The 144,179-nt window shown below is 43.8% G+C and overlaps 2 protein-coding genes across 4 annotated transcripts; both read left to right on the top strand.

Moving 5' to 3' along the window:
- Positions 1-7,686: 7,686 nt before the first annotated feature.
- On the top strand, positions 7,687-97,946 carry LOC112260658 (E3 ubiquitin-protein ligase mib1). Its single transcript, XM_042329587.1, has 23 exons — positions 7,687-8,705; positions 9,522-9,693; positions 21,190-21,319; positions 27,371-27,475; positions 32,036-32,102; positions 32,578-32,782; positions 32,996-33,131; positions 33,218-33,274; positions 34,915-35,059; positions 35,241-35,374; positions 44,317-44,424; positions 44,874-45,071; positions 45,329-45,480; positions 87,321-87,453; positions 88,007-88,093; positions 88,461-88,619; positions 90,047-90,228; positions 90,398-90,587; positions 90,956-91,034; positions 91,286-91,429; positions 92,649-92,726; positions 93,259-93,359; positions 95,192-97,946. Exons 1-23 carry the CDS (start codon positions 8,477-8,479, stop codon positions 95,330-95,332), a joined length of 3,132 nt encoding a protein of 1,043 aa, XP_042185521.1. The 5' UTR covers positions 7,687-8,476; the 3' UTR covers positions 95,333-97,946.
- Positions 97,947-128,338: 30,392 nt separating this feature from the next.
- Positions 128,339-136,625, top strand: LOC112260659 (GATA-binding factor 6-B). 3 transcript variants are annotated; one of them, XM_024435938.2, is made up of 7 exons: positions 128,339-128,436; positions 129,334-130,275; positions 131,117-131,283; positions 131,984-132,109; positions 132,454-132,541; positions 132,649-132,743; positions 133,843-136,625. In XM_024435938.2, the coding sequence occupies exons 2-7, from the start codon at positions 129,390-129,392 to the stop codon at positions 134,014-134,016; spliced, it is 1,536 nt and encodes a 511-aa protein (XP_024291706.1). In that variant the 5' UTR covers positions 128,339-128,436; positions 129,334-129,389; the 3' UTR covers positions 134,017-136,625. The 3 variants fall into 3 exon arrangements, with proteins under 3 accessions (XP_024291706.1, XP_024291707.1, XP_024291708.1); XM_024435939.2 differs by having other exon boundaries at positions 128,339-128,432; XM_024435940.2 differs by lacking the exon at positions 128,339-128,436 and adding an exon at positions 128,736-129,079.
- The last annotated feature ends 7,554 nt before the right edge of the window (positions 136,626-144,179 follow it).

Raw genomic sequence — 144,179 nt, forward strand, 5'->3', positions numbered from 1 at the left:
GTAACTGATGCAAGCAGTAGAATCAGATTTAAAACCAGATAAAAATACACCTTATGGAACAGCGGGACTATGAAGAGACACACACAGGTACAGACACACAAATACACAAACAAACTCTAGCACACTCACTCTACATACACTTACGTTGTAATATTGTTGTATGGTGGTATTATCAGTGACTCATCATTCAGGGATGGTGAGGCAAAGGCCCACCTGTTTTAATCCCCACCTGGTTACCCCCCTCCCAAAATGTTATACATTAAAAAGGTATATACATATTTTTTGTGTGTGCCTGTTTTGCATGTTATTTTGGCATTAATTTGTGTCACATATCAGTTTGCAAACAATGTAAGAACACATTTTTTTGAGATGAGAGAATAAATCTGCATACAAACATGGTCTCTTTCTTTCTTTCTCCACAATGAAGGTGTTTCAGCCTAGCTCAGTGCTTTCTGTGGTGGTGGGGCAGCCAGTGGAAAATACAGAGCACAGACGTTGGTAATGTTCTCTAGTTGTGCAGTGATTGTCTCAGTGTTCTGTCACTCATGGGGACACTATGTCACTGCAGAATCTACAGGGGGAGATAGGCAGTTCAAGGCCCCTTGGGTGCTGCCATAGATTTACATTAGAAGAAGGCTCAATGTCATTGGCAAACAGAAAAAATGATGTCAAATCACATTATACCTACCGTAGCTGTAATTGGAGCGGCAGGGTAGCCTAGTGGTTAGAGCATAGGACTAGTAACCGGAAGGTTGCAAGTTCAAATCCTTGAGCTGTCGTTCTGCCCCTGAACAGGCAGTCTACCCACTGTTCCTAGGCTGTCATTGAACATGTGAATTTGTTCTTAACTGACTTGCCTAGTTAAATAAAGGTAAAATTTGACTTATCATGTCAACATCATACTTTCAAAATCTTAGCTAGACAAGCAGTCATCATCATAAATCATGTCGATAATATACTGGCAAATCCTTTTCAACCCTTGTCATATGAATGTATACATTATAGATAAAATGATCGATGCTCATCGGCCATTGGACATAAACATTACACAACAAGTCAGAAGTTGCAAATTCAACAATAAGTGGTTTGGAAGGAATCAGTGGACAACTGTAAGCGTTGCAAAGCAATCACTATTTTGCTTCCCTTGTCTGCTATCCAGTGGAGATGGTGTGTGGTCCAAGTCTGGGTTTAAGGATTTAAAACATCTATCTGAACGGGTCCCTTTCCCAAGCTGGAAAGGATAAACATTCACACACCAACACCATGGGCCAGAAAAGTTTGAATAAATTGGCCATGCTGTCAATCCAGCATGACTTCTGCCGCATTCAAAACAAATGGAAACTCGGAACTGGGAAATCTCAGATTTCAGTGAGTTCAAGATAACCAGGAACTCTGAAAAAAACAAGCTCCGACCAGGAATTTACGTTTTGAACGGTCATCCAATTCGGAATTCCATGTCGGGACCTCGGGCCTCTTTCTTGAGCTCCTACCTGAAGATCACTGACATCATGATTCAACCTTATTTTTTTCAGAGTTCCCAGTTGTCTTTAAAGCACCATAAATTCAGAGAATGCCAGACTTTGATAACAAAGTTTGATGACAAAATATTCTTGATGAGCAGGAGATACTATCTAATGTTGTTGGGACTGTAACCTTGTTTTCCAGTGACAGTCTCTTCCAATACAAATATTTGTTTTAAACAAAAAGTTCAGAAATAGACCCATGTAATTCCAGTTGATATTGCAAGGGTTGTTTTGTTTGAGCAATGTGCTGTCTGTCTGTGAATCGATATATTGTATATAAAAGTGAATCTCCATGATTGTATTTTCCTTCCTTTTAGACCACATAATAGGTCTAATAAAATACTTCAAATGGTAGGCAAACCGAGTCTCTCTCTCTCTCTCGCTCGGTGGTACCTTAAAGTCTAAAGTTAAGGCCTCAACATCTTGCTGAATTTATCTGAACTAACATCTGAATTTCTGTCGGTGTCCATTTTGAAAGTACTAAAAGACTAGGCCTACCTCGACACAGCACGTTTGCTTATACTTAGAGCTAAGTGTTAATGATATAAGAATAACCATTGTGAATTTACTGAACATAACTGTAATAATGTGTGTGTATGGTTCAAATGTCAAAACTAATTTGTTATTATTGAAAGAGAATGTGGTTCTTATCGACTTACACATTGTTTAGTGTTGTGTTGTGTAGTGGCTTTGCTGGCATACATCAACAACAAAAAAATGAGTTTGCCTCAACAAGATTTACATGCTAAAATCGCCACTGGGTATTATACATCTTGTATTGTTATCAGGTTTCAGGACAAGACCCAGGTTTCAGGACAAGTCCCAGGTTTCAGGACAAGTCCCAGGTTTCAGGACAAGTCCCAGGGCAGGCAAAACAACAGGTCAAGGGCAGACAGAGGTCAGTAATCCAGATCAGAGTCCATAAGATACAAAAAGGCAGGCAGTCTCAGGGTCAGGGCAGGCAGAGTTCAATAATCCAGGGTGGTGTGACAAGGTACAGAACGGCAGGCAGGCTCAGGGCAGGCAGAATGGTCAAAACCGGGAAAACTAGAAAACAGGAACTAGAAAAAGACAGGCGCAAGGGGAAAATCGGTAGTTTTGACGAACAAAACAAACTGGTTACAGATAAACAGAGAACAGAGGTATAAATACACTGGGGGTAATGGGGAAGATGGGCGACACCTGGAGGGGGGTGAAGACAAACCCAAAGACAGGTGAAACAGATCAGGGTGTGACAATTGTAGGTATGTAGTGGTGTAATAATGTTGTATGATGTACTGTTTTATCTTTTGTCTTATGTGTAATGTAATTGCCTTAATGTGTTTAGACCCCAGGAAGAGTAGCTGCCTTGGCAGAAGCTAATGGAGATCCTTAATAAATATAAATAATGGTCTGTCATATTCTTTGGAAACCATTAACATTTTGGAGATCCTTTAGTCCAGTAAGTCTTTACAGTCAATGAATTAGATCTAATCAGTGTGCACATAGCCTTCCTAATGCACCTTCACATTCAGTCTAAATCCCTGATCTTATCACAATCATTCAGATCAGAGATATCTTAGAGAGAAAGAAAGGAAGGATACTTTAAATAAGGGCCACAGGATCCTCAATGAAAACCATAAGTTGTTTTCCTAAATAGGTTGTGAGTACATTATCCCAGGGAAGCAAATATATTGAGATATATCATAGGCTACAGGTCACTGGAATATAATAGAATATAACACAATAGAATACAATAGAAAAGATGCTGCTCAAAACATCAAAAACAACCAAACAATAGGCCTATGATCAATGTTTTACAACAAGATACGTGTTTCTGCACACATAGCAGTGTCACGCCCTGACCATAGAGAGCCCTTGTTTCTCTATGGTGTAGTAGGTCAGGGCGTGACTAGGGGGTATTCTAGTTTAAAATTTCTATGATGTGTTCTAGTTTATATTTTCTATGTTGGTGTTTTGCCAATTAGAGGCAGCTGGTAATCTCTAATCTCTAATCTCTAATTGTCTCTAATTGGGGATCATATTTAAGTAGATATTTCTCCCACCTGTGTTTGTGGGATATTGTTTTGTGTATTTGCACCACACAGTCACGTTTAGTTGTTGTATTGTTTTTGCTTTAAGTTTCACTTTGCAATAAATATGTGGGACTCAACATCTGCTGTGCCTTGGTTCTGTTCTTTCAACAACTGTGACAAACAGCCTAAAGTAGCTTGTGGGCTTACATTTCTTTGCTTGTTCGCTATGCACCTGCTTCCACTTCACACACACACACAATATATAGGCCTAAATGAATGCAAACCCCAAATCATCAAGGGCTAGCCTATTTGCATGTGCATATCATAGGTCCATGGAATGTAGACTATAGTCCATACGCCTAGGATGTGTACTTGCAAATAGCCCTTGATGATTTGGGTAGGGTGACCACAAGTCCCACATTTTGGCCCTTTGCCCCACATCCTACAACCAAAACAATTAGCTTGTGCATTTTATCAATAAATTCAAACACCACCAATTTAGAAAAAAAAGTTGATTTGTCCCCTAACCCTACTGCAGCCACGTTGCACTAATGAATATATATACAGTACCGGTCAAAAGTTTGGACACACTTACTCATTCAAGGGTTTTTCTTTATTGTTACTATTTTCTACATTGTAGAACAATAGTGAAGTCATCAAAACTATATGGAATCATGTAGTAACCAAAAAACTGTTAAACAAATCATAGCATATTTTATATTTGAGGATCTTGACGACAGCTTTGCACACTCTTGGCAAAGAGTGGCTACTTTGAAGAATCTAAAATCTAAAATATATTTTCATTTATTTAACACTTTTTAAGTTACTAAATGAGTCCATATTTGTTCTTTCATAGTTGTGATGTCTTCATTATTATTCTACAATGTAGAACATGTCCAAACTGTCAACTTTTGACTGGTACTGTATATCATAAGGATGTGGTAGCCTAAGTCTAATGGAGATGTTAAACACTTCTCCAATCTCTGTTGAGATCTGATATTCTGCGCAGCGTGAGTCGATGTCAGAGGCCTATCATCAACTGAACAAAAATATAAACACAATATGTAAAGTGTTGGTCCCATGTTTCATGAGCTGAAATAAAAGATATCTGAAATTAAATTAAAAAGCTTATTTTTCTAAAATGTTGTGCACAAATGTTTCTGATATGCCACACATGACATGTGTGGCATATCAAGACAGCATGATCATTACACAGGTGCAGCTTATGCTGGGGACAATAAACACCCTCTCTAAAATGTCACACAATTTGTCACACAACACAATGTCTCAAGTTTTGAGGGAGTGTGCAATTGGCATGCTGACTGCAGGAATGTCCACCAGAGCTGTTGCCAGAGAATTGAATGTCCATTTCTCTACCATAAGCCACCGCCAACATCGGTTTAGAGAATTTGGTAGCATGTCCAACCAGCCTCACAACCGCAGACCACATGTATGACATTGTGTGGGCGAGCGGTTTGCTGATGTCAACGTTGTGAAGAGAGCGTCCCATGGTAGCGGGTGGATTATAGTATGGGCAGGCATAAATTATGAACAACGAACACAATTGCATTTTATCAATGGCTATTTGAATGCACAGAGATACCGTGACGAGATCCTGAGGCCATTGTCATGCCATTTATCCGCCACCATCACATCATGTTTCAGCATGATAATGCACAGCCCCATGTCGCAAGGATCTGTACACAATTCCTGGAAGCTAAAAATGTCCCAGTTCTTCCATGGCCTGCATACTCACCAGACATGTCACCCATTGACCATGTTTGGGATGCTCTGGATCAACGTGTACAACAGCGTGTTCCAGTTCCCGCCAATATCTAGCAACTTCGCACAGCCAATGAAGAGGAGTGGGACAACTTTCCACAGGCCACAATCATCAAGGACATCAACCACCCGAGCCACTGCCTGTTCACCCCGCTATCATCCAGAAGGCGAGGTCAGTACAGGTGCATCAAAGCTGGGACCGAGAGACTGAAAAACAGCTTCTATCTCAAGGCCATCAGACTGTTAAACAGCCACCACTAACATTGAGTGGCTGCTGCCAACACACTGACACTGACACTGACACTGACTCAACTCCAGCCACTTTAATAATGGGAATTGATGTAAATATATCACGAGCCACTTTAAACAATGCTACCTTATATAATGTTACTTACCCTACATTATTCATCTCATATGCATACGTATATACCGTACTCTATATCATCGACTGCATCCTTATGTAATACATGTATCACTAGCCACTTTAACTATGCCACTTGGTTTACATACTCATCTCATATGTATATACTGTACTCGATACCATCTACTGTATCTTGCCTATGCTGCTCTGTACCATCACTCGTTCATATATCCTTATGTACATATTCTTTATCCCCTTACACTGTGTATAAGACAGTAGTTTTGGAATTGTTAGTTAGACTACTTGTTGGTTATTACTGCATTGTCGGAACTAGAAGCACAAGCATTTCGCTACACTCGCATTAACATCTGCTAACCATGTGTATGTGACAAATAAAATGTGATTTGATTTGATTTGAGACTGATCAACTCCATGCGAAGGAAATGTGTGGCTCTGCATGAGGCAAATGCTGGTCACACCAGACACTGACTGGTTTTCTGATCCACGCTCCTAACTTTTTTAAAGGTATCTGTGACCAACAGATGCATATCTGTATTCCCAGTTATGTGAAATTCATAGATTAGAACCTATTGAATTCATTTCAATTGACTGATTTCCTTATATGAATTGTAACTCAGTAAACGCTTTGAAATTGCATGTTCAGTATATTTACAAAAGCGTGCATCTGTCGAAGAGCTCCAAAAGTAAGTAAATATCCATATTATATTAGACTGAAAGATATTACAGAATTTTGTCAAATTTGTGAGGCTCTCCATGTTCATTAGTTGCTCATTCAACGTGTTTGCTGTTACTTCACTCAATCCCATTTTAAAAATTATCCCATCCTAACTGGTGTACACTCATTCATTCCCTGAGACCAACCAGAAATGTTTCCTTGGTCAAATATTCCCCGATTTTCATAAAACATCCACATTTGTGATATCTCGTTTCTGCATCGCCAAATGTTGCGCAATACAAAATAGTTGTGTACGCTGTAATTGCTCGTTCAGTGCAGCGTCGCTCGGACTCTTCTCACAATGGTGCTTGTCTTGTCAAGTTAGATAAAAGCTGAATCGATGTCCTGGAAGATCACATAATGATTCATTGGTATTCTACATAAAATAACCAAATATAATATCATAATAAAACGTTACTGTTGCACCAGAAAGAACAACCTAATTTCTTATGAGATGGCTATCTGAATAGTTTTTAAAAACTCACCGCGCACGCCATTAGGCAGAATGTACTTTGATTGAAACAAAAATACAGGAAGGCTATATAGATTGTTGACACTATCTGCTCTAACTGCCTCACGAAACACTAATTCAATAAGATCTAAATGCATATTCACATGAAACTGATGGAGATCAAATGATTGGCATGCAGACAGACGAGGTTCGGACATTTCACTGGCTAAATCTTTAGAATTATCATTCGCGATTGACAGTAACGATGCCATGGCCTATTTCTAAATTAGGCATGCCTCACTTGGTATTTGAGGGTATTAAAATTTAAAATGTTACTGAGACAGTAGGCAGACGCTCCAATTTTATGCATATTCTATAATTAAATTAGATTTCTTAAAATGTTTGCACTTTACCATGAACAGGATGGGGATTTGTGTGTGTGTAGCTATTTTAAATGTTTGAAAACCACATTTGGGTATCTATTTTAAATGTGGTCCCTAGATTTGGTGTTTGCATATGGGAGCAGGTTGGGAAGACATTATATTTGAATTATCATAGTAAACTGTTGACCCAAAACCCTGTGAAAATCGGTGCTTGAAACCAACATCACTTGTGCAGTCTTTTGGCCAGGCCTATGCTGCTTCAAAAAGTGCAACAAAATTTGGCAAAAAGCTAATTTCGCAAGGAATTATAGGTATTCAATTCAAGAAACAAATTACTTATAAAACCAGTCATTTTGCATTTAAAACATTTGGTTTGCCTCGCCTTAGTGCTTTATTTGTCAAATGACGCTACGAGCTAGCCAAACCCTCATTTTCCAAATATCTTCATTGACCGCTGGTCCACCTCCGTCTGCTTGATGATTTACAATAATGGCGACGCTTTTATTCTGAGTGTACTTCTGCAAGCCATTTGACAAAATAAATACATTTGAGGAGAACAATCAAATACATATGATAATAAACGTAGCAGGAAACAATTATTCCAACAAAAAAAGGACTAAACTACACTACCTGGCTAATGTGTTACTTAAGTTGTGGAGGTGGCATTCTTGCGGAGGCACAAGCGCTAACGTTAGCTAGCAGCTAACAAAGGTCTACAATTTCGTGACGATGTGGCTACTTTACAAGCTCTTGGGGTGACACTTTCTTGTGGTCTTGGGACGAAAAACAACTTAAAGGGGATACTGAGACGTATCAGTTATTTCCACAACGTTACAGAACAGCTTGTGGAGTGGAAAGTGCGTGCCATTCAACAGCTTACTTTGTCTGCTAACGTTAACTCGCTAGCTAGCATTTAGGCTATCTTGGCTTTGCTTCCCAGTTCACTGCGTTGTTGTTTTTAGTTGGTTAACTTAACATATAACATTCACATTACGATACATTTGTCGCTAGGGTGTTTCTGCTATCTTGTTTTTGAACGTTACAGTAAGCAGGCTAGCCACACAGTTCGGCGTGCTACTTGCAAACTAACAAGATATTGCTGAATTGTGTTCTTCTGGACAACAGACAGATTTTGCATCGCAAAATTATCCTGCCGAACACAGTTAACGTTAGTTAGCAATCTAGCATATTCTGCTAGCTGGCAATTTGCGACACCTTTTCGTAAATGACTACCGGCAGGAATAACCGTGTGATGATGGAAGGAGTTGGTGCAAGAGTGATCCGCGGACCCGATTGGAAATGGGGTAAACAGGATGGTGGAGAGGGACATGTAGGCACCGTCAGGAGTTTTGAAAGTCCGGAAGAAGTGGTTGTTGTCTGGGATAACGGGACTGCAGCCAACTACCGGTGCTCTGGTGCATACGACGTGAGGATATTTGATAGTGCTCCCACAGGTAATGTTTGCCTTCTGGTACTGCGATCCTAAACATCTTGTTTCCTGTTTTCGTGTTAGATTTAGCTTATGCATTTGAGTGTTGATGTGTACGTTACACAGTTATTTCGCAACCGCATTTCAAGAATTGCAATGCACCAAGCGTTAGCGACATGGAAGAGCCTAACAGGGTAAACTGAACTCCATACAGATCATGTGGCATGTCCACTTTTTTACTGAACAAAAATATAAATGCAATATCCAACCATTTCAAAGATTTTACTGAATTACAGACTGTTAGTTAATACAGTTCATATAAGGAAATCAGTCAATTGAAATATATTAATTAGGCCCTAATCTGTGGATCTTATATAATCACTTTGTGTCCCCAGCACAAGATGCATCTGTGTAATGATCATGCGGTTTAATCAGTTTTTTGATATGCCAAACCTGTCAGGTGGATGGATTGTCTTGGCAAAGGAGAAATGCTCACTAACAGGGATGTTAACAAATTTGTGCCCAAAATTTGGGAGAAGGAACATTCTGTGAATCTTTTATTTCAGCTCATGAAACATGAGACCAACACTTTACATGTTTATATTTTTGTTCTGTGCATTACCTATTGTTCACCTAACACCTTTTTTGCACTATTGGTTAGAGCCTGTAAGTAAACATTTCACTGTAAGGTGAATTCGGCGCACGTGACAAATAAACTTTGATTTGATTTAGAGTTTCTAAATGATGGTATGAAGATGGCAAGTTGAGCAACCCCAGAGCCTCCCCAGAGCCTCAGGTCCTCTTACCATTTCCTAACTGCCTTATTAACACTCCCTCTCAGGTATCAAGCATGACGGCACCATGTGCGACACCTGTCGTCAGCAGCCTATCATCGGGATCCGCTGGAAGTGTGCTGAATGCAACAACTATGACCTCTGCACCACCTGTTACCATGGAGACAAGCACCACCTGCGACATCGCTTCTACAGGATCACTACCCCTGGTAGCGAGAGGTGAGTACTGTCCACGGCCCCGTGAAGCCAATGGTTGCATTCCAGGACCTCTTTAATGCAGTCACATTACGCATTGTGAGATCTGGGGTGTATTCCTTATACAGATTCAGTTGTAAAATGTTTTGCAACCAAGAGTTTACTCAAAACAGAAAACATTTTGCAACAAAAATGTGAGTCCCTCCATGTTTCATTCCGTTTGCTGTTTGCTTCCGTTTGGTTTTTAAACGGTAAACGACTTCCATTGCAATATGTAATGAATGCACCTCTGATTATCTTCACAGTATGACCGCAACAAAGGTAACATGGAACACAAGCCCTATGTGTAGGGGTGCTTCGTCAACTAAGACCCACCTCTGACAAAATCTATGGTTTAGTGATGAGTTTAATGATAGCAGTTCCTATCTACATCCTTTGGTTGGTTATGTTGAGGAACCACCAATTTTACTCTCCCTTCTGTTTTCTGTTGCTACCTGGCTGTCTCTGTGATATTTGAGTTGTAATTCCTGAGCCCAGCCTGATAGGCAGACTCAACATGTGGCAACCGATCCTGGCTCTTTGTTGCCAGGCGACCGCTCAGCCTCTCTTTCAGAAGCAGTGATGTTGTTGGGACCTCAGCCAATCCCATGTTACTGGCCATGTCTGTTTCTTTCTGCTTCCGTTGAAGATTTACAAGTAAAAGACCAAGCACAATTGAAAAATCAAAACAACCAACCTATCTTGAGAATCTTATGATGGGAAAGGAATGTAATAATTTGAAATAATAATAAAAGGTGCTGAGAATAAGTTGCATGTAAGAGGTTTTCAAAATTAACCAACTGACTGAAACAACCTGCAGAGAGTGCAACCAAGACACCTTATTGCGTTAGGGCTGACCCCAATTAGTCGACTGGTCGATTGTTTGGTCATAGGCGGTTGGTTGACCAAGATTTTGTTTTAGTCGAGCATTAACAACACATGTATACGCGGCCATCTCGGTGAACTAATCCATTGCAGAGGCCAAGACTAAAAGCCAATTTATGCTTGATCCGAGAAATGTGGTCAGAGGCTCCATATGAAGGGTGTGATGCAATTGCGGAGCCTCCAGGGGCCAAATCGAGCTCCGCACTGCATCGCCATACACCTCCCAAATGTTTTAACAATGTGGAGGGCTCTGTATAGCTCCACATTGACATGATTTGTTGAAGGTAGGTGGTGGTTCCTTGACAACTTCCTTCACAACAGCACTGCTCAGCGAAGCGCAAGAAGTATGAATCCCTTGATTTCTGCTGAGGCCGAATCACTGTAAATGCTGCATGGCAAATGCAGACATCAGATTGACCATGCGCCCACATACATAATGCACTTCTATCTCCAGAATACTCTCCCTCGTGCCAATGTGTGCACATTCATTGTTTCATAATTTCATTGTGTAAATTGTTAGTGTATATCAATTCCCCATTACATATATCACAAGTACTACCTTTACTGTTAATGCCTATAATTTCTAATCTATGTTTGTTACTTTGGTTACGGTAATTTTTGTTAATGCATTCAATATTATTATTCCAGTCTTACCGTTCTCATTGTCAGAGTGGACAGATTGTTTGCAGTGCGCACAACCTATGCTACACTTGTGAATAACACATTTTTGGTTTATTTCATTCCATTTACAAGTTGACTATTTAGTCATTGTCTTTTATTTGGAGTGCTCCTGTCAATGTTGAGTAAGTACGCATAGAAGTAGGCTTATAGGCTACCTGGCCGGCGCACAAATGTAGGCATATAATTGTGCCCATTTGGGGATCTTATAGTATTTCTGATTGGCTTAACGCACAATCACTAATGATCTGTGGAGCTTCTCAAAATACATTTTTCTTCACCTCAAACAGCAAGCAAACAGTCTGCTTTTACATCCATTGAGAATTACAAGAGTTCATCAATGTATTTGAAAACATCTTTCCAGCTCTCTCCCGTTTGATAACCACTTGAAAGGGAAAAACGTCATTCTCTGATCCAGTGGAAATGTCATAAAATAGGCCTACCTGATTACTTCTCATCAGTGCTTGACTTGGAGTGAAATAGGTTCCGGTACTTATTTTGGGTGCTGGTACTGTTTTATATTTAGGTGCAAGAGCTCCACAATACTTGAGTTAATACTCTATAAGAGGAATATAACATTTTGAGTTTCTGGTACTCAGCTCCGGTGAGCTCCTGCCCAAGTCAAGCGCTGCTTCTTATCCCTTGCTTAAATAGCCTACAGCTGTTTGTACTGAGCTCACTGGCACAGGAAACTTTCAGGGCCCAGAATATTTAATACAATGTTGCAAGTTCGCTAGCAACTAAGTTAATAGTTGATACAATGTTTCAAGTTCCTTGCAGACAGGCCATGCATAGCCAATATGATTTATAAGATATTTATTTTTATCAGGATATTTTCTACCTGCAGGCTGTAATGTTTTTATTTGTTTGCTTTCTGTAGGCTATTTTTACATAGTTGGCAATATACTTTTTTAGGTTTGTCTCATTTCAGATTTGGATAGAATATGGATTACCCACATGACAATGAATTTGAGATATGAAAACGTTATTCTAAATTAAACAGTTCCACAAAAATGTGCATATGAAAACCCTAACTGGCACGCAAATCGGTAGAAATGGTAAGATAAATTGGCATTCCACATGAGAAAGGTTGCCGAGGCAGAATCTGCAAAAGCCAGCAGGAGAGAGAGGGAAATGGTTGTCAGGTTTTCTTCTTCTGGTTATCGAGATCTCTGGCTCCCTTGAGGCATTTGTGTCTTTCATCAAACAGTAAGCTTAAAGCGTCAGAAGCTCAACGCATATAGTTGATTTTATTAAAACATGGAAAGACATATGGGGAAAAATGGAAAAATAAACGTTTAAAAATGTTGACCAATTGATTGGTCGAAAAAACAAACGACTTTCGCTCTACAAATATTTTTTTGGTGTGTCGGGGACAGCCCTTATATTGCAAACAATATGTTTGCTTGCTAAAGCAGTCACTCCATCCGCTTCAAACCCTTTGTGAGATTCAAAGGGACAAACAAAACGCATGGCGCAACAGCTGGCACCTTTTCAAGTACATATGACCTCAGTTCCCCTGAGACAGTTATTTCATGACTGCAAACAAAGGCAGCAGGGGGGTCCCTGTCCTCCCTCAGACACTGCTCTGAAGGCATGGTGGACTGTTTTGTTATGCCACATTAGATTATTTCACTGACTGTGGGAGGGGATGGGGGGGGGGGTGTCCCCAAGACAGCAGTCTGTTTACATTGGTTGGGCCTACAGTGTCCAGCTGCTGTCTAGTTGTCTAGCCTCTAGGGCTCTACTGTGGTTAGTTAGACCACTGCCATGAGGCTTTGCCTCTCTCTTGACCAATTACCAGTAAAGGAGCATGGAGCATTACCAGTAAAGGAGCATGGATGCATGCGCTGTCGGTCAAGTAATGGCAGTGCTATGGAACAAACAATAGGATGCCATTCCAAGTCAGTTCCACTCATTTCTGCCCTGCTAGAGCTGCCCCGGTCAACTGTGCGTGCTGTTGTTATGAAGTGGAAATGTCTAGGAGCAACAACTGCCTAGCCGCCAAGTGGTAGGCCACACAAGACTGGACCGCCGAGTGCTGAAGCATGTAAAGATCGCCTGTCCTCGGTTGCAACACTCACGATAGAGTTCCAAATTGTCTCTGGAAGCAACAAACTGTTCATCGGGAGCTTCATGAAATGGGTTTCCACGGCTGAGCAGCCGCACACAAGCCTAAGATCATCATGCGCAATGTCTAGCGTCGGTTGGAGTGGTGTAAAGCTTGCCGCCATTGGACTCTGGAGTAGTGGAAATGCGTTCTCTGGAGTGATGAATCACGCTTCACCATCTGGCAGTTTGATGGACGAATCCGGGTTTGGCGGATGCCTTGGAGAACGCTGCCTGCCCCAACTGCATAGTGCCAAATGTAAAGTTTGGTGGAAGAGGAATAATGGTCTGGGGCTGTTTTTCATGGTTCGGTATAGGCCACTTAGTTTCAGTGAAGGGAATTCTTAATGCTACAGCATACAATAACATTCTAGACGATTCTGTGCTTCCAACTTTGTGGCAACAGTTTGGGGCAGGCTCTTTCCTGTTCCAGCATGACAATACCACAGTGCACAAAGCGAGGTCCATACAGAAATGGTTTGTCGAGATCTGTGTGGAAGAACTTTACTGGCCTGCACAGAGCCATGACCTCAACCCCATCGAACACCCTTTGGGATGAATTGGAACGCCAACTGCGAGCCAGGCCTAATCCCTCAACATCAGTGCCCAACCTCACTAATGCTCTTGGGGCTGAATGGAAGCAAGTCCCTGCAGTAAGGTTCCAACTTCTAGTGGAGAGCCTTCCTAGAAGAGTGGAGGCTTTTATAGCAGCAAAGGGGGGACCATATAGAGTTGGATGTTCGACGAGCAGGTGTCGTCATACTTTTGGTTATGTAATGTATGAGGACACCTGCTTGACCAAGTAGACAAGCGTCCCTAGACCCCCATATGAGACAAGGAGCCACAGCCTATTTATTATTTTGAAGTGCTGGTGATATTCAGGACAAAGAAGACCAGACACGTTTACCTGGTGGAATTTGGCACAGATGACGTTTGACACAAATAATTGTATATACAGTTGATGTCTGAAGTTCACATACACCTTAGCCAAATACATTTAAACTGTTTTTCACAATTCCTGACATTTAATCCTAGTAAAAATCCCCCGTCTTAGGTTAGGTAGGATCCACACTTTATTTTAAGAATGTGAAATGTCAGAATAATAGTAGAGAAAATGAATTATTTCAGCTTTTATTTATTTTCATCACATTCCCAGTGGGTCAGAAGTTTACATACATTCAATTAGTATTTGGTAGCATTGCCTTTAAATTGTTAAACTTTGGTCAAATAAATCATTTACGGATTGTGGCCGAACGATATTTCACAATTGGTTTGAACGGCGTCATAAACAAGACGTGTTCGTATTTATTTATTTTTCGGACTAATTATTCAGATGAAAAATAACGGACTTGGTGAGATAGGGCCTCTACTGAAAATAGGCCTTTTACAAGATTAAATCATGACATGAGCGTTAAATTCTAATTAGAGATCATCCAGACAGGCTACTTTAAGAAACATTCTGAATGGTTTTATCGGCCTGTAGAGAGAATCAGCGAACTCATACCTGCTCACCCCTGTAAAAGGACCTGTCAATCAAGGCCACCAGCATACATTGAGTGTACAGAACATTAAGAACACCTTCCTAATATTGAGTTGCACCATTCTTGATACACACAGGAAACTGTGTGAGCGTGAAAAACCCAGCAGCTTTGCAGATCTTGACACAAACCGGTGCGCCTGGCATGGACTACCATACCCCATTCACCCCCTGAATGGAACCCAATCCATGTCTCAATTGTGGATTTAATCGGTGATTTCACCTGGTCGGGCCACCATGGAAAGAGCTGGTGTCCTTAATGTTTTGTACATTGTGTCAGACACGACTATTTGTCCTTACAAAAACCTAGGCCTACCTTAGGCTCTCCGAAAGTAGGCTACAAGATAATGAATTGATGGGGAGAGAGACAGCTAATATGAAATTGACAATCATTAAAATAGAAACAAATACAAGCAACATGTCCATATACTATTTATCAGTGCTGATTTAGTCTATAAATTAAGAAAATATTTGATCAAATTATACCATGGCGGGTTGGATAGAATTGGCTCGTTGTTCATTTGACACATTTTTCATCGGAGCCAGAAGAACCTTGTCGATGGCTGGTGAATAATTAATGAGGTCAGACACATCCAACCTGTTTTAAAATAATTTATTTACTAGCAAGCAATGAAAATGTGCATAGCCTATAGACGAGTGCTTCTACACCCCCTGCACCTGTACCGGGTTAGCTGTTCCAACGTCAAACGACCGTTGGAAAGAAGAGATGTAGACAGAAGTTAGCAAAACAAGGCCCATTTAATCAGTGTTTTTTACGATTATTTTATTTTCAATGCGGTCTTAATCCATAAATGTCAGTTACAGGGTTATTCAATTACCTTCACAGCCCAATTTCAGAGTACCCAATTGTTGTGCTGGCAATGGCCTGTAGAGTTAGTTAAACATTTTTATTCTATTTATTTCACCTTTAATTTAACCAGGTAGGCCAGTTGAGAATAAGTTCGCATTTACAACTGTGACCTGGCCAAGATAAAGCAAAGCAATGCGACAAAAACAACACAGAGTTACACATAAAGAAACGTACAGTCAATAACACAGTAGAAAAATCTATGTACAGTGTGTGCAAATGAAGTAAGGAGGTAAGGCAATAAATGGACCATAGAGGCGAAATAATTACAATTTAGCATTAACACTGGAGTGATAGATGTGCAGATGATGATGTGTAAGTAGAGATACTGGGGTGCAAAAGAGCAAGAGGATAAGTAACAATATGGGGATGAGGTAGTTCGTGGTGCTATTTACAGATTGGCTGTGAACAATCCGTAAGCTGCTCTGACAGCTGATGCTTAAAGTTAGCGAGGGAGATATAGTCTCCAGCTTCAGTGATTTTTGCAATTCGTTCCAGTCATTGGCAGCAGAGAACTGGAAGGAAAGGCAGCCAAAGGAGGTGTTGCCTTTGGGGATGTGAAATATAGTGAAATATACCTGCTGGACCGTGTGCTACGGGTGTGTGTTGCTATGGTGACCAGTGAGCTGCGATAAGGCGGGAATTTACCTAGCATAGACTTATAGATGACCTGGAGCCAGTGGGTTTGGCGACGACTATGTAGTGAGGGCCATGCTCGTTTAGAGGCTCCTCTGAAATTCAGTTAGCAGCTCAACTTCTTCATCAAAAGAGATTGAGTTGAGGAGTGTTTTGATTTGAGGTTGTTGACACCTCTTGAAATATTCTACCAAGCTATCGTTATTGACCAAAGGTTCACAGTAGTGACGCAGGGTTAGGCCGGGGTAGGCCTTCATTGTAAATAAGAATTTTTTTCTTAACTGACTTGCCTAGTTAAATAAAGTTTACACACACACACCACACTGACAAAAGCTATTTTGTTGGCATTTACGTATGTCCCCATTACCAGTAAAACATAATCAAAACCTATTTCTTTCACTTACTTTCTGTGCTGTTTCATTGTTCATTTGTTCAGTCGTTTCATTCTCAACCAGGATTTCTATGGAACGTCGTCTGGGTCTTGGCTATGGAATGCCGTTTGGGTCTTTCTGTGTCAAATTATATAGTGTCAAATAACACTATTTGACGTGTCATATGTTTGTTAATCAATCAGGACCTGAATATGACTGTATGTCACAATAATTTAACCGTTCATAATTTTTAGTTATTACACATTGATTACACTATCACTCGTATTTCATATGTCACAGCGATTCATGCTATGATGCTGGTAAAGTTGTCTTGCGCACTTACAGTGCTGGTCATAAAAATAAGCTTTCTAGCTTATGGATGCAAAAAAATGTTCTTCCCCAAAAACAGCAAAATGAGATCTGTTTCAGTAGCTATAGTTAGCAATCTATCTATATAGCTAAGTGTCATCTAAAATAATGCTAATTTAGAAGACAGTTCTTATTTGATTAATGGTGGTCGGACCCATCTATGTGAAACTAGTCACTAAGGATTAGCCACAATAGTGGACTTTGCTCTTAGCAAAATAAAAGTATGGCATAATTCTACTGTTTGTATTCATTTGCATCACTGTCAATAATACACTTATTTTGAAGGCAAACCGCAAATTCCACTATTCAAATCAAATTTTATTTGTCACATACACATGGTTAGCAGATGTTAATGCGAGTGTAGCGAAATTCTTGTGCTTCAAGTTCCGACAATGCAGTAATAACCAACAAGTAATCTAACTAACAATTTCAAAACTACTACCTTATAGACACAAGTGTAAGGGGATAAAGAATATGTACGTAAAGATATATGAATGAGTGATGGTACAGAGCGGCATAGGCAAGATACAGTAGATGGTATTGAGTGCAGTATATACATATGAGATGAATAATGTAGGGTATGTAAACATTATATTAAGTAGCATTGTTTAAAGTGGCTAGTGATATATTTTACATAATTTCCCATCAATTCCCATTATTAAAGTGGCTGGAGTTGTCAGTGTGTTGGCAGCAGCCACTCAATGTTAGTGGTGGCTGTTTAACAGTCTGATGGCCTTGAGATAGAAGCTGTTTTTCAGTCTCTCGGTCCCAGCTTTGATGCACCTGTACTGACCTCGCCTTCTGGATGATAGCGGGGTGAACAGGCAGTGGCTCGGGTGGTTGTTGTCCTTGATGATCTTTATGGCCTTCCTGTGACATCGGGTGGTGTAGGTGTCCTGGAGGGCCGGTAGTTTGCCCCCAGGTGATGCGTTGTGCAGACCTCACTACCCTCTGGAGAGCCTTACGGTTGTGGGCGGAGCAGTTGCCGTACCAGGCAGTGATACAGCCCGACAGGATGCTCTCGATTGTGCATCTGTAGAAGTTTGTGAGTGCTTTCGGTGACAAGCCGAATTTCTTCAGCCTCCTGAGGTTGAAGAGGCGCTGCTGCGCCTTCTTCACGATGCTGTCTGTGTGGGTGGACCAATTCAGTTTGTCTGTGATGTCTACGCCGAGGAACTTAACTTACTACCCTCTCCACTACTGTTCCATCGATGTGGATAGGGGGGGTGTTCCCTCTGCTGTTTCCTGAAGTCCACAATCATCTCCTTAGTTTTGTTGACGTTGAGTGTGAGGTTATTTTCCTGACACCACACTCCGAGGGCCCTCACCTCCTCCCTGTAGGCCGTCTCGTCGTTGTTGGTAATCAAGCCTACCACTGTCGTCCGCAAATTTGATGATTGAGTTGGAGGCGTGCGTGGCCACGCAGTCGTGGGTGAACAGGGAGTACAGGAGAGGGCTCAGAACGCACCCTTGTGGGGCCCCAGTGTTGAGGATCAGCGGGGTGGAAATGTTGTTGCCTACCCTCACCACCTGGGGGCGGCCCGTCAGGAAGTCCAGTACCCAGTTGCACAGGGCGGGGTCGAGACCCAGGGTCTCGAGCTTGATGACGAGCTTGGATGGCACTATGGTGTTAAATGCCGAGCTGTAGTCGATGAACAGCATTCTCACATAGGTATTCCTCTTGTCCAGATGGGTTAGGGCAGTGTGCGGTGTGGTTGAGATTGCATCGTCTGTGGACCTATTTGGGCGGTAAGCAAATTGGAGTGGGTCTAGGGTGTCAGGTAGGGTGGAGGTGATATGGTCCTTGACTAGTCTCTCAAAGCACTTCATGATGACGGAAGTGAGTGCTACGGGGCGGTAGTCGTTTAGCTCAGTTACCTTAGCTTTCTTGGGAACAGGAACAATGGTGGCCCTCTTGAAGCATGTGGGAACAACAGACTGGGATAGGGATTGATTGAATATGTCCGTAAACACACCAGCCAGCTGGTCTGCGCATGCTCTGAGGGCGCGGCTGGGGATGCCGTCTGGGCCTGCAGCCTTGGGAGGGTTGACACGTTTAAATGTTTTCCTCACGTCGGCTGCAGTGAAGGAGAGTCCGCATGTTTTAGTTGCGGGCCGTGTCAGTGGCACTGTATAGTCCTCAAAGCGGGCAAAAAAGTTATTTAGTTTGTCTGGGAGCAAGACATCCTGGTCCGTGACGGGGCTGGTTTTCTTTTTGTAATCCATGATTGACTGTAGACCCTGCCACATACCTCTTGTGTCTGAGCCGTTGAATTGAGATTCTACTTTGTCTCTATACTGACGCTTAGCTTGTTTGATTGCCTAGCGGAGGGAGTAGTTACACTGTTTGTATTCGGTCATGTTTCCGGTCACCTTGCCCTGATTAAAAGCAGTGGTTCGGGCTTTCAGTTTCACGCGAATGCTGCCATCAATCCACGGTTTCTGGTTTGGGAATGTTTTAATCGTTGCTATGGGAACGATATCTTCAACGCACGTTCTAATGAACTCGCTCACCGAATCAGCGTATTCGTCAATGTTGTTATCTGACGCAATACGAAACATATCCCAGTCCACGTGATGGAAGCAGTCTTGGAGTGTGGAATCAGATTGGTCGGACCAGCGTTGAACAGACCTCAGCGCGGGAGCTTCTTGTTTTCGTTTCTGTCTGTAGGCAGGGATCAACAAAATGGAGTCGTGGTCAGCTTTTCCGAAAGGAGGGCGGGGCAGGGCCTTTATGCATCGCGGAAGTTAGAATAGCAGTGATCCAAGTTTTTTCCAGCCCTGGTTTTTTTGGGTCTCCAGCTGGGATCCATTCCGTTGTCCTGGGTGAAAGGCAGAACACAGGATCCGCTTCGTGAAAGTCATATTCTTGGTCGTACTGATGGTGAGTTGACGCTGCTCTTATGTTCAGTAGCTCTTCTCGACTGTATGTAATGAAACCTAAGATGACCTGGGGTACCAATGTAAGAAATAACACGTAAAAAACCAAAAAACTGCATAGTTTCAGAGGAACGCGAAGCGAGGCGGCCATCTCTTTCGGCGCCGGATGGAGTTTGTGCCTAATCCTTATTGTGGCTAGCTTCACAACACATAACCCAGTGTGGTCAAACCTCACTAGCCAGATGAAGCTAGCTGCCTGCTGATATAACGTTAGCTCTGGGCAACAGGGTTAAGTAGCTGGCTAGCTATTTATTTTCATGAACTGAAGTTCAATTTCAATAGGTGAACAACAAGTGGCAACCTGGCGGTGCTCGACCAGTCGGCGAAAGCCAACATCACCCATGACAGAAAACGCTTGATTGTCACGGGTCATGAAATTCCATTATCTTGGCTTTAGGTTGTCATGCTGAAATGTTGTTACTCTTTCAAATGACTGCTCGATCCACACAGCAGACATTGTGGGCTAGTTTAGGAATGCTGTGTTGGACGTACAGCGCAACATTTTACGTGGCGTCATTACGTCATGTACCTACGTTATATAGATTTTGCACATCGGCATTAAACTAGGCCAATTCTGATATGTTTACCGCTGTATCGTGTCTAGTCCAGTTCTTGAAAATGTCTAAAATGGCATGTCAACATTTATTTTTGGCTAATAATAATGAATGAACATTTCAATGACTGATATAGATTTTTTTATTTTATATTTAACCTTTATTTTACTAGGCAAGTCAGTTAAGAACAAATTCTTATTTTCAATGACGGCCTAGTAACAGTGGGTTAACTGCCTGTTCAGGGGCAGAACGACACATTTTGTACCTTGTCAGCTCGGGGATTTGAACTTGCAACTTCCGTTACTAGTCCAATGCTCTAACCACTCGGCTACCCTGCCGCCCCAGATTGATTGACTAACACATCAACTGCATGATTTTCTTGTAGGTCTTTCAATACCACAAAAAAGAAATAGCCAACTTTATCCAGTATTGGTTATATATTTCCAACCTTCACATCCATAAAATGACAACTACTATTATTCACCCACTAAGTCAGTAAAATAAACGTAGATGTGCATGTGTCTTTTTTGACAGAGTCCTGTTGGAGTCTCGCCGTAAGTCGAAGAAGATCACAGCCCGAGGCATCTTCACCGGTGGCCGGGTGGTGAGAGGAGTGGACTGGCAGTGGGAGGATCAGGATGGAGGCAACGGAAGGAGAGGAAAGGTACTCGTTCTGTTGCAACACATATAACATGTCAAAAATCTATATATAATTTGCTACGGTGTGACCATTTAATCATGACCCTGTACCTTGTTCAGTAGGGCATGCTGAAGGGAAATGTTTTGCAATTTAAGATGGAAATCTGTGTTCTTATTGGACCGCCAATAAGATTTTTGCTAAATTTAGCTGCCTGTTGTAGATGACACAGGCTTCTCATCAAATATGAAATGTATTACTACGTCTATTTGGGATTTAATTAGGTTCTTTATTAGCTGTTGGGTAAGCCACAGCTACTCTTCCTGTGGTGCACACAGAACATGAAACATGACATAATACAGAACATTAATGAACAGTAATAGACAAGAACAGCTCAAGGACAGAACTACATATTTAAAAATGGCACAGAGCCTAAATATCAATACATAATGTATGTATTGCTGTATCTGATGTTTGAAACCAAGTTTCCTGATCATTTGAGCAATGTGAGATAGGAGTTCCAAGCAATTATGGCTCTATTTAATAATGTACCCTTGCGTGAATTTGTTCTGGATTTATGGACTGTGACAAGACTCCTGGTGGGGTAAGTGTGTGTCAGCTGTGCATAAGTTGACTTCGCAAACAATTTGGAATTTTAAACACATTAACTGCTTCACTTCTTTTTTATAAGAAACAGTCTCTCCAACTCTTAGCCAAGAGAGACTGGCATGCATGGGTATTTATATTAGCCCTCTGATTACAATGTAGAGCAAGACGTGCAGCTCTGTTCTATTTCTTTCACTCGCTTGCTGTGCTGTTTCGTTGTTCATTTGTTCAGTTTCATTCTCAACCAGGATTTCTATGGAACGCCGTTCACTAGCCAGATGAAGCTAGCTGGCTGCTTATAATGTTAGCTTTGGGCAACAGGTTTAAGTAGCTGGCTAGCTATTTATTTTCATGAACTGAAGTTCAATTTCAATAGGCGAACAACAAGTGGCAACCTAACTAATACTTACTCAAAAGGATTCCTAAATCATTGCTAAGAATAATTAAAATTACTTCATGTTGTTCTGGTCATTGTTTTCAGGCTGGTTGTATTGGTGCTAGCTAGGTACCATGCTAAAGCTAGCTACCCCAGAAGTTGCGGTCGATCAAATGATGCTTTATTACCAATGCGGTATTGTAAACACATCGTTCGTGGCAGGTGTTTGCTTGTTTTCAGACTTTTTTTTTGTACAGCTTTGATTGACAGTGCTACTGTATCTTTCTTGACACAAAGTCCCAAATGGCGTTCTGTAGTATGTATGTCATGAAGCTAATAGCAGTGACGCCATTACTGTGTAACTCCGGTAGGGCAACATCTGAAAAATAGCACACTTGGTAGTGTGTACCAGTGCTCGACCAGTCGGCGAAAGCCAACATCACCCACGACAGAGAACGGTTGATTGTCAAGGGTCATGAATTCCATTATTTTGGCTTTAACCTTTTTGGGATAGGGGGCAGCATTTTCACTTTGGATGAATAGCGCGCCCAGAGTGAACTGCCTCCTACTCTGTCCCAGATGCTAATATATGCATATTATTATTAGTATTGCATAGAAAACACTCTGAAGTTTCTAAAACAGTTTGAATGATGTCTGTGAGTATAATAGAACTCATATGGCAAGCGAAAACCTGAGAAAAATCCAACCAGGAAGTGGGACATCTGAGGTTTGTAGTTTTTCAAAGCTTGGCCTACCGAATACACATTGAGATATAGATGAAGTTGCACTTCCTATGGCTTCCACTAGTCAACCTTCTTTAGAAACTTGAATGAGGATTCTACTATAAAGGAGTGGCTCATGAGACCTCTTTGAGTCAGTGGTCTGCCAGAGAGCCTTGGTCTCATGACGCGCGCTCCCGACAGAGTTACCTCTCGTTCCAGTGCTTTTTCTTCAGACAAAGGAATTCTCCGGTTGGAACATTACTGATGTTTTATGTTAAAAATATCCTAAAGATTAATTCCATACATAGTTTCTAAAGGACTGTAACGGAACTTTTCCAGTTTTTGTCTGGATGAAGTGCCTGCGCATCATGAAGATGGATTACTGGGCTGAACACGCTAACAACTAGTGGCTATTTGGACATAAATGATGGACTTTATTTATTGTCGAACTGGGATTCCTGGGAGTGCCTTCTGATGAAGATCATCAGAGTTAAGTTAATATTTATGGTGTTGTTTCTAACTTTGTTAACTCCAAAATGGCGGATATTCCTCTGCCTGTTTTGGGTTCTGAGCGCCGTTCTCAGATTATGCTTTTTCCGTTAAAAAAAATTGAAATCTGACACAGCGGTTGCATTAAGGAGAAGTTCATCTTTATTTTTGTGACTAACAGTTGTATCTTTTATCAATGTTTATTATGACTATTTCTGCAATATCACCGGCTGTTTTGGAATCAAAATATTACTGCACATAACGCATCACTGTAAACTGAGATTTTTGCATAAATATGCACATTATCGAACAAAGCATACATACATGTTACGCATATATATTGTGTAACATGTCCTATGAGTGTCATCTGATAAAGATCATCAAAGGTTAATGATTAATTGTATCCATATTTCTGCTTTTTGTGACTCCTATCTTTGGCTGGAAAAATGGCTGTGTTTTTTTGACTTCGCTATGACCTAACATAATCATATGTTGTGCTTTCGCTGTAAAGCATTTTTAAAATCGGACACGATGGGTACATTAACAAGATGTTTATCTGTCATTTGCTGTATTGGACTTGTTAATGTGTGAAAGTTAAATATTTCAAAAAAATAATTTGAGTTTTGCACGCTGCCTTTTCAGCGGAATGTTGTCGAGGCGGAACCCCTGCCCTAGAAAGGTTAATGAACCAATTCCAAATCTCCTTGCCAATAACAGCTCGTTTTCCGTTTCCCACCCAGACAGTCTTGCTTGAGAAAGTGTTTTTGCAGAAAAGCATTTTTTGGCATTTTTTTAATGGAGAAATATTACAGTAGCTAAAGGTACTTAATCATCTAAAGGAGTAGGAGGCCTATACACTCCAACACTTTCTTTGGTTGCTACATGATTACATATGTGTTATTTCATAGTTTCATGTCTTCACTGTTATTATACAATGGAGAAAATAGGGGGGAAAAAAACCTTGAATGATTAGGTTTGTCCAAACTTTTGACTTGTACTCTGTGAAATCCATGTGCTCTTAATATCACTATGCTCCATAATTGTGAAATCCTGGTTGTAGATGTGACCATGAGCCAAAAGAGGCATTTATTTGTTGCTGGAGTGTTTTGGCCTCCTACTCCTTTAGTTGATGCGACTAGTATCATAGCTGAGCATTTAAAACCTTTTCTATTGTCTGAACTGGTGGTCTTAGGTGACTTTAACCTGAACTGGCTGACACCTACCTCAGATAACTTGAAGAACATTTGTCTTAATCTAATGCAGCTAATCTCAAAAGCCACTCTGTAAAATGTGAAATATCTAGATGGATCCTTTATTAGATTTTATTCTCACATATAACCCCCATAAGTGCATGTCTTTTGGTGTGTTTGCAAGTGACCTTAGTGATCATTGTCTTATAGCTAGGTCTATTGCGGTGACCGTATTACCGCCACACCGGCGCTTACGAGTCATGAAATCAGTCAAATTCCATGTTACCGTTTAGTCATGGTAATTGGGCTTCTCCAAGCTATGATGCTGCCGATGGTCATTAGTAGCCTTCCGAACTTGCTAACTGCCTGGTACTCAGCACTCTATTGTCCCTCTAATCACTCTGACATCAATGCAAATGTAATCAAAAATCTAATCAAATACTTCACGAGAGCTCATGTTGCACAATATTTTTATAGGCTATGCAATTTTGAGAACTGAGTGATGGCCTCTTAAAAAGAGGATCCATTCAGCATTCTATAGGCTAGGCCTAGTGTGTTTATTAATGAACTTCCCTAATATTAAGCATTCTCCATTTGCTATTTACTGTGGGGCAAAAAAAGTATTTAGTCAGCCACCTATTGTGCAAGTTCTCCCACTTAAAAAGACGAGAGAGGCCTGTAATTTTCATCATAGGTACACTTCAACTATGACCGACAAAATGAGAAAAGAAATCCAGATAATCACATTGTAGGATTTGTTATGAATTTATTTGCAAATTATGGTGGAAAATAAGTATTTGGTCACCTACAAACAAGCAAGATTTCTGGCTCTCACAGACCTGTAACTTCTTCTATAAGAGGCTCCTCTGTCCTCCACTTGTTACCATGAACTTTCCTCCATCAAGTGTATATCTGACCCTGAATTAGCTCTTGAGCATTTCTCATCTTTTTATAACACAGATAAACACGCTCCTTTTAAGTGCTATAGAGACTTTAAAATAGATACAATTCTTGGTTTTCTTCAGAACTTCAGCTTAGATCACTTTCAACTGCTACATATTTTCTGAATATATAACTTTCAGGGTTCAGACCAGGTCATAGTACCATCTCTGCTACTTCTATGGTTTTAAAAATCATTAATTGTTTAGATACAAAGAAACGGTGCTGCCCTCATTTCTTTTATTTCTTCACTTACCTATTGTTCATCTAATAATACCTTTTATTTTTTAGAAATTGCACTGTTGGTCAGAGCCTGTAAGTAAGCATTTCACTGTAAGGTCTGTAAAACCTGTTGTATTCGGCGCACGTGACAAACTTTGATTTGATTTCATTGACCTGTCCAAGGTATTCAACATTGCATCACACCTTACTTATTCAGAAACTCTCTGATTGCCTTAGATCGGGCTGCTTTACCTTGTTTGAGAATGATTTTAAACAGAACAGTGTGTACTGACTGACTGGTGTTAAATCAGGATTTCTAGAAATAACAAAAGGTGTCCCACAGGGTTCGGTTCTTGGTCCAGTTCTTTTCACTATTTATATTAATAGCATTGGTCTATCTGTTCAAAACTGTAACTGTCATCTGCGTACAGATGAAGTTCCTTACTCAATATGCTACTGCCCCTACGGCAGCTCAGGCTCTGACTCTTCAATCTGCTTTTACTACCTTGCAGGAAGCCTTGGATGACCTGAAATTGTTACTAAATGCTGGTAAAACCCAGTACATGTTTTTTTCCCAAATAATGTAACTGATGATTTGTGCATAAGTACGTTAGATGGTCCATCCATTGATCGTGTCCCGCCTCTAAATATCTGGGCATCTGGATTGACGAAAAGCTATCTTTTTAAAAGCATGTTGACGAGTTCGTCAAGAAATTAAGAATTAAGTTGGGCTTCTTTTATAGGAATAGGTCTTGCCTTTCATTAAATAGTAGATGACAGATAATTCAGTCTACATTTATTCCTGTTATAGATTATGGTGATATTATATACATGAATGCAGCTAACAGTGTTTTGAAGCCCTTGGACGCAATTTATCATAGCGCACTTCATTTGATATAATCTGACAGTTTTGACATTCACCACTGCATCCTTTATCATAAAGTTGGTTGGACCTCGCTAAAAACACACAGGTCACTTCATTCTTCTGTTTTTGTTTCTAAAGCCTTACTCAATAAACTACCAATTTACTTGACATTATTGTTGAAATATAGAAACTCTGATTACAACACTAGGTCACAGGGGTGGTAAAATATTTATATATATATATTTATATATTTTTTTATGTATAAAAAAATTATGTATAAAAAAAAAAAAAAAATAAATATTAAAATATCATTGAAGCTTTATACAGAGGGTACCTCTACCGAGTCAGTGTGCAGGGGTACAGGTTAATCGAGGTCATTTACATGTAGGTAGGGTAAAGTGACTTTGCTTAGATAATAAACCACAAATAGCAGCATTGTAAAAATGAATGTGGTGTCAATGTAAATAGTCCCATGGCCATATTATTAAATGACATATCATGATATTTGTGACATTATTTGTTGATGTGCCAGAAACACACAGAATACATTTCACATTATAGCCAACAGATTAACCAAGAGGCATGCCTTTAGAATTATTCTTAGATGGGAATGCCTTGGCTAACTCCTCGACTCTTCATCTCTCCTCTTCTCTACTTCTTCCTCCCCAGGTGACAGAGATCCAGGACTGGAGTGCAGCCAGCCCCCACAGTGCAGCCTACGTCCTCTGGGACAATGGGGCCAAGAACCTCTACAGAGTGGGCTTCGAGGGGATGGTGAGTAAAGCAACACACACACAAAATATCAGGTGTTCTTTGTTTGACCACTGAGCTGGGGGTCTTTCTTGTGCTGCCAGGCCTTTGTAGTGGAGAGCCACGCAGCCAGCCAGTAGCCAGAGCCCCATTGTGGCAGGCAGCTGGAAGGAGGGAGGGAATCTACATGAGAAAAGCAATCTGGTCCCTTCTTTCTTTATGTGGAAGAGGGTGAACACAGAGGTCAGCTTCAGGGGGAGGAGGAGGAGTTTTAAGGTCCCATAGAGCTACAAATGACAGGCAGTGTGCTGATTGGTGGAGAACACTCCTGCTTTTTTATGAACGCTGACAATCGGAGAGCTGGTTTATGTAACAGATTTGTCCTTTGTTATTTTAATATGTCTGGTAGGATTGAGGGGTTGAGGTAGACGACATCTGCTTCTGGATTAAGTAAAGCATGGATTTTATATGCTGCTCCCCCAAAAATAATGAAAAACCACAGCCTCTGTGGCAAACTGACCAAATCCATCTGTTATACGGTATAAATTGATGTCCTGGTCATTGGCCAACCTGGGTGTTATGTAATCTGTTACTTTGTACGCTTTGTAACATTTTTTTCAAACACACTTAATATTATTATTGAGAATCAAAGACTACAAACAAGTACTGTGGACATGGTGAAAGACACTGCATTTTTGTGCACAGTATCAATGTATTTTCACTTTTTTTTACTGGGTAGTTTGGTTCAAATACAGTTGAAGTCGGAAGTTTACGTACACTTAGTTTGGAGTCATAAACTCGTTTTTCAACCACTCCACAAATGTCTTGTTAACAAATTATAGTTTTGGCAATTCGGTTAGGACATCTACTTTGTGCGTGACTAGTAATTTTCCAACAATTGTTTACAGAGAGTGAATTATAAGTGAAATAATCTATCACAATTCCAGTGGGTCACTAAGTTGACTGTGCCTTTAACCTCTCTGGGGTAGGGGACATCCGGATGAAAAGTGCACCCAAAGTAAACTGCCTGTTACTCAGGCCCAGAAGCTAGGATATGCATATAATTGGTCAAGTTAGATAGAAAACACAAGTTTCTGAAACTGTTAAAACTATGTCTGTGAGTATAACAGAACTGATATGGCAGGTGAAACCCTGAGGACAAATCCCCCCCCCAAAAAAAAAGAATCAGCTTACCACTATTTTCAAGGGCTAGTACTATAATTATAAGCCCAAGTCCTCCCAAATTGCAGTTCCTAGGGCTTCCACTAGATGTAAACAGTCTTTAGAAAGAGTTTCAGGCTGGTTTTTGGAAAAATGACCCAGAAATTGTACTTTTTCTAGGTGGCCGTCATTTTGGCTGTAGTGTTTCCAAGCGCGTAGAGGAAAGCGCGTTCTTTCTTATTTATCTCCGGTAATGAACATACTATTCTCCGTCTTAAATTTGATAGGTATCCTAATACGCAAATAAACAAAGGTTTGATTATAAACATTTGACTAGTTTAGAAAAGTTTATTGGTAACGTTTGGGATTCATTTTGCTGGAGGGAAACTGGGTGCATTATCGGCTGAAGCGCGCCAGCTAAACTGAGTTTTTATGGATATAAAGAAGGACATTATCAAACAAAAGGACCATTTATGATGTAACTGGGATGTTTTGGAGTAGGTAGGTAGCAGCATTCTGAATTTTGGATGAAAAGCATGCCCAAATTAAACGGTCTGCTACTCAGGCCCAGAAGATATGATATGCATATAACTGGTAGATTTGGATAGAAAACTCAAGTTTCCAAAACTGTTAAAATAGTGTCTGAGTAACATAACTGATTTGGCAGGTGAAAACCTGAGAAAAATCCATTCAGGAAGTATTTTTTTGTGGGTTTTCTAGTTTTCTATTCAATGCCATTTCAGTATCCATTGACTTAGGACTCAATTTGCAGTTCCAATGCCTTCCACTAGACGTCAACAGTATTACGAAATCGTTTCAGGCTTGTATTCTTATAAATGGGGGAGTAAGGCCAGTCTGAATGAGTGGACCCTGACATGTCACAGAGCTTTTTCATGCGCAATCCAGAGAGAGTGCATTTCTTGTTTACCTTTTATATTGATGACGTTATTGTCCGGTTGAAATACTATAGATCATTTAGGCTAAAAACAACCTGAGGATTGAATATAAACATCGTTTGACATGTTTCTATGAACTTTATGGATACAATTTGGAATTTTTGTCTGCCTGTTTTGACTGCGTTTGAGCCCGTGGATTACTGAAGAAAACGCGCAAACAAAACAGAGGTTTTTTGATATAGAGAGACTTTATCGAACAAAAGGAACATTTATTGCGTAAATGAATGTCTTCTGAGTGCCACCATATGAAGATCATCAAAGGTAAGGGATTAATTTTATCTCTATTTCTGAGTTTTGTAATGCTTCTACTTGGCTGGTTACTGTTTGTAATAATTTGTCAACTGGGCTATATTCTGGGCTAGGTATGCTTTCGCCGAAAAGCATTTTATAAATCTGACACCGTGGTTGGATTAACAAGAATTTAATCTTTAAACCTATGTAAAATAAGTTTTGTTTTCTGAATTTTTATAATGAGCATTTCTGTATTTGAATTTGGCGCTCTGCAATCTCACTGGATGTTGGCCAGGTGGAAACGCTACTGTCCCACGTACCCGTAAGAAGTTAAACAGCTTGGAAATTCCAGAAAATTATGTCATGGCTTTAGAAGCTTCTGATCAGCTAATTGACATCATTTGAGTCAATTGGAGGTGTACCTGTGGATATATTTCAAGGCCTACCTTCAAACTATGCCTCTTTGCTTGACATCATGGGAAAATCCAAATAAATCAGCCAAGACTTCAGAAAAAAATTGTAGACCTCCACAAGTCTGGTTCATCCTTGGGAGCAATTTTCAAACACGTGAAGGTACCACGTTCATATGTACAAACAATAGTACGGAAGTATGAACACCATGCGACCACGCACCTGTCATTCCGCTCGGAAAGGAGACACGTTCTGTCTCCTAGAGATGAACGTACTTTGTTGGGAAAAGTGCAAATCAATCCCAGAACAACAGCAAAGGACCTTGTGAAGATGCTGGAGGAAACGGGTACAAAAGTATATATATATCCACAGTAAAACGAGTCCTATATCGACACAACCTGAAAGGCCGCTCAGCAAGGAAGAAGCCACTGCTCCAAAACCGCCTTAAAAAAGCCAGATTATGGTTTGCAACTGCGCATGGGGAAAAAGTTTGTACTTTTTTGAGAAATGTCCTCTGTTCCGATGAAACAAAAATGGAACTGTTTGGCCATAATGACCATTGTTATGTTTGGAGGAAAAAGAGGGGGGCTTGCAAATCAAAGGGCACCATGCCAGCCATGAAGCACGGGGTGGCAGCATCATGTTGTGGGGGTGCTTTGCTGCAGGGGGGACTGGTGCACTTCACAAAATAGATGGCATCATGAGGGAGGAAAATTATGTGGATATATTGAAGCAACATCTCAGACATCAGTCAGGAAGTTAAAGCTTGGTCCAAATGGACAATGATCCCAAGCATACTTCCAAAGTTGTGGCAAAATGGCTTATGGACAACAAAGTCCAGGTATTGGATTGGCCATCACAAAGCCCTGACCTGAATCCTATGGAAAATGTGTGGGCATAACTGAAAAAGCATGAGCGCACGAGGAGGCCTACAAACCTGACAGTTACACCAGCTCTGTCAGGAGGAATGGGCCAAAATTCACCCAACTTATTGTGGGGAGCTTGTGGAAGGCTAACTGAAATGTTTGACCCAAGTTAAACAATTTAATGGCAATGCTACCAAATACTAATTGAGTGTATGTACTCTGACCCACTGGGAATGTGAAATAAATCAAATCTGAAATAAATCATTCTCTCTACTATTATTCTTACATTTCACATTTTTGTGGTGATCCTGTGGTGATCCTAACTGACCTAAGACAGGGAATTTTTACAAGGATTAAATGTCAGGAATTGTGAAACTGAGTTTAAATGTATTTTGTTAAGGTGTATGTAACCTTCCGACTTTGACTGTAGCACCAAAAGGCCACCGTCTGGTCTCTTGACTTTACTTTCCTCAATGTGTTTTCTTTTTTCCTTTGCTTTGTACACATCTGTTTTGTACAAAATGACATCAAAAAGCCAATATCCCAAATTGCACCCTATTCCCTTGATGATGCACTTATGGTGCACTACGTTGACCAAAAGTAGGGCATTATGTAGGGAATAGGGTCCAATTTGGGGGGGGGCGCAACCACTGTTAGTGAACCCTGCTCTGTCAGAGGAGCAGTATGCCTTTTAGTCAACATGGCTGCCCTCTGTCTGACAGTGGATGCCCATCCGCATCTGTCATTTCAAATGATATGATGCTGTTCCTTCCCTGCTGAGCCAGAGTCCTTAAGGTAATGCCATTGTTGCCACCCCGCCCTAACTTTAACACAATGTCACACGGCATGTCACTGCAGTGTGAATTTACTCTTACGTCGTTGTTAATCTACTGTACTTCTAATAGATTGAATTACGTAGATCATTAGCTGATGCTTTTTTCCCTGTCTCTCCCTTTCAGTCGGATTTGAAATGTGTCCAGGATGCCAAAGGAGGCTCTTTCTACAGAGACCACTGCCCTGTTCTCGGTGAGTACAGTACTCGTGATCCATGGCACTACGCTGTAATTATTGCACCAATACTTCCCCAGAACAGTGTTCTGCAGTTGAGTCCAAGGGCATCAGGAGCACGTCTCTGCCTGCCTGCTGTTACTGGTAGTGTCCACTAGGTGGCATCATCACACCAATACAGGCAGTATCAGGCTGCATGGAGACAGCCCGGGTGCAGTCACAGGCCACACTGGCACAGCATTTCTGCAATCTCAAGGATCGTGTCTTCTCTCAGATATTCCTGGCCAGTGATACCTGGGTTTTGTTTAGCAGCACTGCAGCAACCAAATGAACTCGTCATGTTTAATACAAGTCATCAAAAAAGACTATCCGTGATCTGATTTGTCCACCCTACTTTATCTTAGTGAGACTAACCTACATAAATAAAGGTGAAATAAAGTAAATAAATAAGAATGTGTAACCAGTATGTGTTCCACCTGCCCTCTCCCCACAGGTGAGCAGAATGGCAACAGAAACCCAGGCGGTTTGCAGATCGGAGACCTGGTCAACATCGACTTGGACCTGGAAATAGTCCAGTCCCTGCAGCACGGCCACGGAGGCTGGACAGACGGTATGTTCGAGACTCTCACCACCACCGGTACCGTGTGTGGCATCGACGAGGACCACGACATTGTGGTGCAGTACCCCAGTGGGAACAGGTAAGCTCTATCAGGTCTTAATTCAGGCCTAGTTAAATTAAGGTTCAATAAAAAAATAAAGACCAGTACACAAGCACAGTCCTGTCATAACACAACAACTTCTGTCATAACAAGAATAGGACATGGACTTAACCTATTTGTCCTAATGAAAGATATTTATGACACTGTAATTTCGATGATGTAGGTGCCACCTCAAAGTGTGTGTGTGTCCAGGTGGACATTCAACCCTGCAGTGCTGACCAAGGCCAACGTGGTGCGTAGTGGGGAAGGTGTTGCGGCGGGGGCAGAGGGAGGCAGCTCCCAGTTCCTGGTGGGAGACCTGGTCCAGATCTCCCAGTTCCCATGGGGAGTGGGAGATGCTGCCTGGACATGCATGGGGAGTGGGCAGATGGGGAGTTGGCTGCTGCCTGTAAGACACGACATGCTGCCTGTAAGACACGCATGGGGAGTGGGCCGAGGCCGCATGGGGAGTGGGCCGAGGCCATGCTGCCTGTAAGACATGGGGAGTGGGCCGAGGCCAGCTGCTGCAGGGGAGTGGGCCGAGAGGGGAGTGGGCCGAGGCCATGGCCTGTAGGACACGCATGGGGAGTGGGCAGGCCATGCTGCCTGTAGGACACGCATGGGGAGGGGCCGAGGCCATGGGCCTGTAGGACGAGGCCATGCTGCCTGTAAGACACGCATGGGGAGTGGGCACGCGAGGCCATGCTGCCTGTAAGACACGCATGGGGAGTGGGCGAGGCCATGGCCTGTAAGACACGCATGGGGAGTGGGCCCATGCTGCCTGTAGGACACCATGCTGCCTGTATGGGGAGTGGGCCGAGGCCATGCTGCCTGTAAGACACGCATGGGGAGTGGGCCATGCTGCCTGTAAGACACGACACGCATGGGGAGTGGGCCGAGTGGGTAAGACACGCATGGGGAGTGGGCCGAGGCCATGCTGCCTGTAAGACACGCATGGGGAGTGGGCCGAGGCCATGCTGCCTGTAAGACACGCATGGGGAGTGGGCCGAGGCCATGCTGCCTGTAAGACACGCATGGGGAGTGGGCCGAGGCCATGCTGCCTGTAAGACACGCATGCGTTTCCTTTGTCAGCAAAACATCCTTTTTCTTCCACATCTCATCTCCCACGTAACAAGGACCGTATCACCTGGGTGTATGTCATGACTACTAAGCCCTAAAACCCGTTCATCGGTACCTACTGTTGTTGCTGCTGCTCCCCTTAGCCCGCCCCCTCAGTTTTGAGTGTTCACGAAAGGCTCCTTGAGTCAGACTGATGTCCCGATTCAACTTTAAGCTAGGTGTAGTGCCTTTTCAGCTCTTTAGTTGACTCACCAAACAGAGTGAATCAAGTTGCAGACTTGCTAGTGAATGGTATTCAAATTACACATGACGCTCTGCGACACTAGGCTGGAAAAGTGTGTGTAGGAAAGATGGCTGCCAATGAAGCAATGTATTGGTCATGCATTCTAATTGGTATACTAGTGTTTACATATTGTAACGACGTGTTTGTCTGTTTCAATATCCACGTTTACATAGTACTCAGAATGCATTCCTGATTAGAATAAATGTATGTATCTAGTATGCTAGAGACCGTGGATATTGCAACGTAGCCTCAGTCTTATCAAAGAACAGGGAGACAGCCACAAAATGCCTTTCCTTTCCTCGCTCAAAAACTTGACGGACATCAACAAGGCCCCAGATAATTGGCTGTGTAGATGAGAAATGTCTGGCTCTCACTCAGCCCTCCAACTGCCCTTTTGAATGAATAATCAGAACAGTGCTATAGACTCATCTGTGATTACGCTTTCCTGTCATGTTTTTGGAAAGGAAGGGCCATGTGTTTCTGAAATGGGAACGAATGGCTTTGTAGAAATTAAATACACAAATGCGCATCTCTTTTTGGTTTGTTCCCCCTCAAATTGTATTTGTTTTTTATACCTTGGTTATATCTCAGGTAATTTAACTTCCCTGTGTAAGAGACACTAGAATTCTGAAAGGAGGTTCAGAATTCCCTTCAATAATATTTGGTACTTAACAGATTGTAACAGAATCTCTTAACAGTATGGTATGTTTATGCTCTTTTGAGATTGTAATAAAAAATGCTATAGTAAAGAATGTATTGTTTTCCTCAGACACTGGGCAAGGTGGGCCGCGTGCAGCAGATCTACTCTGACAGCGACCTGAAGGTGGAGGTGTGTGGAACGTCATGGACCTATAACCCTGCTGCCGTCACCAAGGTGGCCCCCACTGGCTCTGCTGTCACCAACGCCTCCGGAGGTAGTCAGAACACACACATTTACAGTGTGTACACACCGATACATAAACCAATATTTTTTTCCATATCTACTACTAGCCTGTTTATAAGTGGGCATACACATACACTGACCCCTCTTACACACCACACACAATCTTCACTCCTTGGACCTAGAAGATGACCCCCATGTAACGTTGTGTGTAGAGCGTCTGTCTCAGCTGCTGAAGAAGCTGTTTGAGACCCAGGAGTCGGGTGATGTCAATGAGGAACTGGTCAAAGCAGCAGCCAATGGAGACCTGGCCAAGGTGGAGGACATCCTCAAGAGACCTGACGTGGACGTAAGTGATCTCTTCATTCAACACAGCTTCAAGCTTGGTAGGTGTCTATCATAGTTTAGTTCCATGGCGCCCCCCCCCCGAGGATATATTTATTGGTAATTGAGATGGCAAAATGATGATATGACGACAGGGGCTCAGTTAATCCTTAAGTGTCCATTGAAGCAGCGGTGTGGCCATCTATACTGAACAAAAATATAAATGCAACAATTTCAACTATTTTATTGGAGACATCTTCTCATTCAAAGGTTTTTCTTTATTTTTTTAAATATTTTCTACATTGTAGAATAATAGTGAAGACATCAACACTTTGAAATAACACATAGAATCATGTGTTATGTGCCTATCAATGACAGCTTTGCACACTCTTGGCATTCTTTCAGCCAGCTTCATGAGGTAGCACCTGGAATGCATTTCAATTAACAGGTGTGCCTTGTTAAAAGTTAAATCGTGGAATGTCTTTCCTTAATGCGTTTGAGCAAATTAGTTGTGTTGTGACAAGGTAGGGGTGGTATACAGAAGATGGCCCTATTTGGTAGAAGACCAAGTCCATAATATGGCAAGAACAGCTCAAATAAGCAAAGAGAAATGACATTCCATCATTAAGACACGAAGGTCAGTAAATCTGGAACATTTCAAGAACATTTCAAGTACCGCAGAGTGAAAAGCAGCCAACAAGTACTCAACATATGTGGGAACTTCAGGTGTAGCTGGTTGAGAGAATGCCAAGAGTTTGTAAAGCTGTCATCAAGGCAAAGGGTGGCTACTTTGAAGAATCTAAAATATATTTGGATTTGTTTAACTATTTTTTTGGTTACTACGGGTTATTTCGTACTTTTGATGTCTTCACTATTATTCTACAATGTAGAAAATAGTAGGAAATAAAGAACAACCCTTGAATAAGTAGGTGTCCAAATTTTGACTGGTACTGTACATTCATTAAGCCCTAATCTATGGATTTCACATGACTGGGCAGGGGCGCAGCCATGGGTGGGCCTGGGAGGGCATAGGCCCAACCACTGGCTGGACCTGGCTCCCAAATCAGAATTATTATTTTTTCCCCCACAAAGGGGCTTTATTAGAGAAAGTAATGCTCCTCAGTTTCATCAGCTGTCTGGGTGGATGGTCTCGGATGATCCCGCAGGTGACGAAGCCGGATGTGGTGTTCCTGGGCTGGCGTGGTTACATGTGAAATGCGGTTGGGAGGACAGTTGGACGTACAGCCAAATTCTCTAAAAATGACTTTGTAGGCAGTAGAGAAATGAACAATACATTCTCTGGCAGACAGTCTTGAAGTCAGCATGCCAATTGTGCTCTCCCTCAAAATTGAGACATCTGTGGCATTTTGTTGTGACAAAATTGCACATTTTAGTAGCCTTTTATTGTCCCCAGCACAATGTGCACCTGTGTAATGATCATGCTGTTTAATCAGCTTCTTGATAAACCATCCAGCTCTCAGGTGTGGCATATCTTGGCAAAGAATCTAGCAGGGATATAAACACATTTGTGCACAACATTTTAGAGAAGTAAGCTTTTTGTGCATGTTTAACATTTTTGGGATCTTTTATTTCAGCTCATTAAATGTGGGACCAACACTTTACATGTTGCATTTATATTTGTGTTCAGTATATTTAATAATAAACACAAAATCCCAATCAATTTCCATCAATTTAAGCTCAAATCAGGTTGTTTTGCATGGGTTGCGTCAAAAAAAACATCCCCGCAGCATGATGCTGCTACCACCATGCTTCACCGTAGGGATGGTGCCAGCTTTCCTCCAGACCTGATACTTGGCATTCAGGCCAAAGAGTTAAATCTTTGTTTCATCAGACCAGAGAATATTGTTTAAGTACCTTTTGGGAAACTCCAAGCGGGCTGTTGTGCCTTTTACTGAGGAGTGACTTTCGTCTGGCCACTCTACCATAAAGGCTTTATTTGGTGGAATGTTGCAGAGATGGTTGTCCTTCTGGAAAGTTCTCCAGAGCTCTGTCAGAGTGACCATTTGGGTTCTTGGTCACCTTCTTGAACAAGGCCCTTCTCCCCCGATTGCTCAGTTTGGCCAGGTGGCCAGATCTAGGAAGATTTTGGTGGTTCCAAACTTTTCCATTTAATAATGATGTAGGCCGCTGTGTTCGTGGAGACCTACAATGCTGCGCAAGTTTTCTGGTAAACTTCCCCAGATCTGTGCCTCGACATAATCGTGTCTCGGAGCTCTACGGACAATTCCTTCGATCTCATGGCTTGGTTTTTGCTCTGACATGCACTGTCAACTGTGGGAACCTTGAGTGGCCCGATCTAATATCCCTGGAGATACCTGAAAATAGCTGTGCAGCAAAGCTCCCCATCCAACCTGACAGAGCCTGAGAGGATCTACAGATAAGAATGGGAGAAACTCTCCAAATACAGGTGTGCCAAGCTTTTAGCGTCATACCCAAGAAGACTCGAGGCTGTAATCACTGCCAAAGGTGCTTCAACAAAGTACTGAGAAAAAAGGTCTGAATACTTATGTAAATGTCAAAAAATTATAAAAAGCAGTTTTTGCTTTGTCATTATGGGCTATTGTGTGTAGATTGATGAGGGGGGGAAACGATTTAATTAATTTTAGAATAAGGCTGTAACGTAACAATGTGGAAAAAGTCAAGGGGTCTGAATACTTTCTGAATGCGCTGTAGATAGCAAGTTAAAGAGTTTTTCACCCAGGAAAAATAAACTGCATAGTCCTAAACATTAGAAATATGATGGCCATGCGTCGTTTTTGCAAAAAATACCTTTTTTCTTTTTCATTGTAAGCTCATTAACTTTTCTCATCTGATGAAAATTAAGCTAATTTCTGCCGACTGTGTTGAACTAATGTATTTTCTTGTTTAGGAAAACTATAATTGCTTGTCCCTGTTCATTCTATTGAAGCAAAAAAACACTGACATTCAATATAAAACGAGATCCCTGTCAATACACACAGCTGGACTCCCCTGATCCCCATTTCTCCCATTGTGCTATTTCCAAACAATCACGTGGCTGGCTCAACTGTTCAGGGGAACTACTTAAGCTTTCTAATGTAAAATAATTTGACAGGTGAAATGAAGTTGCACAAGTTGACTGCAGGTATTTACTTAAATAATAGCTACAAATAAGATTGCAAGTTTTGGGGAAAATTCAGAGGTGGTAAATTTCTGTGGGAATTAACGGGAATATATGGGCATTAATGGAAATATATGCAAATTAATACCATTTTAAATGTAGATGTTTTTTTGCATTGGATATAATTACCATATCATATGGAGACAGAAACATAAACCTTTTACCTTATCATAAGTAGACCTAATTGTAAATGATTAAATCCTTCCAATAGAAGTAAAATAAACATTTAGTTACGAATTGAACTTTAATTAAATGAGTTGAGTCATTGATTTCACTGAACAACAAAAGAAAGGGAATATTTAATGATTCCCGATGATCCATCGCATTTCCCAAAAACGTTTTCAATGTACATCTGTAAAATGATAGTCTAGAAACTAAAGCTTTGGTTGTCTTCCTCTCAGGCTTCCATGTCTTCTCCCTGGACCTCCTCGATGTCCACCTCTTGAACACCAGACTGAGGCATCTTCACTGTCACTTTCCAACCTTCAAATTGTATTAGTCACATGCGCCCAATACAACAGGTGTCGACCTTAGTGAAATGCTTACTTACGAGCCCCTAACCAACATTGCACTTGAAAAAAAATATGGGTAAGAATAAGAAATAAAAGTAACAAGTAATTAAAGAGCAGCAGTAAAATAACAGTGAGACTATATACAGGGGGGAACCGGTACAGAGTCGATGTGTGGGAGCACCGGTTAGTTGAGGTAATATGTACATGTGGGTAGAGTTATTAAAGTGACTATGCATAGATGATAACAGAGAAGCAGCGGTGTGAAAGAGGGGGGCAATGCAATTAGTGTGGATAGCCATTTGATTAGGTGTTCAGGAGTCTTATGGCTTGCGGGTAGAAGCTTTTTAGAAGCGTCTTGGACCTAGACTTGGCGCTCCGGGTACCACTTGCCATGCGGTAGCAGAGTGAACAGTCTATGACTAGGGTGGCTGGAGTCTTGAACAATTTTTAGGGCCTTCCTCTGACACCATAACCATGTTGAGGTTGGCTCGTTGTCAGCCTCAAAAAGCCTAAAATTTGCCCGGATGGCCACCAATTCTTCAGCCCTTGTATTGGTCATCCAGGCCAAGGTGGCAAGACACGGTAGTGATGACACCATAGGCCTGGTTGATCTCTGCACTAGACACGATGCTCTTGCCAGCATACTTGGGGTCCAACATGTACGCTGCGGCATGTGTGGGCTTCAGGCAGAAGTCTTCCAGAACTGCAGAACTGCTTGGAGCAACAGTGAAGTGGACAGGGCAGTACGGATTTCTTCTCTTACATCTGCAAGCTGAGTCTGAACATCAGGCAAGATGGCATTGTCTCCCTCAATACGTGCAATTGCTACTGCTATAGGTTTCACGAGTTTCAATTGCTTACCACTCTCTCCCAAAATGCATCATCCAGGAGGATCCTCTTGATGGGGCAGTCCATATGGGCAGACTGATATGGCCATTTCTTGGAGAGACTCCTTCCCCTCCAGGAGACTGTCAAAAATGATGACAGCACCATCCCAACAGGTGTTGTTGGGCGGCTTCAATGTGGCGCTCTTATTCTTCTCACTTTGCTTGGTGAGGTAGATTGCTGCTAGAACTTGATGACCCGTCACATACCTAACCATTTCCTTGGCTCTCTTGCAGAGTGTATCCATTGTTTTTAGTGCCATGATGTCCTTGAGGAGCAGATTCAATGCATGAGCAGCATAGCGAATGTGTGTGATGTGAGGGTAGGACTCCTCCACTTTGAACCAAGCCACGTTCATGTTCACAGCATTGTCTGTCACCAGTGGAAATACCTTCTGTGGTCCAAGGTCATTGATGACTGCATTCAGCTCATCTGCAATGTAGAGACCAGTGTGTCCGTTGTCTGTGCTCTTGTAGAATACTGGTTGAGGGGTGGAGATGATTTAGTTAATTATTCCTTGCCCATAAGCATTCGACCACCCATCAAAGATGATTGCAATGCAGTCTGCTTTCTCTATGATTTGCTTGACCTTCACTTGAGCTCTGTTGAACTCTGCATCCCCAGCAAATTAGTAGATAAAGCATGTCTGGTTGGAGGGGTGTATGGTGGGCAAAGAAAATTCAGAGATCTCTTCCAATACACATTGCCTGTGAACTTCAGAGGTGAACCAGTTGCACACACAGCTCGAACAAGATATTCATCAGCATTTCTCTGACATATGTTACTCCATTGAGTCAAAAAACCTTTTGATTCCAGGAGGACCGTGAGCTGCTGCTATCGATAAGGTGTCTGATTCATCATTTTCACCTCAGAATAGAAGTAGTGACTTTTGTCAGAGGTTGTTTGTTGTGAGCACTGAGGGAACTTTATTCACTTCACCAGATGATTCTGCATCTTTGTTGCCTTCTTCACATTTGATTTTGCACATTTATTTGCAAATGTAAACAGCTTTTCCTTCTACATTAGCTGCAGTGAAATGTCTCCACACATCAGATAGTGACCATGGCATTTTCCTGTAAAGATTATGAAAAATTAGTTTTTAAAAAACAAATACAATTCCATGTACAGATAAATAGTTAAGCAGTTAGATTAAACAACTCCTTTGTAAAAGAAATGTTTTAAAATGAAACATGTATGGAAACAGGTGAATTAACACCTTAGTTAGCAGGCTCAAGCAAGTTAAAACCCACCTGGTCGCAAAAACTAACTAGCAGAAATTGTTTACAAGTAAGAAATGATTTAAACACACTTTGCTGTAGGCTACTATTTACTAGTTAACAAAAAATCACGTGTCATATAAAATGTATTCACCCCAACCAGTATTGTAATCAAAACTTGCCAGAAAGCATATTGTCCTTGGCTCAGACAGTGTAGTAGTGTGGGCTCAATAGCATCTCATTAATGTGCAAGATCTTGAGAATCAGCTGAATATGTGAAGGAAGAGTGCACTGCACATGTGATGGAAAAATGCACTGTGCATGCAGAGTAGAGTTCGACCGATTAATCGGAATGGCCGATTTCAAGTTTGCATAACAATCGGAAATCGGTATTTTTGGGCACCGATTAAAAAAAAAATATATATATATATATATATATATATATTATAAAAATTATACCTTTATTTAACTAGGCAAGTCAGTTAAGAACACATTCTTATTTTCAATGACGGCCTAGGAACGGGGGGTTAACTGCCTCATTCAGGGGCAGAACGACAGATTTTCACCTTGTCGGCTCAGGGGATCCAATCTTGCAACCTAACAGTTAACTAGTCCAACGCAATAACGACCTGCCTCTCTCTCGTTGCACTCCACAAGGAGACTGCCTGTTGTGTGAATGCAATAAGCAAAGTTAAGTTGCTAGCTAGCATTAAACTTATCTTATAAAAAACAATCAATTATAATCACTAGTTAACTACACATGGTTGATGATATTACTAGATATTATCTAGTGTGTCCTGCTTTGCATATAATCTGACTGAGCATACAAGCATACAAGTATCTGACTGAGCGGTGGTAGGCAGAAGCAGGCTCGTAAACATTAATTCAAACAGCACTTTCGTGCATTTTGCCAGCAGCTCTTCGTTGTGCGTCAAGCATTGCACTGTTTATGACTTCAAGCCTATCAACTCCCGAGATGAGGCTGGTGTAACCGAAGTGAAATGGCTAGCTAGTTAGCGCGCGCTAATAGCGTTTCTAACGGTCATTCGCTCTGAGCCTTCTAGTAGTTGTTCCCCTTGCTCTGCATGGGTAAGGCTGCTTCGATGGTGGCTGTTGTCGTTGTGTTGCTGGTTCGAGCCCAGGGAGGAGCGAGGAGAGGGACAGAAGCTATACTGTTACACTGGCAATACTAAAGTGCCTATAAGAACATCTAATAGTCAACGGTTAATGAAATACAAATGGTATAGAGGGAAATAGTCCTATAACTACAACCTAAAACTTCTTACCTGGGAATATTCAAGACTCATGTTAAAAGGAACCACCAGCTTTCATATGTTCTCATGTTCTGAGCAAGGAACTGAAACGTTAGCTTTCTTACATGGCACATATTGCACTTTTACTTTCTTCTCTAACACTTTGTTTTTGCATTATTTAAACCAAATTGAACGTTTCATTATTTACTTGAGACTAAATTGATTTTATTAAGTTAAAATAAGTGTTCATTCAGTATTGTTGTAATTGTCATTACTACAAATACATTTCTAAAAATCGGCCGATTTAATCGGTATCGGTGTTGAAAAATCATAATCAGTCGACCTTTAATGCAGAGGTTTGCTATTCCATTGAATTGGGGATAGTTAACCAAAATATGCCACATGACCTAGAATTTGAAAAGAAAAGAGAGCCGCACACTCTAGGAGCTCAGATGCAAAAATGTAATTACCAACGTTTCGACAGCCAAGCTGTCTTCATGTCGAAACGTTGGTAATTCAATTTTTGCATCTGAGCTCCTAGAGTGTGCGGCTCTCTTTTATTTTAAAGTTTTCTACTCCGCTAGCCAGCACCTCGTCTTAATAGGTGTGCGTTTCTTTTTCTTCTACAAGACCTAGAATTACCTTGTGTCTATCTCACAAAAAAGGTTCACTGTTATAAGCTAACTTTTTTAAAATGAATTTAAGCAAAATGCCCAAATTCCAGGGCTTAACTCCCAATGGGAAATTTTCCGGAACGTTTCCGATACTTTTCAACCCTTGCTACAAATATTACAATGTTTGGAAAAATGGGAAATAAATAGTTTTGACAGTATTGAAAAAAACATACTGTGGCTATTTCCAAATATTCTGGTATGCGGTATATACGGTATACCGCCCAAGCCGAGTGAATATGCCCCATTTTATGGTCTAGAGCCAATTTTCCACATGACTAGGAAAACTTTGCGGCCTAGTTATAGGTGGGGCACAGAGTTTTTCCTTGTCAGGTTGTTAGTCAGGAATAACTCCTGTCCCTAGTGATGCTTGTCCTTCCATCAACCAGGCCAACAACCTGCCCCTAAGGGGAGCTGTCTGCTCTCTGCGCTCTCCTATTTCCTTAGAGAGCTGCTTAGAATAGAGAGTAGTGCGTCTTAGCCTCCCTCCCTCATTGTAAGCGTTCTGCAGCATTGTCTCTGCGACCGTGTGTGTGAGCACGCGTGTCTCAGTGCGGTGAGGGTTGCCCAGGTTCCTCTGTGTCTTTCAGTGGAATTATTACTTAAAGGCCCAGTGCAGTCAAACTTGATTTTCATGTGTTACTGTGAAATTGTGACGATGATGATGATGATGATAATTCCCTCAGTGTAAGAGTTGTTTGAAGAAAAAAAATGCCTGACATTTCAGCTGGTTTTGGATGAGTGGAGTTTTTGCCTGCCTGGCAGTATAAGTTAATAGACCAATAACAGAGTTTCAAACTTCTCTGCCAATAATAGCTACTTTTCAGTTTACATGTCCCTCCATTTAGGCTCCTCCAGTTAGGCCACCCACTCCAACTGCTCCCAGACAGTTCTGGCATAATTCTTCCTTGAGAAATCACTTTGCCAAGAAGCATTTTTGGTTTCTTTTTGACCATTGTAATTTAAACAATCACATTAAGGTACATAATTGTTACCCAGAATTGATTTGATATTGTAATAAAAATGGCTGCATTGGACCTTTTTAAAGCACAGTGAGCTGGGCAAAGTGATCCTCCCACCAGGGCAAGATGTGTTCTGTGACTCCCAAAGTACCACACATTAATATTTATGCCCCAAGTATTCCAGTACCTCAGTTGGCGATGAAACACACACACAACCCCCTCTTGTGTATGCGGGTGATGAGGCAGTGCACTGGATGAACTCAAAATACAAGAATACACTTAACAGTGCTACATTGTGTGTTTGTAGGTGAACGGGCAGTGTGCTGGACACACGGCCATGCAGGCGGCCAGTCAGAACGGACACGTGGACGTCCTCAAGCTGCTGTTGAAACACAACGTGGACCTGGAGGCTGAGGTTTGTACAGCCAACAGTTCTTCCTCAATACTAACGTCTATACTATAGCCCCTTCTCAATACTTATATATTTAAATCCTCCCCAATACTAAGACCAACAGTGCTAGAAATGATATCCCTAGACGCTATATCAGGGCTGTTTAAATTCCAGTCCTGGAGGGCCGAAACACTTCTGTTTTTCTTCTACCTGGTAGTTAATTACACTCACCTATCCCAGGTCTGAATTAGTCCCTTATTAGGAGAGGATGAAAACCGGGAGTGTTTCTTTCCAGGATTGACATTGAACAGCTGTGCTCTAGTGAAACTAATCCCTTTTTCTTTGTTTCAGTCTTCCTATACTGGTCTCAATTCATACTCTTAAAAAGCTGACTGTATCAGTCATAGTTGGATGCTCGCTGAGGTGTAAACAGTAGAGACATTGGGTCAGTCTTTGTATAATATCCCTCCCAGGACAAGGATGGAGACCGGGCGGTGCACCACGCGTCCTTCGGAGACGAGGGCTCTGTGATCGAGGTGCTGCAGAGGGGCGGTGCCGACCTGAACGCCAGGAACAAGCGCAGACAGACCCCACTGCACATTGCTGTCAACAAAGGCCATCTGCAGGTGGTCAAGACCCTGCTGGACTTTGGCTGCCACCCCAGCCTCCAGGTAACCACACACACTTCCATTTCACACATGCAAATAATACACACTTGTACATTTGTGAGACAGGACAAATACAATATAAGCATCCACTCTAACCAAAATATTTGGGTGGCTCTCTCTGCACTCAAGTGTTTGTGAAATGTAAACATCTCCTTCACATAACCAGTATATGCCCATATTGTTAGTGATAGGATTTTGATTTGATAATGATGGTTCCTGCTAGATATTGTGGTAACGGTATGTATGTCGCCCCCGTACAGGACTCCGAGGGAGACACGCCCCTGCATGACGCCATTAGTAAGAAGAGGGACGACATGCTCTCTGTGCTGCTGGAGGCGGGAGCTGACGTCACCATCACCAACAACAACGGATTCAACGCCCTGCACCACGCCGCCCTGCGAGGGAACCCCAGGTACGACCCTGACCCTAACTGCCAAGCCAGGGCTAGTGATGAAAAAGAGAATTACTTCATTGTTCACACAATGTTGAAATCTGCCTTTGGCTTCACAGGAAACTGGCCTCCATACAGTTAGACTTGTGGCTTGCAAAGTTGTAGATGTGTTTCAAACTGGTTTTATTCTCATTGAGTACAAGTTAACTAATTGAATGGTACTGCTGGTAAATGGTTCATGACAACACTGAACCCTATTGCTTTTGAGGTTGATGGGTTTGATCCTTTCTATCCAAGGCTAGCCTGCATCCTATCCTACAGCCTAGCCTGCATCCTAGCCTACAGCCTACATCAGTTCTGTCAGTGTCCTCATCCTTGGCCACAGCTATTTCTAGCTCCACCTGGTTGCTACAGCTCCACTCTTGCGATGGGCTATTCTAGTCTCTCATACATACATGAGGCTAGTAGCTTAGAGAGTCTATACTATACCCATCAGCATGAAAATCCTGGGGTTATAGAGGCCACAGTCTCTCTGGAGTGTACGCCACACACACATTAGCAGCTGCCTTTTGGCTGGACTGTAGGTCTGGCTTGTAGTGTTGTCTGGTCAGAGCTGGCTAGGGGACATTAGTATCATTTCACCTTAGCTGACACACATTCCATTGGCATGAGGACAGAGAGAATTGGGGTCAGAGGGCTCTGGAGCACCTGCTATTTCAGCTACCCTTGCCCGGCCTGGTCCACTGGCAGTGGCACGCACTGACGACAGCAGCACAGTGGAATAACACTGGAACACCCCTCAGTCTTCATCGCTACTCTATGGCACTGCCTGCCACTGATAGATAGCCAGTTTGAACAATAATCTGGATTGCAATCTGCTTGCCTTGCTGTGCCGGTCTGACAGTCTATTTTCTGAACAAGCCCTATGTCCTCAGTCAGCGATGCATTGAAGTCATTTGTCATCATAATGCAGTGATTTCACCAGTTAATGGCATGTTTCTGCTTTTGTTATTATTATTATTATTTTTAAATATTGTGGGTCTATTTACTGTACAGGAAATTTGCTTTAAAACTGAAATATTTTCTCTCTGAGATTGTCAGCATAGAATGCACAACTTTATCTCCGCCACATGGAAAAATTGTGGAATTATGGGAAATTAGCTTTAAAACTGAAACATTTTTTCGCTGAGGTCAAATGTTCAGTCTGCAACCGCACTATTTGCCATGCCCATGGCCACGTCCCCACCACACCCACCACCTAAGCCTCATTTTGATCCAGAAAAACCCTGGTACTGTACATTGCATTCCCTCCATTTCGCTACATCTGCTAAATATGTGTATGCCACCAATAAGATTTGATCACCAGTGTGCAACAGTGGGAACTGTTAGTTTCATATTGACTGTACAGTAAAGGTGAAAAGTGCTGGAGTCTGCCTTGCTTTCCGCCGTCACTCTGTCCCCCTCGTCTTTCGAGAACTCTGTTGTCCCACTCTTCAATCTAGCCATTTACTTTTATTTCACACTCAAGCTCATCCACAATATTGCAGAGAAAGAGAGCGGGAGATGGTCCTCTGTACTCGACCAAGTCTTAAACCCCACGAAAATGACGTTTCCCTGGTTTGGAGGGAAAGTACTTATTTTAGTAGTGTTTTATTAGAGTGACGTTTGCATCCCCACTGAGTGCTTGGGACAGGGAGTAGGTTCTGACTGCAGTAGTGAGTCATATTCCTGAAAGGACAGAGTTAAGTGGCAGTTGTACCTCTAAATGGTACAATACGACTCAAGATTCTCTTCAAGCTATTTATGTTCAGGTATGGATGAAAACTGCCTGTCACATGATGTTTTATTGATTGTACACAAATGCAAGTTGCAAGTCTTGTGCGTCATCTGGGATCAAATGATCACTCGGACAATCCCTCCATATACAGTAGGCTACCCCTCAGCTATATGATCTGCAGTGTTGTCTCTTGCAGTGAGCTTAAGACATCAGATGTCACGGCAGCCACACTGATCAGTCGGGGGGCAGGCTGGCAGGCAAATTGTCTGGGTAGCCATTTGACTAGATGTTCAGGAGTCTTATGGCTTGGGTAGAAGCTGTTTAGAAGTCTCTTGGACCAAGACTTGGCGCTCCAGTACCGCTTGCCATGTGGTAGCAGAGAGAACAGTCTGACCAGGATGGCTGGAGTCTTTGAGAATTTTTAGGGCCTTTCTCTGACACCACCTGGTATAGAGGTCCTGGATGGCAGGAAGCTTGGCCCAGTGATGTACTGGGCCATACGCACTACCCTCTGTAGTGCCTTGCGGTCGGAGGCCGAGCAGTTGCCATACCAGGCAGTGATGCAACCAGTCAGGATGATCTCAATGGTGCAGCTGTAGAACCTTTTGAGGATCTGAGGACCCATACCAAATCTTTTCAGTCTCCTGAGGGGGAATAGGTTTTGTCGTGCCTGTTTCATGACTGTCATGGTGTGCTTGGACCATGTTAGTTTGTTGATGTGGACACCAAGGAAATTGGTGTGGACACCAAGGAACTTGAATCTCTCAACCTGCTCCACTGTAGCCCCGTCGATGAGAATGGGGGCGTGCTCGTTCCTCTTTTTCCTGTAGTCCACAATCATCTCCATTGTCTTGATTAAGGGAGAGGTTGTTATCCTGGCACCACACGTCCAGGTCTCTGATCTCCTCCCTATAGGCGGTCTCGTTGTTGTCGGTGATCAAGCCTCCCACTGTTGTGTCATCGGCCAATGTTAATTATGGTGTTGGAGTTGTGCCTAGCCGTGCTATCAGGCATGAACAGTGAGTATAGGAGGGGGCTCAGCATGCACCCCTGAGGGGCCCCTGTGGTGAGGATCAGTGTGGCAGATGTGTTGTTACCTACCATTACCACCTGGGGGCGGCCCTTCAGGATGTCTAGGATCCAGTTGCAGAGGGAGGTGTTTAGTCCCAGGGTCCTTAGTTTATTGATGAGCTTTGAGGGCACTGTGGTGTTGAACGCTGAGCTGTAGTCAAAGAATAGCATTCTCACATAGGTGTTCCTTTTGTTCAGGTGGGAAAGGGCAGTGTGGAGTGCAATAGAGATTTTATCATCTGTGGATCTGTTGGGGCGGTATGCAAATTGGAGTGGATCTAGGGTTTCCGGGATGGTGGTGTTGATGTGAGCCATGGCCAGCCTTTCAAAGCACTTCGTGGCTACAGACGTGAGTGCTACTGGTCGGTAGTCATTTAGGCAGTCTACCTTCGTGTTCTTGGGAACTGGAACTATGGTGGTCTGCTTAAAACATGTTGGCATTACAGACTCGGACAGGGAAAGGTTGAACATGTCAATGAAGACACTTGCTAGTTGGTCAGTGCATACTCGCAGTACACGTACTGGTAATCCATCTGGCCTTGTGAATGTTGACCTGTTTAAAGGTCTTACTCACATTTGCTGACCACTTTTTTTTATTGATCTAGACACTGGTGCTTCCTGCTTTAATTTTTGCTTATAAGCAGGAATCAGGAGGATGGAATTATGGTCAGATTTGCCAAGTGGAGGGCGAGGGAGAGCTTTGTATGCATCTCTATGTGTGGAGTACAGGCGCTACAGAGTTATTTTCCCTTTGGTTGCACATTTAACATGCTGATACATTTTTTAAAACTGATTTAAATTCCCCTGCTACTAGGAGCGTCGTCTCTTGATGAGCGTTTTCTTTTTTGCTTATGGCGGAATACAGCTCATTCAATGCTGTCTTAGTGCCAGCCTCCGTCTGGTGGTATGTAAACAGCTACAAAGAATATAGATGAAAATTATCTCTGTAGTTAGTGTGGTCTGCAACTTATCATGAGAAACTCTATCTCAGGTGAGCAATAGCTCAAGACATCCTTAGATATCGTGCACCAGCTGTTGTTTACAAAAATACGTAGACCTCCGCCCCTCTATCCTGCCGCTGTTCTATTCTGCCGGTACATCCTATAACCAGCCAGCTGTATGTTGATATTGTCGTCGTTCAGCCACGACTTCGTGAAGCATAAGATGTTACAGTTTTTAATGTCCCGTTGGTAGTTTAATATTCCCAGTAACTTGTCCATTTTATTGTCCAAAGATTGCATGTTTGAGAGAAGAGCCTGCTGTGTCAGACTAGACTGCACCGCCACCTTTTAACATGCCTCTCACCCCTTTTAATACAGTTTTCAATATCTGCTTTAACTTCTTGATGACGGGGCAGTATTTTCACGTCCAGATGAAATGCATGCCCAAATTCAACTGCCTGCTACTCATCCCCAGAAGATAAGATATGCATATTATTAGTAGATTCTGGCTAATGTTGACTCCACAACATGGTGGATATCTCTTTGGCTGTTTTGGTCTCTGAGCGCCATACTCAGATTATTGCATGGTATGCTTTTTCCATCAAGTTTTTTTAAAATCTGACACAGCGGTTGCATTAAGGAGAAGTTTATCTAAAGTTCCATGTATAATAGTTGTATCTTTTATCAATGTTTATTTTGAGTTTTTCTGTAAATTGATGTCGCTCTCTGCAAAATCACCAGATGTTTTGGAACTACTGAACATAACACGCCAATGTAAAATGAGATTTTTGGATATAAATATGCACTTTATCGAACAAAACATACATGCATTGTGTAACATGAAGTCCTATGAGTGTCATCTGATGAAGATCATCAAAGGTTAGTGATACATTTTTATCTCTTTGTTTTTCTGTGAGTTGGTGGTGACCTAACATAATCGTTTGTGGTGCTTTCTCTGTAAAGCCTATTTGAAATCGGACACTGTGGTGGGATTAACAAGAAGATTACCTTTTAAAATGGTATGAAATACATGTATGTTTGAGGAATTTTAATTGGCTGTTGTCATATCGATCCCGTTAACGGGATTGCAGCCCTAAGAAGCCAACTTTCACATGACTGCGCGTCACGAGCTTGTGGCAATCTGCCAGACACCTGGCTCAATCCCCTCTCATTCGGCCCCTCTTCACAGTAGAAGCATCAAACACGGTTCCAAAGACTGTTAACATCTAGTGGAAGCCTTAGGAACTGCAAAATGACCCCACAGACACTGTATATTGGAATGACAATGAGTTTTCCCACTTCCTGGTTGGATTTTTCTCAGGTTTTCGCCTGCCATATGAGTTCTGTTATACTCACAGACATCATTCAAACAGTTTTAGAAACTTCTGTGTTTTCTATCCAAATATACTAATTATATGCATATTCTAGCTTTTCTGGCTGAGTAGCAGGCGGTCTACTCTGGGCACCTAATTCATCCAAGCTACTCAATACTGCTCCCGTCACCAAGAAGTTAACACACCAACAAACAGTTAGGACACCCTATATAGTAGTAATTACTTCACCTGCTGGGTTACAAGGTGTGCACACACCATTGTGAAAAACAGCCTTCAAGGAATCCTCTCCATCTAATGTATGATTCACTCTGCCAGAACTAATAGAGACTAGAGGGAGAAGTGGCTTTATTGTTGGTCGTCGTAACGGGGGTTGTAATTACTGACAACCTAATGTTACGGGGACTGTATAGAAGACTACTGTGAAATGGTTGTGTTGGATGTTTTTGGGGTTTCTGGGATGGCTGCTGCAGGGCAGACATTGCTGCAATTAGTGAGGGTTTTACCACCCTGCCCTGACTGAAGTAGTAGTAGTAGTACTACTACTAAAAAGTGACTGTAAACTTTTGAATGATCTGTTTATAGAACATTCTTCAATGAGTCTTGATGATCGTCCCTGTGCTTTTTGTCTAACTTTTTGATGACATGGGTCCCATTTATGCCTGGTGAAAACCAAACACTGCATTCCACAGTAAGAACCTCATACCAACTATCAGCATGGTGGACTTGTCTTAATAGAAGGAACCATGAATTCTGCTCTGTATCAGAGAATTCTACAGGAGAATGTCAGACAATCTGTCCTTGTGCTGAAGCACAGCTGGGTCATGCAGCAAGACAATGATCCCAAACACACAATCAAGTCTACATGAAAATGTCTAAAAAAACAACACATTTAAAGTTTTGAAATGTCCTAGTCAAAGTCCAAACCTAATCCCAATTGCGATGTTGTGGCAGGACTTGAAAAGAGCAGTTCATGCTTGAAAACCCACAAATGCCGCTGAGTTAAAGCAGTTCTGCATGCAAGAGTGGACCAAAATTCCTCCACATCGATGTGAGACTAATCAACAACTACAGGAAGCATTTGGTTCCTGTCATTACAGCTGAAGGTGGCACAGCCAGTTGAGTGTAAAGGGGCAATTACTTTTTCACACAGGGGAATTGGATGTTTCATAACTTTGTTAATTAAATAAATAAAATAAGAGAATCAGAAACGGTATCCCGCCCAAGCCTAGTGCCTTACTTCCAGACTAGGTTACTAGTGGGCCTTGTTCAAGGAAAAAGGATAACTTCCAATTAATTAAATCTGTATAGTCCTTGGAAGAAGAATTGTCAGACTGTTGCAGCTGAAAACTTGACCATAGGTTTTTTTAAAACTTTTTTTTTATACAAGCTAATGTAGCACTTGACTTGTGGTTATAATAGTATTCTACATTAGCACAGTTGTTATAACCCCTCAATTACACCTGCAACCCTTCAGGTTCTTGATAAGCTTGTATTTTTAACCTCATGTCCCTTTTTAGATCTCCGTTTCAACCAGAATTTGGCTAATTTGAGTCATTTATATCCATGTTTTTAGTAGTGATGCACCGATATTACAATTTTAGCCGATGCCGATAACCGATATGAAACATTTTAGCTGCCTTTTAAGCATTCTAGTACAGTTAAATACACACACATATGGACACAGCAGTCTAAGGGACTGCATCTCAGTGCAAGAGGCACTACAGTCCCTGGTTCGAATCCAGGCTGTATCACATCCGGCCGTGATTGGTAGTCCCATGGTGCAGTGCACAACTGGCCCAGCGTTGTCCGGGTTTGGCCGTAGTAGGCAGTCATTGTAAATAAGAAGTTTTTTCTTAACTGACTTGCCTAGTTAAATAAAGTTTACACACACACACCACACTGACCAAAAAGTTATTTTGTTGCCATTTACGTACGTCCCCATTACCAGTAAAACATGATCAAAACCTATTTCTTTCACTTACTTTCTGTGCTGTTTCGTTGTTCATTTGTTCAGTCGTTTCATTCTCAACAAGGATTTCATCGAAGGGTGAAGTTTCAGCTGTCTGTCCATGGCTTCTTTTCCTCAGTGTGCACTGTCACTGTGTCTGTTTCCATCTTGTCCAGCTGTGTATGTAACATTTCATGTAAACCCTGTTTCTTGTCTGCATCGAAGTAGCGGTCCTTGTACATAGCATCGAGCATGGTGGCGACACAGGAGAGAGGCTCAGATAGAGTGCCACCGAATCATTCGCTTGTTCACAAGCCTCAAGTACTTTTGTAAGTTTTAACCTCACGGTCTGTGTCGGCAGTTTTGTTGACAGGCGTTTCAATGCCATGACAGAGGGAAAAACGTCTGCTGCAGGTGCAGTTGATGAGCTTATTTCTCCAGTCAGTTGTTTGAATGGAGCTAGCTAATGTGTTCATGGTTCAAACATGTTGTCAAATGCCATTGAAATGTCAGCAGCTGTATGACAACCAGCACATTCATGAGCATGCAATACAGCTTTCCTCAGTAGGAAGTCCTCGTCAACCCACTGTGCTGTCAGACTCAGCATGCTCATGGGGCTGACATCGCTGGTCCAAATGTCAGTCATGAAGCTAATAGCAGTGACACTCATGGATGTGAGTTTTTCAACAATACTGTGAAACTCCAGTAGGGCAACGTGAAAAATAGTGTGTACCGGGGCTCAACCAGTCGGTTAAAGCCAACATCATGCACGACAGAGGACAGTTGATTGTCAAGGGCAATGAATACCATTATCTTGGTGTTAATTGATTTCGCCTTTGCGTTGTCTCGCTGAAATGTTCTTACTCTTTCAAATGATTGCTCGACTTGAACCTGTTTAGTTGTTGGAAGTGTGTGCTTAGTATTTTTCTGCTTTTGTTCTGTGTAGCGCTGTATTTTTCATGGCGTCATTATGCCATCTACCTACGTTTATATAGGTATGCACATCAGCTTTGACATCGGTTTTGCACATCGGTGTTAACTAGACATCTGGCATTTTTCATCTGGCATTTTTAGCTAATATCGGACGTTTCCTGTATACTCGCCAATATATCGTGCATCCCTAGTATTTAGGGTGTGTGTAGTCTCAGCTAGAGTACAGGTCAGATTGGCATTAAGCATGAGACAAATTGGGAAGGCGAAGTGTGATGCATGTGAGAGACTGGAGAAAGAGGGAGGGAAAGATGCAGCGAGAAAGGGGTTTGGTTTGATCTGCCTGCATGTACTGCGGCAGCGTATGTGTGGTGTGTCAGTAAGCGAGGGCTCTGCGCCTTGTGATTTGTGTGTTCAGCTCCCATCCTCTGGAGCATTTGGCCTCTCACCGCCTCACGCACACAAGGCTACTTGACACTATCACACTGTGTGTAGTAGTTATTCTACTACTCCCCTCTCCTTAAAACCTTCCCTTAGACCTGAACTTTCTAACCTTTTTATGTGGCCCCACTGTGCTGCGTTGGCTTGCCTCCCCACATCTCAACCCCTCCACACTCTAATTGTCTGTTGTTATATCACTCTGTGCTAGTCAGTTGGAGTTAGTTGTCGCGTGGCCTCTGGTCTGATGCTGCATTCTTTACACAGCCATTGAAATAAAGATGGTGCTGGAGGGGAGGGCTGCCATCTTATTGGCTCTTTGCCAACCATGCTTTTTTTCTCTTTTTTTCCCCCGTTGTTCATAACTTGTTTTGTACATAATGTTGCTGCCACTGTCTCTTATGACCGAAAATAGCTTCTGGACATCAGAACTGGGATTACTCACCTCAAGTTGGATGAGGAGTTCTTCTTCACTGAGTCGGACACGAGGGATATACTACAGACACCCGACCAGGCCCAGGTCCCCGTGATTAGCTGAAAAAGCAATCAACAGGTTTTGCGGAAAGAGATCAGGATGCCTTGTGAGGATCAGGCGACGAGTGTCTAATCTGCCCTTGCCTTCCGTTCTGCTAGCTAACGTTCAATCTCTGGAAAATAAATGGGACGAACTGAAAGCACGTATATCCTAAAACCGTAATATATTATGTTTCACAGTCGTGGCTGAACAACGACATTTAAGAACATACAGCTGGCGTGTTATACACTCTATAGACAGGACAGAATAGCAGCCTCTGGTAAGACACGGGGCGGGGGCCTATGCATATTTGTAAGCAATTGCTGGCGCACGATATCTAAGGAAGTCTAGCCTGATGTAGGGTTGTCTACAGCTTATTATGAGATACTCTATCTATCTAGAGAGATTTCATCTGTATTTGTCTTAGCTGTCTACATACCACCACAGACTGAGGCTGGCACTAAAACCACACTCAATGAGCTGTATTGCGCCGTAAGCAAACAGGAAAATGCTCACCCAGAGGTGGCGCTCCTAGTGGCCGGGGAATTTAATGCAGGGAAACTTAAATCCGTTTTACCTCATTTCTATCGGCATGTTAAATGTGCAACAAGAGGGGGAAAAATTCTAGACCACCTTTACTCCACACACAGAGCCGCGTACAAAGGTCTTCCTCGCCCTCTATTTGTTAAATCTGACCATAACTCTATCCTCCTGATTCCTGCTTACAAGCTAAAATTAATGCAGGAAGCACCAGTGACTCGGTCTATAAACAAGTGGTCAGATGAAGCAGATGCTAACATACATAACTGTTTTGCTAGCACAGACCGGAATATGTTCCAGGATTCTTCCTATGGCATTGAGGAGTACACCACATCAATCACTGGCTTCATCAATAAGTGCATCAAGGACGTCGTCCCCAACCAGAAGCCAGGGATTATAGCCAACATTCACAATGAGCTAAAGTGTAGAGCTGCCGCTTTCAAGGAGCGGGACTCGAACCCGGAAGCTTATAAGAAATCCCGCTTTGCCCTCTGACAAACCATCAAACAGGCAAAGCGTCAATACAGGACTAAGATCAAATAGTACTACACCGACTCCTGACGCTCGTCAGATGTGGCAGGGCCTGTAAACCATTACAGACTACAAAGGGAAGCACAGCCGAGAGCTGCCCAGTGATACAAGCCGACCAGACGAGCTAAATAACTTCTATGCTTGCTTCGTGGCAAGTAACACTGAAACATGCATGAGAGCATCAGCTGTTCCAGATGACTGGGATCACGGTCTCCGCAGCCAATGTAAGACCTTTTAACAGGTCAACATTCACAGGGCCACTGGGCCAGACGGATTACCAGGACCTGTACTGCGAGCATGCGCTGTCCAACTGGCAAGTGTTTTCACTGACATTTTCAACCTCTCCCTGTCCCATTCTGTAATACCGACATCTTTCAAGCAGACCACCATAGTCCCTGTGTCCATGAACACTAAGGTAACCTGCCTAAATGACTACCAACCCGTAGCACTCATGCCTGTAGCCATGAAATGCTGTGAAAGGTTGGTCATGTCTCACATCAACACCATTATCCCAGAAACCCTAGACCCACTCTAATTTGCATACCACACCAACAGATCCACAGATGATGCAATCTCTATTGCACTCAACACTGCCCTTTCCCACCTGGACAAAGGGAACACCTATGTGAGAATGCTATTCTTTGACTACAGCTCAGCATTCAACACCACAGTGCCCTCAAAGCTCATCACAAAGCTAAGGACCCTGGGACTAAACACTTCCCTCTGCAACTGGATCCTGGACTTCCTGAAGGGCCGCCCCCAGGTGGTAAGGTTAGGTATCATCACATATGCAACGTTGATCCTCAAAATGGGGGCGTCGGGTGCGTGCTCAGTCCCCTCCTGTACTCCCTGTTCACTGATGACTGCACGACTCCAACACCATCATTAAGTTCGCTGATGACACAAAAGTCTGATCACCAACAGTCTGATCACCAACAACGATGAGACAGCCTATAGAGAGGTCAGTGACCTGACCGTGTGGTGCAAGGACAACAACCTCTCCCTCAACGTGATCAAGACAAAGGAGATGATTGTGGACTGCAGGAAAAAGAGGACCGATCACTCCCCCATTCTCATCGATGGGGCTGTAGTGGAGCAGGTTGAGAGCTTCAAGTTCCTTTGCGTCCACCAACAGACTAACATGGTCCAAACACACCATGACAGTCATGAAGAGGGCATGACAAAAACCTATTCCCCCTCAGGAGACTGAAAAGATTTGGCATGGGTCCTCAGATCCTCAAAAAGTTCCACAGCTGCACCATCGAGAGCATCCTGAGTGGTTGCATCACTGCCTGGTATGGCAACTGCTTGGCCTCCGACCACAAGGCACTACAGAGGGTAGTGCGTATGGCCCAGTACATCACCGGAGCCAAGCTTCCTGCCATCCAGGACCTCTATACCAGGTTGTGTCAGAGGAAGGCCTTAAAAATTGTCAGACTCCAGTCACCCTAGTCCTAGACTTTTCTCTCTGCTACCTGTGCTAGGTCCAAGAGGCTTCTAAACAGCTTCTACCCCCAAGCCGTAAGACTCCTGAACATCTAGTCAAATGGCTACCCAGACTATTTGCATTATTCCCCCACCCCCTAAACTGCTGCTGCTCTCTTTACCTATGCATATAGATCTTAATACTGCATTGTTGGTTAAGGACTTGTAAGTAAGCATTTCACTGTAAAATCTACCTATACCTGTTGTATTTGGTGCATGTGAAAAATACAATTTTGATTTGAGTGAGGCTCAGCCCCGCATGGTGTGTGTGTGTCTGAAGTGCCCTGCATATGTCTCCTGCTATTTTTAAAACAGCCATTGAGTATCTGTTTGGAATATCAATCTTGTATATATATGCATTCTATGGTAATGGAACGGTTGAGTCAGAGTCTAGGAGAAAGGGACGCTACGCCGTTTTGTTGTAAACTATGTTGGGATCCTTTTTATTAGTCATGATGGAAGAGCAACAATTTTAGCAGCAATGAAACAATCAATAATCACTTACTGGAGATGTAAAGAGCAGATGTGAACGATGTGTCTTAAGTCACCAAGGTACGACGCTACAGCTGATCATTGACACTGAGGTCATCAGGTCAGTCAGAACACTTTGGAAGAGAGAGAAGCTCCAGTAGGACAGTATGTAGTCATCAAAGCATAGCTACAGCTGGTTGAAGGGGACCAAATCCATTCAAGAGGTGATTTGGTTCCTTTTTACCAGCTTTAGCAAAGCATTGGGGGTTCACTGTGTCAGGGTCAAGGACTGGAGTGGAGCCGACCCAGATGGAACAAGCTGGAAACATGAACATATACAGTACAATGGTACAGGGAAGTGTGCAGTGTACACTCACTCTCTCACCCACCACAGTCATTGTTGCCTAACCCCCCCATCTCCCCTATGCTCTGCCCTCCAGCCGGTCTATTTATCCTCATTGCCATTTTTTAAGTTGCGTTTCCAACCTCTGAGTGAAAAAAATGGTTCCCTAAGAAAAGGATAATAATCTGTCGAGGTGCACTTGAGTCAAATGTCCCAGAGTCATGTAGCAATTACAGCCTGTGACGGATGGGACCTTGTGTGTGTGTGTGTACCAGCCAGGTAACAGAGAGGGAGATGTGGAGCGCAAGAGGGAGCTGTAGAGCAGGAGAGTTCAGTACAGGGGCAGGTCGATATGGCACAGGAGAGAGGCTATTTGCAATACACGCACACACTAGTCAATGTCGATGGTTGGGCGGGTGGCAGCCAGTTGCACCATCCTGTCCACCGTCTATAACAGAGCAAAAGCAGGGGGGCTGCGGGCAGACAGACAGGCACTGAGCATTTGATAATGTCAGCATCTGCTGTGTAGTGTCAGTCAAGCAGCAGGTCACGGCCAGAGGGACGGAACGGTGGGAGGAGTAGAGAAAGCCATGCCCCCGTAGACAGTTAGTGGAATAGCTGCTATAGGTCTTTACAGGGAGAGAAATAGAGACATATGGAGATGTGAAAGACTGAGCAAGGTTAGAGACTGACCGTAAAAAGGGACTAGGACACAGCGAGGGGGTAATGAAAGAGCAAGACAGGCATGTTGTAGCCTAAATCTTCTGTCCAGATAATGTCCCTTGAAATGACATTTGAGCTTGATCTTTTTACCCTGCTCTCATTGACCTTTTCTTAGTCATAAACTCCCTCTAAGCACTAATAGCTTAGCTTACCCTAAAGCATAGCTGCGCCCTGAGCTAGCATGGACTTCATTGAAAAGCATTGCAGGTCTGTCTGTCTGCAAGCCTACTTGCGTCTAAGAGGAGTTTAGCAGCACAGAGAATCTGAGTGCCTCTACTACCAGTTTTATCTTCATGCATCAAATATGACTGTACTGAGGTAAAAAGATAAACCTGAATGTATTAAAAGGGGACAAGTAGGTTACAAATTCCATTTTTGTCTTTCTGATGTCTAAAAACGCTGGTGATTTTTATAATTTTTTTTCTGTCTTGATGTCACTGGAATGACACTGGTGCAGATTGTCGAAGCCCGCATTAAGAATTTTGCTTCTGCTCTACCTTCTTTCTCTCATGGATAGCAAATGGAATGTCTTCGCAGCACCATCCTCCTTAGCATATTAGTCCAACCATAATGTCTTTGTGTTGTATTTCATTAGAATATTGCCATCACAGAGCTGTCCCATAGGGAGTACTAGACTTTTCCATTGCTTAACTGCTGCTCTCTGCACTAGCATGGTGCTAGTGCTGAGCACACCATGCTAGTGGTATGAGCTGTTCTGCTGTTAGCAGACTTAGTGTTAGCATACCGCTCAGTTCAGCTCCTCTACAACAACTTCCACAAGCCTTTGTTTTCCACTGCAGAAAAACAAAACAATGAATGCTTTCTTAGTTTTGTTACACCTTTTTGGGCAGCCACCCCCCATCTCTTTCCCATGGGCCTTTTATTTGTTGGAAGCAGTGATACAATTGGAATCAGCTGACCGGTCCGAAGCAGTCCCTGATCCTACATTGTCACTTTTCGATGGTCCTAAGCTGCAATGCCGACTGCCGTGCTGCGCAGCAAAGCATTTGGCGAGCATAGCAAACCGAACAATGAGGCCAGGAATCAGCGGGGGAGGCAGGCAGAGGGGTGGGGTTATGTTGGGGGAGACTTTGATAGTGCTGTAGCTGGACAGGACACAAAGTAGGGTTAACACCACACCAGCCATATGATATAGCATTGGGGCAGAGCCAGCCAGCAGCCTTTTAAACAGCAATGTTGTTACCTCCCTTAATCTCTCTGTGCACCTGCCTTACTGATCTGCCTCCTTAGCAACTCTTTTGCTGGCCTTCCATCCCATTGGCTGCTTTGATAAAGCAAAGATGGTAGCAGTTTGCCACAATTCACCTTCCTTATTTTCCCATCCCGAGCCGGGAGACCTTTAGAAAATATTATAGTATTAATTGTGGAGCTCTGGCCTGGCTCTCTCTGCCCTGGCTCTCTCTGGCCTGGCTCTCTCTGGCATGCCGCTCACTCGCTGCCTCTCTCCCTTCTCTCCTGAACTGAAGTGGAGAGCTAAGTTGCAGCTGACTGTGATTCAGAAGGCCATAATGCAGTAAAACCCAGTAATGATGTAAGGAGGCCCTGTCGTATGGCGATGTCCCAGGGTGATTATTCCTCCTGAGTTTGTTGAGGTGACGGAACTAACTCATGCCTTCCTGACTAGAACCAACTCATTCCTAACTCATACCTAATAAATAGAACTAACGCATTCCTTAACTGACTAGAACTGACAGAACCAACTCATTCTGTTACACAGGAGAGTAATACAAGCCAAGCACACTAACCCTACATCTCACCTCTGGTAGACACCGGCTTAACCAACTGGCAGTAATAATATTTGTTAAGTCAGCCAGTTGGAGAAAGCAGCGTTAACTACGTCTTTGCAACGGTTATATTGCTGCAGTGAGACTGCCCAGAAACAGTATAGCTAATGTATTACCCCCTACACCACTCACTCGCTCTCCACTCCGCCCGCTATTCTCATTTACATCCTGGCATTGTTCACAATCATCTCCACACAGACACAGATCGTCAAAAATACCTGACTCATCAATCAGAAAACATTCCCCGTCGCCCTGCACCTCACCAAGAATACATACTTCTTTACATTCCATAGCTATCATATGTTCATATGGGTACATAAAGAAGTATGTACACCAAGTCGGCAATCCCAGTGAATTCACAAGGTCGCACGTAGCCGTTAGTAGTAGGACTAGAAGCACAGAAAATGCACTTTTTTTCCTCACCGTTTTCCCCTTAAGAATGCAGTGTGAGTCTGCACCGTAAGGTGACTTTGAGCGTGATTTCATTTCGGATCAACAGTCAAGGCCGCTTTCCTTTAGCTACCAGGTAACGTTAAACTGCCGCCCCCCCAGTGAGTGACGGTTGTCCTTGTATTCTTCCAGAACAAGAAGGAAGGGGAGAGATGTAGAGGGGTTGGGTCAAAGTTCGAAAGCAGTAGTGGACTTGTTCCTGGTTGGTGAAGCGTCTTTGGTAGATGGTTAGCCTTGGTGCATCTGGTCTTGAATAAGGCTTGATCCTACTGTCATCGGAATAGGGGCGCATTTTGAAGCTACATACGGTACACAGTTACACATTCCTGATCCTCCCCCTTCTCTCTTTCTCGCTTGCTCTCTCTCTCTCACTCCCACCCTCGTTATCATATCCCTTACCCGTTTTGCACATTGCTCTTGTCCAATGCATGTCTCTGGTGTCAGTGTCAGCCCCTGTCCCCAGTGTCCACCCAGCCCTCTACTGCCCCGGTGCCGCCACTGATGTTTGAAAACGAGGGTGGTATCTATCCAAGTGGAACAGGAAGCTATTGTGAGCAGGATTTGGGTTTTAGGCTCATGCACAGGCAGGCAGACCAGAGGTCACATGCTAGTGCTAATACTGCTAGCCTGCCCACTCAGCACTTGTATGTGGATTGGCCCTGGGTGGTGCTCTTTTCTCCACCTCTCCCTCTTTCTCTGTTCCTGTGTTCTGTGGGGGGTTCTCTTTGTCACTCTTTTTAAAATCAAATCACCCTCTTCCTCCTTGTCCCGTGTTTAAGGCGGCAGCAGCTGTTCTGTTGGAGGGGATGAGGCAGCAGGAGGCGATAGATAGATGGCCATTTATGTGGCAGTGTGAAATGTTCAGTGAGTCTCTAATGAATCTTTACCCCAGCCCAACACATTCCACAAGTCAACACTGCCTGGTGGCAGCTTGTCCCCCCCCCCCTAACCTGCTAGCTAGGTGCTGCCTGATTGACCTGACAGACAGACCAACCGAGGCTATGGCTGGGTAGGGGGACATTTGTCTTCGTGTTACCACTAGGACATTTTGGAATGTTTGTTAATATGTGTGTTAATGCCAAATATAGTGAAATGTATTTGGGGGTTATGGTTCTGGAAATATGAATTAATGAAGATTTGGACAGAGAGAGAATTGGAGGTGTCCTACCCAGTTGTTCTCGGCATAAAGATAGTGCTGGCTGGCTGGCTGGGTGGATGAGCCAGCGCTTCTGTGTTGGAGGTGTCACGTCCCATTTAGGAAATGTCACGGCCGCCCGAGAGGGGGTTGGAATTCCTTCTGGTGGACTAGCTAGCAACTGACTGACTGGCGTGAAGGGAGTGAATTAGCTGAGTGGGTGGCTGTCATCTGGCTCTGGTCTTGGCTGAGAGATACAGTAGCACCGCAGTACTGTGTGCCCTGCCTGCCTGCCCCTAGCAAGCATTCAGAGAAAGGGAAATCGTGAGGGAGAGAACCTGGGTTACTACCACCAGTGCTATGGGTTCAGTGACAAATATCCACTCAGTCAGCCATAACCTCCATCCTCCTCCCCCATCCTCACCCCTCCACCTCCCCCTATCCTCACCCCTCCACCTCCCCCTATCCTCACCCCTCCACCTCCCCCTATCCTCACCCCTCCACCTCCCCCTATCCTCACCCCTCCACCTCAGTGTTAAGCGATGTGCCGTCAATCTGCGCTCTTCCATACTCCCATGTTCTGTTTAAAACTCATGTCTCGTTCGTTCACCACACAAACTGACGCTGTTCTTTATTGCTGCTAAAGCCTCGTTATCATTCACCACCACAACCCTGACGACATCATCCACATTCCAACTGTCCATCCAGAAGTCGTCCTCGGGACTTTGATGTTGACATGTCCTCAAAACGTACCCCTCGATTAAATAAATGATGACGTTGATGACGTCCCATTTATAAAATGCAGTCTTCTCTCTTATCTTGAGCAGTGAATGAAAAGGCAAGAGGGTACACTCAAAAGTGGGCGGTAAAAACAGAGTTTCCAGTAATGTAGGACAGTGTGAAAAAGAAAATGAAATGTTTGTCTTTGGCTCAGTCTCAGGCAGTCTCCAAGCCGGTGCGGGTTTGAGTTAATAAGTCCGTCATTAGATAGCGACAGGGCTGCAACTGCGATGCCTAATGAGCCAGGCAGAGAGAGACCTCTGCTGCAGCATGTCCAGCCACAGCACAGCAGGGAGAGAGAGGAGAAGAGAGAGTTAAGAGGAGGAGGAGAAGAGGGAGAAAGCAGAGAGGATAGAATAAGGCAAAAGCAAAAGATCCATGTGTACAACTGAACAGACAGCAACTTTCTCCCCTCGTTCATTCCACCTTCCCTTGCTTCACTCCTTTTTAGTTTTTGTTCCACACTCCTCCCAGGCCGGTGTTCCCTTTCTCTTCCCTCCTGGTGGTCTATCCAGGCAACCCCAGCAGAGAGCGACCCCAGCAGAGAGGGAGAGAGAAAGAGAGAAGCCCCAAGGTGTTGGTTAAGTTCTCTTCTGTCCTACTGGCTGGCTGCTACTGTGTGCTGCTACTGCAGAATAGTAAATTCCACTCCCCCTCCCGACTGACGACGCTCTACTCACAGCCAAGCCATGCTCCTCTGCTAGAGGAGGAGCGAAAGAGGACGGAGGAGAGAGACGTCAGGGCCCATCAGGGGTGAACTCCTCATCCAAATGAAGAAGAGGGAGCATATATTACCTGTCAGATCAGTTTCTTATCTGGGGCTGCTACTGTTCTTCCTCCTCCTCTTTCCTAGTGAGGAGAACCATAATGACCTAGAGCTTGCGCTGCTACTGCAGCCATCGTGTGCTGGGTGCACGCCTGACTCGCTGATTCAGCTCTCTGGTTGGGGGAGGGGGTGAGTGGGGATTGCCATAGTCACCGAGGGGGAGAGTCACACACGCTCACACACACATACTCACCCCATACCTTTAGGAGGGGAAAGACATTGCGCTGACATGAGGAGCTTGCTGCCGTTTGAAAGAGGAAGAGAAACTGCAGCACTCCTTTCCTGTACACCGTGTGCATTCTGAGGGAGAGAGATGGATGGGGGGATGGCCTGGTCTTTAGGCAGAAAGTGTAGCACCCATTCTCCCTCCCACACTCGCTCCTTCCCCTCTCGCTTCCTCCTTCCCCTCTCTCTCGCTCCCTCCTTCCCCGCTCTCTCGCTCCCTCCTTCCCCTCTCTCTCGCTCCCTCCTTCCCCTCTCTCTCGCTCCCTCCTTCCCCTCTCTCTCGCTCCCTCCTTCCCCTCTCTCTCGCTCCCTCCTTCCCCCTCTCTCTCGCTCCCTCCTTCCCCCTCTCTCGCTCCCTCCTTCCCCCTCTCTCGCTCCCTCCTTCCCCTCTCTCTCGCTCCCTCCTTCCCCCTCTCTCGCTCCCTCCTTCCCCCTCTCTCGCTCCCTCCTTCCCCTCTCTCTCGCTCCCTCCTTCCCCCTCTCTCTCTCGCTCCCTCCTTCCCCCTCTCTCTCTCGCTCCCTCCTTCCCCCCTCTCTCTCTCGCTCCCTCCTTCCCCCTCTCTCTCTCGCTCCCTCCTTCCCCCTCTCTCTCTCGCTCCCTCCTTCCCCCTCTCTCTCTCGCTCCCTCCTTCCCCCTCTCTCTCGCTCCCTCCCTCCTTCCCCCTCTCTCGCTCCCTCCCTCCTTCCCCCTCTCTCGCTCCCTCCCTCCTTCCCCCTCTCTCGCTCCCTCCCTCCTTCCCCCTCTCTCGCTCCCTCCCTCCTTCCCCCTCTCTCGCTCCCTCCTTCCCCCTCTCTCTCTCGCTCCCTCCTTCCCCCTCTCTCTCTCTCGCTCCCTCCTTCCCCCTCTCTCTCTCTCGCTCCCTCCTTCCCCCTCTCTCTCTCTCGCTCCCTCCTTCCCCTCTCTCTCTCTCTCTCTCGCTCTCTCGCTCCCTCCTTCCCCCTCTCTCTCCCTCCTTCCCCTCTCTCTCTCTCTCTCTCTCGCTCCCTCCTTCCCCTCTCTCTCTCTCTCTCTCTCTCCCTCCTTCCCCTCTCTCTCTCTCTCTCTCCCTCCTTCTTCCCCTCTCTCTCTCTCTCTCTCTCGCTCCCTCCTTCCCCTCTCTCTCTCTCTCGCTCCCTCCTTCCCCTCTCTCTCTCTCTCTCTCTCTCTCGCTCCCTCCTTCCCCCTCTCTCTCTCGCTCCCTCCTTCCCCCTCTCTCTCTCTCGCTCCCTCCTTCCCCCTCTCTCTCTCTCGCTCCCTCCTTCCCCCTCTCTCTCTCTCGCTCCCTCCTTCCCCTCTCTCTCTCTCGCTCCCTCCTTCCCCTCTCTCTCTCGCTCCCTCCTTCCCCTCTCTCTCTCTCTCTCTCTCTCTCGCTCCCTCCTTCCCCCTCTCTCTCTCTCGCTCCCTCCTTCCCCCCTCTCTCTCTCTCTCTCTCTCTCGCTCCCTCCTTCCCCCTCTCTCTCTCTCTCTCCCCTCCTTCCCCTCTCTCTCTCTCTCTCTCTCTCTCTCCTCCCTCCTTCCCCTCTCTCTCTCTCTCTCGCTCCCTCCTTCCCCTCTCTCTGTCTCTCGATCCCTCCTTCCCCTCTCTCTCTCTCTCTCGCTCCCTCCTTCCCCTCTCTCTCTCTCTCGCTCCCTCCTTCCCTCTCTCTCTCTCTCGCTCCCTCCTTCCCCTCTCTCTCTCTCGCTCCCTCCTTCCCCTCTCTCTCTCTCTCGCTCCCTCCTTCCCCTCTCTCTCTCTCTCGCTCCCTCCTTCCCCTCTCTCTCTCTCTCGCTCCCTCCTTCCCCTCTCTCTCTCTCTCGCTCCCTCCTTCCCCTCTCTCTCTCTCTCGCTCCCTCCTTCCCCTCTCTCTCTCTCTCTCGCTCCCTCCCCCCTCTCTCTCTCTCTCGCTCCCTCCTTCCCCTCTCTCTCTCGCTCCCTCCTTCCCCCTCTCTCTCTCGCTCCCTCCTTCCCCCTCTCTCTCTCGCTCCCTCCTTCCCCCCTCTCTCTCTCGCTCCCTCCTTCCCCCTCTCTCTCTCGCTCCCTCCTTCCCCCTCTCTCTCTCTCCCTCCTTCCCCCTCTCTCTCTCGCTCCCTCCTTCCCCCTCTCTCTCTCGCTCCCTCCTTCCCCCTCTCTCTCTCGCTCCCTCCTTCCCCCTCTCTCTCTCGCTCCCTCCTTCCCCCTCTCTCTCTCGCTCCTCCTTCCCCCTCTCTCTCTCGCTCCCTCCTTCCCCCCTCTCTCTCTCGCTCCCTCCTTCCCCCTCTCTCTCTCGCTCCCTCCTTCCCCCTCTCTCTCTCGCTCCCTCCTTCCCCCTCTCTCTCTCTCGCTCCCTCCTTCCCCCTCTCTCTCTCGCTCCCTCCTTCCCCCTCTCTCTCTCGCTCCCTCCTTCCCCCTCTCTCTCTCGCTCCCTCCTTCCCCCCTCTCTCTCTCGCTCCCTCCTTCCCCCTCTCTCTCTCGCTCCCTCCTTCCCCCTCTCTCTCTCCTCCCTCCTTCCCCCTCTCTCTCTCGCTCCCTCCTTCCCCCTCTCTCTCTCGCTCCCTCCTTCCCCCTCTCTCTCTCTCGCTCCCTCCTTCCCCCTCTCTCTCTCGCTCCCTCCTTCCCCCCCCTCTCTCTCGCTCCCTCCTTCCCCCTCTCTCTCTCGCTCCCTCCTTCCCCCCTCTCTCTCTCGCTCCCTCCTTCCCCCTCTCTCTCTCGCTCCCTCCTTCCCCCTCTCTCTCTCCCTCCTTCCCCCTCTCTCTCTCGCTCCCTCCTTCCCCCTCTCTCTCTCGCTCCCTCCTTCCCCCTCTCTCTCTCGCTCCCTCCTTCCCCCTCTCTCTCTCGCTCCCTCCTTCCCCCTCTCTCTCTCGCTCCCTCCTTCCCCCTCTCTCTCTCTCGCTCCCTCCTTCCCCCTCTCTCTCTCTCGCTCCCTCCTTCCCCCTCTCTCTCTCTCGCTCCCTCCTTCCCCCTCTCTCTCTCGCTCCCTCCTTCCCCCTCTCTCTCGCTCCCTCCTTCCCCTCTCTCTCTCTCTCCTCGCTCTCTCGCTCCCTCCTTCCCCTCTCTCTCGCTCTCTCGCTCCCTCCTTCCTCTCTCTCTCTCTCGCTCCCTCCTTCCCCTCTCTCTCTCTCTCTCTCTCTCCTCCCTTCTTCCCTCTCTCCTCTCTCTCTCGCTCCCTCCTTCCCCTCTCTCTCTCTCTCGCTCCCTCCTTCCCCTCTCTCTCTCTCGCTCCCTCCTTCCCCCTCTCTCTCTCTCTCCCCTCCTTCCCCCTCTCTCTCTCTCGCTCCCTCCTTCCCCCTCTCTCTCTCTCGCTCCCTCCTTCCCCCTCTCTCTCTCTCGCTCCCTCCTTCCCCTCTCTCTCTCTCGCTCCCTCCTTCCCCTCTCTCTCTCTCGCTCCCTCCTTCCCCTCTCTCTCTCTCTCTCTCTCTCGCTCCCTCCTTCCCCTCTCTCTCTCTCTCTCTCTCTCTCTCGCTCCCTCCTTCCCCTCTCTCCTCTCTCTCGCTCCCTCCTTCCTCTCTCTCTCTCTCTCTCTCTCTCTCTCTCTCGCTCCCTCCTTCCCCTCTCTCTCTCTCTCTCTCGCTCCCTCCTTCCCCTCTCTCTGTCTCTCGATCCCTCCTTCCCCTCTCTCTCTCTCTCTCGATCCCTCCTTCCCCTCTCTCTCTCTCTCTCGATCCCTCCTTCCCCTCTCTCTCTCTCTCTCTCTCGCTCCCTCCTTCCCCTCTCTCTCTCTCTCTCGCTCCCTCCTTCCCCTCTCTCTCTCTCTCGCTCCCTCCTTCCCCTCTCTCTCTCTCTCGCTCCCTCCTTCCCTCTCTCTCTCTCTCGCTCCCTCCTTCCCCTCTCTCTCTCTCGCTCCCTCCTTCCCCTCTCTCTCTCTCTCGCTCCTCCTTCCCCTCTCTCTCTCTCTCGCTCCCTCCTTCCCCTCTCTCTCTCTCTCGCTCCCTCCTTCCCTCTCTCTCTCTCTCCCCTCCTTCCCCTCTCTCTCTCTCTCGCTCCCTCCTTCCCCTCTCTCTCTCTCTCGCTCCCTCCTTCCCCTCTCTCTCTCTCTCGCTCCCTCCTTCCCCTCTCTCTCTCTCTCGCTCCCTCCTTCCCCTCTCTCTCTCTCTCGCTCCCTCCTTCCCCTCTCTCTCGCTCCCTCCTTCCCGCTCCCTCTCGCTCCCTCCTTCCCGCTCCCTCTCGCTCCCTCTCTCTCGCTCCTCTCTCTCGCTCCCTCTCTCTCGCTCCCTCTCTCTCGCTCCCTCTCTCTCGCTCCCTCTCTCTCGCTCCCTCCTTCCCTCTCGCTCCCTCCTTCCCCGCTCCTACCCCTCTCGCTCCCTCCCGCTCCTACCCCTCTCGTTCGCTCCCTCCCGCTCCTACCCCGCCCGCTCCTACCCCGCTCGCTCCTACCCCCTCGCTCCTACCCCGCTCGCTCCTACCCCGCTCGCTCCTACCCCTCTCGCTCCCTCCCGCTCCTACCCCTCTCGCTCCCTCCCGCTCCTACCCCTCTCGCTCCCTCCCGCTCCTACCCCTCCCGCTCCCTCCCGCTCCTACCCCTCTCGCTCCCTCCCGCTCCTACCCCTCTCCCGCTCCTACCCCTCTCGCTCCCGCCCGCTCCTACCCCTCTCGCTCCCTCCCGCTCCTACCCCTCTCGCTCCCTCCCGCTCCTACCCCTCTCGCTCCCTCCCGCTCCTACCCCTCTCGCTCCCGCCCGCTCCTACCCCTCTCGCTCCTTCCCCGCCCGCTCCTACCCCTCTCGCTCCTTCCCCGCTCGCTCCTACCCCTCTCGCTCCCTCCCGCTCCTACCCCTCTCGCTCCCTCCCGCTCCTACCCCTCTCGCTCCCTCCCGCTCCTACCCCTCTCGCTCCCTCCCGCTCCTACCCCTCTCGCTCCCTCCCGCTCCTACCCCTCTCGCTCCCTCCCGCTCCTACCCCTCTCGCTCCTAACCCTCTCGCTCGCTCGCTCCTACCCCTCTCGCTCGCTCCTACCCCTCTCGCTCCTTCCCCCGCTCGCTTCTACCCCGCTCGCTCCTTCCCTCTCGCTCCTCCCGCTCCTACCCCTCTCGCTCTCTCCCGCTCCTACCTCTCTCGCTCCTACCCCTCTCGCTCCTCCCGCTCCTACCCCTCTCGCTCCTACCCCTCTCGCTCCCTCCCGCTCCTTCCCCTCTCGTTCCTTCCCGCTCGCTCCTTCCCCTCTCGCTCCTTCCCCGCTCGCTCCTTCCCCTCTCGCTCCTTCCCCTCTCGCTCCTTCCCCTCTCGCTCCTTCCCCTCTCGCTCCTTCCCTCGCTCCTACCCCTCTCGCTCCTTCCCCTCTCGCTCCTTCCCCTCTCGCTCCTTCCCCTCTCGCTCCTTCCCCTCTCGCTCCTTCCCCTCTCGCTCCTACCCCTCTCGCTCCTTCCCCTCTCGCTCCCTCCCGCTCCTACCCCTCTCGCTCCTTCCCCTCTCGCTCCTACCCCTCTCGCTCCTTCCCCTCTCGCTCCTTCCCCTCTCGCTCCTACCCCTCTCGCTCCTTCCCCTCTCGCTCCCTCCCGCTCCTTCTCCTCCTTGTAAACTACTTCATAATGCAGCTCGAGAGAGAGGGAGTCCGCCAAATAATGGGGACGTCTTTGAGTTTTGCATGTTACATTTACTTCACACATTCAAAGGTAAACTAAACTTCAACCAGGTGAAATTGTAAGGTTAAAAAAACAACTTTTGCTAGGGTGACCTGGAGCTATTGATGCCATTCATAGTTCATGGCTGGTCTTTACAGTAGAAGGGACCACACCTCTTAAGGCCAAATCAACCCAGCAGGGTTCCTCTCTTCAGAGGGTGAAGGTCACGGTCTAGAGAGGATGAGGGATGGTCGTCTCCCCACAGTTCAGAAAGTGAAGCTACCATTCATTAGCTAGCTCTTCGTTTATGGCTAGCCAAGCATTTGAAACACACATTCAGAATCAGTCCTGGGTTGTGGAGCTGCTCCGGTGTGTCTCACCCACCACCTCTCTGACCATATTTAGTCAAGTAGTGCGAAATCTAGTCCACCCCCCTCCTCTCCGCTTCACTCCCCTCTTCCCTTCATAACTATTCTCAGCAGCTTTTGGCCACAGCCTCTGGTAAGCCTCCATCCAGTTCCCCTGCCTAGCGATTGCATCTCCTGTCCATTGGTCCGTCCTGCGAGGTGTGTCGTTTGGTTTGGCCCGGGAGGGCGAGGCCCACACTGCCAGCTGCTGCCATTTTCTGCTCTCTTTTTAGTACCACCAAATAAACTGGTATCCCTTTTATGGTTCTTCATGTATATTCCTGATTATTTTCTTTCCCGTCCCGTTTTACAACTCAATTCCCCCCTTTTTCTCTCTCCCTCTTTTTGAACCCCCTTCACTCTCCCTGGAGAACGCCGCTTAAGGTAGAGCTGATGTCTGCTCAAACTCTATACTTAGAAACACGGTGCGTTGGAGAAATGGAGTAGGAGGAGGAGTCGGGTAAAGAGTGATGGTGAGAAGTGGAAAGGGTACTGGAGAGCAACTGATATAATTACGCTTCCAAAGTGCTAGTGTGTCCTTTTTGGCAATGCACGCACATGCGCGTCAGACAGCCAGCCTCACCTCAAGGCACAGTGCAACATTTTCCCCCACAAGGGCTTTCACTTCTCTCCTTTTGAGCTTTCATTAATTTTCAAGTGGCTTTTTCTATCTTTCCCGAGGCACGGTGGCCACTGAGGAATATCTGTTTAATTAGTTGGTCTCATCACGGGGCACATCTACTGTACTGCCTGGAATGTCCTCTGCTCCCTCCACTCTCTCTGTCCTCTCTCTCCCCTTGTCCCTCTCCCTTCCCATCTCTCTCTCAGTACCTGTCTTTGACTGTTTCTGCTACTGCCCCTAGTGACTGTGCAACCCCTCCTCACATTGTAACTTTATTGCCTGAGGATGTGCATTTCATTATTCCAAGTCCATGTTTTTTCACACTATTTACTGTCATGTCCCCTTTAAGTAATCATATATAAATGTCTCTGAGGTATTTGTCATCATAAAAAAGAATGGAACCTCTGAGACACAGTTGCTGAGATGGAGAGGGGCTCATGTGAGGAAAGTGTGTTGTCATCAAAAAGACTAGTCTAGCATCGTGCGTTAGCCTAATGTGCTTCGTTCCACATATCTGCTGCTGATTGATTTATATATCTTCACTAACAAGCTCACTTGCATCACTTCCTCAACTCCACAATAGCAAAATGATATCCCTTGCTTTTAATGTGGCGGTTGAGAGCAATCCTTGCGTAGATTTTAAGTATGCAATTCAATTTATGTATTGTCAGTGCAATTTATAGCCATTCAATTACATTATCTTTATGGCTGTTACAAGAATTGACCGTTTGCCAGGTTGGAATGGATTCATTCCAGGCTAATGTGTCTGCTCAAAGCTTGACCTTACCTGGCCAATGAAAGTGCAGAATTGCAACTGTATAAATGGCAGACCCGGAATGTCACATGTTATTGGGCTCTAAAAAGTAGTTCTGCTGCAGTCTGTCTCTCCACTTTCCTTTAGCACACAGGCAGGGCCCTCTTTAAATCAAACCAGCCATAACTCCACAGCTCACAGCCATAATTTCTTCTCAGTGGTGATCTCACTTAGTGTCATCAGATCAGAGAGAAGGAGGGCTATATGTGTAGGGGATAGTTTTGCTTTAGTTCTGTTATGCTCTCGACTGGTTTTGTCTCCAATCACCTTCCCTTGAAGTCATATGTTTATTGTTGTGTGTCCCAAATGGCACCCTATTCCCTATGTATTCCACTACTTTTGACCAGGGCCCATTCATGTTGGGACTAGACTACATGATCTTCACTTCTTACTTAACTAACGCCACTCAACCTCTGTAGTTACATCCCTCCACAGTCAGTCTCAGCCACCCCTACACAATCAACATCTATTTATTTCCTTCATTAATCCATGATTATCGAAAACTTCAATAAGCATTTCTCAACGGCTGGCCATGCCTTCCGCCTGGCTACTCCAACCTCGGCCAACAGCTCTGCCCCTCCGGCAGCTCCTCGCCCAAGCCTCTCCAGGTTCTCCTTTACCCAAATCCAGATAGCAGATGTTCTGAAAGAGCTGCAAAACCTGGACCCGTACAAATCAGCTGGGCTTGACAATCTGGACCCCCTATTTCTGAAACTTTCCGCCGCCATTGTCGCAACCCCTATTACCAGCCTGTTCAACCTCTCTTTCATATCGTCTGAGATCCCCAAGGATTGGAAAGCTGCCGCAGTCATCCCTCTCTTCAAAGGGGAGACACCCTGGACCCAAACTGTTACAGACCTATATCCATCCTGCCCTGCCTATCTAAGGTCTTCGAAAGCCAAGTCAACAAACAGGTCACTGACCATCTCGAATCCCACCGTACCTTCTCCGCTGTGCAATCTGGTTTCCGAGCCGGTCACGGGTGCACCTCAGCAACACTCAAGGTACTAAACGATATCATAACCGCCATCGATAAAAGACAGTACTGTGCAGCCGTCTTCATTGACCTTGCCAAGGCTTTCGACTCTGTCAATCACCATATTCTTATCGGCAGACTCAGTAGCCTCGGTTTTTCGGATGACTGCCTTGCCTGGTTCACCAATTACTTTGCAGACAGAGTTCAGTGTGTCAAATCGGAGGGCATGCTGTCCGGTCCTCTGGCAGTCTCTATGGGGTGCCACAGGGTTCAATTCTCGGGCCGACTCTTTTCTCTGTATATATCAATGACGTTGCTCTTGCTGCGGGCGATTCCCTGATCCACCTCTACGCAGACGACACCATTCTATATACTTTCGGCCCGTCATTGGACACTGTGCTATCCAACCTCCAAACAAGCTTCAATGCCATACAACACTCCTTCCGTGGCCTCCAACTGCTCTTAAACGCTAGTAAAACCAAATGCATGCTTTTCAACCGATCGCTGCCTGCACCCGCATGCCCGACTAGCATCACCACCCTGGATGGTTCCGACCTTGAATATGTGGACATCTATAAGTACCTAGGTGTCTGGCTAGACTGCAAACTCTCCTTCCAGACTCATATCAAACATCTCCAATCGAAAATCAAATCAAGAGGCTGGCCCTCATTACATATTCGTCGCCAGACCCACTGGCTCCAGGTCATCTACAAGTCCATGCTAGGTAAAGCTCCGCCTTATCTCAGTTCACTGGTCACGATGGCAACACCCATCCGTAGCACGCGCTCCAGCAGGTGTATCTCACTGATCATCCCTAAAGCCAACACCTCATTTGGCCGCCTTTCGTTCCAGTACTCTGCTGCCTGTGACTGGAGCAATTGCAAAAAATCGCTGAAGTTGGAGACTTTTATCTCCCTCACCAACTTCAAACATCAGCTATCTGAGCAGCTAACCGATCGCTGCTGCTGTACATAGTCTATTGGTAAATAGCCCACCCATTTTCACCTACCTCATCCCCATACTGTTTTTATTTATTTACTTGCTCTTTTGCACACCAATATCTCTACCTGTACATGACCATCTGATCATTTATCACTCCAGTGTTAATCTGCAAAATTGTAATTATTCGCCTACCTCCTCATGCCTTTTGCACACATTGTATATAGACTCCCCCTTTGTTTTCTACTGTGTTATTGACTTGTTAATTGTTTATTCCATGTGTAACTCTGTGTTGTCTGCTCACACTGCTATGCTTTATCTTGGCCAGGTCGCAGTTGCAAATGAGAACTTGTTCTCAACTGGCCTACCTGGTTAAATAAAGGTGAAAAAAAAAAATAAATAAAAAAAAAAAATAAATAAATTAAGGGTGGCATGTAGCCTAGCGGTTAAGAGCGTTGGGGCAGTAACTGAAAGGTTGCTGGTTGAAATCCCCAAGCTGTTCAAGTCAGCTTATCATTCGGGGACACGGTGGAAATTCTGTCGACATGCCCTTGAACAAGGTAATTGCTCCAGGGTCTCTGTTGCTAATGGCAGACCCTGGACTTGACCTCACAATCTGAGGGTTTCTCAGGGTGGGATATTAAAAAAAACACATTTCCAATTCACACATGCATATTAATACACACTTGTGAAATAGGACAAATACAGTGCATTCGAAAAGTATTCAGAATCCTTGACTTTCAAAATGTTACGTTACAGCCTTATTCTAAAATTGATTAAATCTGCACACAAAACCCCAAAACCCCACATTTTGCAAATGTGTAAAACATACACTATCACATTTACATAAGTATTCACACTTTTTACACAGTACTTTGTTGAAGCATCTTTGGCAGCGATTACAGCCTCAAGTCTTTTTGGATATGACGCTATAAGCTTGGCACACCTGTATTTGGGGAGTTTCTCCCATTCTCTGCAGATCCTCTCGAGCTCTGCCAGGTTGGATGGGGAGCGTCGCTGCTCAGCTATTTTCAGGTCTCTCCAGAGATGTTCGATTGGGTTTAAGTCTGGGCACTGGCTGGGCCTCTCAATGACATTGAGATTTGTCCCGAAGCCACTCCTGTGTTGTCTTGACTGTGTGCTTAGGGTTGTTGTCCTGTTGGAAGGTGAACCTTCACCCCAGTCTGAGGTCCTGAATGCTCTTGAGCAAGTTTTCATCAAGGAAACTCTGTACTTTGCTCTGTTCATCTTTGCCTCGATCCTAACTAGTCTCCCAGTCCCTGCTGCTGAAAAACATCCTCACAGCATGATGTTGCCACCACTATGCATCATGTTGGGCTGGTGCCAGGTTTTCTCCAGACGTGACACCCAATCTTGGTTTCATCACACCAGATAATCTTGTTTCTCATGGTCAGAGTCCTTTAGGAGCCTTTTGGCAAACGCCCGGGCTGTCATGTGCCTTTTTACTGAGGAGTGGCTTCCATTTGAACCCTCTACCATAAAGGCCTGATTGGTGGAGTGCTGCAGAAATGGTTGTCCTTCTGGAAAGTTCTCCCATTTCCACAGAGGAACTCCAGAGCTCTGTCAGTGACCATTGGGTTCTTGGTCACCTCCCCGACCAAGGCTCTTCTCCATCGATTGCTCAGTTTGGCCGGGCGGCCAGATCTAGGAAGAGTCTTGGAGGTTCCAAACTACTTCCATTTAAGAATGATGGAGGCCATTGTGTTCTTGGGGACATTCAATGATGCATAAATGTTTCTTACTCTTCCCCAGATCTGTGCCTCGACACAATCCTGTCTCGTATCTCTACGGACAATTCCTTAAACCTCATGGCTTGCTTTTTGCTCTGACATGCACTGTCCACTATGAGACCTTATATAGACAGGTATGTGCCTTTCCAAATCATGTCCAATCAATTGAATTTACCACAGGTGGACTCAAATCAAGTTGTAGAAACATCTCAAGGATGGTCAATATAAACAACGATGCACCTGAGCTCAATTTGGAGTCTCATAGCAAAGGATCTGAATAGTGAATATGTGAATAAGGCATTTCTAAAAACCTGTATTTTCTTTGTCATTATGGGGTGTTGTGTGTAGATAAATTATTACATTTTTTAAAAATCTTTGAATCAGGCTGTAACGTAACAAAATGTGGAAGAAGTCTAGGGTCTAAAAACGTTCTGAATGCGCTGTGTAAGCACCCACCAGATAATGATATGATCATTTCCACAGTCCTCCAGTCAGGCACGTGTCATGGTACTGCATCCCCCAGTCACTACTGTGTGTGAGGTAGGTAGGTATACTGTGCAGTAAATATCAGGAGAGAGGAGGCTGCTGTCCCAGTACCCTGTAGGGAGGCTTCAAACATGACCCCACTCCACCTGTTAAACTAAAGGTTCCCCTCTTAATTTTCTCGAATCAGCACAGGCCAGCTCTTTCTTCTTAGTAAACGTTGTACATCAGCGTTATTCTTTCATTACTCGGTCTTTACCTTGATGTGATGCTAACGGTGTTTACTATGATGTGATGCTTGTTTAGCTCCTACTCCCACTTTAGGTCCCCTTGACGTTTGGCTTGACATCATCTGTGTGTTGAATGACTGAATTAAGATGGAGTGGCCTACACACTTTACCGTGTGTGGGGGGGTGATGGGTCTTGACGCTGCGGGGTTGTTAACTCCTTATTAACTCCAGGCCGTACTTATTAGCTATAGGGATTTTTGTTTTTTCTTGGTTAGGTCACATTGTCAGGATGAAAAACTCGATGTCATGTGGTCAAGATAAACTCCTGTCCCTAATGATAAGGGAAACACTTTTCACGCCACCTCGATACCGAAGTGACTTTTTTTGTAGCATGTTAGGAGAATTAACATAGCAGGTTAGGAGACTGAGGTTAGGGTTAGCGAAAATATTCTCCTAACCTGCTATGAAAATCACTTCCTGTCGAAGTGGCGTGAAAGTGTCCCCTAATGATCAACACTCTGGGTCGTCTGACTGGTCCCTCTCTAGTCTTCACCCTGCCCAGCCCAACCCAACCTGAACCAAGCCCAGCAGTTTAATCAGCGGACAGGCATCCGCCTCTGCAGCCCCACCACAGCATCACCCAGCAGCCTCACATGCATCCTGCCTGCCTGGGTGATGAATGGTATGGGCTGGATGTGTAGCTGAACAGATAATCAATAATAGAAGGAAGGGGCTGGAGATGGATGAGTTTGGTTTCAGCTAGATAAAGGTTTCCCTCTACTGTCTTAATTAAAGGGGTAATCCACAGTTGAAACAATAATACATCTTTTCCCCGCCACTGTTTTGGTAACAAGGTGAGGGATGGGTCTGGAGAATTGTAACCACACTCAAATTCATACACAGGACTTTAGATGTTCTCTCTATATAGTGTTGTCTCATTGTGATGTGTTTTGTCCTCTATTTATATTGTATTTTTTATCCCTGTCCCCGCAGGAGACCTTTTGGTAGGCTGTCATTGTACATAAGAATTTGTTCTTGCCTAGTTAAATAAAGGTTAAATAAAATAAAAATGAATAAAAAATGCATGGACTGACCATGTTTTGAGGCAATAATACAGTGTTTGGTTACATTTATTTTGTGTCCGAACATTGGAGTAAAACAATCATATATTTTGGGTTCTGATGGGGTATGACAGTTGAACTAAGCTCGTGAAGCATTTTCATGAAGCACACCCCTTCAAATTAGTGGATTCGGCTATTTCAGCCACACCTGTTGCTGACAGGTGTATAAAATTGAGCACATAGCCATGCAATCTCCATAGACAAATGTTGGAAGTAGAATACTAAAGAGCTCAGTGACTTTCAATGTGCCACTGTCACAGGACACCACCTTACCAACAAGTCAGTTTGTCAAATTTCTGCCCTGCTAGAGCTTACCCAGTCAACTGTAAATGCTGTTATTTTGAAGTGGAAAAGTCTAGAAGCTACACCGGCTCAGCCGATAAGTGGGAGGCCACAAGCTTACAGAACAGGACTGCCGAGTGCTGAAGCGCAGGACTGCCGAGTGTCTGTCCTCAGTTGCAACACTCACCACCAAGTTCAAAACTGCCTCTGGAAGCAATGTCAACACAATAACCTTTTTGTCTGGAGCTTCATGAAATGAGTTTCCATGGCTGAGCAGCCGCACACAAGCCTAAGATCACCATGCGCAATGCCAAGCGTCGGATGGACGGTGTAAAGCTCGCCACCGTTGGACTCTGGAGCTGTGGAAACTCGTTCTCATCCTTCCCCATCTGTCAGTCTGATGGACAAATCTGGGTTTATTCAAGAAAAACACTACCCACCCTCATGCATAGTGCAACAGTAAAGTTTGGTGGAGGAGGAATAATGGTCTGGGGCTGTTACTCATGGCTCGGACCAATCCCCTTAGTTCCAGTGAAGGGATATCTTAACGCTACAGCATACAATAACATTCTAGACGATTCTGTGCTTCCAACTTTGTGGCAACAGTTTGGGGAATGCTGTTTCCGGTTTCAGCATGACAATGCCCACATGCACAAAGCGAGGTCCATACAGAAATGGTTTGTCGAGATTGGTGTGGAAGAACTTGACTGGCCTGCACAGAGCCCCGACCTCAACCCCATCAAACACCTTTGGGATGAATTGGAATTCTGACTGTGAGCCAGGCCTAATCACCCAACATCAGTGCCTGACCTCACTAATGCTCTTGTGGCTGAATGGAAGCAAGTCCCTGCAGCAACGTCCCAACATCTAGTGGAAAGCCTTCCCAGAAGAGTGGAGGCTGTTGTAGCAGCAAAGGGGGGACCAACTCCATATTAATGCCCATGATTTTGGAACGAGATGTTTGACGAGCAGGTGTCCACATACCTTTTGGCCATGTAGTGTATATCATTAATTTCAAGTCCAAAAATCAATGTAGGAACTACAGATTTCCCCTTTTAGAATCCCTCGACTACATTCAAACAAGAGCTCCAATTAGACGGGCAATTTTATAAGAGATTAAGGCGGTTTTGGTTTGTCTCTCAATGTGGTTCCTTTCGGGAACCAAACATTTCAAAGGGGCAGAAACATCATAACCTTTAACTCTCGTCAAGATCTTGGGTTTAGACTTTGGATTTACCATTAGATATTTGTAGTTAGTGGATGACTTTCAGTGATGTGCTCATCATTCACGTATTTCAGTGTGTCAGGTTGGACTGATTTCTTCCCTACTTTTTGGGGGGCTTTTGTATTGATGATCTTCCAAGTGATTGACCACAGTTTCCGTTACACATCTCTGGACTGAAAGAGATCCTCTCACACTTAAAGGACTGCATGAGCTTTCAGATCTTGATCTTGATGCTTTTTCAACGTCTGACTTCAGATCCTGGCTGTTGAAGTCTGACGTGAGGCTTCTTTCAGCTGTCTAACTTTCCTCTGTATATCCCAACCTATCAGCTAACATCATAAAGGGCTAAGAGTCTCTTATTTCTAATGAGTCCAGTTTGGAGTGTGGTTCCAGATCTGTTTGTGCTATTTTACCAACTCTGTTGGTGACAACCACGTCACAAACAACTGGCACCAGGCTATGCAGTTAATTCTTTTGAGGTAAATCTGAGAATGACAAGAGTGTGCAAAGCTGTCATCAAGGAAAAGGGTGGCTACTTTGAAAAATCTGAAATATAAAATATATTTTTATTTGTTGAACACTTTTTTTTGCTTCATGATTTCATACGTGTTATTGCATTTTTTTGGTGTCTTTGCTATTCTACAATGTAGAAAATAGTACAAATAAAGAAAAACTCCAACAGATCAGTCAGAGGACAAGCCAATGCAAGCCTAAATCCCCCTCTGTCAAATCAGAATGCCCACACCACCTCCGGGGGCCGGGCCAATCATGGCTCTGGGCCAATAGATAAGCTTGGCCGTGCTGTACCTCTCTTTCTCTCTCTCTCTCTGTTTCTCTTTCCTTCTCTGTGGTATGCGGAAAACATCCGTTCCTAGCCTCCATGCTGCTCTCCTCCTCAACGACTCCAGGAGCTTTTGGGGGGGGGGAGTGAGACACACACCTACAAGTGCACGTGTACACACACACCTACATAAAGTACAGACACAGGTACTCACACACACACACACACACACACACACACACACTCGTAAACGTAACCGACAGAAGCCTTTGCATTATGTAGCACTACTGTACAGTATATATGAAACAGTGGTAGGGTCTGTGCTGATCTGACAAACCTAGAAGGAGCAGGATTTATTTGTGTTAGTTCCCTTTAAGTGCTTCAGCGATGCATGTGATAAATATGGGAGCTGAAAGTGATGTATTTCCACTACACGGCTGACAGGGGTCTATGAATATTTTCTCACTCCATTTAAAAACAAATGTTTATATATTCATTTGATGTATTGGAACGGCTGTCGGGATTTATTAGCATGCGCAACTTGATGGTGCTTTATCGTCAATGATGGTGTTTCAGCGCGTGGTGTTGTGGTGCGTGTCCTCTTGTCTGAGGTGGAAGGACACTTGAGTGTTATCATTGGTATTTTATTCATGATTATTGTAGGTAATAAAATTCTGACTTAACCACTTTGTAGCTAGGTTAAGAAGTTTTGTGCTCAAAGCTTCATAATGGGGATCAAGCTTACATCATGTTGTGCACATGAACCCAAATTCACCACACTGTTTTACTAGTCCATGTTACATGCATGCAGACACATAATGACTAAAAATATACTAGATCTGAATGGATGAAAGTCACCCCCAGGGCTCTCATCCATCCCTGCAATACTGCAGCCTTTTACTGCACGGTGCACATTCAGATCTAATACAGAATGATCTTGTGTGTTTAGAATCTGACCGCTTCTGAATAATTCAGTGGGTTGCCATGGTAAGTGTAATTATTCCGTGGGTTACCATGGTAAGTGTAATTATTCATTGGGTTGCCATGGTAAGTGTAATTATTCATTGGGTTGCCATGGTAAGTGTAATTATTCATTGGGTTGCCATGGTAAGTGTAATTATTCAGTGGGTTGCCATGGTAAGTGTAATTATTCAGTGGGTTACAGCTAAGTATAAATGCAGTGTGACAGGTGAAGGAAGTAAAAGGCGTGTGTGTTGCATTGCGTACAAGTAGGGCACAGTCTCCCCATCTAAGGCCCATCTTATTATATTGGGACACATGTAGCCTCCACACCATTGAAAACTTTTCTGATACACTTTGAGGAAACGTGTACTTAATAGGATTGTGATATGTGGTTGTCTCCACTAGCTATCTTAATATGAATGCACTTAACTGTAAGTTGTTCTGGATAAGAGTCTGCTATATGACTCAAATATAAATAAGAAACATGAATAAGGAAAACCTTACACAGAACTAATCTAACAACAAAAAGTCCATTATTTGGCCTGTGGTTTGGATACATTGGAAAACATGAGAAACATGTTGTAGTTGTTCTTTATCTCCAAACCACATGGATCTGGTGGGCTACAGTCGTTCTTTATCTCCACACCACATGGATCTGGTCGGCTACAGTTGGAATTGTTTAATCTTGCTTATATGGGCTCTCTTGTCTTTACAACAATGTACATTTAAACGATCCCGCTCCCTTGAGAGTCACAACTAAGCCATTATACTACACCCATACACATTCTACTGCTCTGGGCCATGTGGCCCCATTATTTCAGAGCTTAAGGGGGAGACGATGGCTGATACACAGCCCTTTACTCCCATCATTCCTCTGCAAACAATGGATTCATTTTACTATGCTAAATGGGCTGTCTTCCACCCGTGTATCTTCCTTCCCTGTGTATTTGTAGTAGGTAAGAGGGTGAGTAGACCTTATCCATCCCCGCAATACTGCAGCAGCCTCTTAATCGCTTGTTAGGAGCTTCTTCCTACAGTTACTTACTTTACTTCAGTATGGACTCTGATGAAGGGTTGACCTATGTTATTGGTTTAAAGGTGTTGGTTTATTATGGTGTAGTGTAACAGGTACCCCTACAGCTCATCTACTACAGACTATACTCCGACATCTGTTGGAGTGTGAACAGTGTGTGTGTGGCCTGGGGCCGAGGCAGCCAGCGGTCGGTGATTTAGAGAGGTAGATTTACAAGCATGCTGTAGATCATTGGTGTCTCAGATGCTCTCCCCATATGGTGACAGTGTAGCAGGCAGGGAGGCGGGAGGCTGCCTGGTCTACCTGGCCGTCGATCGAAGGCCCTCGCTTCGAGCAGCTGAATTCTCAATCACCGCTCTGTTCTGCTCTGCTAACCCCCAACAATCCCTCTCGAAGCCTGGCTTCTTTACCTCGGTGTGAGACAATAGCATGAAAAATCCCCACAGGCAAGAGTAGGTTTTTATGTTGTACTGTATATGTTGTTCATGCCATGTTTGATGCACAGAGTCATGGATATTGTGGTGAGAAAATGGTCAGGAAATCAATCAGTCATGATGGTAAGGCTTGTGGTGAAAGAAAGCGTAGTCATATCACTAGGCAGGGACAGAGTAGTGAATGCATGTTGAGTTGGTTATTTTCATCAGCGTGTAGTGCCTGGGCAAAAACCTTAATGTGCACCCGGGGGTTGGGAGTGTGGGTATATTACGGCTGTCGTGGCAGGACGTGTATTACGGCTGTCGTGGCAGGACGTGTATTACGGCTGTCGTGGCAGGGCGTGTATTACGGCTGTCGTGGCAGGGCGTGTATTACGGCTGTCGTGGCAGGGCGTGTATTACGGCTGTCGTGGCAGGGCGTGTATTACGGCTGTCGTGGCAGGGCGTGTATTACGGCTGTCGTGGCAGGGCGTGTATTACGGCTGTCGTGGCAGGGCGTGTATTACGGCTGTCGTGGCAGGGCGTGTATTACGGCTGTCGTGGCAGGACGTGTATTACGGCTGTCGTGGCAGGACGTGTATTACGGCTGTCGTGGCAGGGCGTGTATTACGGCTGTCGTGGCAGGGCGTGTATTACGGCTGTCGTGGCAGGGCGTGTATTACGGCTGTCGTGGCAGGGCGTGTATTACGGCTGTCGTGGCAGGACGTGTATTACGGCTGTCGTGGCAGGGCGTGTATTACGGCTGTCGTGGCTAGTGAATGAGATGAGTTGGTAAGATGAGAATTGTTTTTTTCAAGGCGCTGAAGAGAGTAATGTGCAAGGGGAAGAGGAGCATTGTGGGCAAATAATTGGGTCATCTAGAACCAATGGGACATTAATGTGCCATTCAGCACTATCACTGTCTGCCCGTGTCTTCATAAATCCCTATGTGTCAGGACGTTCCACAATGCAAGGTGATTTAAGGATAATTTAGGCTAATTCAAAACGAGGCATTAGTATGCCTACTTCACAGATGGACAAAACCAGACATGGCCGGCTGGATTGCTTTAAAAATGTCACCACAAACAACTGCACGCTATATGCATTGTGATTTATTATCTAACCAAAACATACTATAAATGCTTCTGTCAAGTCACTTTCTTCCCATCTTGGTTAATGAAAACGCGCACAAACAGCCTACTCTGTTAGACGAAGGCAGCGAAGGTCACATTTCAGGGAGAAATATTCCATCCACGACAGCCTAATCAAAGGCTTTAATATGAAGCTGGAGCCTGGTTCATCTGATGTGCTTCTTTACCCTCCACTGGTGTATTTACCCTGTCAGTCCTCATTGGGATGTGCCCAACCTTCTAGTCCCCTAAAATTAAAATCTGGACCTCAAGCCAGTTCAACTGCTTAAAAAAAAAAGTACTTTCATTTTTCCCCTTTTTATTAGGCACTGCTTTAGACCTGGGAGACTAGGTGGGCACAATTAATGGTCAGGTAGAACAGAAAAGCAGCTGGCCCTGGACCTCGTAGAGTAAGAGTTGAATACCCCTTCTCTAGTCCATCTTAATAGTGGGACTCGGTCAGTGGGTGCATCCATCCCCCTTTTGATAGCCAAGACCAATATGTGGGGCTCTATTTACTTATTTAGGCTACATCATCATATATTTACATCCTCTGGCTTAGCTGTCACTGAACACTGTCACCCCCCCCCCAGTCCACATACCAGATAAAAGGACACTGAAGCCAAGGTATGGTAGTCTGAGTGCCATTCCATTTGAATTGACTTGGAATGCCAATTCCATGGTAAGGCTAAAACAGACTGGCCTTCCATGGTAAGGATAAAACAGACTGGCCTTCCATGGTAGGGCTAAAACAGACTGGCCTTCCATGGTAGGGCTAAAACAGACTGGCCTTCCATGGTAGGGCTAAAACAGACTGGCTTTCCATGGTAGGGCTAAAACAGACTGGCCTTCCATGGTAGGGCTAAAACAGACTGGCCTTCCATGGTAGGGCTAAAACAGACTGGCTTTCCATGGTAGGGCTAAAACAGTCATCAGTAATCAGTGCATTAGGAGTCTGGCTTGGTGGCTTTTGTGAATGATTGGTTGGGAACGGGTCATTATTTTAAAGATTGATCCTGTCCTGATGAGTTTGACTCAGCCATGTTTCTTCTGAGGAAGCCTCATCTGAGACAGGCGTTCTGATAGGGCTTGGCTACACCTCCTCCATGCATCACAAATACTACATGACTAGTCCACATTGATTATAGTCAGTAGCCATGTTTCATTCTAATCATTTTTATTCAGTGAAATGGCATGCCTGTCACAGAAAAAAACTCACGACAGACATGTTGGAAATGGCACATTGTCTGTTTACTTTCCCAAATATTGACAACCCAAAATATGCTCAAACGTGGAAGAAATGTTGTCAGTGAAACATTATGGGACACTTCATATTTAGCTTTGTCCTAGTAAAGTTATTGTTCCCCCGCCCTCCCGTTGGATGGTTGGTACCAGGTACTGACCACCACACAGATGGCTGTCAGCTAGGCCGGGGCAGCAGAAGGGCCCTGTCGACCCTTCCCCAAACACATAGTATACAGGTTCCTGGTCAAGGACAAACTGCAGCCCAAGACAACAGGCCCTGGTGGAGTGCTCCTGAGGGACTCCTGGCATCTCTCTCAGGGTGACCCAGTTCATCACGTCTCCGTCTTCACTTCCTCTCTTCCTCCCTCTTTCTCTCTCTCTCTCTTCTGATCTATCTTTCTCTCTCCCACCTGTTCTCCTTCCTCCGCTATGTGCCCTTCCTTCTGCATTGAGGCAGTCTCTCTAGCGACCTGCAAGCTTTAACACCAATCGTAACAAGAGGAGCTCCCATTTTATTTCTCCAGTTCCCTCATCGTTGTAACTTGCTCTCTCTCCCTCTTCCTCCACTTGCCCCAGGTTTTAATGCCCATGTCAAGTTTATTACCTGTTCCTACTTAAGGGCTGGAGCCTGACCTGCCCATCCCCACTCTCTCCCCCTATGCCTTCACCCCCTCCCCACTTTCCCACAGAGCCCCTTTCTTGCACACGGACAGGGAAAAGTATTTTCTTTCGTTTTCCCCTTTTTTTCATTGTATATTTCTGTCAAATAGCTAACTGCATTGCAGCAGTGCCTGCCAGGCAGGCCGTGTGGCTGGGACATTAATATTAATGTCTGCCCATTTCACCCAGCGTGGCATGGAGCATGTCAATTTAGTCAAAGAGAGAACACCTTTCTTTGCCTTGATGGCTTCCTTGAAAGCTCTCAATGGCGCTGCCCATGCAGTGTTCAAGTGCGTCCTCTATCCATCTCTATGGTCAGATTTCTTCTTACTGGAGAGGCTCTCCTCTCTCCACCCCGACCAGCACAACGCTGGAGTATCACCTAGGAAACAGCAGAGGGCGCCAGTCTATCAGTCCCGAGTCACTATAGGGGACTCAGGACTGGGGACGCAAGCAGGGCTGTCATTGGCTAGGTTGTCTGTTGAGGGTGTTTCTCGATCCAGTGGGTCTGTGCGGTGAAAGAGAGACTGTGGTTCAGTGTATACTGTAGTACTGCAGCCAGCCCCAGATCTGTACATCTAGGAGGGTTTGTTATTACTCTAAGGACAGAGGGGGAGAGAGACTGGGTTTATCACAATCCACAATGCACCTAGCCAGTACTCCAGAGAGCTGCAGCTAGCCAGTACTCCAGAGAGCTGCACCTAGCCAGTACTCCAGAGAGCTGCACCTAGCCAGTACTCCAGAGAGCTGCACCTAGCCAGTACTCCAGAGAGCTGCACCTAGCCAGTACTCCAGAGAGCTGCACCTAGCCAGTACTCCAGAGAGCTGCACCTAGCCAGTACTCCAGAGAGCTGCACCTAGCCAGTACTCCAGAGAGCTGCACCTAGCCAGTACTCCAGAGAGCTGCAGCTAGCCAGTACTCCAGAGAGCTGCAGCTAGCCAGTACTCCAGAGAGCTGCAGCTAGCCAGTACTCCAGAGAGCTGCAGCTAGCCAGTACTCCAGAGAGCTGCAGCTAGCCAGTACGCCAGAGAGCTGCAGCTAGCCAGTACTCCAGAGAGCTGCAGCTAGCCAGTACTCCAGAGAGCTGCAGCTAGCCAGTACTCCAGAGAGCTGCAGCTAGCGAGTACTCCAGAGAGCTGCAGCTAGCCAGTACTCCAGGGAGCTGCAGCTAGCCAGTACTCCAGGGAGCTGCAGCTAGCCAGTACTCCAGGGAGCTGCAGCTAGCCAGTACTCCAGGGAGCTGTAGCTAGCCAGTACTCCAGAGAGCTGCAGCTAGCCAGTACTCCAGAGAGCTGCAGCTAGCCAGTACTCCAGGGAGCTGCAGCTAGCCAGTACTCCAGGGAGCTGCAGCTAGCCAGTACTCCAGAGAGCTGCAGCTAGCCAGTACTCCAGAGAGCTGCAGCTAGCCAGTACTCCAGGGAGCTGCAGCTAGCCAGTACTCCAGAGAGCTGCAGCTAGCCAGTACTCCAGAGAGCTGCAGCTAGCCAGTACTCCAGAGTTTTTTTTTCACTACTACATGTGTATAAGTGCCTAACATCTAGCAACTACTGTATTCTTTTCCTGTGTGCTCGTGTGTGCTCGCTCCAGTGCCTTGCCAGAGCTCTTCAGCAGTGTCCAAACCCTTGTGAAATTGGCTGCTGCTTTTCTGTCGCAGTTCAAAGATGCACCCTACGGCTACGCCATTACATTGTGCCGGCTAAGTCTCCCAACAGAAAGTCAGAAGACATTAACCTACATATTGCCGTTTTTAGTAATTTTTTTACAAAAGTGACCTGGTTGACTGTGTAGTAGGTAGGTTACAGTGTTGCCTCACTACATGCAGTGTGTGTTGGGATGAGACCCACTGGACTGCTCAGGGGCTGTTCACCTCTATCCCAGGCTGCTTACCCAGGGCTGGGCTGGGGGAGAGGAGACAGAGATCAGAGATAATGGATGAGTGTTGGCTAGCTGAGGAAGTTGCCATGATGGGACAGGATGGAAGACCAAGTCTGCTCAGCAGGGAGGTTGTTGTATGCATGTTTTCCTCCTCCTATCCCCCTCTCTCTCCTTCCACCGCTCTCTCTCCTTCTAGCTCTCTTTCTCTTGCGCTCTCTTTCAGTCTCTCGCTCTCTTTTTCTCGCTCTCTCTTTTCTGCTCTCGCTCTCTTTTTCTCTTTCTCGCTCTCCCACCATTTACTCCTCTTTCTCCTCCTCCCACGTTCAAATACGGTCTGCCCATGTACTATAGGGGGTAGTTTACATGATCATTTTTCGCTCTCCCTCCCATTTTGGTGTGGCATCATAGTCAGTCAGTTGTGCTGTGCAGATTGTCAATTGGTTGTATTCTAGTCCAGAGTCACACTGTACTCCTTGCGTTCTTCTCATACCATGCAGTTTCCTATGCAGCAGCCATCTCTCTATAAGGCATATAGCCTCCGAATGACCTTCAAACAGGAACACAACCAGTCGCTGCTGCCTCGCATCACAGCACTCTTAAACAACCCTGTTTAAACAATATCACACAGTTCATGAGAGCTGACTGAATGCAGCAATCTGTGGTGTTATTACCAGTTTGTCTCTCCATAACTGGGGCTTTTGTGCTGCTTCTTTTAACTGGGTTTCTAAAATTGCACAACGCTTATCATTAACCTACTACTTCGGGTTATGCTACCAGCCCATCCCTTGGTTTATTTAGTATGCGAGTCATTTACGTGTCATAATAAATGTGCTGTTTCAGCACCATTCTGTATCTGTCCTCAGTGTAGTGGTGCCTTGCAATTGGACTTTTAGATATAGAATCTAAAGATGCATTGAGATGGATGTTATATCATATAAAATAGATTCTGACCTTGACTATAGGAGTCTAGTCAACCTTAGTGCACTAGATAGGGGCTCAGATGCCATGTGTGGTGCATCCCTCCTCAAATCCAACAATGATTAATTGACTGCGCCATGACCTTCCTTCCATCATAGGTTCCTGTTGTCATGCACCTTGCAGTCACCTTCCAGTCATCCCTCTGTCCCTCTCTTCCTCCCTCTCTGAGCAGTGCCATGCGTGTTTTGCTGGCCAAGCTGCCGCGGCCCTGGATCGTAGATGAGAAGAAAGATGACGGTTACACCGCCCTGCACCTGGCGGCGCTCAACAACCACGTAGAGGTGGCCGAGCTGCTGGTTCACCAGGTAGGACACGCTAGCATTAACCTAACCACTGACACCCCTGGTTTCATACTGATGGTCCATAGCAGCCCTAGGGTCTCCATCTTGGCTCTCACGCACACAGTAAGTGCTGGCCTTGTTCTTAATTGTATAATGCTGTATAGGTTTGTGCCTGTGTAGGGTAGCAATAACTGCTTTAATTGTTTATTGAATCCATATTATCCTTTGGGTTCCTAGTGGTGCACAAGCACTGTTCGCCTATAACCTGCTTCCTCAGGATCATGCTCGGCCTATCTGAGATATCTGAGACAGTTTTGGTGCAGACCTCTATCTAACAGGACCACAGTGTAAGAAGCGTCCCACCAAGCAGAGCAGGAATTGGGCTAATGAGGCTGCTGAATTTCAATGGCGTGAGAGAAGATGTTATTGTAACATTCCAGAAATGTTGTCAAAATACACGAGGTGGTACATTGCAGAAGGAATGTGTTATAGCCTACTGCAGTGTTCAAACAGGTCTTTTTGAATGCCAACGCCATCTTTCTTTTCTCTATCTGTTCCCTCGCTTTCCTCCTCTCAGGGCAGTGCCAGCCTGGACATCCAGAACGTAAACCAGCAGACAGCCCTGCACCTGGCTGTGGAGAGACAGCACACACAGATAGTCAGGGTCAGTCAGTCTCTCCCCACTTCCTCTCTCCTACAGCTACCTGAAGATGCTATATGCAGGTATCTCCCCATCTGTCTGTCACTCCTGACGGTGCACTAAAGGCTGGTGAGAAGATGAAGACAACAAAGTTGTTACGTCGCCATCTTTTGGAGTGGTTTGGAAGTGCAGCTTCAGTGGTGCTGGAACACAGTCAATATGCAGGATCTCTAGCTGTGATGCCATGCTAGACTTATTTGGATGATAATTTTTTTTTTTTATGTACTGGACTGTTATGCAAATAAATGCTCATTTTAAATGATCACCATGTTAATTTGGAATGCTCTGTGTCTGTGTGTGCCTGTCTGCCTCTCTGCCTGTCTGTCTCCAGCTGCTGGTGCGAGCAGAGGCAAAGCTGGATGTGCAGGACAAGGATGGGGACACTCCTCTCCACGAGGCGCTGCGTCACCACACTCTGTCCCAGCTCCGCCAGCTACAGGACATGCAAGACGTCAGCAAGGTGGAGCCCTGGGAACCCTCCAAAAACACGGTACAGAATACACCTAACATATACCTGTAAAACCATCCTAAATCAACTAATATACCTCTAGAACCCTCCACAAACACCTAACACATACCTCTAGAACCCTCCAAAAATACTGTAGGGGATTGAGCATTTGAGTGCCTCACTCGGCTGGCTGGGCCATTTTCAAAGCTTTCTAAAGTGATGCTATGGGAGAGCTCTACTCCACGGCTGGGCGATATGGCCTGAAAATCATATCTAAATATTTTCAACCGTCATTCACAATATAACTGTTTTCTCTGAATAAACCTTGTTGCACAATTAAAGGTCAATACACCAAGTCAGGAATAATCTGATGAATCCAGAGCTTGGATAAATAGAAGCCTTCCACAACCATAAGACCCACTAGTATATATTATTTATCAAAATAGTTGAACCTGCTTTTTGTTGTTGCAATAATCACTGATCTAGCTTTGGTCTATCTATGAAAACGCCCTTTTTAACCAGAACAATGCACATCCACCAGTAATGACTAACTTCTGGTAACAGTCATTATAGAAATGTAACACAGGTCTCAGAAACAATCTCTCAAGCCAAGCCCACGTGCCAGTGAGTAGCCAACTTAACTTTATATTCCAAGTCTCGCCAACGTGGATCTATTTACTCTCCAACATTAGAACAGTTGAACTGTTATGAAGACACCTTCCTGTCTGTCTCCAACTGTTTGAACAGCAGCCGGTTCACCTTTACATATTGAAATCGCGTGGCCTACCTGGAGAAGATGCTTATTTCTCAGAATGAGAACAAGTTGCCAATTCCTTATTTAAGTGCCTTTTTTAATGCTCATTGCACATGTATTAAACACAGACTAGACAGCTTGCACATCAGTCTGTGGCTACCGCAATGCCGTGCGTGACAAACTGAGCATCCATTTGATACGGGTTTTAGTAGGGTCTGCTCTGTTCTACCATTTGGGAGATGAGACAATAAAAGGAGGTCGTTAAAAGGTTAAGTTATTGTCTATTACAGTAAAATGTCTAAGCATTTCGGTGTCCATATGACCGATTCTGTTGGACCACACCTCCAATGCAAATGGTGAGTTTAAACTGCTTGTTGTCAGGGAGGAAGAAGTTATCTTTGATCTTTTGTTGTAAGGGGGAGGGGCTTGGTGTCTCTGAGTGGGAAAGTGCACAGAAGGAGACGAGACCAAAAAGACACAGAACTCTCATAAAAACAGGAAAAAAATAACAACCTCGATTCTTGCGATACAGGCATTTGGAACATCGCGCTAATCAAATTAATTTGATATATAGCCCAGCCCTACCCAACACACTGCATATGTCCCAAATACACTATTCTGCTCTGTGCTCCTCTGTCTGGTGGAGCTGGGGGGAGGGGGAAAGAGAAAGGGAGACAAAGTGTTATTGACTCCTGTGTGTGTTGGTCCTCCACAGCTGATCATGGGCCTGGGCACCCAGGGAGCAGAGAAGAAGAGTGCAGCATCCATCGCCTGCTTCCTGGCAGCTAACGGAGCAGACCTGACCATGCGCAACAAGAAGGGCCAGTCCCCTCTGGACCTCTGCCCTGACCCCAGCCTCTGTAAGGCCCTGGCCAAGTGCCACAAGGAGAAGATCAGGTAAGAACCCCCAGGTCTAGGACATGGTTTACACTCTTTTCGATGAAACACCTGGTGAGCTTCAACTTGTTTTCTCCCCATCTTCCTTTAATATGTCCCGTCGTCTTTTCTTTCTCACAAACTCCCTTTTCTCTCTGCATCCCTCTCTCTATCCCTTTCTCTCTTCCAGTGGCCAGGTGGGCTCTCGCAGCCCGTCTCTGAACAGTAACGGTGAGACCCTGGAGGAGTGTATGGTGTGTTCTGACATGAAGAGAGACACCCTGTTCGGACCGTGCGGACACATCGCCACCTGCTCTCTCTGCTCCCCCCGCGTCAAGAAGTGCCTCATCTGCAAGGACCAGGTCCAGTCCAGAACCAAGGTATTGTACCAAACCCGGCCTCGTTGGTTTAAATAATAACGTTACCGGACGGTTTCTCAAACAGATTAAGTCTGGTCTTGGACTGAAAACTTGTGAATCTCCATTGAAATAACGTTGTAGTACAGGACTAATCTGTGTCCGGTATTCTGATCTGAATGCTTTTCACTCACATTTTCGCTCAAGTCTCCCTTTGATGTCAATGAATGATTTAGGCCAACTGTTGGGGTGCCTCGACGTATCAAGTTGTGTAAGTTGACTTAGTTAGTACATTAATGGATGCTTTGCATTGGTTTTGGGTGTAACGACATCCTCCAATTAGAGGTATGACTTTCCCTTCACTGACATCAGATGTTTGTCTCTCCATACAGATCGAGGAGTGTGTCGTATGTTCTGACAAGAAGGCTGCCGTGCTTTTCGAGCCCTGCGGTCACATGTGCGCTTGTGAAAGTAAGTACACTAAACCAGCTACGGTTGCTTCCTCGTACGGGGAAACCGTTTTGAAGTGGGGAGGTAGCCTACTGAACACTTTTTTTTCCCTTTGTTTTTTTTTTCTCTCTGTTGCAAAATGTTTTGCTATGGTGTGCCCTACCGAAGACCCTGCCTCGCTGCAAGAACGCAACAATTCTCCAGAACCTTTGATGCGTTCTAGTGGGCCATACTGACCTTTCATTCTGTCTTTGTTCCCTTCCTCCGTACAGACTGTGCCGGCCTCATGAAGAAGTGCGTACAGTGCCGGGCTGTTGTGGAACGCCGCACACCCTTTGTCCTTTGTTGTGGAGGGAAAGGTATGGAGGGTGATGCCGCTGATGATGATGATGATGATGATGATGATGAGGACCTTAGTGAGTGAATCTTCCACACGTTCCCTTTTAATTCCCTTTTATCCCCCTTTCTCTCTCATTGTCATGACTGTCCATCTTGTTGTTTCCCCCATGATGAACTTGTTGTGTTTTTGTTTGTTTGTGTTGGTTTGTTGATTCACAGCTGTCTTGCTCCTGCATTATTTTAATGTTAATGTTGTCATTGTTTTGTGTGTTTTAGTCGAATGTGTCATTTTCCCAGACTGGAAAACAAACCTCCCTCGTTGAGGTCATTAATGCATAATGCATGATCTTTAACTTTATCAGGCGAGAATGTATTTTAATCATAACATGCAATTCAATCACATGTTATAACATTTCAGCAGCATGCACTAATTTTATGAAAAGAAATTGACCTCCATAACCGGCTATTAATTCTCCCTTAGCTGGCTCCTAAAAGTCTATTTGACCAACTGATTTAATATCTCCATCAGTCCATTGCTCGATCCAATTTCTCCATCCAATCTGTTAGCTAAGTAGTGACGGTACAGTGTTGGTTATTTCAATGTGTGAGTGTGTATTCAGGCTTACGTTTACCATCGCTAGTGTTGTCTTTAAGTTGCACACACTCTTATCACGTTATTATCTGACCTTTATCCGCAGTTCCCTTTAGTTTGTTTTCCTTATTATTTTATGTTGAGTTAAAAGGGAAACTGTTGTAAGTTCACAGATTTTATAATGATTTGCCAAAGATTTGCTCGTCCAAAGATCTTTGTGTGTTGCCACACAAACTCTCACTCACTCACACACACACACACACACACACACAGACAGAGATCTCTTCAAATACAAAGCACATTATTTCAATCTCACACTCACACTCATTCCCTTATGTCCCTGGACATTTGGAGAGGGATGCCAGTGCCATCCTAGACCACTCTTCTAGCACACTGGTAGCACTACGAGTTGGCATGTTACCTGCTGAGTACTGATGACGAAACAGCTTTTGTCCTGGTACCTTTCCTTCTAGTAGTACTACTTAGTGTGTATGATTTTTAGACTTTGAAGGACGCAGTTGCAGCTCACTCTACCTAGAAGAGACTCCTCTCCCCCACCTCCCACCTAACGTGTTTTAAATCTAATAACCTCATTGTCCCTCCTCTGTCTCCAGGCCTTTAGTAGTGAGTAGACTACTCCTCCTCAGGCCTTGTGGAGTTGTACCAGGGGCTCCTGTTATAACACTGTGACTGGTTATTCTCAGCAGGTAACTCGAACTCCGCTCTAATGGCAGGGGGCTCGCTGGATCTGCTCCAGCCCAACAATCTGGCACTAAGTTGGTGTAAGTATCTCATCCTCTTCCCTGGTTCAAAACTCCCCAAACCAAAAATCCCCAGTGCTGTCTGCCCTGCTTGGCCTATGACCTGCTGCCGAAACCCCCTTGGCAACGATCCTTCGCCCACCCCTCAACACAAGACACAGAATCACACACATACAAATGTTTAATGATAGGTTGTGCCCTCAAGCACAGGGCCTCAGACCTATTTCAGCCAAATACTGTCTGAGGACGTACATGTCTAACTCTGAAATTGCTGCTTGTTAAAAACGGACTGGGTTAAAGTGTAGGACTCTTTCCAGAATAGCCCACATACACAAGGCTTTATGATTGCTTGATTAGTTTGGCCTTTAGAGCATCATGTCATTAAAATCTATTCCAATTTTATTGATCACATACACCGAATACAACAGGTAGACTTTACAGTGAAGGCATCTCGCTCTCGCTCGCAGTAAATCGGCTCGGGGGCCACTAGTTTGAGAACCTGCATATGTTTGTTTGTTTCTCAACATTGTGTGTGTGTGTTCCCCTTCTACAGCCAGCGGTAATATCCCAGCCATGCAGAGAGACAAAGACAACACCAATGTCAACGCTGACGTTCAGAAACTGCAGCAGCAACTGCAGGACATCAAGGAGCAGGTAAGCATGGTGGTATGTACTAAAGACGACGTGGTGGTATGTACTAGAGACGACGTGGTGGTATGTACTAGAGACGACGTGGTGGTATGTACTAGAGACGACGTGGTGGTATGTACTAGAGACGACGTGGTGGTATGTACTAGAGACGACGTGGTGGTATGTACTAGAGACGACGTGGTGGTATGTACTAAAGACGACGTGGTGGTATGTACTAGAGACGACGTGGTGGTATGTACTAGAGACGACGTGGTGGTATGTACTAGAGACGACGTGGTGGTATGTACTAGAGACGACGTGGGTGGTATGTACTAGAGACGACGTGGTGGTATGTACTAGAGACGACGTGGTGGTATGTACTAGAGACGACGTGGTGGTATGTACTAGAGACGACGTGGTGGTATGTACTAGAGACGACGTGGTGGTATGTACTAGAGACGACGTGGTGGTATGTACTAGAGACGGCGTGGTGGGTGTGTGCTGGAGACGGCGTGGTGGGTGTGTGCTGGAGACGGCGTGGTGGGTGTGTGCTGGAGATGGCGTGGTGGGTGTGTGCTGGAGACGGCGTGGTGGGTGTGTGCTGGAGACGGCGTGGTGGGTGTGTGCTGGAGACGGCGTGGTGGGTGTGTGCTGGAGACGGCGTGGTGGGTGTGTGCTGGAGACGGCGTGGTGGGTGTGTGCTGGAGACGGCGTGGTGGTATGTTCAGATTGAATTGTAATAACCAACGTTAACCTTGTGTGTGTGCGTGCGCTAGACACATCAATAAACATTAAAGTTCCAATGCAGCTGATTTTATCTCAATATCAAATCATTTCTGGTTAACAATTATGTACTGTGATTTTGACCATTTTTTAAATGAAAACAAAGAAACAAATAGCTTGTTAGCAAAGAGCAATTTCTCAAGCAAGAATATAATTAGGACTGTCTGGGAGTGGTCTGAGTGGGGAGGGGAAAACTGAAAATCTGCTAGAGATTTGGAACTCTCTCGCTTATTGGTCTATGAACTAATGTACTGCATGGTGATGTCACCAGGCAGGCCTGAACTCCATCCCACCAAAACAGGCAGAAATGTAATGCAGTATTTTCAAACAGCTCTTACACTTAAAGGGCATTATCATAATTTTAGCAATTTCACAGTATCATTCCAACCACTAGTGTAAAAATATGTATAAAATCTTTTATAAAGGCCTCCTGAATGGCACAGTGGTCTAAGGCACTGCATCGCAGTGCTAGCTGTGCCACTAGAGATTCTGGGTTCGAGTCCAGGCTCTGTCGCAGCCGGCCGCGACCGGGAGACCCATGGGGTGGCTCATAATTTGGCCCAGCGTCGTCCAGGTTAGGGGAGGGTTTGGCTGACAGGGATGTCCTTTTCCCATCGCGCACTAATGACTCCTGTGGCGGGCTGGGCACAGTGCACACTGACACGGTCGCCAGGTGTACGGTGTTTCCTCTGACACATTGGTGCGGCTGGCTTCCGGGTTAAGTGGGCATTGTGTCAAGAAGCAGTGCGGCTTGGTTGGTTTGTGTTTCGGAGGACACACGGCTCTCGACCTTCGCCTCTCCTGAGTTGTCTGTACGGGAGTTACAGCGATGAGACAAGACTATAACTACCAATTGGATACCACGAAAACAGGTTTTAAAAAATGAACATAATGTTTAATAACAGTGTGTGGATATGAGACACCTTTTCCTTGCCCTAAGACAGGCTGTAGACTATTTTGGAATCTATAGTCATGTCTCAAAGCAACCATTTCTCCAATACAATGTGTTTATATCAGAACTGGGATGACTCCACTAAGATGAGTACTAAGTGTTATTTTGTGTGTCTCTCCAGACCATGTGTCCAGTGTGCCTGGACCGGCTGAAGAACATGATCTTCATATGTGGCCACGGCACCTGCCAGCTGTGTGGCGACCGCATGAGCGAGTGCCCCATCTGCCGCAAGGCCATCGAGAGGCGCATCCTTCTGTACTAGAATCCCAGGCTTCAGTCTGAGCCTTCTACACCCCCACCACCCCCATTGTCAAGGCCCTTCGAGAGGCGCATCCTCCTGTACTAGAGTCTCAGGCAGGTCTCGGCCTAATAACCCCCATCTACAACCAGCCACACCAGCTGCTGCTCTCCCATCTATCTCGGTGTCTTTACACCAGAAAAACAAAAACATCAGAATTACCAATGTTGCTTCTTTTAAAATTTTTAACTTTGTTATAAAACAATCAAACATTGTACTGAAAGAGGTCTTTGGGGTTGTAGCTCAGCTGAAAGCCTGTAGCAGCCTGATTCTTTGCTTTTCTCCTCAGAATGCCCTTTCTCCTCTCTCTCGTATCTCTCTCTCGCTCTTCTCCCCCTCCTCTCTGTTTTCCTGTTTATGTGTGAGAACGCCTCTTCCTGTTATTATTGTAGTGGGGTTATTGGCACACATCCCAACACTGCCCTATGTTGGCCTTGGGATATGGACTGAGGGATATGGTCAGAGCAACTTAGTCCCATTTACAAGGTCCTATTCATTAGGGCACACTGCCTCCCCTGTCGAAGGGCTGCCTCTCCTGTCGAAGGGCTGCCTCTCCTGTCGAAGGGCTGCCTCTCCTGTCGAAGGGCTGCCTCTCCTGTCGAAGGGCTGCCTCTCCTGTCGCTAAACTTAAAACCCATTTATCATTGATTCTATTTGTATTTCTTATGCAAGAGTATTGGTAATAGAAGCTACTGACATGGATATTCACTACTTTTGTAGTTTACTCAACATTTCATGATAGCTACAATATGATGACATATTTTTGTACATGCAAAAAAAATGCGATGTCCAGCACTTTTACAAGTTCAACCAGTCTTCTGCTACATGTGCATATTTGAGATGGGTTGTCGTGACATGTTGGAGATTTTGGCAATGAGGCCCTTTATTTCCCCAGTCAGATGAACTTGTGGATACCATTTTTATGTCTCTGTGGAGTTTGAAGGAAGTTGCTAACTAGCGCAATTGCTAACTAGCGTTAGCGCAATGACCTGAAGTCTGCATACTATGCTAGCAGATTCAATAGACTTCAGTCATTGTGCTAATGCTAGTTAGCAATGGATCGCTAAAACTACCTCTAACTTCCTTCATACTGGACACAGACATAAAAATGGTACCCACAAGTTCATTGGACTCTGGGGCAGTAGACAAAGGTCATTGCCAAAATCCCGAAGTATGCCTTTAAGACCTGCACAGGGCAGGTTAGCACAAAAACTGCTGATTGAACTAAAGCAAAATTGCTGTTCTGTTTGTCTAGACTTTGGAGGTCCAAATCCACCTTAACTCTGACTGACTGATAAGGTGGTGATACCGCTGCAGTCCAATCGTCTGCTAACACCTCATCACCTGTACCTTGTTTACCAACCTCTCTCTCTGGAGAAACACAGACAGGCCAGGCAGTACAACTTTAGCATTACAACACCCTTGGTCTGCAATTGTTAATACTTAAGTACAGTAAACCCAGTATAGATGCAAGTCAAGACAGTGTTTCATTCAGCCTACTTATAAGTGAATACTATCATGTACCTGCTGGACATTTCTGAGGATGAATTAACTTTATTGAGCATTTGTACAAACAGAGTATGTCATCATGAATGACACAAGTTGTTTTAGAGCTGTTCCAAGACTATAGATGGTATTACCTGTCTGGTATACAAGCATCCTATGATTCTTATAAGCATCGCTAATAACCATTGATTGTTCATGTGCCATTGCTTCCAAAAATGATTTACCTGTTAAATGTTGTTTGGGGATAAGGTGCTCTTAATCTGGTATTGCTTTTATTTAAATGTATTTTGCAGAATGTTTTGTAATAAACACATTTATTGAGCTAGAGTATACAATCTAATAGAAAGCCAAGATGATAAAATGTAGAGTAAATTATTTTGTATTGCTGCCCACAAATAGGATTTAGAAGTTTATCTCTATAGAGCCTTAGCTATAATGTAATGTAGCCGTCCACTCTCACCCACACATCCTGCTTAAATATCAATGTTGAAATGTGTCTTTTAGTTTGATAGACTTCAAGCAAAAAAAACACGAAGCATTATTTGATCTTGTTTTGTCTGCAGGTCTAACATGTTCAGAGTCAATAATGAGACTGGTGATGAGGGAGACAATGTTGTCAGGTTTTACATGTATTCTTCTGCCAGTGTTTTGGGGGATAGAAAGAAAATGGTTCCACTGGTGAAGTTGACACTAATAAGGCAGATCCGTCTGTGTGGAGCTGTTCACCTCGGTATAAGCTGACCAGCTTGACCACACAAATAAGCAATTTTATAGGAAAGAACGTTTTTACTCCCCGTTTTTATTTCACGGATGGTGTTAACATTCTAAAAGCACTAATATTGCTTTATGGTAGTATTGTCTTGTTAGTTGTTATAAAGGCCTATTTTGTACCTTATGTTCAAAACGTATTAAACCCGTCAAGATTTAAAGGTTTCAATAGTATTCTTTCCCTTTTTAGGCATGAATATTTAATTTATGCAGTATGACATGTATTATAAAAGCTGGTCACTGTATTGCTTAAGTGCTTTTCAAAGCACCATGTAACTGAAATAAAGTTCTGAATGAATCTTGAGACCTCTACCCACACTCTTGTTTTTATTCCTTTGTTTCTTGTGAATGTAAACAAACTAAAGAACGACATTGTCAACTTGTTTGTTTAACGTGTTTGGGCAATTAGCATGTTGTTGACTTGCCCCTGCAGTGTAGGCTGGCATCGTATTTACAAACATTTAAAGGTATTTGGCTGACTGAGCATATGTAACCGATGTGAAATGGCTAGCTAGTTAGCGGGGTGCGCACCGATAGCATTTCAATCGGTGACGTCACTCGCTCTGAGACCTTGAAGTAATTGCGATGAGTAACAATGCTTCGAGGGTGGCTGTTGTCGATGTGTGCGGAGGGTCCCTGGTTCGAGCCCACGTAGGGGCGAGGAGAGGTACGGAAGCTAAACTGTTACACATACCAATATTCAAAACATTCAGTCAGAAAAAAAACACTGAAGGGCTGCAAACCAAGGTACTGTGCCTTCAGAAAGTATTTGTAGTCCTGGACTTTTATGCCACATTTTGTTTGACTGCATTCAATATCATATACATAATGCCCCATGATGACAGTGAAAACATGTTTTTGGACATTTTTGCTCATTTATAGAACATGAAATATGGGACACTCCGGAGCATTCAATGTTGTCTTGGTATGCAACTCCAGTATATATTTGGCCTTGTGTTTTAGGCTATTGTCCTGCTGAAATATGAATTTGTCTCCCAATGTCTGTTGGAAAGCAGACTGATCCAGGTTTTCCTTTAGGATTTTGCCTGTGCTTAGTTCTATTGTTTCTTTTTATCCTAAAAAAAACTAGTCCTTGTCGATGACAAGCATTCCCATAACATGAGGCAGCCACCACAATGCATGAAAAAAAAGAATGGTCCTCAGTAATGTGCTGTGATGGATTTGTCCCAAACAGCACTTTGTATTCAGGGCATAAAGTTAATTTCTTAACCATTTTTCCAGTTTTACTTTGGTACCTTATTGCAAACAGGATGCATGTGTAACAACAGTATAACTTTAGACCGTCCCCTCGCCCATACCCGGGCGCGAACCAGGGACCCTCTGCGCACATCAACAACAGTCACCCACGAAGCATCGTTACACATCGCTCCACAAACGCCACGGCCCTTGCAAGGGGAACCACTACTTCAAGGTCTCAGAGCAAGTGACGTCACCGATTGAAACGCTATTTAGCGTGCACCACCGCTAACTAAGCTAGCTGTTTCACATCCGTTACACATGTTTTGTAATATTTTTATTCCGTATAAAGCTTCCTTTTCACTCTGTCATTTAGGTTAGTATTGTGGAGGAACTACAATGTTGTTGATCCATCCTCAGTTTTCTATCACAGCCATTAAACAAACTGTTTTTAAGTCACCATTGGCCTCCTGGTGAAATCCCTAAGCGGTTTGTATTTTTGTAGTGACTGGGTGTTTTGATACACCATCCAAAGTGTAATTAATAACTTCACCATGCTCAAAGGGATATTCAATGTCTGCTTTTTTTATTTACCAGTAGGTGCCCTTTGCGAGACGTATGAAAATCTCCCTGGTCTTTGTGGTTGAACTGCTTGACTGATCTGTACGTGTGGGGCACAGAGATGAGGTAGTCATTCAAAAACCTTGTTAAACACTACTAGCGTGTGTGAGTCCATGCAACTTATGTGACCTGTTTAGCAAATGTTTACTCATTAACTTATTTAGGTTAGCCATGACAAAGGGGTTGAATAATTATTGAGAAGACATTTCAGCTTTTCATTTTAAATTAATTGAACACAATTCCTACTTTGACATAATGGGGTATTATTTGTAGGCCAGTGACACAAAATGTCTGGCTGAAAAACAACATGCATATTGTCCTGCCAGAACATTATGAAGGGAAATCAATTGCAACCATCTTTGAAAATAGTATTTCCGCTAGATATGTTCAGAATAAGTGCTATTTATGTGTTAGTTTCAATTCAAACCTGCCATGTTGTAAATCATTTGTAGGCCAGTGAGACAAAATCTCTGGCTGAAAAACAACAAAATGGAGAAATAGTCAATGGGTGTGAATACCTTCTGAAGGCGCTGTAAATCATAAGACTCTAGGGATGGTCACAGCCCAGTCATGAGGGGTCAAAGTCAGTGTCCTGGGGTGACGCACGTCTCCATTCTTCTCCCCAGGCTGAACTGATGGGCTGCTGTCACTCACACCCAGCAGGGGTTAACTGACAAATTGACCACCTGGTGGGGGAGTAACAGCCCCTAACCCCTCATGGCCCAGTCAGCAAACAGCCCTCCCTAGGCAGCTTAGCCAGCCTCCCCAGGCCAGAGGAGATAGTGCTGTCTCCAACACCCTGATGGGACAGCAGGGCTGCAGCCAATCAGTCAGGGTGATGGATGTTGGAATGGACTGGGTCTGGCTGGGTCTGAGCCATGGTAGGGGATCAGCAGACTGCCTGTTTGGGGGCCTATCTGCTGCTGATCAGCCACCCATGGATCAGGGCAAGGACCAGGGGGGTATACTACAAAGCAACATGCCTAAATATTCTGAAATATATATTTTGCTTCTTCTGATGTGAATGAAATGGGTATGGTGTGATTGACAACAACCAAATACACAGGTTTAGCTTTTTTTTAATGAGCCAGAATATCAGTAGTTATTTCTGGTTGTTTATCACAGTTAGCTGTCTAACTCACTAACCCTGTTTGGTAATATACCCCTCTGGTTGTTTATCACTGTTAGCTGGCTAACTCACTAACCCTGCTTGGTAGTATACCCCTCTGGTTGTTTATCACAGTTAGCTGGCTAACTCACTAACCCTGCTTGGTAATATACCCCTCTGGTTGTTTATCACAGTTAGCTGGCTAACTCACTAACCCTGCTTGGTAATATACCCCTCTGGTTGTTTATCACAGTTAGCTGGCTAACTCACTAACCCTGCTTGGTAGTATACCCCTCTGGTTGTTTATCACAGTTAGCTGGCTAACTCACTAACCCTGCTTGGTAGTATACCCCTCTGGTTGTCTAGGGCTTGTCACATAACATAGAACATAACCTACTGTATAACACAATAGAAACACCAAAGCTATGTTTAAAAGGTATAGTTCATCCAACTGCGAACTATCCCTTTAACCTCACTGTGGTCTGTTTTACCCGCCGCACAGACGGTCTGTATATATAACTAACTGGTGTCCTTCCCTCCTATGTCTGAGTACTGAGCTGTCTGCTCTGATCGAGAAGCTGCAGAAGAAGGCTGACACTGGTGGAAAAGAACCTCAATAAGGTACAGAACCTCATAGAATATTACAGCGCCTCACCGTTTCCCTTTAAGAAAAAATGTAGACTTCATAACTTTATTTTTTGTAAATATAGATTTCCCTTCTAAGTTAGTGTAAGGAGCACGATGAAGGCTTACCCGTCTAAACTCATATCCTGAAAAGAATGTGTTTTGGGGTTTTGTGTAGAAAATATCCCATCACTTTAAAATGTTGGATTCTATTTTTCTAAACTTAAAGAAGGGTGAGAAGAACAATATACACAGTGTAGAAAAGATTAGGAACACCTTCCTAATATTGAGTTGCAGGCCCCCTATTGCCCTCAGAACAGCCTCAATTTGTGCGGCCACGGACTCTACAAGGTGTCAAGCGTTCCACAGGGAGGCCGGCACGTTGACTCCAATGCTTCCCACAGTTGTGTCAAGTTGGCTGGATGTCCTTTGGATGGTGAACCATTCTTGATACACACGGAAAACTGTTGAGCCCAGCAGCGTTGCAGTTCTTGACACAAACCGGTGTGCCTGGTACCTACTACCATACTCCGTTCAAAGGCACTTAAATCTTTTGTCTTGCCCATTCACCCTCTGAATGGCACATACACAATCTATGACTCAATTGTCTCAAGGCTTAAAAATCCTTCTTTAACCTGTTTCTTCCCATTTATCTATACTGGTTGAAATGGATTTAACAAGTGACATCAATGAGGGATAATAGCTTTTACCTGGATTCACCTGGTCAGTCTATGTCATGGAAAGAGCAGATGTTCCTAATGTTTTGTATCTTTACTGTAGTTGATGTGCATATTCTTGAACAAACCACAAGGTGGCAGTATATTCAATGCCCAGTAACCGTTTAGGCCTCTTGGACATAGCTTTCTGAGCTGCTTCTTGCATATTGTCCTGCCAGAACATTATGAAGGGAAATCAATTGCAACCATCTTTGAAAATAGTATTTCCGCTAGATATGTTCAGAATAAGTGCTATTTATGTGTTAGTTTCAATTCAAACCTGCCATGTTGTAAATCATTTACTCCTTCCTCTTTATTTGCGAGGTCGACCCATGTCATCCCAATTCCAGGTAAGAGTAATGTTTTTTCATAAATCTATGTGCGTGTTCAGCATTTGTCAGTGTATGTGCCTGTCTTGAATCTGAGTGCCGTGTTGGAGGCATTGATCTCTCTCGGTCTGAAGGTCCTCTCACGTCATCCAGTTCATAAGCAGAGCTGTATTTATGGTCGGGTTTATGGCTGGCCTGGGCAAAGTGCACTCTGTCTGGACAGGCACATCTTGGATCAGAGAGTGCCTTATACTGGGTTGAGGGGGGGCTGTGTGTGTTCATGGAGTTCAGCCTGGAACCACCGCCAGTCCCACCTCCAAAAAGTCGGTGTGTGTGTGTGTGTGTGTTCATGGAGTTTGGCCGCCCCACCTCCACAGTAAAGTCATAAAGGAGCTATATTCTCTTCCTCACCGACCCCACCTCTATACTAACTGACACACTGATTGCTTTAATGAACAGGGCAAAGAGTCCCGGCCCTCTCATGTGGGAAGCATATTACACATGTAACATGGAGGGGGAATAAAGGACTGAACAACTCAATGATGTGGTGACTCGTGTCCCCAAGTTGTTGTTTGAACGCTAAAGTAACATTTTATTAGTTTACACCTATGGTTGTATGTGCAAGGAGATCGTTCAATATTGACGTCGAAATTGGACATCTGTCCATGTCCTGAGGACATTGGGAAATGCCTTCAAAAACCGGCCACTAGGGGCAACAGTGAGTGCTATTACCATCAAGTAGGTTTGGGTTTTGCTAGGGTGTTGTGGACTGGGGTGGTGGATGGGCATAATCCCATGATCCAATGACTCTTGATCAGAAAACTGCGTGTTTGTTCCCAGTTGTGGAGACTGTTTTATTTTTTATTTTGAACCCTATCCCAAACCTTAACCCTTACCTTAACAATTCAGAATGAGAGCAACAAAAACACCTCTAAACTTGGCGTTTGCAGAACGTGAATGCACGTCTAATTCTGCAATGAGACTGTGAGAGCTTGTTGGCATGTGTCTCCATTGCAACACAATTTAAAGTTACTATACATTTACATAATTTAGCAGAAACTCTCTTCTCCAGAGAGAGCAGGTGCCTTGCTCAAGGGCACTGTCACGTTCTGACCTTAGTTCTTTTTGTTATGTCTTTGTTTTAGTATGGTCATGGCGTGAGTTGGGTGTGTTGTCTATGTTTGTTTTTCTATGAGTTGGTATTTCTGTGTTTGGCCTGGTATGGTTCTCAATCAGAGGCAGCTGTCAATCGTTGTCCCTGATTGAGAACCATACTTAGGCAGCCTGTTTTCACCCTTGCTTTGTGGGTGATTATTTTCTGTGTCTCTGTGTTCCACACAGAACTGTTTCGGGTTTTGTTATTTCACCTTATTTAGTATTTTTCTATGTTCTATTAAAAGTATCATAAACACTTACCACGCTGTGCATTGGTCCTCCGATCCTTCCTACTACTCCTCGTCAGAGGATGAAGAAGACCGTTACAGGCACAGACAGATTTTTCACCTAGTCGGCTCAGGGATTCGAACCAGCAACCTTTCAGTTACTGGCCAACGCAAACAGCGTTAGCGCTGTGCAATACTACACAGTGTCCACAGTTTATATCATACTACAGTATTATTAATACTTATCTTTTTGGGGGACTGATATTGTTGCATGATGTATTTATTCATGATTCGTTATCGATGGCAGATAGCCTGTATTGTTCTCAAAGGGTGTGTATGAAAATTGGCCAATCAGAATCTTTCTATAGGTTTCTACATTTAATAATGAAATCCCAGTAACCCTCATTAAATGTTCATGATTCCCCATCTTTCAGCGAAGATGTCAATATAATTGGTAACTACCTGGTACCAAATGGTACATAGTGACGCTGTGTCAATGAATCTCAAAGAAAGCAAAGTGTAATTGCTATGCACTTATTAGGTAGCTACTGTTTTAACAAGTCCTTTCTAAGTAACTGCCTTGTAAATACCAGGCTTTAAAATAAAGGGTTACCTTTCTCTCTTTTCTCTTCAACTTGTTGTAGCTTTATAATCATTTTTTATGATTTTTACATATATTTCTCACAACATTATTTATATATTTTTTGCAGAACTCATGTTGTGAGGCAAATAAATGATACACATTTTGCGATGAATTGACATAGAGAATCCACATTGCATCACAAGCTCCTCCTCAGCTGTATATATAAATCCCCACAAAAGGTTGTGTAACTTTTGACCTTATTGATGTGTATGGCTGTGGCCCACTACACGCACCATGCTTATCACCACCACAGCCTGATTGGAGTACTGAGAGCCCAAGCCTGTAGGGTCACATTTACAGTGCAAATGTTATCGTTCAGATGACACTTTAAACAGTCTTTATCAATATATAGTCATTCAAGGTTTATGAGCTCTGATAAAATGCCACTAGCACTAGCTAAGCGGGGTCATTACAAAGTGTGGATGGCAGAGGTTTTTACCGTGCCTCTATCGGGGGACATTTCATACTCAACAGAAATCAAAACAAACACTCGACCTGAAAGAGGAGAGGACAGTATGGCCTCTGTAGAGGGAAAACAGTGTTATAGAGCAAACTACTCTACAGTGGGACTTTGGCAGAACCTTATCATTGTATTATCTTTGAAACAGTGGGTTATCATAATTGCTTACTTAATAATTCTATAAAGCTCTGGAAGTGCAACCTTTGGCTGGGCAGTAAACTAAAGAGCCTCAAGTGTTTTTGATGCAGAGAGAGATTGAAGAGAGACTTCTGAGAATACAGAGAGGCTATAAATGCTGTACCACCATGTTATAACCATATTTATACACTGTGTGTACAAAACGTTAGGAACACCTTGCTAATATTGAGTTGCACACACTTTTGCCCTCAGAACAGCCTCAATTTGTTGAAAGCTTTCCTCAGGGATGCTGGCCCATGTTGACTCCAATGCTTCCCACAGTTGTGTCAAGTTGTCTGGATGTCTTTTGGGTGGTGGACCATTCTTGAAAAACACAGGAAACTGTTGAGTGTGAAAAAGTTAGCAACGTTGCAGCTCTTGGCACACTCAAACCGGTGCGCCTAGCACCTTCTACTATACCCCGTTTCCAAGGCATTTAAAGCTTTTGTCTTGCCCATTCACTCTCTGCTCCAAGCTTTCACTTGGATTCACCTGGTCAGTCTGTCATGGAAAGCACATGTTCCAATGTTTTGTACCCATTTTTATGTAAATAAGTATTTGAGAAAATATAGTTTATTAAGAAAGAGAATGTAGTTCAATTAAAAAAAAGTTAGAGGTGTGTGAAGTAGGGGAATAGGTTTTTTCAACACTGCATTTCTCCGGCAAGAGCAGTAACAGAACAGGCGGAGGAGTCCGAGGGAAAACAACTAAGGAAACTTTAAAAAACAATCACATTATATTGCAGAACATTTCAGCACAATCAAATTTTTGTGTCGTAATGTAAATACAAGCCAGAACAAATAGCTGTGGTGTAATCGGGTGACACTGAGACAGAGAGAGTAGCCATCACACAAACTGTCGCTCTATCTTCTCCATCGTGGTGATTAGATCTGCAAGTCATTAGAACAATGGAGGAGTTGTGATTAATCAACAGTTGGCTTGAACCAATCATGGTGTGCCTCTCAAACAACACATACAGGTTATTAGCACAGTGGTGGTACCGGTACATTGTGAATAAGAGCAGTTTCATCACACTCCACTTTTAACCCAGAGAAAAGCATTAGAAGGTTAGATAGAATGCACCACATTGTATGTAGCTATGGTCTGTTGTTGGATGCAAGATCCATACCTGCACTGTGTTACATCGCAACAAAAACTAAATACTTTTGAGTGAGCCTCTTTGCATTTATGATGTGTTTATTTTGTGTTTTCTTTCCCTGTATAACATAGGATGTTTTTCATTTATGATGTGTTTATTTTGTGTTTTCTTTCCCTGTATAACATAGGATGTTTTTCATTTATGATGTGTTTATTTTGTGTTTTCTTTCCCTGTATAACATAGGATGTTTTTCATTTATGATGTGTTTATTTTGTGTTTTCTTTCCCTGTATAACATAGGATGTTTTTCATTTATGATGTGTTTATTTTGTGTTTTCTTTCCCTGTATAACATAGGATGTTTTTCATTTATGATGTGTTTATTTTGTGTTTTCTTTCCCTGTATAACATAGGATGTTTTTCATTTATGATGTGTTTATTTTGTGTTTTCTTTCCCTGTATAACATAGGATGTTTTTCATTTATGATGTGTTTTTTGTTGTTGTGAATTTTACCCCCCAAAAGTAGAAATGATCATGATGTATATGGATTCACATAATCTTGCTCAAAATATATTGGAAACAATTCCTGCATTTAATGCTGTCAACTCACTGTGGTGTGATAATGTAAAGTTTTTTTTGTTTTACTTAATTTTATAGAGTAAGCTCTGTGGACTGTGAATATTTCAACATATCTGAATCCAATGTTCATTGCTTTAACGTTACATTTCACAATGAATAGTATCTGTTGCACTGAATGATTTTTCAGTCGAAAACCGTATAACAATGAAACGCAGCCTGCACATGGTGAAATCATGATTCTACTGCATGCTTGGCCTTTTAGGGACTTCTGCTTTCCTACTCTTTTTGAACTCTTTGAGTTAAACGGTCTGACCTTAATCTGCATTCACACTGTATCATAGGTCTGTTCTACATGAGCCTTTTTTCCAGGTGGTCTACGGATGGGGAAATCTCAGGCTCTCGTCATCACCTACTTCTCTATCTCTCTGTTCAGAACACTGAACTCTGAGATATTTGCGCATCGTGTATTGATTCGGGGTACAACCCTTGGCTGTAAAAGAGAGATAAAGAAGTTAGACATTAACTTTTCTTTTTTTCAGGGGTCACAGTGTGGTTTCACATAGACCTACCGACACACACACAAAAACCTGGTTCCTCTGATGGACTCTGGAATATTGACTAGTCCTCTCTCCTGTCTCGCTCTCGCTCTCTCTCTCTCTCCCCCCCCTCCCTCACACCCACAGAAAAAAAGCCTTTGCAGTCAGTATTTCTCTCCTCAGATAGCGCGGCCAGCAGGCAGCATTCCTGTCTATTCCCTTCAAGGTTACAGCGTGGTGGAGGGGAGGACTCTGAGCACCTGCTGCTGCTGCAGCTGCCTGAGAGGAACTGTTGTTTGTTTCACACTCAACTGACTGAGTGTCTTTGTTGCATTTTCTTTCTCCATTGTTCCTTTCCCAGTTCTGAAACTGAACGGGACTCCACTGTCTGTGTGACATGTCGAAAAGTGTATACAGTTCTATTTTCCAGCACTGAAGGCCAGATTGCCCCATACCCTGAGAATACACCACCTGGTTTGGACAGCAGCGCACGTCAGCTTTGCACATTTCCATTGGTGTAATTTTTCACCTTGGTGCTGTATAGTTTGCGGGTTATTTGTGGGGGAAATGACCCCAAACAATCAAGCTAGGTTGCCCTTACTTGCTCCCCTTTCTTTCAGTGTCGGAACTGGCTTCCCAAATTGTAGTTATCCCGAGATACGTCAGAATCTGTCTGGTAAACTGTGTGTCTGTATGTTTGTCAACCTAAAGAAAAATATATAATTTTCTCTTTCAGACAGATAACTGGTTGGCAACAACGCTTTAGCTGCTTTAAAACAACTCTGAGAGAGAAAGAGAGAGAGAGAGAGAGAGAGCATCCACTTAAAACAGGCATCCCCACTGATAGGGCCTGGCTGTTATCCGCCCAGGTTTCCCTGCCCATCGGGTCCAGGAGACGGATGACGTGAGCCCCTGATAGGCTGTCTCCATGGAGGAGACGGAGAGGCGACGAGACGCCAGGCTAGATTCAGACCAGGCCATGCTGGCTAGGACACAGAGCAGGCCAGGCTAGGGTCCTGAATGACTGGGGCTGGGTGACTGGTGGTGTGGGTCTCTGGCTAATGCTGGCTGACTGGCTGGAACTGACTGGTGGAGGGGGCCCCTTCCCGTTACTGAACCCTGTTTGGGTGGGGGGGACGAGACCCATGATGACCACAGACAGACAGCTCTCTCTCTGTTGGAGGTCACTATGACAAACAGTTTACTTTACACAAATCCCCTGGATAGTACAGGTTAGGGGGCAGCCAGGGGGCAGGGGAGAGACCAGTCCACTGCTCTTTAGTCTACAGTAATGCTTAGCATTAGGTCACTGTTTACTGGCATAACTCTAAACCTGCAGACCCATAGACAAAACATTTGCCTTTGGTAATACTCATATTCCTCTAATCTATGTAATAATATATATACTCCTGTAACTGTTATATACAGTGCCTTCAGAAACTATTCACACCCCTTTGCCTTTTCCACATGTTGTTGTGTTCCAAAGTAGGATTAAAATGGATTTAATTGTCTTTTTTTGTCAACGATCTACACAAAATACTCTGTGGAATAAAAATTCATTTTTGTAAAGGGAATGTTATGGAACATAAAATACTAATATACATTGCAGGTTTTTTGTCATTTTAGCAAATGTATTAAAAATAAAAAGAGAAATAACTTATTTTCATAAATATTCAGAACCTTTGCTATGAGACTTGAAATTGAGCTCAGGTGCATCCTATTTCCATTGATCTTCCTAGCAATGATTGGAGTCCACCTGTGGTAAATTCAATTGATTGGTCATGATTTGGAAAGGCACACACCTGTCTATATGAGGTCCCACAGTTGACAGTGGACGTCAGACCAAAAACCAAGCCATGAGGTTGAAGGAATTGTCCGTAGAGCTCCGAGACAGGGTTGTGTCGAGGCACAGATCTGGGGAAGGGTACCAAAAAATGTCTGCAGCATTGAAGGTCCCTCAAGAACACAGTGGCCTCCATCATTATTAAATGGAAGAAGTTTAGAACCACCAAGGCACCTACAGACTCTCAGACCATGAGGAACAAGATTCTCTGGTCTGATGAATGCAAGAATTGAACTCTTTGGCCTGAATGCCAAGCGTCACGTCTGGAAGAAACCTAGCACCATCCCTACAGTAAAGCATGGTGGTGGCAGCATCATGCTGTGGGGATGTTTTTCAGCAGCAGGGACTGGGAGACTCGTCAGGATTGAGGGAAAGATGAACAGAGAAAAGTACAGAGAGATCCTTGATGGAAACCTGCTCCAGAGCACTCAGGATCTCAGACTGGGGCGAAGATTCACCTTCCAACAAGACAACAACCATTAACACACAGCCAAGACAACTAAGGAGAGGTTTCGGGACAAGTCTCTGAATGTCCTTGAGTGTCCCAACCAGAGCCCGGATTTGAACCTGATCGAACATCTCTGGAGAGACCTGAAAATAGCTGTGCAGTGACGCTCCCCATCCAACCTGACAGAGCTTAATCGGATCTGCAGAGAAGAATGGGAGAAACTCCCCAAATACCGGTGTGCCAAGCTTGTAGCGTCATACCCAAGAAGGCTCGAGGCTGTAGTCAGTGCTTCAAGAAAGTACTGAGTAAATGGTCTGAATACTTATGTAAATGTGATATTTCAGTTTTTTATTTGCAATAAATTTGCCAACATTTCTAAAATCCTGTTTTTGCTTTGTCATTACAGGGTATTGTGTGTAGATTGAAGAAGAAAAACAAAACAATTTTAAGATAAGGCTGTAACGTAACAGGATGTGGGAAAAGTCGAGGGGTGTGAATACTTTCCAGGTGCACTGTATCTTCATTAGATAAGTATTCTACCCGGAGTCAATACGTTAGGATCACCTTTGGCAGTGATTACAGCTGTGAGTATTTCTAGGTGATTCTCTAAGATCTTTACAAACTTGGATAGTACAATATTTGCCCATTATTCTTTAAACAATTCTTCAACCTCTGAAGTTGGTTGTTGATCTTTTCTAGACAACCATTTTCATGTCTTGCCATATATTTTCATGCCAATTTAAGTCAAAACTGTAACTAGGCCACTCAGGAACATTCAATGTCATCTTGGTTAGTAACTCCAGTGTATATTTGACCTTGTGTTTTAGGTTATTGTCCTTATGAAAGGTGGATATGTCTCGTGTCTGGTGGAAAGCAGACTGAATCAGGTTTTCCTCTAGGACTGTGCTTAGCTCTATTCCTTTTCTTTTTATCCTACAAAAACTCCCAAGTCCTTGCCGATGATAACAATACCCATAACATGACGCAGTCACCACCATGCTTGAAAATGTGAAGAGTGGTACTCAGTGTTGTGTTGGATTTCTGTACAGGTTTCCTTCTTTTCACTCTGTCAATTAGGTTAGTATTGTGGAGTAACTACAATGTTGTTGTTCCATCCTCAGTTCTCTCATATCACAGCCATGTAATACTGTAACTGGTTTAAAATCACCATTGACCTAATGGTGAAATCACTTAGCGTTTTCCTTCCTCTCCATCAACTGAGTTAGGAAGGATGCCTGTATCTTTGATTTGACTGGGTGTATTGATACACCATCCAAAGTTTAATTAATAGTTATATTTAACTAGGCAATTCAGTTAAGAACAAATTCTTGTTTTACAATGATGGCCTACCCTGGCCAAACCCTGCCCTAACCCGGACAACGTAGGGCAAATTGTGCGCCGCCCTATGGGACACCTGATCACGGCCGGTTGTGATACAGCCCGGGATTGAACCAGGGTCTGTAGTGAAGCCTCTAGCACTGAGATGCAGTGCCTTAGACCGCTGCGCCACTCATGCAACCTATTACTTGACTTGTTAAGCAAATTTGTACTCCTGACGTTATTTAGCCTTGCCATAACAACAGTTTGGAATATTTATTAAATGAAGACATTTCAGATTTTCGTTTTTTTATTAATTTGTAAAAATGTGTAAAAAACGTAATTCCACTTTGACATAATGAGTAATGTGTGTAGATCAGTCACACAAAATTGAAATTTCATCCATTTTAAATTCAGGTTGTAACGCAATAAAATGTGGAAAAAGTAATGGAGTGTGAATACTTTCTGAAGGCACTATAACTAAGGGCATGTTATGCATATTCAACCAGGTAAGGAGATCTGGTTGTATGTACAGTGAGGGAGAAAAGTATTTGATCCCCTGCTGATTTTGTATGTTTGCTCACTGACAAAGAACTGATCAGTCTATAATTTTAATGGTAGGTTTATTTGAACAGTGAGAGACAGCATAACAACTAAAAAATCCAGAAAAACACGTAAAAAATGTTAGAAATTGATTTCCATTTTAATGGAGGAAATAATTATTTGACCCCTCTGCAAAACATGACTTAGTACTTGGTGGCAAAACCCTTGTTGGCAATCACAGAGGTTAGATGTTTCTTGTAGTTGGCCACCAGGTTTGCACACATCTCAGGAGGGATTTTGTCCCACTCCTCTTTGCAGATCTTCTCCAAGTCATTAAGGTTTCGAGGCTGACGTTTGGCAACTCAAACCTTCAGCTCCCTCCACAGATTTTCTATGGGATTAAGGTCTGGAGACTGGCTAGGCCACTCCAGGACCTTAATGTGCTTCTTCTTGAGCCACTCCTTTGTTGCCTTGGCCGTGTGTTTTGGGTCATTGTCATGCTGGAATACCCATCCACGACCCATTTTCAATGCCCTGGCTGAGGGAAGGAGCTTCTCACCCAAGATTTGATGGTACATGGACCCGTCCATCGTCCCTTTGATGCGGTGAAGTTGTCCTGTCCCCTTAGCAGAAAAACACCCCCAAAGCATCATGTTTCCCACCTCCATGTTTGACGGTGGGGATGATGTTCTTGGGGTCATAGGCAGCATTCCTCCTCCTCCAAACACGGCGAGTTAAGTTGATGCCAAAGAGCTCCATTTAGGTCTCATCTGACAACAACATTTTCTGAATCATTCAGAAGTTCATTGGCAAACTTCAGACGGGCATGTATATGTGCTTTCTTGAGCAGGGGTACCTTGCGGGCGCTGCAGGATTTCAGTCCTTCACGGTGTAGTGTGTTACCAATTGTTTTCTTGGTGACTATGGTCCCAGCTGCCTTGAGATCATTGACAAGATCCTCCCGTGTAGTTCTGGGCTGAATCCTCACCGTTCTCATGATCATTGCAACTCCACGGGGTGAGATCTTGCATGGAGCCCCAGGCCGAGGGAGATTGACTGTTCTTTTGTGTTTCTTCCATTTGCTAGTAATCTCACCAACTGTTGTCACCTTCTCACCAAGCTGCTTGGCGATGGTCTAATAGCCCATTCCAGCCTTGTGTAGGTCTACAATCTTCTACATCTTTGGAGAGCTCTTTGGACTTGGCCATGGTGGAGAGTTTGGAATCTGATTGATGGATTGCTTCTGTAGACAGGTGTCTTTTATACAGGTAACAAACTGAGATTAGGAGCACTCCCTTTAAGAGTGTGCTCCTAATCTCAGCTCGTTACCTGTATAAAAGACAACTGGGAGACAGAAATCTTTCAGATTGAGAGGGGGTCAAATACTTCTTTCTTTCACTGTACATGTATTATATCCATCTCATTGTGGCAGCACTGTAGAGAGCATTCTAGTCTAAATGCTGGTTTAGTGGGATCCATGCAGTCATTGGATCCATGGTCCACAGTCACCCAGGCTCTCTAATAGGTTTTTTCCACTTCAGCAGTAGTGTGTTTGTTGCCAGTGATTATTTGAATGTAAACTCTGATGTTATTTTGTGGGAGCTGTGTTTCCATTGCTAGGGCTGGCATAGAGGACTTGTGAAGAGCCCTGTCTCCATTCCATAGACTGTCTGTTTGGGTCTAAATGATGTGGTACATTCTGTAGACTGGGCCAGCAGCTCTATACCAGGTGGTCCTATCATGATGCCGCTCTCGCTGTTTCTGTCGCTCTCGCTCACTCGCCCTCTATCTCACACTGTCTGGTACAACGAGGCCTTGTCCTACATATCTGTCCTTGAGATGGTCTCAAATGATGCTGTTAGTCACTATACAGCCTTACCTTAGGGCCGGTGCATCTTCCCACCACCCTACTTTGTGTGAACTGTTTGGAGCTACACTTAGACACAATTTGGGGTTTTGTTTCACTTTCAGCCCAATGGCTCGACGCCACAACCTCGGGGCAATGAGCAAGTCAACAAATGTCAACAAACCCAACGCTGACTGTAAAGTACAGATGATAGTCACTGCTGATATAGCGAAGGGTTGTGAAAGCGTCATACTACGAGCTCTTAAAGTGTCGGAAATAATACCCTGTTATTTTATTTGACCAAAATCTACTACATGTGTCCCAACAAGTCTAGCAGACTCCTAATACAGTCAGTATTGGATTACAGATTACAGAGTATTTATCGAGATAGCTTCCGCTTTGCAGATAGGATAGTGACAACACTTATCTCTAGATATTCCCTTATCAAAAAACAATTTAGCACGAGAAACCGACATTAACCCAGATTTTCGCTGTGCCGAGTGCTTTTTCTTTACCCTCCTGGGTACAAGGGTCTGTTTGCACTGTGCACACACCTCCATCTGCCTGGCTGGCTGCATGGAGACATTACCAATACTTCAATATTGCTTTAACATGTATTTTACATTGCTTTAACACTCTTTAAATGTTGCGATTATGTTCATATTAAGGCTCTAGGACTATGAAATCTGAATCCATCTGTCTGGCTTCCAAAAGCTTGGATGAAATATATAAAGAAACATTTGTGAGGTGGACTTAATGTGCGAACAGTATTGGAGTGAGGGGGGTGGCCAAGCTTGTCAGGGGTTTGAGGCGGGGTGAGGGAGGTCACAACAGGAGATGGAGCTTATGGTTCACCATGAGGTTATCCTGACCTGAGTTTGGATTCTGACGGACATGTGTATCAAGGTATACAAGCTGGAATGGAGGTGTGTGCGTGTGTTTGTGTGTGAGAGTGTATGTGCATGCGAATGTGCAAGTGTGTTTGTTTCTGTATGTGTATGTGATGGTGTAGTAAGATGAGGGGGAGCAGCTCCAGTTCTATGCTGATCAGCATCTAGCAAAGGTGTCTGTCAAGGATTGAGCCTCTTTCTGTGTGGAGCCACAAGGCTGTCTTGGGGGAGCGGAGCCAGGGGGGGATAGATCGCCCATACTCCTGTTCCTCTGACCCTGGAAGTCTAATAGGCCTGCCTAGATGCCACAGACAGCACTTTATGTGTGAATACCACACTATAATAAGTCACTATTAGAGCTGTGTGAATGCCACAGTATAATAAGTCACTATTGGAGCTGTGTGAATACCACAGTATGATAAGTCACAATTGGAGCTGTGTGAATACCACAGTATAATAAGTCTCTATTGGAGCTGTGTGAATACCACAATAGAATAAGTCTATATTGGAGCTGTGTGAATACTACAATATAATAAGTCACTATTGGAGCTGTGTGAATACCACAATACAATAAGTCACTATTGGAGCTGTGAATACCACAGTATAGTAAGTCACTATTGGAGCTGTGTGAGTACCACAATATAATAAGTCACTATTGGAGCTGTGTGAATACCACAATATGATAAGTCACTATTGGAGCTGTGTGAATACCACAGTATAATAAGTCACTATTGGAGCTGTGTGAATACTACAATATAATAAGTCACTATTGGAGCTGTGTGAATACCACAGTATAATAAGTCACTATTGGAGCTGTGTGAATACTACAATATAATAAGTCACTATTGGAGCTGTGTGAATACCACAGTATAATAAGTCACTATTGGAGCTGTGTGAATACCACAGTATAATAAGTCACTATTGGAGCTGTGTGAATACCACAGTATAATAAGTCACTATTGGAGCTGTGTGAATACCACAGTATAATAAGTCACTATTGGAGCTGTGTGAATACCACAGTATAATAAGTCACTATTGGAGCTGTGTGAATACCACAGTATGATAAGTCACTATTGGAGCTGTGTGAATTCCACAGTATAATAAGTCACTAGTAGGACTCCTAAAATTGTATTTCTCAAGGATATATTTTCTTGTCTCTTATAATATCTAATGCCTCAACCACCTGTTGAGAGGCCTGTGGAGTGTGGTAAAAAAAAATGAAACAAGGTGATACATGCATTGTTAATGTGTCCAATAAGCATAGAGTATTTGTTTTTGCCCTGGATTATGCCTGTAAAAAGGGTCTGCAGGTGCTTGGACCAGGGACACATGTCTAGTGGCCGTGTTAACTATTAACACAGCCCTATAACCACGTTACTGATTGACGCCTCTTGTTCTTGGGACTCTTGCTCACCTGTGCGGCATGGCATCGGTGGGTCCTCCACACACAAGTCATGTTATCCAGTAGGAACATCTCCCTACAGGGAGCAGAAGTGTACATGCATAACCTCCCATAACCTTCCATTTGGACCCGGCCTCTTTTATTCTCTCTGTCTCTCTGTCTTTCTCTCATTCTCGCTCTTACTCTCTCTTCCTCACTTCCCTATACCCTCCTTCTCCCCTCTAACCCGTCCTCTGACTCGCTCCATCTTTCCAGTCCTTCACTGACTGGAACCTATGAGCAACCTTCAAAGTGACTCTTATCCTGTGCACCATAAAACGCTAAAGCGTAAAAAGTGTAGGAAGCCCTGGTTGACATTTAGTGCCTCTGGTGCTTTCCTCCGGGGCAAAAGTCTGTTCTCTGGGGAACCTATGATACACGACACTGTAGCACATGTATGGCGAGACATGTCAGTGTCAGATGATGAAAGGTTGAAGTAATCGACTGGAAGGCCTATGTTCATGTGTCACACAGATACAGTAGGATTTTAATTTGATCAGTATTTTGTTGCTGACACTTTTCCTGCACTGCAGGAAATGAAGATGAGCTTCGGGATTTACATAAATTAACTGAAAACCCGCACCAACACACAGTTATGTTAACAGTATTGCGCTTTTCATGTTGCCAAATTTTGGCCAGCTAATAGCCTTATCACCGCTCAAGCAACATTATAGACTAAACGTTCAAATCCAGTTGTTGCAGCAATACTAGTCAAATTAAGATCCAACATCTGAACTGTGTATGTGTCATACAGTTGGACTCTATCAAATAATGCACACTTTCTTTTGTGAGCTAAATTAACCTGCCTCTCTCACTGTGTTGTAATGGACTTGCTACAACATCTATTCACAAAATATGAGGAGGTTTGTTTGTATATTTGGTTGAGTTACTTCAAGCCATAAGCCATATATTTGCTGGTAACCTATACGGAAACCATCTCTTTATTCTTGGAAAGCATGTCTCTCTTGAATACCAGTGTTGGTATGCTGTGGTGGGACAAACAGGCACTTTCTCAGAACTACCTACCGTCATTACATCTTTACCCATTGTTCCTAGGTGATGCAGCTTTGAAGTGGGCCAGAGGAGAGAATGTGTTGTTGTTCTAGTCAACATCTCCCAACAGTTGGCTGTGGAGAGAGGTGAGGTCAATGATTTATTAGCCTATAGCAACCCTGGGAGTTATCAGCCTCACACAGGTGCCGTAAATATAGAAACTTTTCTGCTTGTTGACGTTCTTAGACATTTCAACCAGTGAATTGGTTAGCATCCCTGTTAAACAATTCACTGGTTAACAGGGATGTGTTTGCTATAAACCGCTCCTTTGTAAAAAAAAACTAAAAAAATATCTATCACTTTTAGAAAACATAGTTTTAACACTTCAAGCAGATCTCAAGATTAGTGCCTCCAATTTATTTTTTATTCCTGGTCTTTGTAACATGTTTTGCCAGTCATTATTTGATACTAATTTTGAAATGAAGTGTGATTTTGACTCACCTTCTTATCATCTCAACATTGATAACATTTGATCCCACGTGTTGCGACGGATATGTCATTATCCTAACTATTATCCAACTTGTTATGGACAGTCTAGGACACATCAGGATGTCAAAGAGCAGCATTTCAGATAAATGCTGTCATTTTCCTCTTATCCCGTCAGTTCCCATCATTAACAGGGCTTGGTAATCTAGTTCCATGCTGTGTTGTTGGAGCTTAGTAGACACGCACACACTCCTCGTCCCCAGCGCCTGGATCATCTAGATGCTCTGTGAGTCTGAGCTGTGTGTTCTCTCTTGTTCTCTAAACATTTATCTACGTGAGTCAGCACCTCTAGGCTGTATACCTGGGTCTATCAAAACAAATCACACACAATGCCCAAGGTTTGTCTTTGTGGAGGGTGGTAGGGGGGTGCGGGGATAGTTGGGGAGTGGTAAGTGGTAAGTGGTAGGGGAGGGGGGTGTAAGGAGAGGTGGGGTGTCAAACAAGAGTCCTGGGTAGTGGATCAGTGGACGAGAGAATATTAATGGAAGGACTCAAAAATTGATATTTTAAGAGGAGTTGGAACTATAAGGTTCTATCTGCGCCAAGCATAGTTCTGAGATATTGAGCATCAAAGTTTTCACATCCCAGATCTCAGAAAGGTTTTTGAAGTGAATCTTCTTTCTTAAAGTGATAGTTCCCTAAAAAGAAAAATACACAATAACCTATGGAGAACTAGCAACATTGCTAAAGCTTAGCTCTGGATGAGTAAACTGATATATTATTCTGACACACAAAGTCAGGAAACAACTTGCTAGATATCAATAAAATGTGGTACATTTGTAATTTTGGTGAAATACCCCTTCCATGGCGTTTTTTATTTATTTATGTAGAAGAAGAGAAAATCAGCAATGCCTCTCCCAAGGGCCTTAAACATGCTCTACGGGCACCTTTTATTTCTTTATGTTTACCATTAAGAGCTTACTTTCTTCTGAAAAAGTGGTGAAAAAACATTGAATTAATTGAAAATGAGGACCATGATGATAATCAAGGGTTTAGGACTACAAAGCAAAATGGATAGTTTTGAGATAATTAGTATTTTCCATGATCCAGATCTTAGAACTGGTTTGTGATGTCTTCCTCTTTCCTGACTCAATAAGTATATAACCTTAGTATATAAGTATATAACCTCACAAAATGTTAATTCAGTTGCTATTCTGTTCAATCCAGGAAATAAATGAAACTGTATTAAATATTGGCCATGAGGATAATTTTTTAAATAATTTATATCTTTTTCTAATAAGTCTGTCTACACATACAGTACCATGTTTTCCTGACACATTTGCAGGCAGGTAGCCTAGCGGTTAAGAGCGTTGGGCCAGTGCTTCAAGTCAACTTTTAAAGTGTTGACTTTGCATGGTATTTATGTTATGGCTATATACAATGAGACATGTTATACTGAGGCCCCAGTCCCAACCTTGTGAAATCAGAAAAGAACCGTTTTAAAGGGAAGGACTGTGAATTTAAAAACCAATCAGTTACGATGAAGTGGAATGGAGGTGATATATTGTTTTTCAGTCAGACCTGGAGTCATTGCATGTCTTTTCTCCTGTAGTGTAGGTAGGGACCATAACCAGGCTGCAGGTATAATGCTCCCACCATGAGCAAACAGTTCCGGACAAACAGAGGGAGCTGTGGGCGCTATGGCTCTGCCTGGTACAGCACACTGAGGATGGAGACGTAGGCACAAAGGAAGGTGGATGATTGGTCTGTTTGATGGAGATCTGATAAAAATTATAATTGGAGCATGTAGAATGCATATGTTGACTCTTTTCAGTCAAACAAAATCTCTATCACGCCATAAACTGGACTGAATTAGCACCTCAATGTTTTTGTTGTCTGGGCGACTGGGGGTAAAGTAAAAGCGGTAAGGAGGAAGAACCCCCTGCAGTCATGTGGAAAGTCGGAATGAATGTTTTATATTTTCATGTGTGTGGAAGGGTAGACGTCTGTTTGTGTGTGTCTGTATGTGCATGCATAGTGCAGCCGTTTGAGGTGTCTCAGGCGAGGCGAGGTCATACGGTCATGGAATGACGAGGGGAAACGTCGCCACGTGATGGCGGCCATGTTTGGCTGGGTGAACTCTGCTGTATTTTCAGTAGCCAGATGTTATCAGTTCTGCCGGGCCCTTGTTTGTTCTATACACTCAAACAGCTTCACACACATTTGAGTACATTTTCTAGGGGAAACAAAGAAAGTGATTCTGTGAATGTCTGTGGAGAAGGTCAAGGCTCTTGGCTAGGGTTTTGCATTTCAACAGAATAGTGAAACCTTTGAGTTTTGCAATTTGTTACAATTGGATTGGTCATCAGTGTTTGTAAAATGTTATTGGCTTTACTCTAATACTAAGTATTGGCTTTACTCACAACACCAAATACCAATTTGGTGCTAATGTCAGCTATGGTACTACATACTTTTACTCTTTCAGGCTTTGAGATTCTGAGATATTCCCCAGCTATTTCAATTGTAACACAAATCTCCGTAATCCACCTAATTTAGGTACAATACAGGTATGTACACTTTCTGCACTACAACCACAACAATTAACAATGGACAAGTGGATAGTTCATTAATCTCACTCCCCTCTCATACAGTATCTCACAAATGAGCAGTAGATCCACCAGGTATAACACAATACAATGCCCAGGCCTTGATACCAGCCGAGAGCACTGTGTATGGCAAGGTCTGAATCTGCAGCTGCTCATCTCCTCTGCACCTGTGTCGGTCTGCCTCTGTCTCTCGGCCTATCCACTCTCGACCCCCCCCCACACACACACACAACTACAACCCAGACCATCACTATCTAATGATGTCACCTCTGTCAAGGCTGCTCTTTTTCTCTGGCGTGCTGAACCTCAAAACAGCTGATTCAGGGAAAGTCACAGTGTGCTCTGGAAACCTGACCTTCTGCTAAGACAAAACACAAAGGGGGACTGGCTCTGGCTGGCGCGCTAACAGGATGGTGATGACGGGGATGTTAAACGTGGAAATAATAACACCGTGTTGCTAGGGCTTGGAAAACCAAACCTCTATTAGCTGTGATTTCACAGACCCAATACAAAGTGTTCATTGAAAGTGTGTCCAGCTGAAAACTGATTATTAATTCATGGGTTATTACTGGAAATGATCATTTTAATGTGATTTCTTAGTTCATTGGTGCTTGGCTACTATGGTACTTGCTGCCCTATCAGGTAAGTGCTGGACTGGATCAGCCAGTCTGCCATTCTAACCCCCGCCCTCAAAATTGTAAACCTTCAAAATGACAGTGCTTACATTCTTATTGCTTTCAATTTGTGTGAGTGTTGAATTATACACAGGCTTATTTGGTTAGGTTGTCTAATGGCTTTTTAAACACTTGAGTCACATGGATGTCAGATGGAGGGCTCATCTGGGGCCCATCCTTGGAGGAGTATCCCAGGAGGAGCTCTCTGGCTTGGGCTTGTGAGGAACTGGATGTCCACGGACCTCCACCACTGGAGCTAGCCCCCCATACTGACAAGGTTAGAGGGGCAGGAACCAAGAGAGAGAGAGAAAGGTAGAGCTAGAAGAAACACCACCATATCTGGAGATGGTATGCCACCATGCAGACCACAATCCCAGAGAAATTCACTTTGCAACAAATATGTGCATCCAACTTAAATATGTGCATCCAACTTGAAATGACTATCTACCATTATAAATCTACACCAATGCGTGTTATATGATTAGCTTTAGCCGTAAGTAACCTCTGTCACCATGTCAAGTTCTGTCCGTGACAAGACCAGTGATTCACATAGACATATCTAATTGTCTGTCAGACTAGATTTATTTGTGTGTCATACCCTGTCCCTCTAGCCTCGTAATTACCAGTCTGATTACAAGCAGCGACATCAGGCGGTTTGCAAGGCTACTGTCCCTCCTCCAACTACACGGAACGATCAAGCCCTTGTTTGCTTTATGAGGACATGAGAGGAAATGCAAAAAAAATAGTTAAGATCTACACTGGGGTGACCCAAGAAATGCTGCTTAAGAAAGAAGTCATGGAGAATAGTTTGGCCCCAGTTAAGCCCAATTTTGTGACCTCTTTTTGGCAGGTGTAAAATTGACAAAATGATAATAAAGTAAGCAAACTAAAATGCATCATCACTTTCTCCATTGAGTTAACCTACATGACATAATCAGATATACATTTGGAAGTTACACATTATTATAAGCATGCAGATGCAGCATCTTAATTTGAGCCATTTTGCTACAGCAGAAAAATGTGCCTGCATCAACAGGAAATGTGAATTATAATGTAGATTATAATTAATGGAAATTTTTGTAGGGGTTGATACATTCTTCAAGCCTGAAATGTTAAAGTTGGAATTACCAACTTCAGAAGCCTTTTAAAACCTTGAATACACTACACGTTTTAAATGTCCTGCATTGCAGGAAAGTTCTCCTGCAACAGGGTGATCAAATTAAGATCTTACATCTGTAAGAGGTTGCATAAAAAGATACTGAACCTCATAATATCTACACTGTATCTCATATAGTTGCTGGCTCGTCTGTAACTCCTATCTACCCTGTATGTCATCATTATGATTATGTACAACCCAATTAATTAACAGGGCCAAGGTCAAGACATGAGAGGCAACTGGGTCAAACACACCCATGTCACCAACTTGTGACGCCATCGCTACGATAGACTGATATGTATGGAGACACTACTACAGACTGGCTGTTTCCCTCACTGTCTGATGCAAGACTGGTTTGTCTGAATTTGAATAGTTCTCCTTTTCCCCCATTGGGCCATACTGTTTAACTTGCTTCTTGTATGTCCATGTTTTTTACGACTTTGCTATGTGACACAAATCCCCTAGAGTCATAAATACAGCACTAAGCTCAGCTAACACTCCCTTCTTTTTCAGTACAATTAGATGGAGAGGAGTGTAGTTGGTCATAGACAAGTGTTTCTCAAATTTGGTTCTGTGGACGCCAAGTTTGTGCATGTTTTGTTTTTTTCCCTAGCACAACACAGCTGATTCAAATGATCAACTCACCATTAAGCTTTGATTATTTGAATCAGCTGTGTAGTGTTAGGGCAAAAAACAAACCGTGCACCCCTTGGGGTCCCGAGGACCGAGTTTGAGAAACGCTGTATAGACAGTGGTTCATCACATGACCCAGCTAGGGTGTAGCTGACTGGCTGTGGCTGTGCAATAATTCCGGGGAAGTTGTTAGCCAGCGCAGCTAGCTTGCCACCAATCTCCTGGCCTCTTACTCTTACTCTCTCTCACACACACACACACACACACACTCTTAGACACATTTGCAATCGGACAGGTAAGGGCGTTCCGTTTCATGGGCGAGCCCTGGAAAGCAGCAAGGACAGTTCACACTGTCAAAATGACAAAGGTTGCTTTTACACACATGCCTGCCTCGCTTAATCATCTACCACTCCAAACAGCCTCCCAGCCCTCAATCTGACGCTCACCCACCACATCCCAGCAGCCACTGGGGCAGCCCCCGTGGGAGTTGTCACTAACTAGCCAAGCTGCAAAGCCGGAAGTTCTACAATTTCTCTCTTAAAATGCTTATTATAAAACTATCCCTAACCTTAATCCACACTGCTAAATGTATGCCTTATCCTAACTTTAAATTAAGCCCTAAACGCTACTTTTCAATTCATTGTCACAATAAAGTCCATTTTGACTTAGCAGCTTGGCCATATAGTGACAATTCCACTCCATGAGGGCGGGCGGGCGGGCAGGCAGGCAGGCAGGCACTCTCAGGCATAAAACGTAATTGTGCTGTGCGTGCCTTCCATAAAGCATGTGTAAATAGGTAATTTCATTTTTTTAAATCCCCAAATCCTGCAGAGGCAGTGAAGAGATTAATCAAATACAGGAAATGACTTTCACAGCCTCCATAATGGGACACAGAGTTTTATTTGGCTCCCAGAACAAATCACAGCTCTTCCTCCCAATGTCCAAACTATTTACATAGAGTCAGACCTATACACTGTAGTAACTGTGAATCTGAATAAGGAAAGGGGATAGTATGCTCTGTGTATGTGACATGGGAGGTTAGATATCAGTTTTAGGCAATAAATTGTCAATGGCGTTATCACACTGCATATTATGTCATAAAGGTCATTGGTCAGTTCATTAACAATCATTTATCAGCCATATTAAACATGCCAAATGAAATGTTTTGTTTTATAGTACACTCCAGGGCTAAAATATAACGTGAATACTTGTCTTCCAAATGTGGAAGACCAGTATTTATTTGTCTTGAGTCTTAACATCATGTCACGGCCGTCGTTGAAGGAAGAACTGGACCAAAGTGCAGAGTGGTACATATTCCTTTTTATTAGGATGATGCCGACAAAAACAACCGTGACGCTTAAGGGCTATGTTGTCACAAACAAAGTCAACTTCCCACAAAGAAAGGAGGGGAAAAGGGCTACCTAAGTATGGTTCCCAATCAGAGGCAACGATAGACAGCTGTCTCTGATTGAGAACCATACCCAGCCAAAACATAGAAACACAAAATCATAGAAACAAAACATAGAATGCCCACCCCACATCACACCCTGACCAAACCAAATAGAGATATAATAAGGCTCTAAGGTCAGGGCGTGACACATCATGACACATGAGAAAAATGTACATGTAAAGATGGCAGCATAACTTGACTAGAAATATTGACAATAACTTGAATAGCTCCCGAGTGGCACAGTGGTCTAAGGCGCTGCATCTCAGTGCTAAAGGAGTCACTCCAGACACCCTGGTTCAAATCCAGCCTGTATCACGACCGGCAGTGATTGGGAGTCCCATAGGGCGGTGCCCAGAGTAGTCCGAGTTCAGCAGGGGTAGGCAGTCATTGTTCTTAACTGACTTGCCTGATTGAATAAAAGGTTAGATTAAAAAAAGCTTAGATGAACTATGTGTATATCTGCCAGCCACAGTCAAGAGGAGGGGAGAACCTGCTGATCACGTGGTTGTCATTGAAAATAAGAATGTGTTCTTAACTGACTTGCCTGGTTAAATAAAGGTAAAATGTTGATTGAATTAATTTTCACTCTTCGTTTTTGCAATATTCAATAGGCTAGTTAGTATAATTGCAAACAATTAACCATAATAAGCGGGCATTAATTATTAATTATGTCATTTGGATTTAATCAAACTATGGGGTTTTCTTCGAGAAAAAAACAACAATTAAATAGCATTTTATTTTCTACTCATATTCAATTAACGTCTGTGGATTATCTCGATTAATGCCATAAAGCATTTTCTTTACATTAGGCTATGAGTGTCTCATTCTTTTGATTGAATGAGCTCACTGCCAGCAGAATTCTCAAACCTCCCAAAATGCGAGAGAGAAATTGTCCAGTAATTTCGAGAAAGAGGAACTTACAACGAGAAATCCCATTGCTTCCGTTGCTTATCGTTATCTTGTATTTTTATCACCCTTTTGTGAGATTAAATGGACACTCAAAAGGTAATGATAAAATGCTGTATTACATTTGTTGCATTCCCTCTAGATACATGTATCTTATTGTTGTCATAATCATTGTTGTAATAGCATCATAATAATAATAATAATAAATGTTATTATAATTCTAATGTATATGTCTGGATTATCAAATTGAATATTGACATTATACGATACCTAAAAAGTCATAGCATAACAGTCTTGGCAAAGACTTGGGATTCAACAAGATTGCTACTAGCAATTAAAATACAATTCTACAAAACATCAATAACTAACTGCAACATTTTCGTCCAATTTGCTAGCACAGAAAAAACAACTCCACTTGATCTAATCAGTCTATTGAGAAGCAATTGAGACAGAGGTAAATAATTGAGTAGGCTAGACTAAATGTCTGAATGCTATTTTTATTTATTTAACCTTTATTTATCTAGGCAAGTCAATGCTACAAGGTAGACATGTTTTACAAATCGCTGATTGTTCCTCATTCATCATAAAATCGCACCTTTGTTGACATTATTACACCACCGACTCAACGCCATTCAATAATACCATAAATTATTAGTCGGCCTACCTTTGAAAGGCGTTGTGTATGAAACAACCTAAAACTAATGTTAAAGGGCAAGAGTAGTTTAAAAAGTGATTTACCTGTTGTTTTGATGATATTTCCACACTGTGTGGCACTCGGGAATTGTGAAAATGATGATAATGCCCTTTTTTTGTAAAAGCTGTTTGAAAAAAAATGCCTGGAATTTCAGCCTGTTCAGGTGGGATGGAACTTTGACCCAAATCATAGCATCACCATGTGATCTGATTATAATAGACCAACGACTGTTCATCTGGGTAAAGGGATGGGCTCTAAACCATCCTGTCAGCCAATCAAGGATGTGTATGTAAATATCTTCACATTTGTTTCCTAACTCCCACATGATCAGACTGAGCATTCCAAGGGCCAAAGGTGGCTCAGGAAATAAATGATAAAAATATATTTCTGAGTTATTTTCATTAAATAAACACACACAGTGATTTATTAGACATACAGTGATGATTCAAAAATAAAATTACAAAGACTGCAATGGGGCTTTAAGAACTTAGCTGATATTTTTATTGTGACAAATCAATTAAAGTATAACTTTTGCCATTACATGAATAGGCCTATTATATACCCACTAAATAATAATAAATTTAGAGCTAAAGCTGCATATCGAATTGCATTTCTCTGGGGAAGCTGGGGGCATTGAGCAAAACATACCACAAAACTACTGGGCCTATGCACCATGACGCACAGTAAGAAAGAAAGAAGCGTAGGCTCTTTGGCCAGAGATGTGCAGTAGATTTATGGATAATTGCCAGAAATAGTTCGCACAATTATGCATCTAAACCTTTCCATATTAACGTTAAGGAATATGGCTTTTGTTATATATTATTATACATTGGTGTAATGAAATGCATGTTCATTTTTATCGGAATAATTTCATGATTCTTCAAATAGGCGTACATAGTTGCTTCATAATAGGAAACTCGTCTTTCAGTATAACAGAACGCGAGTAGTAGGAGATAATCATATCAAGTCAGTACATAAATGCCACCTAAAGAAGAGAGGGTGATTATGCAATGAAACAGACAAACATGATTGAGATACGACTGAAGATACGGCCATATTGAAAATCAATGAAGAAAAAAAAAAAAATGTTAAATTACATTAATTATCATAGCTAGTACTACCACTACTAATAATAATGGACATTATTTTCAAAAGTTATTATTATTATTAAATATTATAAACTTGGCGAGGTAATCCGAATATATCTAGTCCTAATGACGACGCCATTAAATGATAATAAACCTTAAATGATTCTACAAGTGTAGGCTAATGAATGACAGATTAACAAGTAAAGTGACAATAAACTATTCGTTCTAAATTGCCATGTTAGCTATATAGACTATTTATTGTTGATTGTAAACGGTCTTCCCGGTCAGGCCCTGTCTGGACAGTGTGAAGATAGAAAGGCTGAGACTGAGCGGCGTCCTGCCACTTTTCCGGTGGTGATTCGTCACAGGTAACTGTCGGAGAGACACACTTCATGTCATGGCTTCACAGCGAAAACACCTCATTCGTCAAGTCGGATTGGAACAGACAGTAAAACCAGGATTATGTATTCTCGCACCTCCCTGACAACTGTCTGCCTGCCTTGGCCTCCCAATGTCCAGCCGAGACAGTAGCGACTGTTTACTCGATGTTCCACTATCCATTTTTATATATTCTGTCTTTTTTTAAAGTATAGCCTAGCCCCTAGGCCTAGAACATAGATGTTCGTGCTATCCCTTTTACGCACGAGGAGCTTCCAATCAATCCATGGCGCATTAAACCAATAGGCATAGTTCTGATATATATTTGACAGGTATGCAGTTGCTTATACCTCTCTATAGACAACGTTTCTAAAATACTACCTAGGTTTGCCCTTTGCAAAGCAACGAAAAGTGAAAGGAATGCAAATAACAAGTGAAGGACAAATAGCTATGGGCTCTGATTTGATAAAATGAGTATTATCCAACTGGGAGTTGGAACACTTATTAGTTGTTAAAAATCCAAAGTAAAAGAAGAATGGCCATTGTTTGAGCTCATTTTACAAGAGGAGTCAAACAGAGAATAGATAATATTGCAATAACACGTGGCTCTCCTCTCTCTCTGTGCAACGAAATGGTGACCTACAATTTACCCTGAAACGGGTATCGCCTATGAGTGTTATCCAGACAAAATGTAAATAGAAAGAAATACCAGTTGAATTCTTCCCAGGTTGACGAACGACGGGCCTGTTTGTTAACCCCTGGAAGATACAGAAGACTAGTAAATGAATGATTCAATTGACACCTCGTCACTTTGGATCATTTCACTGAGCCAATGTATATTCCAACTGAATGAATCGTCACCAGTTCAAACTAAATCTTCTCTGCAACAACAGATGCGTGCTGAGAGTTTGTGCTTCTTTGAGGCTCAACCCATTTAATTCCAAATGATGGCGTCTCACTTAAATAAACTAATTAGTGAATGGTCTGCCCTAACATAACTCCGAAATGGAGAATAAATAAACAAAACAAGCCAACGTTAAAATATTGCTATATTTTCCTATAGCCTATTTCCCGGGGGTTGTATTTAAGGGCCATTTATTTTCTAATAATAATATTTTATATCAAACAATGTTAGTTATATGGTGCAGTTGATAAAGCTATTTAATATTTAACTTTTTTAATTGATTCAAGTTTTTACATATAATTATGCTTTTTTTTTACTCTGTATTCGATGCCAACAGCTTTTTTTAGATAGTTCTAACATCTTGCATTATTACAATTTATGCTGGAACAGATAACCTACTTGTAAACACATTCTGAATAATATATGTTAGGCTACTTAGATTTATGACGACAACTATCATGATTAAAATGAACCTATCAGAGCCTCACTAATTATAGTAGGCCTATCATTCTACATTTTAACAATTAACCATTTTCCCACAATATCCTTTGAAAACAGGCTTGACGTCAATTATGAAAAAATCCAGATTTTTTTTTTCTCTAAATTAAACGCACTTATTATAATAGTTATTTAATAATTAAATATTTTGTGAGTAAACAAAAGTGCACTGCCAAAACTAGCTTTTCTCTGAATATTTCCCTGAAATATACTGTTTGAATACGTCGATTTTATTTAAACAGAAAAAGTCCATATACTACTTTAAAACGTCGAATTGATTGCATTTACAGTTTTAGACATGATCAAATATTTCAAAGACTACAGCACCCCCATTGAGTTGATCTGTTTGCTCAACTGAAATCCAATCAGAGAACGCCCTCAGATTTCAACTACAACCTCGAGAAGCGCCTCCTCTCTAAAAACCTCATCACGAGCGCAGTAACACTTTCATTCCTATCTTCCCCGAGACCAGCTACGAACCACACACTATTGGAAACTTCAACGAGCGACGGATGGCACAGAACTAGTAGGTATGTGGTGAATATTCGCTCCTCTCCTGTTCTGTTTTATATTTTTCAGTCCAGTCTTGGTTAAACATCTGGTAAAACATCTGGTTTCAGTGCTCTTACTCCTGGTGCCAGCTGCGCAGAACCTAAATTGTTTTGTCTCGATTACCGTGCCTATTGGGTCTTATCTGTTATGCGTCTTATCAAGCGGTTATCTTTTTGCGCCAAAGACAAATTGCGTTTTGTTTCCTATCTGTAACGGTGTGTTTTTTTAGTAATTATGAAGAGGCTATATCTCGAGAGGGGAGGACAGGGTTTTGACACGGAGAGATTCAACTCCTCCGGTCAGAGCGCGCGCTGTGGTTACATGTCTAATGGATTAATGCCGTAGGTGCTATTACCAAAAATATATTGTCTAGAAGTCCATACCCATCATATAGTTTTCATAGAGAGGATCGAGTATTGTGTGTTAAGTAGCCTTTAGCCCGGCTATAATTTTGTGTCGTGTTCTCAAAATTAAGCCAACACGTTTCAAAATGAAACCAAGCCCCACATCAAGGGCAATGTTAGGTTTGTGTTGCGTAGTTTCTCAGAGCGCAAGCCATGATATGATATTATTATCATGGGGAGGACATGTTTCTTGCAAATCAATACTATCGCATGAAAGGTAACACCATGGTTTATGTATATTATGTCATTAAAATGTAGGCTAAATCTTTGGCACAAATCTCTAGTAAAAGTAGTAGAGATTGTAATACGATTTGATTGCCTCGCCTTACAGATCCTTTATGATACCAGACGTAGTTACACTCTAATTGTATTTGCATGAAGCTCAAGAGCCTGTTTTAACTTAACAATGTCCAGTAAGATAGACCCTTTTAGCCTTGATATTGATGACAATGTCTTCTCTCTCATTCCCAGGGCAGACAACACCCTCACGATTTTCTAGTCCTACGGTGTATGGAAAGTGATCCTGGATGGACCTGGGCGAAAACATCTGGTCCATGGTCAAGCGAGAAGTGTCCAGCAGCCCCGGGTCACCGGCTGAACAGAGTTACTTACACGGCGGGCAGGGCAGGAGGGACAGCCACGCGCACGACTCGGAGGGGCTCAGGTCACCGCTGCCAAGCGATCAAATTGACACAGTGGGACACCGGCGCGCGGAAGGGCCAGGCAGATCATCTCTACACTCCTACGTTCAGTTCGGACACGGGCACCATCACAACAACACTGAGGACATCACTCTGTTCACAGATTTAGACCAGGGCAATAAACTCATAATTTCCAGTGGAGCGCACCCGCACCACAAGGGGGGCCTTATTGTTGACCCCAGCGACATGTATCAAACACTAGCCATCGCGGCGGCCCACCAGAGCCAGGCGGGGTACGACTCGCCCTCTGGGGGCTATATGCACTCCAACCCCAATTCTCCAGTGTATGTACCGAGCTCGCGGGTGGGACCCATGATACCCAGCCTTCCTTATTTGCAAGCCAGTGGGTCGTCTCAGCCCAGCCATGCGGTCACCAGCCACTCAGTCTGGTCGCAGTCTACTCCGGAGAGTCCCTCCTACAGCACCGGGAGTCCTCATACCTCCAACCGTTTCCACTACCCTCCAAGTCCGCCCATTAACAACGGGGTTCCCAGGGATAACGGCTACAGTAATCCGCTGAATGTGGGCAGTCGAGACCAGTACGGTCTCTCACGCCCCCTCAGTGGATCCTACACCAGCCCCTACTCCCAGTATGTTGGACCGCAGCTATCCCAGTTGTCCTCGCCTTGGCCCGGAGGACCGTTTGATAACACCATGCTGCACACTTTGCAAAGCAGAGGTGCGCCCTTGACGATTCGAGGACCTAACGGAGGTAGGCCTTCTATTCCACATATTATCGATGAAAGATGATTAATGATATGGACTTCAATGTGACAACTTTATTTTATCTATTGAATAACTGTTGGTTACCAACGTTTTACGCATGCACAATCATTCAAATAAGCATTTAAAAACATTTAAAAGCAACGAGAGCTTGGGTGTAGCAATATGATGATCATTTACGATGACAACAGTTTAGTAGACCGAATAAGTTCACATTCAAGTGAGTTAAAGAGATTGTTATCACAGATTAAATAAGTCTAAATTGTTATAGTAATGGTAAAGAACGTTAAATAGCTTCCTATTAAGAATAGAAAATTAAGAAGGTTAGTTAAGATAACTAAGCTATTATCAATTAATTTGTGGTATGAATTGAAGATTAAGCATATCCCTGATATCGAAACTTTTATAAATCGACTTCTAGGCATATCCTTTTTTGACATTTTCATTGGTGTAAATAAAATAAATACATTTTAGATTACATCCTCCGACTGCGCATAAAAAACTAGTAGGCTATCGAAACAATTGGAGTTTATAAAAGTAACCCAATACGTCAAACATAAATAGCTAAAATAGAGACAAAAGAGCAGTCTCCTTGTGTATTGAATGTATAGGCCTAATATCACATTCATAGGCCTAGACTAGACCTCATTTGGAAAATAATGCTGAACTACCATCAAAGGATCCAACAAATTTACAACAGACAATTACATATTTTAAGGTATAGACATGTGCTCAATTAAGCCTACGAAAAATCACGGCTCTTTTATGACCAAGCGCCTCTCTGAAGTGTCATGTAAGTGATTGGTGTTTTCCCTGTCTGTTTTCCGCAGATATTCTCGACGACCTGGGAGAGAGCAGGGAATGTGTCAACTGCGGCTCCATCTCCACGCCGCTCTGGAGACGCGATGGCACGGGCCACTTTCTCTGCAACGCCTGCGGCCTGTACAGCAAAATGAATGGACTCAGCCGGCCATTAATTAAACCACAGAAGCGGATGGTAAGCAACACATGCTCAGGGACTACTTAATCACTACATTTCCTGTCTATTTATTTAAAACAATGGCTTAAGGTTATCGGCTAAGATCCCTATATCTCTCTAAATAATGGAGATTTTATTTGACCAACAATTCACTAAAATGGAAGACCATTTTATTGTACCCTCCGTTCGGCCAGCATTTATATATTAACAAGATAATTCTGGCTGTCATATAGGTAATTTAATCAGGGTCAACAAATTAAATTACCTGTATGACAGACAGAATGATTTTGTTAATATATTAATAAAATATGAAAAAGAAAATGTTCAGGCACATTTCCCTAGCGCCATCACGCAGTTATTAGGCTACGCACACTAACAAACGAGTGATGCCTTGATTCCACAAACTCTCTGCCAATGAAATTCACGTAAATAAGTCTGTTACTGTAAAAGGATGACATGAATACGACCAATATTATTGTTAGGAAATTAGTGCAGATAATATAAATATAGTCATAAGAAAGGAGAATCCGTGCTCTTAAAATACAGTGATTCATTATAAGGGATTGGATCACAGTCAAAGATTCCATTAGTCACGTAGCCTAGTCTCGATTTGAGACATCTCTGCATCTCACTTTTATAGCTCACGGTTGCTTAATCATAGCTTTTAATCTTTATGTACCAGTGTGTTTATTGTTGTTTATGTATTGCCTTTCCCCAGTCATCATCCCGGCGAATCGGCCTCTCCTGTGCCAACTGTCAGACGAGCACAACCACCTTATGGCGCAGAAACGCAGAGGGAGAACCGGTGTGCAACGCATGTGGGCTCTACACAAAATTACATGGAGTAAGACACAATCTTCACATTATGTCACAAACATTATGTCACAAGTTGGCACTGATTTTTAAATGTAATGTTCTACAACTAGCAGGCCGTATTGTAACTAGCACGTGCGTAATTGCCGTGCGTAATTGTTCACTGAATATCGAGAGCAATAGTAAAGCACAATCCGTTTATTCAGTGTGTCCAATTAATTATAATAGTTGTTAATGAAGTATAGATTTAAAGGAAAATTTACAAATTAGTTTTATTTTTGGTCGACATTGACAAAACGTTTAGCAAATTAACAAGACAGAGAACGCCGCCCAACAATTTCATGACTAAGATTAATGTATACTTTATTTTTGCAGGTACCTCGGCCCCTCGCCATGAAGAAAGAGGGAATTCAGACAAGGAAAAGAAAACCTAAAACTTTGAACAAAACCAAGGGATCCTCAGGTAAGCAACCTCTATTTTAACCTCATGACACACAGTCTTTCTCTCTCTCTCATTGAAATGCTTCGCTGTTAAGGTCCTCTTTATAATGAATTATAATTTTACCACAGGGAGTAGCAATTCAGTCGCCATGACTCCGACTTCCACGTCTTCTTCCAACTCTGAAGATTCGAAGAACAGCTCTCCGAACACGCAGGTGCCAGGGGTAAGAAGATGATTTCGCCTATTCGATTTGAAAAATAATATTCAGGTGTGGGTTAGGCGGGCCCCGTATATTGTACAAACGTACTCGTTTTAAGGTAATGTTGTCCCATGCAGGCCAACTGACACCTGTCTTGTGTAATAAATTGTGTAAGGAAATTCTTCAGCCAATTCTCAGTTAGCGTCAAATATGGGTCCACGGTTTTGGTCGAATAGACCCACGTTGCCTTTCAAACGAAAACATATGTAAAACGTTATTGTAGAGGCTTCATCGTTTTATTTATTGCACTAATTTATTATTTTGATTTGATATCGTTAACAATTATAAACTGGTTGGTTCAATTCCTGAATGCTGATTGGCTGACAGCCGTGGTATAGCAGACCATATACCGCGGGTATGACAAACATGTATTTTTACTGCTCTAATTACATTGGTAACCAGTTTATAATAGCAATAAGGCACCTTGGGGTTTGTGGTATATGGCCAATATAACACGGCTAAGGACTGTGTCCAGGCACTCTGCGTTGTGTAGTGCATAAGAACAGCCCTTAGCCATGGTATATTCGCCATATACCACACTCCCTCGGGCCTTATTGCTTAAATATAGGACATACAGACAGGCTAATAATAAACCTTTATCTGATATGTTCGTAATAGCAATAATATTGGACTCATAGTATTGGATTCATACGTATTGAATCATACAATATGTGGGGTGTAATCTACTGTATATAGTGTCATCAGAGGTATTTAAAGGCCTCTACTAGGTTCTGTGAGGTGGTCTACATTTTTCAAAGATGGGGCTCTTCGGAATTGTGTTGTAAAACATTGTAGTCTCTGATTTATTCCAAATAACACACTATTATAGGCTTACTTCCAACAAGTACATTTAATTAATTATATGTGTCTGTTATATCACTTGACACATGCTATATAATAATGAGAACATCCACCGCATACAGTATATCCACTGTATATATATCCATCTTAGCAGTAACAGATGAAGCTTAATCGTTGATAAGCCCTGGCTGTGACTATAGAAAACCTTTGGATAATAGTAATTTCTCCTGAATCTGACTAACATCTCTCTGTCCTATTCCAGGTTCAGTCCTCTGTACTGAGTGGCCCAGTGGAGGGCTCAGCTGGCTCTGGTGGCTCTGCCGTGGTCAAGTACCCAGGCCAGGACGGCCTCTACACCCGTGTGGGCCTCACCCAGTCTGCAGACGTAGCCGGCTCTGTCAGAGGGGAGCCCTGGTGCCCCATGGCCCTGGCCTGAGTCACCGAGCTGGGGGACGGAACTCACCGCACTAGCCTCTCTCTCTCTGGATGTCCTGCTGCTGAGTGGTGGAAGTATTCAGTGCCTCAATGGCTCTGGGCCTGTTTCCTACTTCCCAGCTAACAACTGTTGGACAGAGACAGCCTTTTTGCCCCTTCACACCCCTGCAAGTTTGAAATGTCTGTGGAATATTTGGGATTGATTTCCAGAATGATATGGGGAAACCTTAGTGCCTTAACACAAAGGGAAATAAGTGAGAGGTGATGCCTTCTTGTTAATCTGCAGTTGAAATGCTTTCTGGACCGACCTGCTGTGTGTGTACTCAATATCTCTCTCTCTCAGATATGGAGGTGGATCAAATGTTCTTTGTTGTTTGAAATGAAGAAACCTGTACATAATGCTATGGATTCCCCCACTCAAGACAAAAGCGGTTAATTGGATATTAGTGCTTGATAAAAGCACTATCCATACGAAGGACATTTTTATTATATATTTTTTTGCAACTGGAATCAAGCTATCAAGTTACCAAGACAACCTTCCTGAATCAAGATAAAGTATTTATTAATCTTCCATTGTTGAAAACATGAGTATGATTGTTAAATAAAGATATGGACATAGAGTAGAACTGAAAGAAAAACATTTCTTATGTCTTCATTTTAAATATGATTGTTCATTTCTTTCTCTCTTGTTGAGTTAGTAGTTGTTAGGTATTGCAAATATGTTTTTCCACTGATAGCTCTTACTGTAGGCCTATCTGACTGAAACTCTTATGGTTTTAAACAGGGTATCAAAGACTGTGACATCCTATGTCAGTCAATTTTTGTTTTTAATTATTTACTCAATTCTTAAATAATCAAATCCTACAGATGAAATTAAAATACTGTTAATTTATGGTACTATTTTGGAAGAAATTGGTAGAAGCTGTTTTTTCTAAGGTGAGGACAAAAAATGTTTAGGACATTTTCACAAACTTTTTGACACATGTACAACAGCTAGCTAAGTACTGTTTGAACAAATGGCACCCACAATCATTTTCTAGATGCATCTTTTTGTTACGATACTAAACTGTAAAAGAGGACTGCTGCAATATCTTCTGTCTGCAACAAAGACTACCTAACTGATATAAACTGTATACATTTACGGTTGCATACATGCATGTGATTTTCATGATAAAATTTGACAGAAATAAAATGAAAAGGTCAACATAGATTAATTTAATGTCACTACATGGAGAAATAGAGGTGGAATTAATAAATTGCCCCTGATAAGTTTTCAGTTGATAAAAGAGGAATGGCTGTTCTTACAGATGTAGGATCTTAATTTGAGCCAGTTTGCTACAGCAGGAAAGTAATCTTGCAGCAACTGGAAATTTGAATTATTATGTGGATTATAATGAATGGAGTTGATACATTTTTCGTTAGGGAAAATCATTTCTGAAATGTAAAAGTGGAAATTACAAACTTTAGAAGACTTTTTAAAACTCAAATACACTACAAGTTTGCATTTCCTGCTTTGCAGAAAATTCTCAGCAACAAAAGAGTGATCAAATGAAGATCCTACATCTGTACAACCTGTTGTAGACGATGTCATAAAACATTTGTCAATGAGAGGAATGTCACACATTGACTCCATGGTGAGGAAACTGTAGTTTGAGATGTATTGGAGTTGTATGGAGAATAATCTGAACAGAGTGAAGTATGCCAGTTATGATTCAGTGATGTGAAAAAAACATGTCATATATGTAGCTTGAAAACAACCTTTCACAGCTTTCAAGACATAATGACCTTATATGACAAATCACTGTTGATTTTGGTCTGATACAATATGCCCTTTTATTTTTACTCAAAAGGTCTACAGTACATTTTCCTGACTTTCAACGTTCTAAGTAGAATTATGACTTTCGCATTCATTACACAGAACATACTGTACGTGTCCCTCTCCTCCAGTAGGGGTGTGAACGGCGTCTCGTTTGCCAGAACTCTAAGTAGATCCATTTTGAGGCCAGAAAAATTCCTCTAGCTCCCTGGGAAATGTCCATTTCAGTGGAATGAATCTGATGAGTTAGTAGGTTATTGTGAAACTGCCGTTTAAACTGCATTTCAGTTTCACCATCAGGGTTCTTCAGCTGAATCAGGGCCTGGTAATTGTTTTCTTTTCTGAACTTATTTATTTTTTTGAAATATCAAGTTTATTAATAGCATTGTTTTCCCCTACTTTTTTGTTTGGATATTTGTATTTCTTTGGTTGGTTGTTTTATTCCTGATATAGTTTTTAATGATCTTATTTAAATCTCTGAAACAAATTCTTCTGATGATATCAATGTGGATTTGGAATAATTGCTCCTGTCTTAGAATATTTGAAGGAAATCAACACACTGTGGTTGTCATTGTTGGTAGTGTATACTGTGCCAAGGTTTGCAGCAAATATAATTTTAAGGGTTCATGTGCTGTAAAGGTACATATAACTATTTTGAAGTTTTAAAGAGAAATATGTAATGAGAAGCTGTTGGAAAGACAGTAGTAATGGATCCCTGAGTGATTTGTATCTCCAGACAGTTTTTCTAGTTGTTTTCTCATTCTGTATTAAAGTTAGCCATTCCTCTTACATAACAACAGTTTATTATGCCTTTTCCTTTATATACACCCACTACAATGGATTCACCAGTGTCTTCAATGTGTGTTTAAACCAAGCGTATCTTTTCCACCTGCACAGAGTACCTGTCACCGTGTGAAGGATATTTAGGTGAATATAGCTTGGAAAAGATACCGTTGGTAGACAACAACATTTTAGAGATGGCTAGATTTATCCCTGAGCTTTAGGTTATCTGTCTGCACTTTGACATGTTGATGTTGGAGAGTTTATGAGTGTCAGTGTAGCTGTGTTCCTACTGCGCTGTACTGCACATCAACCAGGTACACCGTTGGGGATGAATGTTGTTGATTATCAACATTGTCATTTCAATTTTAGTACAAGAAAATATCAATTGGTTTGACCTACGTGTCCCCTTGCATGATACTCGTTTGAGCAGACCAGTGTAGATTTAAAACAATTCTAATCCATTATTTTGATTATGTCACCAACTTTACACCGCTTGTATTTTATACCCAAGGAGTTGGCGTGTCTGCAGGCTTCATTTGCCCCTAGTCTTGGTTTAAAGTGTAGTTGTTAAGCATCATTCATGTTAACAGAGACGACCTCACACAAACATTATTAAGATAGGCTCTGCTGCAACCGAGACGAATTACAAACCTTCCTTCAGATATGAAAATCAAACCTAGAGTGAAACCTAAAATAAGAACCAAAATATGTATACGTCTATCAATTTATGAAGTGGTTCCAGGCTGGTAATATCTTCAAGGTATCCATGATACTTTGAGGGAGAATTCACAACACATTACATCACTGAGGTCCTCCTCCCATTCGTTACTCGTGCCTGAATTCATGTGCAAAATAATAATAAATAATGGGGCTTATATTTGTCTTGTTTCACACATGTACAAGTATGCATTATACACGTGTGAATTGGAAATGTGTTTTTTTTTGCATATCACAACTCTCCCTGAGACACCCTCAGAGAGTGGGGTCACTGCTAGGGTCACCCATTATCAGCAGCGACCATGGAGCAATTATGGTTAAGAGCTTTGCTAAAGGACACAACAGATTTTTCACCTCATCCGGCTCTGAGATTCAAACTAGCGACCTTTCGGTTACTGGCCCACCACTCTTACCGCAAAGCTAAGGTTGGGTGGGTGTCATATGCATGACAACATTCACCCTATGTTATTTCACCATAAATGATCTGTAGCTGAGAAGATCAGTAGTAAAAACTGACAAGTGATACAAAACAAAGCCTCAAACTTATTTTAGGAGTTTGGTGAATGGTGCAATAGGCTGATGTATTTGTCACTTAGCAGATACTATGGAGTAACATAGATAAGGTTATGTTGAATGTGCTATTCTAAATGGACAGAAAGAGAGAGAGATACATAAAGGCAGAGAGAGGCAGAGAGAGGCAGAGAGAGGCAGAGAGAGGCAAGAGAGAGATACATAAAGGCAGAGAGAGGCAGAGAGAGGCAAGAGAGAGAGATACATAAAGGCAGAGAGAGGCAGAGAGAGGCAAGAGAGAGAGATACATAAAGGCAGAGAGAGGCAGAGAGAGGCAGAGAGAGGCAAGAGAGAGATACATAAAGGCAGAGAGAGGCAGAGAGAGGCAAGAGAGAGAGATACATAAAGGCAGAGAGAGGCAGAGAGAGGCAAGAGAGAGAGATACATAAAGGCAGAGAGAGGCAGAAAGAGGCAGAGAGAGGCAAGAGAGAGAGATACATAAAGGCAGAGAGGCAGAGAGAGTCAGAGAGACGCAAGAGAGAGATACATAAAGGCAGAGAGAGGCAGAGAGGCAGAGAGAGGCAAGAGAGAGAGATACATAAAGGCAGAGAGAGGCAGAGAGAGGCAGAGAGAGAGATACATAAAGGCAGAGAGAGGCAGAGAGGCAGAGAGAGGCAAGAGAGAGAGATACATAAAGGCAGAGAGAGGCAGAGAGAGGCAGAGAGAGAGATACATAAAGGCAGAGAGAGGCAGAGAGAGGCAAGAGAGAGAGATACATAAAGGCAGAGAGAGGCAGAGAGAGGCAAGAGAGAGAGATACATAAAGGCAGAGAGAGGCAGAGAGAGGCAAGAGAGAGAGATACATAAAGGCAGAGAGAGGCAGATAGAGGCAAGAGAGAGAGATACATAAAGGCAGAGAGAGGCAGAGAGAGGCAAGAGAGAGAGATACACAAAGGCAGAGAGAGGCAGAGAGAGGCAGAGAGAGGCAAGAGAGCGACACAGACAAACTGCGACTGACGCCTAAAACTGCTTTATTTAGACAGTGAGTAAGAGAGAGGGTGTCACTCTCGAGGGCAGCGCTGCTGAGTTGAAAGTCCTTTGGCGGGAGGGCTGGGGCCAAGGTAAACAGTCAGCAGCACAGCAGAGTAGGGCTACATTGGGACATAGAGGCTGCATGCCTGGGTAATCGTCATTAGGCCACACCGTAGCAAACTGTTTTCAATGGAACACTAAAACAAGCAGTAAATCCAGGCAATTCGTTCCTGACTTAGTCCGTTTTCTTCCATTTGGTGCCTAATAAATATGACCCCAGCCCATGGGGCTGTTTGGGCAGGACTAGGACAGCACAGTGACTCCCCCAGGAGTTGCTGGTTGATCTTTCCACAGACAGGGTTTTCAAAGGGGAGCTCCCTCCGCGTGGCTCTGCCCTGCCCTGGCTTGGCCTGCATGGCCCTGTCTGACTCCGGAAGAGATGGGATCTCTGACTCAGCCCTTTTGGGTTTCCTCAACAGACCCACCGAGAGAGAGAGAGAGAGAGACTGAGAGAATTTTATTGATAGGACAGAGAATTGAATTTTGAGAGAGAGAAAGACTGAGAGGAGAGAGATAGAGAGATTTGAATTGGGAGAGAGAGAGAATTGAATTGAGAGAGAGAGTGACAGAGAGGGAGAGAGAGAGAATATAATTAAATAGAGAGAGAGAGAGAGAGAGAGAGAATTTAATTGAGAGCGAGTAAGACAGATTTGAATTGAGAGAAAGAAAGACAAAGAGAGAGAGAGATAATTGAATTGAGAGAAAGAGAAAAGAGAGAAAATAGACAGAGATAATTGAATTGAGAGAGATAAATAAAGACAGAGAGAGAATTGAGAGAGAGATTTAATTGAGAGAGAGAAAGACTGGGAGAATTGAATTGAGAGAGGACAGAGAATTGAATTGAGAGAGAGAGAAAGACAGAGAGGAGAGAGATAGAGAGAGAGATTTAATTGAGAGAGAGAAAGACTGAGAGATTTGAATTGAGAGAGAGAGAATTGAATTGAGAGGGAGAAAGACAAAGAGAGAGAGAGAATTGAATTGAGAGAAAGAGAAAAGACAGAGAGAAAAGAGAGAGAGATAATTGAATTGAGAGAGAGAAAGACAGAGAGAATTGAATTGAGAGAGAGGACAGAGAATTGAGAGCGAGAGAGAATTGAATTGAGAGAGAAAGACAGAGATAGATAATAGAATTGAGAGAAAGAGAAAAGACTGATAGAAAATAGACAGAGAGATAATTGAATTGAGAGAGAGCAATAAAGACAGAGAAAATTGAGAGAGAGAGAGAGTGACAGAGAGAGAGAGAGAGAATTTAATTGATAGCGAGAAAGAAAAAATTTGAATTGAGAAAGAGAAAGACAAAGAGAGAGAGAGAGATAATTGAATTGAGAGAGAGAGAAAAGACAGAGAGAAAAGAGACAGAGATAATTGAATTGAGAGAGATAAATAAAGACAGAGAGAGAGAGAGAGAGAGAGAGAGAGAGAGATAATTTAATTAAATAGAGAGAGAGAGAGAGAGAGAGAGAGAGAGAGAGAGAGCGAGCGAGAGCAAGCGAGGGGCATAGATTGAAATTATTAAAAACATATTCTGCCTAGTGGTGTTTTGCTGAGTGTTTGATACTTCTCATACTCAATGTCATAGCCTTCTTCACTCTCAAGGTATTTGGATCTTTTCACAGCTGTTTCAGTGGTGGGAATAACAGTAATAATACAAACAAAACACATAAAACAATCCATCAGCAGTCACCAGTCATACACTCTTACTGACTTACTCACAGGAAGCTGGGATTACACATCAAAGCCTACTAGATGGTCTGAAGTCCTTAGTATAAAGTTCTTCATAAACAATGATTATTCATCATCAAATAATTTAACTTGATATTGGAGAAATGCTCCCATTGCATATGGATGATGATAAGTCACGAGATTCACTCTAATTCAAATTCTCTTACCATAGGGATTCTTTATCATATAATTCTTTGAGCGAGATAGCTATACACTATTACAGAGTGTGAGTTGAGTTGACCCTTCCTCGCCAGCGACCCTAGCCCGCCTTCCTCGCCAGCGACCCTAGCCCGCCTTCCTCGCCAGCGACCCTAGCCCGCCTTCCTCGCCAGCGACCCTAGCCCGCCTTCCTCGCCAGCGACGCTAGCCCACGTTCCTCGCCTTCCTCGCCAGCGACCCTAGCCCGCCTTCCTCGCCAGCGACCCTAGCCCGCCTTCCTCGCCAGCGACCCTAGCCCGCCTTCCTCGCCAGCGACCCTAGCCCGCCTTCCTCGCCAGCGACCCTAGCCCACCTTCCTCGCCAGCGACCCTAGCCCACCTTCCTCGCCAGCGACCCTAGCACACCTTCCTCGCCAGCGACCCTAGCCCGCCTTCCTCGCCAGCGACCCTAGCCCGCCTTCCTCGCCAGCGACCCTAGCCCACCTTCCTCGCCAGCGACCCTAGCCCACCTTCCTCGTCAGCGACCCTAGCCCACCTTCCTCGTCAGCGACCCTAGCCCACCTTCCTCGCCAGCGACCCTAGCCCACCTTCCTCGCCAGCGACCCTAGCCCACCTTCCTCGCCAGCGACCCTAGCCCATCTTCCTCGTCAGCGACCCTAGCCCACCTTCCTCGCCAGCGACCCTAGCCCACCTTCCTCGCCAGCGACCCTAGCCCACCTTCCTCGTCAGCGACCCTAGCCAACCTTCCTCGCCAGCGACCCTAGCCCGCCTGATAGTGTTCTCTTTTCTGTCTTTCTGTTTTTTGTTTGTTCATTCTTTTACTGTGAGGAATGCGAGGAAGTAGTAGGAACCAGTCGTTATGGGAGGAGATGTACTCGGAGGCTGAGAATGGAGGAAGGGCAAGAGAACAAGCCCTTTCTGCCAGGAGAGAGGAAGAGTGAGAATCAGTCATAACTGACAACCGTGACCCCCCTGACCCTGCATGGAAGGATAGGTGGAAGTGACTCAGACTTCCATGAGTCTAACAACGCTATAGTTCTAAAACAGTTGCTTACATATAACATGCTCAAATGTATGCAGTAATTAAAAATACAGTGCATTCAGAAAATATTCAGACCCATTGACATTTTGTTACATTACAGCCTTATTCTTTTTATTTTATTTTACTAGGCAAGTCAGTTAAGAACAAATTCTTATTTTCAATGACGGCCTAGGAACAGTGGGTTAACTGCCTGTTCAGGGGCAGAATGACAGATTAGTACCTTGTCAGCTCACGGGTTTGAACTTGCAACCTTCCGGTTACTAGTCCAACGCTCTAACCACTAGGCTACCCTGCCGCCCCATTCTACAATGGATTAAATAGTTTCCCGCCTCATCAATCATAATGACAAAGCAAAAACATTTTTTAATTTTTTTTTGCAAATGTAGAAAAAAAGAAAACGGAAATATCACATTGCATAAATATTCAGACCCTTTACTCAGTACTTTGTTGAAGCACTTTTGGCTGTGATTAAAGCCTTGAGCCTTCTTGGGTATGATAATACAAGCTTGGCACACCTGTATTTGGGGAGTTTCGACCATTCTTCTCTGCAGATCCTCTGTAACGGTTGTCTTCGTCGTCTGACGATGAGTATGAAATATCGGACCAATGCGCAGCGTGGTATGTGTTCATGATGTTTTATTACTGAACACTGAAATACAAAAAGAACAACGTGAAAAAACCGAAACAGCTCCGTCAGGTGCAAAACACACTAAACAGAAAATTATCACCCACAAAACTCAGGTGGGAAAAGGCTACCTGAGTATGATTCTCAATCAGAGACAACGAATGACACCTGCCTCTGATTGAGAACCATACTAGGCCAAACACATAGACTACCCACCCCAACTCACGCCCTGACCAACCTAAAACAAAGACATAACAAAGGAACTAAGGTCAGAACGTGACATCCTCTTGAGCTCTGTCAGGTTGAATGGGGAGCATCGCTGCAGAGCTATTTTCAGGTCTCTCCAGATATGTTCGATTGGGTTCAAGTCCAGGCTCTGGCTGAGCCGCTCAATGACATTCAGAAACTTGCCAAAAACACTCCTGTTTTGTCTTGGCTGTTTGCTTAGGGTCATTGTCCTGTTGGAAGGTGAGCCTTCACCCCAGGTCCTGAGTGTTCTGGAGCAAGTTTTCATCAAGGATCTCTCTGTACTTTGCTAAGTTCATCTTTCCCTTGATCCTGACAAGTCTCCCAGTCCCTGCCGCTGAAAAACATGCCCACAACATGATGCTGCCACCACCATGCTTCACTGTAGGGGTGGTGCCAGGTTTCCTCCAGACGTGACACTTGGCATTCAGACCAAAGAGTTCAATCTTGGTTTCATCAGACCGGAGAATCTTGTTTCTCATGTTCTGAGAGAGTGACTATCGGGTTCTTGATCATCTCCCTGACCAAGGTACTTCTCCCCCGATTGCTCAGTTTGGCCGGGCGGCCATCTCTAAGAAACGTTTTGGTGATTCCAAACTTCTTCCATTTAAGAATGATGGAGACCACAGTGTTCTTGGGGACCTTCAATTCTGCAGATATTTTTTGGTACCCTTCCCCAGATCTGTGCTTCAACACAATCCTGTCTCGGAGCTCTACGGACAATTCCTTCGTCCTCATGGCTTGGTTTTTGCTCTGACATGTACTGTCAACTGTGTGACCTCACATAGACAGGTGTGTGCCTTTCCAAATCACGTCCAATCAAAAATAAAATAAAATAGCACGTACACATATTTAGCAGATGTTTTTGCAGGTGTAGCGAAATGCTTGTGTTCCTAGCTCCAACAGTACAGTAGTATCTAACAATTCACACAAATCTAAAAGTAAAATAATGGAACTAAGAAATATATAAATATTAGCAGGAGTCATTTCTGAGTGGCATTGACTAAAATACAGTAGAATACAGTATATACATATGAAATGAGTAAAACAGTATGTAAACATTATTAAAGTGACCAATGTTCCATGTCTATTTACATAGGGCAGCAGCCTCTAACGTGCAGTTGTGAGTCACCAGGTGGTACCCGGCTAGTGATGGCTATTTAACAGTCTGATGGCCTTGAGAAATAAGCTGTTTTTCAGTCTCTCGGTCCCAGCTTTGATGAACCTGTACTGACCTCGCCTTCTGGATGATAGTGGGGTGAACAGGCCATGGCTTGTGTGGTTGTTGTCCTTGAAGATATTTTGGCCTTCCTGTGACACCGGGTGCTGTAAGTGTCTTAGAGGGCAGGCAGTGTGCCCCTGGTGATGCGCTGGGCAGACAGCACCACCCTCTGGAGAGCCCTGCAGTTGGGCGGTGAAGTTGGCGTACCAGGCGGTGATACAGCCAGACAGGA

Source organism: Oncorhynchus tshawytscha, linkage group LG10 (genome assembly GCF_018296145.1).
Source record: "Oncorhynchus tshawytscha isolate Ot180627B linkage group LG10, Otsh_v2.0, whole genome shotgun sequence".
NCBI lineage: Eukaryota > Metazoa > Chordata > Actinopteri > Salmoniformes > Salmonidae > Oncorhynchus > Oncorhynchus tshawytscha.

Excerpts from the sequence above, each read along its gene's own strand:
- LOC112260658 (XM_042329587.1), top strand. The coding sequence starts at position 8,477 with ATGACTACCGGCAGGAATAACCGTGTGATGATGGAAGGAGTTGGTGCA. Across the intron at positions 32,103-32,577 it reads AGACCACTGCCCTGTTCTCG|GTGAGCAGAATGGCAACAGA; the intron begins GTGAGTACAGTA and ends CTCTCCCCACAG. Across the intron at positions 92,727-93,258 it reads CAATCTGGCACTAAGTTGGT|CCAGCGGTAATATCCCAGCC; the intron begins GTAAGTATCTCA and ends CCCCTTCTACAG.
- LOC112260659 (XM_024435938.2), top strand. The coding sequence starts at position 129,390 with ATGGACCTGGGCGAAAACATCTGGTCCATGGTCAAGCGAGAAGTGTCC. Across the intron at positions 131,284-131,983 it reads TTAAACCACAGAAGCGGATG|TCATCATCCCGGCGAATCGG; the intron begins GTAAGCAACACA and ends GCCTTTCCCCAG. Across the intron at positions 132,744-133,842 it reads CGAACACGCAGGTGCCAGGG|GTTCAGTCCTCTGTACTGAG; the intron begins GTAAGAAGATGA and ends GTCCTATTCCAG.